We start from the raw sequence: 144,179 nt of genomic DNA, 5'->3' as shown, positions 1-144,179 counted from the left end.
TTAGGGTTTTTTAATTGTTATCAGTTATAAGCATTGATAATGTTTCCTATTTTAAATATAAAGAAATAATTTTAAGAAAGCATATGCTGTGAATGTATTTGTTTGAAATAACAGAAAACCAATACATCTTTAAGATATTTACTATTACACATAAAAAAATTCTAAAGGTATATAGTAACAGAATTGATTAATTCAACAAAAATCTCAAGCACCTTTCTTTTCAACTTCCTTCTGTCATCCACAAAGTATTGACTTATATTCAGCTTGGTTTCTTTCACAGTTACCAGATAGCTACACAAGTTCAGAAATGTTATGTCTGATAAAGGTGCTCTGAGACCTTCCCTCCCTTCTTCTCACCCCTCTACCCCCTCCCTCCTCTCCTCCCCTCTTTCTCTCTATTAATATTTTATTGTCTGAAATGTTTCTGGACAGCTCTTGACTGCCAGTAACTGAAACCTGAAAAAGTGAAACTGGGGTTAAGGAGATACTACCTACATTAAGTAAAGATCTAAGAAACAAATCCAGGAAATTTGACTTTGCAGCCTAAAGTTTTCTTGCCTACTGTGTAATAGAGACAAATAGTCTGATGGACTAAGAGATACATGATTGATAGGTAGAGCATACAAACATACATATATAGAGATAGATAGACATACATACACACATGCATAGATAGGAAAAGGTAATAATTCAAAAAGCTACAACAAATGCTACAGACTATAATCAAGAATGCTATAGTTTCTATTACAAAATTTTAATAAGATAGCCAACGATGATTAAGAATGAATTGTTAAAATTTAAAAGCAAGTTTTAAAATCATTCTTGCATTTTTAAAGTAAATACTAGTTTATCTGATAAATATTTTTATTATGAACTTTGTATGACTGAATAGCATTTCATATAGAATTTTCTATTATATGAGATTAGTTAATAATACATGTATATGGACATATTCTTTGCAGGTTTTATTTTCAGTAACAATCAGACATAATGGTTTATATAACTTTCTATAGCTAGTTTATGTTTACTAATAGCTACCAGACTTTACATTAAACATTTTATTTTATATTCATTTTTCATTCTCTCTCTCTCTCTCACACACACACACACACACACACAAGAATTAGATATTACTTGCACTATTATACAGGCCAGGACAATTTAGTTCAGTAAATTGCTGAAATTTGTGATGAAAAAAATGGCAGAATTAGGATTAAATATTAAATGGCATGAAAGTAAAAAACAAAAATGTTATAAACAAGTCATGCCCTTTCTTATACTTTAACTTTCAATCTCATCATACTCTCAGATGAGGTACACAACATTAGAGTCATCTTTTCCTTCAAAGTGCAAGGACAGAAAACCAGACATTTTAATATTTTCCATGGATCTTTTTTCTATTCTAGTTTTCTTCTTTTTTGGAAATGTCTTTCCTAATTTACATTGCTTATAACACTGTAAATCACGTCTTGTCAATTTCACCAAAAATCATGTCATGTCAATTTCTGAAATTTTTTGTTTGTTTTAACACTGGAGCTTTGAAAATTAGTTTCCCATTTTATACACAACTGTGAAAAGTACATGGTTCTTGGCATCCATGCTGGACAAAGATGTCTTGCTATTTACCATGTTTTATTCTATATACTGGAGTGATAAGCATTTTCTCACTTCTAGGAGACTAAGTACTTTCCAAGAATTTATAATTCCTCACCTTTTCTCTTTATTTGGCCCATGATTATGTATGGAGTTCATTGTAGATGCAGGTGAAAGGGCCTATGAAAATGTGGTGATTTCCATAGACCCTTGCTTTTTACTACTTTAGAGGTTATATAGAGTACATATTTCTTCAAATTTAGTTCAACCTGATACCTAAGGCCACGTCTAAGCTACCCTTTTCCTTCATGTTAGAGGACACAGTGGATTTCTTGATGCAGTTTTCTGTGTTTGAAGTTAGTCAGGGATTTTACGATTGGCCTCTTCTTGTGATGCTATGTTGTGATTCATCCTCTTTGACCTGCATCCATTCCTGATAAGGACCTTATCTCCCTTCCAATGATCCAAATGACCTGTTAACTCTCATTTATGAAATTTTTCTCTTTGTATCTAGACAAGGTTGCTCTCCTAGGATACCAAAGATTAAGGATCTATGACACAGTTTCTTCTGCTTACTCAATACATGGACAAGTAGAGAGATCTAAAAAAAAAAAAAAAAAAAAAGTAAGCTATTTTCCTTTTAGCTGAGTTTAAATTTACAGTAGTGAGAGTCAGAATAGAAAGGTATTAGAGTGATCTGAAAATATACAGAGCAATTTCAAAGCTGAAGAGATAAATAGCTTATAATTTGGATGTGAATTATGTTTACAAATAGTTTAACTTATTTAGATATTATGTCTCTGTCTACTCCCTTTGCTCTCAAAGTCCATCCTTGCTTCAAAATGTGGTTTTCTTTTCTAGAACCAGGTAAACCTACCCTGCAAAAAGGAATGGATATCTTATATTAGCAAGATTTCTAAACTATTTCTTCATCCTGAGAAACACAATTGATTTGACAACACACATGAAAACATAAGTATGGGTTACTGATTTTTATTTTTCACACATATTTTCCTAAACCTTTCTGATTCAGTTTTTATGTGAATCACTCTATACTTGTAAACCACACATTGTTGGTTTCAGTCACTCTATCAAATGGTTCCAGGTCTTTTCCTGAAGTCATCCGTGAATATAAGAAATGACATTTTGCTAGCAATGCACTTTATATCACAGTAACAAGCATGAGCTTCACTTTTGTGGAATGACCCTGAAATGGGTACAAGTCGGTAGAGGCGAGGATCTATCAGGTGAATGAACACTTTTTTATTAGGGGAAGCAAACCATTTGCTCTGTCTACCTACTTTTTTGCTTCAGTGATAATGGAGCATTTTAGAAATTCAGTCTCTCACATTCCATACCTGGTAAATTTCCATTTGTTATATCTACACTTAAACATACTGGATTTTCTCCAGTTGGCTTTTCTTCCTACTAAAGTTTCTGAAAATTCCAATTCTTCACATTATACTTGGACTCTATCCCTGCTGAGATTGCCAATGCATTTCGGGATTTTAGTTTAACATAAAAAATTGTTATTTGCAATTACAGTTCAAACAGCATAATACTCTTCTATTTTCCTTTAAGATTATCTCTGGGTATTTCTGCAGTCACTATTCCTTAAAGCTAATCTCAATTTTAAATATGAGTAATGAAAGTAATTCCCAGCCACAAACCACCCTCTTTTCCTATCAATGGTACCTTTTGTAACTGCTGAATATAATTTTTTGACATAGTCTTTAATCTTTAATTACACAGCATGCACTTGCTTTTTATGGTTTTATAATCAACTGTAATACTTATTCTATATAAATTGTGTACTACCTTCTGTTCAACATGCACAAATACCTCACCTTTTATAAAATTCCCTTTATCGCAAAGGATGAATGAATCTATCATTATAGTCTTGAAATGTGGACTTCTAGTACCAAAAGTTTAGTGATCCTCTATTGCAAAGATAAGCCACTACCAAATGTAGTCAGGAGGTGTACCTGAAGTTTAAGTAATATTAAAATTCAAATGATTTCAAGTAGAATAAATTAAACTAGTTCTTGGTATTTTTAATTTTCTTTAAAGATTTATTTATTTATGCATACAAGAACTGGGGTGTACGCCAGAGGTGTGGGGAGGTGAGAGGATTCACCAGAGAGAATGGGAAGCAGAACAGGCAAATCTACTGAAATATACTGCTAAGGGGAGCAGCAGGCAATACAGGAGAGGTCTGCTGCACCATGTGGGTTAGCTCCCTGGCAGCTGGGTATTGAACTTGTGCTGCAGAGGCTGGTGATGGCTTGTAGCACTGTGTCTTTAACACCTGCGCCATAAGGGAGGCCCTTGGTATATTTTAATTTAGATCTCTATATAATAATACTTACTGGTTGTTCTCAGATTTAGAGTTTGGCGACCACAATACAAATCTCTTGCTCTCTCAACCAGTATAACTTGAAGTACTATAATATATAATAATAATTATAAATCATATTATATATTACATAAGTGATATAATGATTGCTTCAATTCCTACTTAGTAAATGAGATACTCATAATCCATTTATAAATGTGTATACATGACATAAATTGTATGGTACATGCACATCAGAGTTACTATAGTGATTTATGTGAGAAAAGTAGTCTGTGCAATATGTAGCAGATATTGACTATGAAAATATCCATCAGAAAGTAGAAATCCAATAAAATATGGGAGAGTATACAATTCAGAGATGCGCGGTCCAATACATGTGTGGTCCAATACAGTAGCCACTAATCATATGGCTATTTAATTTGAAATGTAAATATACTCAGTGTATTGGCCTCATGATGTGCTCAGTAATTACATGTAGCTCATGGCTATCAGATTGGATAATGTAGTAAGTTCTATTAGACCATTCTGGTAGATAGGAAAGAATATAGACTTTGTTTTCAAACAGACTTCAAATCTCACCTCCACTACTATTAACTGGGTGATATTGACAATGTTATTTGATTCCATCTATTAAGTGTTACATTGGCGTTAAGTTTTGAATGTGAATTGATAAGATTTCTGTTTAATAAAGACTTCAGTGATCCTGGGGTAGCCACATAATCATAAAATTGTAAAACAGCCACTGACCCACTTGGAGACAAAATCCAAGATCCTAGGTATCGGCACAAAGTATTTAAGTGAATTTAATTGTCTTTCTTCGGAATATCATTGCTCCATTTGCTTGCTGTCTTAACAGACTTCTGCTCATAGCCTGTGTATTCCTTGCCATAGAGGAAAGGACTCTGCTCCAATAAGAAACTGTCAAAGAATCCCTCTGCTTTGGATTATCCCCTGACTACTGCAGCAAGTGTGGTTTGACAGGGTGAGTACAGTGATGCTGTGACGAGCCCATTTTTAGGGGTCAGAGATGCTTCATTGTATAATAAATTTGTATTTGCCATTCATTATTTGATAAATCAGTTTTCTAATACAAGGCTGAGAAGACAAAGAGATCCTCCAATTGATTGAAGAGCCAAGCAGGGAACAATGAAGTATTTATTTCAAGTTGCATGATGTCTGATTCACAGGGTGGTACCAGGAACAATTAAAAGGATATTAGTGAAGCACCATTTCCATTTCAAATGCCTAGTTTATATTAAGTCCTCAGTAAATGCCAGTTTTTGGTTGTGTTATTGCTTCTCTATATTAATTAGCAAGGTGCACAGAGAAGCATAACCTCTTTTTTTCCCCAAGTATGTCTTGCATAAGGTCAGAGTTTGCTATGTTGGCATAAGATATTTATGGTCAATCTCTTCCTCTCAAAGTCTTTCATTTCAGTTTCAACTTCCCTTCAAAACTCTTCTATTAATAGTTTTTTCCAGTCATGCCAGAGGTTACTGAAATATCTTCCTGCACTATTTCTTTGTATTTAATTTACTTTAATTGGTCTCTAATGTTTTCCTTCACTTACTCTCCCTATAGTCTCACCTGATGGCCACAGGCCACCATGGATGCATTTCCTTCTGAGTTCTTGCATTAACTATTGCCTTATATCTTATCGTTATGATATATGGCATCAATTACAATATACATATTTTATCATATTGAAAAGCTTTAAATTTGAAGTACAGTATTTTTGTAAAAGATGCTATTTCACAATTTCTTTTGGCCTGAAAGAATACCTAGGATACAAAAGTGAACAACTTTATTGCATAGGAATCAAATGTTTTTTGGTGGAAGAGTAAATGAAATGGTCAATCCAATATTTATTGGATAAACAAAAGTAAATCAATGGATAGTCTAGAGTTAGTTTTAATATTTAGTTATATATCTAATGCCATATAATATATAATAATTTAATATCTAATATTTAATTATTAAAAACAGAGTAGTTATCAAATATCTTCTATTATCAGTGATCATTAATTAAAATTTTATATACATGGAAGTCCCAAATATGTGAAAATATTATTTCATAAGGACAAAGTCCTTTGAATGCATATGTGGAATGCATATGTGGCTCCATTAAATATTGCCAAATTATTTTACAAAATGTTCACATCAACTTACAATTTCACAGAAATGCCTTTGTACTTCCTAGATGGTATGAAATGACTTCAGTCATCTCGTCAGAGACTGTTCATCAGTGGGTAAAGGTTTTCAGATTAAAAATTCCATAATATTTCTTATCATATTACTGCTTGCAAGAAACAAACAGATTCAGAGCCCACACAGAAAGCTCCTAATCCAATTAGTCATGTTAGTACACTGTTGATTACCTAAGTACCTTTAGTATCAGTGGGAGAAGTCCTTGATTTAAGTCTTTCTTTTCATCACCTAACCTCAAAATTTTAATATCGGGTTATATTTTAGTAGTTAATGTACACCTATACAGAGGTCTGTAGCAGAGCTATTGAAACAGAATCTCTATTAAAGCCACTAATATATTCATTAGGCTGGGTCCATGCTATACAAGGTGTAGTTCACCTGGGAGCTTGTTAAAAATGTAGACTTTCAGGCTCTACTTCTACTTGTAAGACCCTGTATTAGAAATTCCATTTTAAGATTCCCTTCTGGTTCATATACACATTAACATTTGAGAATTACTGTTATAAGTGCTTATGAAGTCATGTTGAGAAACACTATTCTTAGCTCCTTACAGTTTTACAATTGCTATCATACCTGCAGGTGACATTCACCATGAAGAGCAGAGGAATTCCTTTTCCCTCTATGGAGCTTTGCTTTATATATGTAATCCTTTTTAAACTTATGGCAATGTGTGGCAATCTCTGACATTGTGAAAGTTTTTCCTTCACCCAATACTTTTTAAAGTCTGAGTAGGCATCCTCTATTATTTCAAATAGATTTCTTCCTAATATCAATAGCATAGCAAAATTCTAATAATCATTCTCTGTTTAGACCACTTAGATGTTTCTTAGACATTTTTTCTGATTTATAAAATTATTTTTTGAGGCTTCATGGCAAATTTAATGAAACAAATAGCTTTACTCTTTTAAAATGTGCATACAGCAAAAAGACTATATTCTGAGAAAATTCACTCAAGTATAATCTCTGAAGAATAATGTACTAGAATATGTTCATTCATTCAACAAATATTTAATAGGTACCTACAACTTGCCAATTGCTAGTGATTTCACAGTGAACAAGGAAAAATAAAACCCTTACCTCAGAAGGCAGGCACTGTGTAAACAAGACATATGATAGACAAGGAAAGAAGTAGCCACAACAATTTCAGATACACAGATTACTGTGAAGACAATAAAAGGTCAACGAACTAGAGAGCCGTAGACACAGAGGTAAGAGAGCTGAAGGCCATCCTTTCTCTTTGGAACAATGCAAGTTTGCATGCAGCAAATCTTAGCTCTTTGGCTAGTATTCTGGTGTCAATTTGGAAATTTTTTTGCAGCTGTATTGTGCTATTGTTCCCACTATCAGTTTGATTACTCTTGGATCAAAGCCCAGTATTAAAATAATAGGGTTTTATAAAGAAATTCTTTGTACATCCAGGATGTAAAATCCAATGATAGTAAGATAAAGAGAAAGGAAAGGAAAATCTGGCTTTTCTGTAAAAAAAAATGAGTAAGGTTATATGCTAAATCTTTGGTTTTCTACGTTAATATCTGAATTGTTTGTTTTTACATTCTTGTTTAGTACCAAACTGATCATGTTAAATTGAGATCCAGAGAAGTTAATTAACTTGCTCTGGCTCACATATCTTCTAAGTAAACAAACAAGCCAACAAACAAAAAAACAGATTATAATTAAGGGATTTGTAATTTTACAGTGCAAACAGTTTGTTCTCTAACTTCTATGTTCCAAACTACAAAGAAAATGAGTAGAGGATTGTGTTACAAGGCCTCAAAATATAGCATATAGGAGAAGCAAGAGTTGGAAATAAGAAAGAAAAAATGGTCCAAATCCAAATGGAAACTTCTAAAGCACTAAAGATCCAAGACTGTCCAAAGCATCTATAGAGAGTTCAAGGAATACAAGGTTGATTAACTGGGCTTTCTTTCTAACTCAGAAAGTTTTTACTCTGATAAAATAGGAAATAATTTCAGAAAGAATACACACACACACACAAACTAACATTGTTCCAAAGAGAGTGGCCCTCAGCAATCCAACTGGTTTCTAGTTCATTGCCTTTTATTGTCTTCATAGAAATCATGAGTATCTGAAATTCTTGTGGTTACTTCTTTCCTCGTCTATCATGTGTCTTTGTTTACACAGTGTGTGCCTTCTGAGATAAAGGTTTTTGTTCCTTGTTCAGTCAGAAATCCATTTATATCTATATCTATAAAGACATATCTATCTATCTATCTATCTATCTATCTATCTATCTATCTATCTATCTATCTGACATTTGTTGAAAGAAAGGCACAAGGTGTCCAAAGATAAATTTCATATAAAGTCTTTTTTTCATGTAATTTACAAAGTTCCAATTACTGACAATGAAAAAATTATGTTTACATTCGTGTTTTTTTCCTTAGCTTAGGTATCATATATTTTGCTTTAATAAACAGATAGCATACTACTTTCAGGACTATCTGAAGTGAACATCTTAACATTTTAATATTTCTGATTTCTCAAATTCTTGATATTTTCTTTCTGAAACAGTAATTTCAATAAGTTATATAGTACAATGATGCAACATGTTATGCCGTACTTTAAAGTCTGTGTCAGCATTTTCATATCAATAACTGGGCTGCTTAGTATGCAGAAAAAAATAAGCAATATCAACCGGAGGGGGAAAAAAAAAAAAATGCCTGGAGAAAGCCCAAGAAAGGACTTCAGTTTCACTGATTCCAGGTCTGCAGTCTTTAATAAACACACTCTTCTACAATATACTACCATAGAGATATCTCAGAATTTTAGAATTGCTTTTTGAAAGCAATTAATTGTTGTTCTAGTCTGTAATTCAAAGGATAGCAGAGATAATGTCTTAGTCAACTTCAATATTTCTGGAAGTCAGACTCCTCATTAAAAGTTTTAAACTCAAAGGCCTCATGCTAACTTAATTTAATGTTGGTTATGAAACATCATTTCCTCTTTCACTAAGAAATAAGGAAATTGGCAGTAATTTAGTTTCTACTCTGCCTCATCTGTATTGTTTTTAAAGTATATTAAGTAGCTTTTCTGAGAACTTGAGAGTCAAGGAAACATACTCTACACACACGCAAACACACACACACTAAATATGTGAATGATGCAGTGAAGGAACAAGTTCAACATGTTTAAAAATCTTTAGATTTTTGTCAGTACAAATGAGAAATTTAGCACTATATAAATACACAGCTTTTGGGCCTCCCCGGTGGTGCAGTGGTTGAGCGCTGGGTTGTGAAGCTGCCCACAGCCTCTGCAGTGCCAGTTCGATCCCTGGCTGCTGGGTGAGGGTCCCACATGGCACGCAGACCTCTCCTGTCACCCGCTGATCCCCTCAGCAGTGTACTCCATCTGTCTGCCTGTTCTGTTTCCCACTCTGGCTCTGGTGAATTCTCTCACCCTCCCATGCTTCTGACTGTACCCAGTGCTTGTATAAATAAATAAATAAATCTTAAAAAAAACTTTAAATACACAGCTTTTAACTGTTTATATCAAACTTAATTTTATATATACACACATATATTAAAAACTCGCCCATATGTATGTATGCATGTGTATCTCACATAGGGAGATATAAATTGTGTATATTGTGTTTATCACAAGTTACTAATGGATTCAAATCTTTATTGGCTATATATGACACATATATATATATTGGCTATATATGGCTATATATTGGCTATATATGACACATATATGACACATATATTGGCTATATATGACACACTATAATATGACACATGTTAATACAGAAGATATAAAAAATATGATACATCTGTATCATATATCTGATGCACAATTTTCAAATAGAATCTACCTCACTGCTCTTTCATCTTTTGTATATCTTAACAGTAATACTTGTTTAGTCCATTTCCTTTAAATATAACAAACACCCTTAAAATTCTACCAGAGTACCGATTTTATAACTAGACCCTTTGAAAGCATTCATGATTATTCCCAATAGAAACAAACACTTTGTAGTAAGACCTCACAAGCATTCATTTTAAGTTTGTTGCTGTGTAGATTTTTTTCTCCTGGTAACTCAATCTATTTTAATGCATTCACTAAGTTAGTTTTTTAGTCATCCTTACTCAAAAATAGTTGTAAAGGCATTTATGTAAGAGGTTAGACTACTGAAATGAATAAAACACAATTTTCACTTATAAGAAACATGCCAGTTTGATGTTAAAGGCAGACAAACAAATAAATTTAAGGTGTGCTATGTTATCTGACGTTGGAAGTTGAAAGAAAACTTAAGTGAAGGAAGTAACTTTTGAACTGATTTGCAAGAACAGGTATGACTTCTCCAAGAGCCCTAGGGTGACTTCCAGGAATGAAGAGTGTGATATATTTCAGAACAATATATTGCTCGTTTGGGTTGGAGTTTGATGGACAAGAAGGAGGTGATGCTGCAATGGTTTGCAGAGGACAGATTAGAGAATGCATCGTAGACTTTACTAAGAATTTTTGCCCATACAAAACTGAATCTTTAGCCCTTCTCTTGTTTTCCTTATTTTTCTTATTTCTGTCAATCTGAACAGAAATCTGTCAACAACCCAAGATCCAAACCTTTCTCATATCCCGATGCTCATGCAGGTGTTACTTCATATATATATATATATATATATATATATATTTATTAAATCCATACTCTGTATCTCCAACTTCACTTTCCTCAGCTAGATTCTTCATCACCTTTTTCCTGGATTGCAATAACCCTGAATGTGTTTTATCTGGTTAGAATTCTATTTCTCCATCCATTCACCATAATATTTCAAAAATAATTTTTAAAAATATTAAGTTTTAATAATTTCACTAGCCTGCTGAATGGAACTTAATATTTCATGTACATGTGAATTTTTTTCTTTTCTAATGCTTTGTCACATCCTTGTATCCCCAAGAGCACTATAATATGACACATTAATACTAAGATTTAATATATATCTGTTATATGAATAAAAAGTACACATTTTTTAAATTTTAGTAAAGCTTCCAGATAGCCTTTCTCAAAGAAAAGTAAACTAAAAAAAGGCTTATTTCAATCTTTCCTTTTTTACTCGATTTCATATTATGTTCAATACCTGTTTTTTTATCTTCATTTTATCCACATATTTTCCAATACAGAATCAAAAATAAAAAAAGACATGAAAAAGCATTAACCAAATTATTTGTGCCTTATTAGCCTACTACTCAGTGTGTGTAAATGTCTAGATGTTAACTTTCTTCTTCTTTTTTTTTTTCAAGGTCCTATATGATATACACTCTACCCACCTAACTGACTTCATTTTACCTTAGTATATTCTAGCCATGCTGGGCTGGTCATTTTATGTTACTTGCATAAGCCACATGTGGTTACCTCAGGGGCTTTAATCTGGTGTTCTGTATGCTAGATATGCTTTACCCAAATTTTCCACAGATGGCTCCTTCTAAACTCTGAGATTTCAGATCAAATTCTAAGGAGTCTATCTCCTTATTTCCATGACTTAATAGCTTTCTGAATAATTAAGCATACTCTTACTCTCCTGGGATTGGATGTGAAATTCTTTTCAATACCACGTATGAAGTATAGTCATTCTGACAAGTGAAATATCAGTAATAATTAATTAGTTACAGATGCTGAGTGAAAATATAAAGCCAAAGTATTTGATAACTTTTTCTTGCACTTGATGTTTTAGGACCCTAGATTTAAATTTTCATCAAAATTCTATATATTTCAACTGATATACACATGCTTTGTGGTGGATATCAAAGCATTTCATGAAATACTATTGATGATTGTCATTATATTTTTTTTCTTGGCACATGTTATTCTAGGAGTTAACCCTCACTCAGGAAAAGAACTTATATACAATTGAAAACTACATATTATATATAAAACAATATGCATATTGTATATAAGAACTACTGACCAATATTAGAACAATGAATACGAACAATGAGCTGGCCATTAGGTTAATGAAGAGGAACTCATAGTAGATCATTAAATCATTTATTCAGTATTTAAAAGAATATTCACATGTGTGTATCTCTGTACCAGGCAAAGACCTTGGGCTTTAAGAGGGATGAATGTGTCCTGATGAATGCTGAGTTATTTATTGATAATTCATCTTTCTTTCTGCTATAGGACATATAAGCATTGCGGATATGAATGAGGTAGGAATAATGCTGTGTTCATCATATCCTATTTCATATTCCTCTTTCCTGGGCTCATGGAAAACTATGCCTCACATATCCTTTGACTATAAATGGAGCTATTTGAATACTTACAGCTAAAAAATATATATGTATATACAGAGCCACTTCCAGCTTCTTGAACACTTTTCCAATCAATCTTTTTCTCCCTTCAGGCAACTTAAGATGTCTTATATTGAAGCTGGTAATACTCAAAGTCTTAATTCCAAGACATCCTTAGTAATTGCTTAGAAGAAAACTGCCTATAGAGTTGCTAAGTACAACACATTTTATGAGATCAAGAAATAAAGTCACCATGTGAAGCCATTACATTTAAAAGTTCATTTTCTTTATCTTTTTTTAAATTATTTTTTAAAAGATTTATTTATTCATACATACAAGAATGAGGGTACAGGCCAGATGCGCGGGAGGGTGAGAGGATTCACCAGAGACAGAGTGCGGAATAGAACAGGCAGACTGACTGAAATACACTACTGAGGGGAGCAGTGGGCGAGACAGGAGAGGTCTGCCGCGCCATGTAGGACCCTCGTTTGTCGGCCGGGATCGAGCCAGCGCTGCAGAGGCTGCAGACAGCTTCACAGCCTGCGCCTCCAGGGGAGGCCCAATTCTCTTTATCTCTTTACTTGTTTCTCTCTGTCTCTCTCTGTCTCTGTCTCTGTCTCTGTCTCTGTCTCTCTCTCTCTCACACACACACACACACACACACCTCTTTCTCTTTGCTGCATGATAGCATTTTCTCACTTGATGCCCATAGTACATTATCCTATCATTTCCCTTTTCTTGGTTCTAAATCTATTTATTCTTATAATGTGCACCTTTATAGTGCTAGAAGAGTCCTCACCAAAATTGAGCCCTTGACAACATAAAGCATTTTGAAATTGTAAAATTTTGTCTGAACTGAAATAATAGTTTTGACTTTGGTGTTAATATTCTCATGTTGTCTGCACAGGCCATGCATATTCTTTGCAAAGTCAGTTTTTTCCACTCTTATTATAATTTAAGTGAGACATTACCATATTTATTTGTCCTTTTCCAGCTTTCAGCTATTTATAACATTGTAAATAACTAGGATTATCTGACAAGGTATTATGTAGATAAATTAAAGAAGTTTAGAAGCCAGTACTTCTTTAATTTTCATTTTGGCATAGATTCATAGGCAAATCATGTAACTACCACGCCATCATGTTGATGACTGATATTCTTACCATGTTGTTAAATTAAGTGTCTTATAATTAATGCTATGGATGACAATGTTAGCCTGAAATGATCAAGTCCTTAAATAAAGACAGCACCATAAATCTAACACCCTCAGGAACTGAGGCACCCAACTTATTATTAGCAAGTTCACAAAATCAACTTCCTAGTAGGAAACAAAATGATAGTTCATGTTTATCTATATCCTGAATTGGGACAATCCATGTTGATATGATGTATGACCTCACCACCATCCTCCCTACAACCTCATCCTCCCTACAACCTCAAGCAAAGGGAATGTTAGAATGTTTTTCCAAACTTGCAGTAACATCAACATGTGAAGGACTAGACAATTCTGAATTAAGATAAGTTAGAATTTGTGCCAGAAGTCTGACATAATTTTTAAGTTTTCATCAGTATTTATATATGTTCAGTCCTACAGGGAATATTATGTAAGAGTTCACATACATATCTTAATGAGTAACGCTTTAAAATCAATAATTGATTTGTGAAAATTTAAGGGCCATTATTTAAGCAAGTGTTATACCTTTACAGTTTCTCTGAGTCAGGAGGAAAGAAGGAAATAAATAAACTAATACACTTCCAAACACATATACCACTTATTACGGTCTTTATCTGAATACCCGATGAGATAAAGACTTCACATACCGTATAAAAACTTCACAAAATTGTGAAGTTTGATAGATAAAAATATGATTTAGATGTGTGCATCTTAACTATTTTGATTCCTGAATCCCTACAATGTGAAAAATCTTGCGTCAAAAGATGTAAAACATGTTTCCTGTCTTGGAGGAGTTGGTAGTATATGTAAGTTAGTAGGGGATATATGTTTATGCAAGTTCCTCTCTACACACTTGATATAGGGTTTTTCATCTAAAGGTTAAGCGAATTATACTCAAATTCAGACATGAAAAGTACAAAATTGATATGCCAAACAAGAAAGCTATTTTAGTGACAGTGAGACTGGGGAGTTTCACTGTCTTTGATAAATGACAAACTAGAGGGGTAAAATCACATTAGAAGGGAAGAAAACATTAGTGGGATAAAGGGCTGAGGTCTCATCTTTAGTGGTAACCACTTTATATCATTGGAGTTAAGAGCAATAGAACCTCATAGCAGGAATAAAAAATTTTCCTGGAAGACAAGAAAAAACAAGTGAGAGGCTAGATAATAGGAGTTCCTTAATTCCTGGGCAGATTTTTTTTCTTTAATTCTGTCTGCACCTGAAAAGGGAAAGAGAGACCTGAAGGAACAAGGCAAAGTAGTAAGTTAATATGTTCCATTAGATTAATAATATGTTATACCACATAATGGAATACTATTCAGCAATCAAAAAAGATAAACTAATGTCATTCATAGCAACATGGGTGGAGCTAGAAGGAATTATGTTCAGTGAAATAAATTAGAAGGAAAAAGAAAAATATCGGATGGTTTCACTTATAGGAGGAATACATAGGAACTGAGTAAAGCATCAAGGGAAAAATAATAACAATACAAAACACAACAAAGCAAAACAAAAACTGACTATTATAAATCAGAGACATCCTACAGTGGGGGAGGAGGGAGGAGCACAGGGACTGCGGTGATGGTGCACAGGTGAATTGGTGGAGGAAATTCTATGGGGATTACACCTGAAGGGAAAAAAAAAAGCAAACATTGTTTAAAATTGAACAATGATGTAAAATTTATATAAATAAATAAAATTTTAAAATAAAACAAAAAATAATATGTTAGCTATGTTTTTGACTAGCATGCTGTTTGAATTGTGTTTATTGCTGGAAGTGGTTGTATTTTATTGTAACTTATATCTAAAGTTCCATGCATAATAATCAGTCTTTTAAGTTAAATGACATCATTGCTTTAGAAAATATATGTTGTATTAAAATAGAAATTCAATGTAAAAACTCAAGTAATTCAGAAAAGAACACATGTGTAAGTAAAAAAATACTTGAAATTTCATCTAATGTCATTGTTAATTTTAGATGGACCTCATTATACACCTACCTCTCTCTAGCTAACTAAATACATTTAATGAGAGATGGAAAATATTTTCATAGAAATCACATCATGCTAAAAATGTGGCTCCTAATGAAACAAAAATTTAACTGAATTACTGCAGGTTAGCTTTCCCACCTAGAAAAAAAACTATAAGGTTAATAAAGAGTAAGGGATCACTTTTTAATCTTTAAGATTTGGAGTCAATTTTCAACAACATGTATCATTTTTAGAGAATGATATTGAATCCAAGCTCACCAGGATTAAATAGTGCTTTCTGCTTCCCTCTGTCCTCCCCCACCTGCCAATTTTTATAAGTTACATTATTATTTATACACTGTCAAAGTTTGTAGCATTCATATTCTGTTTTACAGCCTTCATTTCCAGAGATGTTTGCTATTAATTCTATTTTTAAATGGATTCTATGTTCTCAGCCAGATTTTTTATGACAGGTTTTCCATTTCAGATTTTATTTTGTTTTGCTTCATCACTTAGTTGACTGGAGTTATTTATCAAATTTGTTTTATTTTTTTCCTTCAAAAATGGTCTATAAATGTTGTATTCCCTGAGATTCTGTATGCCTGGAAATATCTGTCACTCTGTATTGTTTTGTCCTGTTTTATTGTACTTGAAGGACAATTTGGTTATGTGCAAAATCTTGGCTCAGATTTTTATTATCCCTTAGAACTTTGTAGCTATTGCTCCATTATATTGTGGCATTTAATGTAGCCGTGGAGAAATCAAAAATCAGACTGAATTTTTATTTTTCCATTATAGATAACTTGTTTTTGTGTCCAATTACCTGAGGAATGCTTGCTTTATTTGAAAGCATATATATATTTTGTATATGCATATATAATTTATGTACTTTAAGTTCAATAATTTTCTCATGTGTCGTTGCTAATTGTTCTATACTCACCTGTATATATTTTAAACTTTACCTTGATTTCTTCCCCTAGATGATGATGATGATAATGATGATGATTATATACTTGAATGCCAGGTTCTGTTCTGATTTTGGGATTCTACTATAAGGACATGTTATCGTGGATTATTGTTGTCTGATGTCTCAAATTGTCACCTTCATTTCTGTTGCTTTGATCTTACCATTTCATCTTGCTTTCAGTATGATTTCATCAAACCTTTCTAATGAACACTTCTCTTTTTACAAACAAACATTGATTTTAATCCACTCCATTTGTTGTTTCTGGATGTTTTCAAACTATTCACTAGTTTAGTTCTATGATGGATTTTATTTTATAATTAATTTTCCTTACTTTATAATATCCCTCTTACACTTTTATTTGGGGCACATCCTTAATTTTTCATTTTTAATGCTGTATAAAGTTTATTAAAGTTTCATGAATGACAGAGTGTATCCTGTTTCCAGGGCTTTATCTTGAACTGAGATATGTTTATTATTTTTCTTTTTAAAAATAGATCTTTATTTTCTTGCGGATTTGTAACGCCTTTTTTTTTCACTCTTAAATATGCTCAATCTAGATGTATAGGGTAAGTTAAATTACCTTTCCAACATGATCTATGAGGTTTATTTCTTTATTTTTCTCTAGGCTGTATTTTGGGAACTTTGATTTTTTTTTCTTATTGATCTATCTTCCCAGTGTCCTGATTACAAGTTGGTGAGTCAGGCAGAGGTAGACTGTTCTTACACCAAATGCAGTTTCTGTTTCAGTAAGTATGGTTGATCCTTTTGTTCTAGTGATGTCTAGACATCCTGCTTCCATGAACGAAAATCTCATGAATTCAGGTCTTTCCTCCACTTTTCTAAAATTCTGGACCATATGTTTGTATTGAGAAAAATAAGTCCCTGCTGTTGGTATTAATCATCCCACCTATCTCTACCCCAAAGAACTTTTGTTTCTTACTTTCTATTCTACATACTATCCTTCGGCCAGTAAGAAGAGAGGACTATGGACTATGATGGAGGACTATGGGTTTCTTGGTGGTGGATGTGAGGGCATGCATTTGTGCTTCTGAATCACATACAACTTGAAAATAGATGGAATAAATTTGGAAAGAAAATACTACCATGTGGAAATATGTAGGCATACATTAGGTAGGCTAGACTTTATTTTTCTCCAATGCATTTAAACACTTCTTAAATTCACACACACACACACAAATTATTGAGGTAATGCTGATTTATAACACCATATATAACTGAGAGGTTAGCTTAACACCTCTTAGTTGTCTGTTACCACCCCCACAACCAGGGTACCCTTAGTTCTCCACCATAGTCCATTGTCACCTCCTACCAGAGGGGAGAGGGAAGGTGGAAAGCAAAGTTAAGCAGTTATTTTTGGAGTTGTTCTCTGCCCTTAGCAGATACTACAGCTTTATACTCACTTTTCATTATAAGCAGAGTTACTCAAGATTCAATTTTAGTATTTTAAGGTTAAACCTAGTTTAAAACTTCAATTGCACATCCAGTTCAAAGATTCTCCTTTCCTCTTAGGCCAGTCCTGACATATGGTCTGGGGGTGTCTTTCAGTAGGGAAGATGGCTATCTCTCTCTTTATCTTTCTCCCCTCCGCTCCCCTTCCCTCCCCTCCCCTCCCCTTCTCTCTCTCTCTTTCTCTCTCTCTCTCTCTCTCTCTCTCTCTCTCTCTCTCTCTCATCTTTTCTCCCCGTTTCCACCTATTGCTCTTCTAAGAATAGTACAGGTGAAGGTGGAATTCAGAGCATTACATGGCATTTCATTTCACTCTTCTTACTGCCAAGATCTTCCAAATTCTATAGTCACTGTCTTGAGTGTGGTCTCATTAATATTGTCCTTCCTCAACCTATTTTTTTTTTGTCTGGCATTGACTTGTCTCAGAGCAAACTCACATACCTTTTCTATGTGAACCATCATACAGGCTGTTGCTGCTGCTGTTACTCTCTTCTGTGGTTTCGAGTTGGTTCCCCAACTTCTCAAGTTTCTGATAGAAATAGGCACCAATATCTCCGTTTAATACTCCTTTAACTCCATGTGACATGTGTTGACTTAAATAAATTGAGTCAACAGAAAGTAAGTGAGTTCATTAAAGAATCAAGACTGACGGGCCTCCCTGGTGGCCCACGGGTTAAGACACAACCTATGAAAAATAAATCTTAAAAAAAAAAAAAGAATCAAGACTGAGGATTCCAGTCCAGGAACAGCCTCCAGAGGGCTCTGGGATAGCTGTCTGAATTCTGGGACTCACAAAGAGAATTTACACAGTCTGCAAAGAAATCATTTTACATTTTTAAGGATTTTTATAGTGAAAGTCTGGAAGGTGTCTGATCAATGTATCTATTTGATATTTTCTATGCATTGAAGAAAACAATAACGTTGTTTAAATTTACCCTATTTAGAGCTGTTTCTTCTGGGAACTGGGAGTTTTAGCAAAGCCATAAACCTTGAAGTCTTTCTCTGAAGTTACTGATTTTCTGGGACAAATTATTTTGTTGATGATTCAGCTTCTTCACAAAGCCATTCCAGTTGTGCCTTGGCTCTTTGGCTGTACCCCTTAGTTGAGACCAGGGGGGAGAGGTGCCCTTTTTCTTATATATTTTTTTCTGACCCCAAATATTTTTTTTTCCTTTTCAAATTTAGTTTTTTACATCATTGTTCATTTTTAAACAATATTTTCATCCCTCCCCCCCAGGTGTAGTCCCCATAGAATTTCCTTCACCAATGCACCCATGCACTATCACCTCAGTCCCCTGTACTGTAGGGGAGGAAGAGGAGGGAGAGGGATCAGAGGGAGGGAGGGAAGAGGGATACATTTTTAATTGGTGATTTTTACTTACACATGTCTTATGCTCCCAAGTGAACACATAAACTCTTCTATTGTGTGTCTCTAGACTGTACATGGGAGACTATGGCTTATAAACCTCAGATACTGGAAGTACAATGACTGAACTTTACGGGCTTCATCACTTGCCTTTGTGATAGGAACAATGTACACCTTCCCTCTTAGAAATAACAAACACCATTGCATGCTCCACTAGATTGGTTTTGTTAACAACTCACCCACTAAACAAACTCATCTTAAAATACTTTAGCACTTAAAATACTTTCATTTAATATGGGGAAATTTTTATTTACCACAGAGTTTGGTAAATACATACTCAAAGATTTAAGTTTTAAAATTCTGTATTTCTGAGCTAATAAGTAAATTCATATCCAACATTTCTAATACTTTAGCTCTTTAAAATGTTTTCACAAAATGAAGAAATACCATGTCCAGTGTTTTGTGTTTTTTTAATTAATATATTTTAATACTGAATGGAAACCATGCAGTGTTGATGCAAACATTTTTAGTTAATGTGTTATCTTTATTATTTTATACATTAATTTAAGGAACATTTCATCAATTATTCTACATAAAGGCCTTTTGAGGTAGTATATTATTTTCTGCCATTTAAAGGCAAAGTGATGTTGCAGAAACTTGCTCACAGTTGCAAGTAGTAAGTGTTATGAACATAATTAGAAATTCAATCTTTTGTTTTCTAATCTTTTTAATTTCCATAAAAACACCTTTCTCTAGATATGTAATAATTGATATTGTACATAATGTTTTGTGATTGTATAATAATAGGCTGTTCTATTTTAATAACTTAAGCCTATACTTATATCCTTCAGGTTCACATTTGTCTATTGGAGAAAGTAAGGAGTGTGCAAGACAATTAAATGGATTGTAAGTACTAAAACAAACAAGCAAAAATAACTTTACTTTTTAGGAGAATCATAAGGTTTTGTAAGCAGATGATTGTTTCATTAGGAGAAAAGCTTTATATAAGTCAAAGTCCCCAACAGGGCATAGGAAATTTTCTTTTCTCTACATTATATTCTCACATGGAAAGCCACCAGTGTGCCATTCTGGGTTTTTCCCCCCTGGGAGATAGAATGATATTGGATTGGTGAATTTGGTGCAGAACATGCCCAGCTCCAACTGAAAATGCAGATATAATAACGAAAGGCTGAGAGGATCAACTATCAACCTGAAAGAATTATTCATGGCATAATATATCCATAAATTCTATACTATTCATCAAACTGCCCCCTCTATTCCCCATTCACTCCCACACCACCATATATAGCTTTATCTAAGCATATCTCTGGTACATTTTTATAAAATCAGAAAGACTACAAAGTGGAAAAATCAAATCTTATGAATGGATTTTAAAACTGTGAATTTAACTTTTAGTACAAGAATTAAAAAGAAAATGGGTAATAAAAATGATGAATGCAAAAGAATAAAATAACTTGTGCATAAAATTTAAATAAAGAAACAATAAAAACATTTTAAAAAAGCATGCAGATAGCTACTCCAAGATATTCATATATATAACACATATATGAGAAATACTTGATCTATGACTATATAGCTATGATCATATAATTATATACCTATATATCACTATATATAGCTTTTTATAATGAAAAAAATGGATTTTTACACTGTTATGCTATTCATTTGCAGCATGACCTTGAGCAATTAACTAAACCTCATCGAGTACTGATTTCTTCACTTGTAAAATAAGGATAATTACAGTCCTATGTTAGTTGTTCATTGCTGTGTAGCAAATGAACCAGAATTTAACATGTTAATTCAAAACAAACATACATTTACACAATTTCTGAGGTTGAGAAATCCAGAATCCATCTAACTGGATACCTCTGGCTGAGTCTCTTGTGAGACTATAGTTAATCTATTAGTCAAAACTTCAAACATCTGAAGAATTACCTAGGGGCAGACTCACTCTTGTCATTCTTGGAAGGTTTATTTCCTTCTCAGCTATTGGCCATATCCTCACCAAATGGGTCTCTCCTTGGGCTACCTGAATATTCTCATGAGCCAAGTGAGAAGAGAAGACATGTCATAGTCTAATCTTTTAAGGGACATATTACTCATCATATTCTGTTGGTCAGTGTGTGTGTGTCTCTCCCCCAATCCTCCAAGCTTGTTTTCTTCCTCCTCCTTTTCTCTCTCTCTCTTTCTTGTTCTTTCACTATATGCATTGATAAAGAAAATGTTAACATGTGACATCAACTTATAATTACTGTATAGATTGATAGCATTATCTATTGGTTAGAACCAAATCTCTTCACTAGATGGATGTTACACTATATCTTACTGTTGATACTACCAGCGGCAAGTGGAGAGCAAAAGATCGTCATGACTTGAATATACCCTAGAAGACACAAGTTGTGTGACTGAGAAATTTATTTAAAATTTATGAACCTCTTCCAAACTTAAGAGAGATAATAATAGTACTTTATCCAATGTGGTTTTTCAAACCTATGTACATTTCTTGGCACAGTTTATGGAAGATATTAAATGTCCTATAAATATTTGTTGGCAACTAAGGTAACTGAAATAGTAGCAGTAGTCTTGTCACTGTAGCTGAAACTGCTATAGTAATACCAGCAGTAACAGCAATAAACTTGTACTACACTTAATTATTGTGTCAAACTATCTTGGTTAAGGGTTAAATAAAGCCTTTAGACAATAACAATGTTGGCATTTTTTTTACAAGTTATTTATCTTTTATTTATATTTTTTACAGCATTTTGTATTCCCCATAAAATTCCCACCACCAGTTCACCCACCCCCTGTCCTAGAATGCCTCTTATTTATGATTGCCAGATAGTTTTGCTGTTTTATTATTATTATTGTTATTTTTTTGCTGATCCCTTATTTCTGGGGAAAAAAATAAAAGATTCCTGAGGTCTTTTTGTGAACCGGAGACATCTGAAATCTGAATCCCTTTAAGCCTGTCATTCACATTTTTACTTTCTGTTATTTTTACTGTTACTAGGAATGGTATCATATAAACATTATGGTACTTTGTACACAGAAATCCAAGAGTGGACCAGCTGAGAGAAGAGATGGAGAGTAAAAGGCTGACTGTGAGAGAAGGGGTGGCTTAGGGGTCACATACATGAGCCTTTACTTTCCTAACACCACACTGCACTGTAATTGTTAAAGAACATGAAGACTTGTGTTCTAGGAGCTCCTTGATGTGAGTACCATAGATTTCCTGTTAGAAGCCACTTTCATTTGTTGAGCAGCTGAGTAAGTGTAGAGAAAGGCTCATGGATGATAAACACACATTTCAAGGATGTGTAGAAATGTATCTGGTAGTTACATTAGGTTATGGGGGGGTTACATGGCTTCAGTGAATTGGAAATACAATGATTTGGAAATACACACACACGCACACACACACACACACACAAAAAAAAACAACTGTCAAATTTTAGTCATTCTACAGCTCCATTTTTTTTTTATTTTACACTTTTTGTAAAAGAAATACTCTGCCTATAAAAACTGATTAGAGCAATTATCTCATCTACCCAAGTATTTAAAATGTATATTTAAAGTTCTCTCCATACTTGGTAAGTAATATAAATTTCTTGAACCTTCATGTTCTGTTCCAGAAAACAGGGATGGTAATGACTATGCATAGGCATATTTTTGGGACTCAACTGAATAGCATATGTAAAACTTTTTGGCATCTACAGTCTCCCCATGAACCTGAGCATGTACTAACTTCTTGTTCTACATGGTGACAGAACAAGGACTTTTGCTGGTAAATTAGAAGAAGCAATTATATAATTTTTCCTTCAAGGTATAGTCACTTATCTTTTCTGTCCTGAAACCTCTCTGATCAAAGTTGAAATAGCCTTTGCATAGTTTGTAAATATGACACTACCAGCTCAGCTCCTCTTTGTTCAGTTACTGAAGGTGGTTAAAGGATAGCATTAATAATTACAGGGACACAGTTTTAATTTAAGTAAGGATCAGTTTGATTAAAATGGAAAAAGAAAAATACAGTTCTGTCTTATTGACAAAACTACACATATTATCATTTTAAATTATCTCATTATAATGTGTTATTTGTCAAAAAAATACACTCTGCCAATGGGAAAACACTTGATACAGGTGGAAGTAATCTGAGTTAAGTAAATAACATCATCACATTGTGTACTAGGTGACACTGTCTCTTCCTAGTGTGGACAAATCTAAACAAGAATTTTGAGTTCTATTTGGAATAAGAACAATAAACACAAGTTAGTGAAAGCTACAAGCTAAGAGAAAGAAGTACTTTCTCATTCCTATTTGGATTTCTCTAACTTGTAAAATGGATTTGACACTGCAAAGGGTATAACAAATAATGATAAAGAGGACTTTAAATATTACTTCTTACATATTTCCACATGAACTAACTGGATTTAGCTTCCCTGACCCAGACAACTAATATCATGGAATAATGAGAATATCTGCAGATGAGAATGCTCAAATTCATTAAACTTTGATGAGTTAAAGAGAGGCTACTACAATTTGGAGACAAGCAAATTCAAAGTGATTTTGAAAATGAATTTTTAAAAATTACAATAATACTTATAATATTTAAGCAATAAAATTGATTAATGCCATTATTTAAGAAAAACTGTATCAGGGTTTTAGAAAAAAAAGCATTAAGAGTTTATAATGGGCAAGGTATCCATTAAAAGTAAATGAAATCAGGCAAACTATTTATATAGGTATATAAATATCTATATTCATATTTTGTATGTAATATAATATCCTGGTTTTTCAAGATTGCCATGGATATAGCATAATATGGATTTGAATGAAGTTTTCACAAAACCTATTATGGTATTTAGTCAGAACAGAGAATAGTAGATAAGGTAAATAAATTCATAACTACTTTGAAATGATGTAATAGAAAATGTTAATTAATGGATAAGTATCTCCCAGTTATGTCCCAGGTCTGTGTTCTTAGCTTTTTTTTTTTTTTTTATATCAGTGCCATGCATGAAAATATACTAACTAAATGGGGGATCAGGCATGATTTCAAATCCTAGATGAATATACATTAGTGGGGTTTTTTAACCTTTCTAACACCTCTATTTCAACCTTTCTTAATTATATAAATTATTACTTTCTTCTTAAGTGCTGGAAGTTAAATAAGAATATGCACATACAGCTTATAGCGGATTGTTTGCCATTTGATAAGAACTCAATAAATTACTGTAGCTATTATTTTAGGATTGTATTTATAGTCACTTCCACATCTTTGGGAATTTCTTTGCCTTTAACTTATCAGATATCTTATTTCTTATCTCTTTCCCTTTTACTCATTCAAATAGCTTATGGACTCTTCTGGGAATGTAGAAGACTCTGTCCCTACCTAATGTCTTACATTTGGCATCATTTTATTCACAACAGTATTTCCTTTCACTAGATCTTTCATGATTGACTTTGAGTCCTCCTTAGCCTGAATTAGAGAAAGCACATTCTAGCTTCTAGAATTTCATTATGTCCATTTATTCAGGAATTCTGCCAAATTCATCTGCCTAAAAACATTTCTAAAATACAATTTACAAAATATATAATGGCACTATGCCAAGCTTAGGACATCAGTTTCCTTATTTTCATGCTATTCCTTCAAGATCACTCCCATTTTATCACAACAACTTTGGGCGATTCCACTCTTCTACAGTACTCTCTACTTTGCTTCACTGCCCAAGTATAGCACTATTCCTTGTGTTGCAAATGAGCATCTTTTCCTTCTATCATCCTCCTTTTTTTGTGGATGCTATTCCCAAGCTTACATTATCTACTCTCAAAGTAGATGACTATGCTATTCAATAGTGATCCCTTATCATATACCTAACACCCACCATTTACTTAAGCAATTCTTGGTTATACTAGCTTAATAATAAGTATTTTTTTGAAGTTTGTCTTGTATATTTTTTTTCTAATTTTCATATCCAGTTATGAAGAAACATTTGTTACCTCTCTCCCCCTCAATTCCTGTATACAACAATGCACTTTACACAAATTTGCAAAGCAGATACATGGTAAGTTCAATATTAAATCAATTAACAAGACTGCTAGTGGATATCTATCCCTCGATGTTGAACTCATGCTATTACCAGAATCATGTAAATCCATAAGTATGTAAATTAGTGCTGGCTTATTAAATAGATTGTAAGGATATGAATCAAATTATCTGAAGAGATTTCCCTTTACCCACAAAGTTTTCTCATTCCAATGGCATTATGGTTATGTTTTATGCCCACGTATAGTCTTTATACAATGTGTGTATTTCTTTCTATTTTCTGTCTCTAAAGTCTTCATTGTAGATGCCTTCAAGGTCTGGAGTTCCCCACCAAGCTCCCTCATTACTTAATATACCATGCAATAGAGTCACAGCTAGCAATTATCAGAATTTCCTATTCCAGCATGAAAACCTTTGTTAAGTTTGGTCTAAATAATGAAGGTAAAAGATCCACTGGACTTTCCTTATTCTTCCCTAAGGCTCACATTGAGCAAAGAGCCCAACACAGAGGTGAACATCCTACTGCTGAGCTGCCAATAGAATTCAAATCCTACTAAGCCCAAGAGCCCAGGGAGCTATTAGCAGGCTTCTAAGCCCAGTGCTCAGCAGTCTGTGTCACAGGTTCCTTTGGAATGTGATTTTTCTTGATTCTTTTCCATTTGGATGTGTGAAAGTATGAGGGAGGCTGAAGCAGTTGGAAAGGGAGGGAGAACATGTCTAGAGTGATGACACATTTAAAAATACCATCCCAAGAAGCCCTGAGCTCTCTAGCTACAGATTCTATATATAGTTATGCCAACAGGAGAGAAATGCGCCAGTTGGGCTTTCAGCAAAGCCTCTCAGGCACCAGGTAAAAATGACTCATCTGGGGGGCATCAGGCTGTGATGTGCCAATTCAGCATTTTCTAACCCAAAGCCTTCAAAGACAGTTCTTCCCAAAAGCCACACTCTCTTCAGAAAATACAAGAATGATAACACATCAATACTGAATTCCTAGTGCTAAAGCCTTGCTAATCCCTCAAAATACACAAATTTTGATTACATGCAAGTTTTCTAGCTATGACTCTCATTGGCAAAGTAAATATATTTTAATATATTTATTTATTTAATTATTTATTTATTTATACAAGCACTGGGTACAGTCAGAAGTGAGGGAGGGTGAAGAGAATTCACCAGAGCCAGAGTGGGGAACAGAACAGGCAGACTGACAAAACACACTGCTGAGGGGAGCAGCGGGTGCGGCAGGCGAGGTCTGCACTCCATGGGACCCTCGCCGGCCGCCAGGGATTGAACCAGTGCTGCAGAGGCTGCAGGCAGCTTTGTAGCCCAGCGTTCAACCACTGCGCCACCAGGGGAGGCCCAAGTAAATATATTTTTAAAATGTAGTGGGTACTATTTCATCTTGTACATATGTTGGTTTGAATGCTTTTTCCATCAGGTTGGTTTTCTATAAGAGAATTTGAAATAGTGTCTCATTAAACATGCTTTTAACATTTCAAGCAATACACTGAGTAGATTGCGAGAAGGAAAATTCTTGTTCATTACATGATTAATGCTTTTTTCCATTAGTGTCACATGCAAACACATAATTTCCTAAAACCTCTTAAACATCAAACCTATTTGAACATATTGTTGGAAGTGAGTGTGAAGCTAGCTATTATCATTCCTGTCCATTGCATATTTATTGTGTTGACTGGATTTATTGCATTTTAATGGCTATATGTTCATAAGTTGATTCTTAACCAAGGCTATTTAAAAACCTCCTGTGATGAGCTAACTATAACAAACTTGCCATCTGTGTCTCCTAGGAAGCAAAAGTTTTAAATTTAGTTAACTCGTTGGAATCTTATTTATCCATCCAATCTCTTCTGTAAATTCCCTTTTCTACATCCTTCATTCTGGAGGTACGAAGATGGAGGCCAGACTAGAGTGAGGTGTTTGCCAGTGTTGGGAATCTCAACGCTGATTTCATTAGTGGTGACGATTTAATATTTGAATCCCAGCTCCACCTTGGCCCTCCTGACTTCCCTTCTCCTTCAAAACAAGAATTCTCCCTAATATCAATGCCTTCCCCATAACCATTGACTCTCTCTCAATCAGGCAGAGAGGTGCTGAAAGGAGAGTCACCCACTCTGGGAATCAGCAGCAGGTGAAAATGCCATTAATATCCTATAGACAGATTTATTCAGTGATGTCTAATGCCTGAATTTTGCCACTAATTTTGAAAGACCTAGCAGGTAGGCCTTTATTTATTTATTTATTTTTAAAGATTTATTTGTTTATTTATTTATACAAGAACTGGGTACAGTCAGAAGCGTGGGAGGGTGAGAGAATTAACCAGAGCAGAGCAGGGAGAAGAACCGAAGTACACTGCTGAGGGGAGCAGCGGGCGGCAGGAGAGGTCTGTGCGCCATGTGGGACCCTCCTCCGGTGGGTGGCCGGGGAGCAGCCGGGGATCGAACTGGTACAGCAGAGGCTGCAGGCAGCTTCACAACCCAGAGCTCAACCGCTGGGCCACTGGGGAGGCCCTAGCAGATAGGCCTTTAAAGTCCATTTTTTCCCCCTTTGTTTAAGTTTTTCCTTTTAAAATTGTAGACAATAATGCCCTGATTTTTGTTTTCAATGCTTTTGAAATTTGTATTTATCTTTATGTTTTCTTACCTCTTTTTATTTTTTTTTATTTTGCCTATTTTCATTCTTCTCTATGCCCCTAACATTAGAAAAGAAGTAGGAATTGTTAAAAATCAAAGCCTTTCTGGGCCCTCCCTGGTGGCATAGGGGTTAAAGACACAGAGCTATCAAGCTATCTCCAGCACACACCTGGCTCAGCAGACCTCTCCTGTCTGCTTCCCTCAGCAATGTATTTCAGTAGATCTGCCTGTTCTGCTCCCCGTTCTCTCTGGTGAATCCTCTTACTTCCTGCACTTCTGGCCTATACTCCAGCTTTTGTATGAATAAATAAATCTTTACAGAAATCAAAACATTTCTACTTTAATTTTGGTGTTTTTGATGTTAACATTAGAATGTAACCTTAGAGTATTACTTTTTTAAAAATTTTCTCTCCATCTTCATATATATAGACATAGTTAATACAATTTGACAAAAGCAAATGGAAAATAAACCAGTGAGTTTCGGGATTCCTCAATTACCATCAATTAAACTAAAATTCATTAATGTTAAATGACTACAATGAGTAGTATTCTTAATTTATTTTAGAAGTACTTGTTCTGCTTTTTTTTCAAAATTGTCATAATGTACATTAAAAATTGCAGATTCAAAACTGTTACCAAATGCCAGAAAGCATTGATTCCAAATGAGGATTTACTAATTAAAGCTGGAAGAATCTGGATTCTGAGTTAAAAGAAAATTAGTTCAAAGCTTAAAATTGTGTTCTGCCCAGAGTAGCCTGTGGAAAAATATTATAATGTTTGTTTCTAGTTCTATAATCTATCTTAAACATAACCACCATGACAATGATTATAATACCATAGGCAAAGTGTCAATCATTGTCATGGTTATATTTTTAAAAGTCTGTATGTGTTGTAAAACCATAATAAAGTGTCTTCAGGTCAAATGCTAGAGTGATTGAGATTTGTTTCAGATAGGTGTGATTAAGAGGATAGATGAAATAAAAATTGGCACAATGTTGACATTGGAGTATATTTGAACATTTCCATAATAAAACTGTGGAAAATGTAAAAAAAAAAAAAAGCACAAGTTTAATAGTTATGAACAAAAGCTAACCTGTGCCTATTAACCAAGCATGAGATAGGCTAAAAGAACAAAACCAAATATGAATAGACTGTGATCATTTTATTAAATGCATTTTTAAGTCACAGTTAATGAATTATGCCGTAATTATGTTGACATTATCAAAGACACATACTTGCACACAAATCTCAGAATTGAATTGTTTTGTATCACATGTAAAACACCCTTCGCATATCTAATACCTTGACTTTCCAAAAATATTTTGTTTCCTTTCACCTATTCTTACAGTTCATTGAAATATAGATGCTTGTCATTGGGACTGAGTAAACTGCTCAGGTGTCAGCTAAGCTGCTAACAAGCAGTTTGCTAGGAAGTGAGGTTGTATTGCCAAATGGAAGAGAACAGGAAAAGTGAAGGAATTGGTAGTATCTGAGACTATTTGCCCACTTGAAGATCTACCACACTACAGGGGAATCTATACTTGGCTTGTCTCCATCCTACTGAGTCCAATTGCATTTTTTTACCTTTTAGTACCTTTTTTAAAAGATTTTTGAAAACATTTAAAATTTTTTTAGATTATAATTTTTATTTGTTTTCATTTTTATATTTTTTACATCATTTTTCATTTTTGCACAATGTATGCATTTTCATATTGGTTATAGCGCCCATACAATTCCCACCCCCCTCCTTGTTTTGATCCTATTCCCCCTGCCATAGACTAATTATAATAAAGTAAAAATCAAAATCAACAAGCAACTATACACCTTTTAGTACCTTTAAAACATACCAAGCTCTCATTTCATCTCAATGTACCCAGCATTCCTGAACCTCATCTTACATATTTGGGTCTCAGCACTGACCTCTAGCCCATCCCTGAACATCCATTACTGACTGCAAATTCCTGCCTCAGCTCTAGAAGGAAAATGCACATGCTAGGAAGCGCAAGGATGTAATGGGATAACTGTTTCAAACTACTTTTTTTTTTAAGATTTCTTTATGCATACAAGAGCTGGCGTATAGGCCAGAGGTAGGGAGTATGAGAGGATTCACCAGAGACAGAGTGGGGAGCAGAATAGGCAGATCCACTGAAATACACTGCTGAGGGGAGCAGTATGTGAGACAGGAGAGGTTTGCTGCTTCATGTGGGTCAGCTCCTTGGTCAGGGATGGAACTCATGCTACAATGGTTGTGGATCACTTCACAGTGCTGAGACTCAACCCCTTGCACCAAAAGGGAGGCCCTCAAAACTTCTTGATAATGTTTAAAATAATACATGAAATACTGGAAAATATTTCTGTGTTTTGAGGGGTAAGGGAAGTATCTTTCTAAATATTCTTTGTATAAAACTGCAGTGACATAACCCCACATTCTTGTCAAAATAGTTTGTATTTTTTGTCTTCTTTATGTAGACTAGATTAGACATGTGTACATATGAACTCTTAATGCATACAAGCTGTTATTATATTAAGATCTCTAACATTAAAAATATATATATTTACCGAGTGCCTCTTGTGTGCCAGGCCCTGTGACATTCTTTCATTTTAAAAAGTAAAATTATATCGTAAGATTTAATATGAACATGAAAACAGGATATTCATGACAGTAGTGCATTCTGTAAATGGGAATTAATGTAAGCAACCCCTGATATTATGGAGGCTTTAATTAAATTATAAAATGTCAAGACAAGAGAATATAATTAAGACTAGATATATTTAAGCCTTGCTATCATAATCACACAAAATGGGACATCTAATTCCACTGTTGTCTATTGAACAGATGACCATGTTGTCTTTGCCCACCCTTAGCATGCACAAGAAAACACGGATATCTTTCCTTGATGATAAATCTCATTCAGAAAAGTTAAAATGTCTCCCAAATTTAGTTTTCACCCAACACAGAATGCTTCTTAATTGTTTAATAAATGAAATCTTACTTGTATCAGTCATCAATGAAGAGATATGGTCTTATATCATTAATCTGTTAACATAATGTCTTAATAAGAACTGTATTACAGGGAATCTGAATGGCTTTACAAATGTTGAATTATGACAAATGCATTGACTTCTTGGCAGAATTTTTTTTTAAATATGTCTCTATGAATGACCTATGTAAAAGATTTTCAGTTTGATCTCTTTTTTGATTAATTCTGAATATAAAAATTTAGCACACATTTTGATTCAAGGCCTTTCTGTTGTGATCATAGCTTGGAAATTATGAGTTATTTTGGTGTACTGAAAAAGGGAGGATCTTGGAAGTACATAATATATGATCTTTCTGATGCAGAGGTGCTTCTCTAGGCTGAAGTCAATTATAGAAAATCTGTGTCACTTACCTGATGGATAAATTTAAAAGAAACTTGGAACATTTTTGATCATTATTTTTTTATGGAGGTTAAAAATTCCAATGTTTCTTTGAATATATTTTTGGCTGAAAAAGACAGCATTCATAATTATGCCATTTATAAAGATAACCTTGATATAAAAGAAAATAATAGAGCATGAAATGAACCATAAGAATATAGTAACAGGGGCCTCTTTGGTGGCACAGCTATTGAGTGCTGGGCTGCGAAGCTGCCCATAGCCTTGGCAGCACCGGTTCGATCCCAGCCGCTGGCAAGGGTCCCACATAGCGTGCAGACCTCTCATGCCATGCCTGCTGCTCCCCTCACCAGTGTACTTCATCAGTCTGTCTGTTCTGCTCCCCACTCGGGCTCTGGTGAATCCTCTCACCCTCCCACACTTCTCACTGTACCCAGTGCTTGTATAAATAATAAATAAATCTTAAAAAAAAAGAATATAGTAACAGAGTTTAGCATTATCAATTAAAAATTCCTTAGGGAATACCTTATTTTATTCACAATAGCTACAGTCAGTTATCAGAATCATAAAGCTGTATCGAAAACTTATAAACCATAATCTGGAACAGGAGAGACTGGAATTAAGTGGGATATTTTAGTTGAAGAGAATAAATGAAATAAGCTATTTGGGACATATCGGTACTGATGTAAGACCTGGAAAAAAGGAATGGTATTTGAAGAGAGACAGAGAATGGAAGACACAGGAACATGCAATGGGACTGCTGAATACTTAAATGGACCCTTTTGAAGGCAAGAAATACTTTTTATCATTAGTCTCAATTCTCCATAGTCTGATGTAGGACTAACTCAAAATATTCATGAAGGTATTACTTAATAAAAGGTATTTCCTGGGCCTCCTTGGTGGCACAGCAGGTTGTGTGCAGAGCTTTGAAGCTGTCCACAGCTTCTGCAGTGCAGGTTCAATTCCCAGCCAGCCAGGGAGATACCCACATGGCACGGCAGACCTCTCCTGTCTTGCAGGCTGCTCCCCTCTCACCCTCTTGCACCTCTGGTCTGTACCATGCCTGATTTTCCATATTTATAAATTGGGAATATTTTAGCAATTGTCTAATAGTATTGACATGAAGATTAAATAACTTAATATATATAATATGTTTAGGTCAGTGCCAGGTAAATGAGTAATGAAGTAGTTTATTATTTTATTATTACCATCATTTTATTTAGTCATAGCTTGACTATTTCACAGAATATTTGTTTATAGCTAAAATATCCACTTTTTATCATAATGTCTTCACCAGAATGACAGGTAATTCATAATCATCATTTTAATGAATGGAAACTCACATATTAGAAAGTAGCAATTGAATTTTTAAGTTTCTGCCAGGCAAAATTAATCAGTCCTCTGCCCCTAATCATTGCTTGGAACTTTTACATTTTATACAAAAGTCCTCCTCATAGGGTAGATTGTTTCTCAAATACCAACATACTGATTTTTTAATCTTTACATTCTTTAAAACATTAACTCCACTGTCTTTGCCTTTTAGGGCTAACTTTTAGGTTTGCTTTATATTTCTAAATACACTGATAGCATTAAATAACTAGCTCCATCCAGGAACCAGAGAATGAATGTGATCCCTGTAATGCAATAAAACAAACAAAAAAGCCTAGCTAAATCATTGAATTATCAATATGCCAATTGCCTCTTAGTCTATTTCTAGGGAACAATTCCTATTCACTAAACTCTTGTGAATTATTTAGCAACTGTCTGTGGGGGCATATAACTTGATGCACACCAGTTGTTACTAATTGATTGCAGTGCTTTTATATAATGAATATTAGGCTGCTCTGTCTTGGTAGATGAACAAAATATTAAATACTTTTCTAATTCACAAAAATTCTTGCTAATATAAATCCAAATAAAATAAAATAACTTTCTCAAGTAGAAAATGAATTATTTTTATAAAAATTACTTTTCTGTGATGTTTCTGGCAGTATGCAATTGGATCAAGATTAATATAAATGTGGTATGAAAGTTTCCCAAAAAAGCAGTATAAGCTGGTACTTACACAAAGGATTCATTTAGTAACTTACAGCCCTAATTCCACTTTACGTCCTAAAAATTTGAAATTTTGCTTCTTTTTTTTTAAAGATTTATTTATTTATGCATACAAGAGCTGGTGTGCAGGCCAGATATGAGGGGTTAAGAAGATTCAACAGAGACAGAGTGGGGAGCAGAACAGGCAGATCTACTGAAATACACTCCCGAGGGGAGCAGTGGGTGAAATAGGAGAGGTCTGCTGCACCATGTGGGTCACCTCCCTGGCCAGGGATTGAACTCATGTGCAGTGGCTGCAGAGAGCTTCACAGTGCTGCATCTTAACCCCTTGCACCATCAGGGAGGCCCTTAAAATTTTGCTTCTTAAGAAAGGATCATGATAAAATTTTTTAAACTTATGAATATATTAATTCTATATACTTATTCATCAGTATCTAATAAAACTAAGGAGATTATGGCAAATGGCAGGTTAACAAGTTGAACTCAATGCTTACAATGTAATTTTAATAAACAAAACACAGTAGGTTACAAAACATACTAATGTTAGTACACTTATATCACCATGAAATATCTCTGCTTAATAGCAAAATGTAGTTTAATATAAAGTTCTGTTAAAATACAAATATTTTTGTTGATGTTGAGCTATAAAATGAAGTTGCATTTAACTTTTATATGTTTGTACTGAGGTCACCTTTTTTGGAAGGGGAATATGAATCACTGTGAGGTTAAAAAAAACTTTAAAACAATGATCATATGAATTAGTTATATGAGACAGATGACAAACAAATATGGGGTAAATATTGATGGACATTTGTCATTCTACTTTTCACTGCTGCCACTGAAGAACCAATAATACTTGTATCTTTGCTAAGTGATAAAAACCAACAACTCCTGTCTTTGCAAAATAACAAAAAACTGGCTTGCTTATCCACACATTAATAATGCTTTAGAATTCTTGAAAGATATTTTGTTGCACCAAAATTTACTAGTGAATTTGAAATGTTATAATAATTAGATTTTCATATGCTAAACATGGAAAAAACTCAGATAATTTTTGTTTACAGGATGTTTAATTTTTAGATTGACTCATTGAAAGTCCTTGCTTTTGCTTGAGGGTACTGATTCTTCATTTTAAATGAGAGGAATAGGTAAACAGGGAGAAAATGAGAAGGTGAGAAAGGATACTGAATTTCATTATTCTTAATTTGTTATTCAAATTTGTCCCTCAACAGTTAAGCACAACTTATGCTTCATTTTTAAGCCGACTGCTCTTATTTTTTTTTTTTAACTTTGCTCTTTTCTTTCTTTTTCTATTTCCATCTAGTTACCTCAGAACTGCAGCTGACCTTAGGAGTTGAACAGATTTTGCAACGGCATAGATCTCCCTCTTACTGCACAGTTGATTTTCAAGATAAATGAAAAATACATAGGATGAAAAGCAAAACAAAACAATAATGCCAAATGTATGTATATTCTTATTCATGAGCCTGTTTTTATTTATTTATTTTTTAACATGTTTATTTTCATTAGAAAAAGCTGCCAGTGTGATACTCAAATATGTGCCATTCCAAGGAAGATTGTATCTATGTATGAATACATAGCCTGGGCTCAAATGATTTTGCAGTGTATGTGAACTATTAATAATCATTACATTGACATGTTTTATGGCAATTAGCTTGTCTTGCTTATGTTAACAATTATTGAAGTAATCCTCCTTCCTATAAATTATTAGTAATGTGTAGAATAGTAATGTGTTGAGAATTTTTTCATTCTGTAAATAGATTTCCATAAAATTAATCCTGGAAACAAATGCATGCAGGAACACATTTCTAAATTTATTACTTCATTAAATTAAACATCAGTAGGGTGACTGGGGTAAAGCTAATATCAGGTTATACCTTATTAGATTGGCATTTCTAGATATCTAAGCATAATAATTAATCTTAGAAATATCCTGTGCTGTCTAGTGTGGGTAATTACCTATACAGTCATTTCCTACAGTATCTTTGATGTTATTTTTTTAAAATTTCATTTCCAATTACTCATGGATAGTTGTAATAAAAATATTGAAACTCAAAGAATACATAGCAGGCAATATGAAACTGTACGTATGTCAGTTGTTTAAGGAGATTATTCATATTTATTTATATAAATCTTCATCTTACATTGTTACACTTAGAATCAAGAGTTGGACACTAAAACCATTATAGTAAATCACATTCAAGCACTAGAATACCATTATTAGATTTTCAAGTTTTAATTCAGGTATAAATATTATATTCCAATAAACATTTAGAAATTTAAAGGTTAGGGAATTTATAAATATATAAGCAAACTCATGAAGAATTATACTTGATATTTATTATAGATTTGTTTGTTTCTTTGGCTTTTGAGTTCATGGGATATACTGGCAGACTTCTATCTTCCCAATAATTCAGTTATGCATATATAGATTTTATATATTGTGTGAAATATTTGTGTATATATAACTGTTCTATGTAAGAATAATAGCTTATGCATGCTTTTGTTGCTATATAATATATAGTAATTCAAAATGAAATATAAAATACTTGATAGTCCATTTAAAGATATACTTTTTAATACCTATTCTGTGCAAGTATGTGCAAAGGGTATTACCTATAATTTACGTTTCAGTCTCAGTGCAAATAATGGCTTAAATTTAACTTCAAATACTAAAACTTTCTTTGTAACTTTTAATGTAAGTTAATATAATGAAACTGAGAAAAATATCATTAAAAATGATATGCATACATAATGTGATATATTTTTTTCTCCGATTTGAAATCAAGGTTGGCTGAAATATTCTAAAGTTTAGTAGCTTTAAAAATAAATAATCAACTGCTCTTTTCCCAAGCCTCCCTGCCTGGTTCTATTCAGGACAGCATCTGAAATTTGCTATGCCATGGTGTTATCAAATTTTTGGATTACAAAGATCAAATCATTTTAAGTAGACCTAATGTTGCTGAGGCACAAAGATACCAAAATTTATGCATATTTGGGAATTATCTAACCATGGGCTTAACAATAATATATATAATAAAGAACACTGGAAAATGCCATGTAATGAGTTAATAAAATATTTTTAAAATGAAATTAATAACAACTAACTTCTATTAACTTAAATATAGAAAACATGTAATTGGCTTCTCATAGATTTGTGATTGTAGAAGAGTAGGAAAAACTTCAAGGACAATTTTGTGCAAATACAAATATTATTTTGCAACCATAATTAACTTCATAAAATACCATTCTTCTGGGAGGAGGATAAAAGAAAGAGCATTAGATTTGAAAGGAAGGGTATCTGATGTGATTACTGAGTTTACCAAACAGCCTATTTCAGATTTCACTCTCCAAACTACTGTGCTGTTTCAACCTCTATATTTAAAGGTGGTCTTCAACATGATATTCTATTTTTGTGCTTAAAAATGAGTTTTATATTTATTTTCAAAATAAATCTGAAAATATGTGACCTTTATTCAAATATTGCCTGTGCCATTGAACCATAATGTTCATTTTGAAGTTTAACAGTGTCTTAGATAACAAGTTACATTTCTATCATGCTTAGTTTTGTAAAATCAATTTTACTGAACACTTTGTTTTAATACTTTGTTATCAAAGATCTGGTATTTCATTTTTGTGACATCCCATCATCATTTCTTCTTGTTCATAAAAGTTCTAGAAACAGAATAGATCATTTTGTAGCGCTTTTTATGTTTTAGAACCTCAGAATATTGTTTTCCTTCATATTAAAAGATAAGACTTTTTTTTAAAGTATTATTTGTTTATTTATACAAGCACTGGGTACAGTAAGAAGCGCGGGAGGGTGAGAGAATTCACCAGAGCGGGGAGCGGAGCAGGTAGAAGGACCGAAGTACACTGCTGAGGGGTGCAGTGGGCGGCAGGAGAGGTCTGCGCACCATGTGGGACCCTCCTCCTGTGGCCGGGTTGCAGCCGGGATCGAACCGGTGCTGCAGAGGCTGCGGCAGCTTCGCTACCCAGCGCTCAACCGCTGCGCCACCGGGGAGGCCCTAATAGACAAGACTATTCTAATCTTTGCTCATTATCATTTTCAGGCAAAACATTCAGATCATTTAATGAACAACCTGCTTTTGATAAACTGAATACTGCCTTTTACAGTTATTTGCTGTTAAGAATATAGACTAATTCTATGGCCTAGAGGAAATCATTTACTTCTCCATAACTCATTTCTTTTTTTTTTTCAACTGTAAAATTAAAAATGTTGAATAATTTATAACTCATTGCATCAAACACTACAATTTTAGGCACACGGTTCCTATATGTCTATGGTATTCAATGATTCTTTTCTACTAGTGTTCAATCTATAAGATTAGATTAATATGTATGTGCTACCTACCAAAACATAGAAATATATTGACTTCTTTAATTTTCATATGTTGTTTGAAGATTTGCCTCAAATCAAACAAGTACATTAGTATAGATATCAGTACAGTAATGGGTTTTATTTCTAGGAATTTCTTTTAATTATTCTCTGTGTGAGGGGCACAGTTATACCCACCCCAGATAATACATGTGGAAAAGCAGGAAATGCACTTCTAGAAGAATCACTTATTAAAAATCCAATCTCAAACTTGCTTTGTAACTTTACTTAAGCTATTTTTTTTTAATCACCAACTCCTCATCCATAAAACAGGCCTATGTCTGTCACAGAATTTCTGAAGGGATAAATCCAGGTTATGTTTACAAATATTCTTTGAGAAATAAAAAACATTATATATTTGATTTTTTATTATGTTAATTTTTTTATTGAAGTAAGGTTGGTTTATAATATTTTGTACAATTAAGAGTTATAATTTCACATCTCCTCAGATGTATGTTACCACACCAAACCCATCACCTAAAAATAAGTACAAAGATAGAAAATGTTATTTTTGATAGCCAGTATTAGTATTAATAATTGAATATAAAACCTTATGTTAGTGTGTAAAAAGCAGGAAAATTAGCTTAGTAAATGTTAACCATTGATCTTGTAAAATTTCTGAACAGTTATCTGTGAAATAAATGCCATACTAGATTCAACCTTCTGATGGTGATACTATATCCATGTTTTTTAACTCAGATCTATTTTTTCTTAAAAATACAAAACAAGCTTTCAATCATGAGATTGTCATCCTGTATTGGTAAAGTATATTAGCTTCTTCCAGAAAAGTTTGAATCTTAAAACTTACTGTAATTTCATAGGCTATGCAAGGATGTGTTGACTCATGGTGCTTCTCGTGGAAGAAAAGGGTTTAAGATATATCTGTATAACATTTTTCACTGTGTCAGAAGTCAAGAACTAAGATGAATTATATGTATCACTCTACCAATACCAAACAACTAACAGAAATCTACTTTCAGAGAGATATTATTGCTTTAGATTCCATTTTCTTTACCTCCATAGTATACATTCACAATTTTGTTTGCTTACTACTTTAGTCTATTATACTAAAGGACAGCAGAGCCAATACATTTTTACAGAATTTTTTCTGTTCTCCATTGTTGGCAAAATCCTTTTAGATGTTTGACAATAACATGCCTTTAACTATTGATTTATTTTCTTCCATTTGGCAAATATTGATTTTGTGTGTGTGCATTTACAACAAAACTCCATTTTGTTTAATTCTTTCTCTATGAATCAGCATTGCAGACAATAGAAGCTGAAACATCTAAAACCTGAAGAAATGCCTTTGATTGAATAGCTGTCCTAGAGCCAGAGATAGGAATACAGAACAATAAAATGGGATTTCTCAGTGAGAGTCATGAGATTTATAAAGGTCATCTTTATTTCAAAGACAATTGAAAATAATCTATTGAGAGTAATATGTGATCTTGGGAATATGTTTATATTAGCAGTCTCCATTAAGTCATTTTACTGGAGTTTTCAATCTTTGCCTGAAAATCTTTACCTGTTTAAGGGCAGTGGCAAAAAAAAGTCAGCGCTGATCTAGGAAGCAATGTTTTGTAGTATATAATACAACTTCCTCCCTAAGTATTGTAATTAGATCAAGGGTGATCATCTGATGCAAGGAGAATCATCTATGTGCAATCCACTGACTTCTGACTAATTGGATAAAACAACAACTATCATGAAAGGAAAGCTAATCAATTTTTCCCCTCTAAGCATTTAAAATAGCAATTTAATTGTGGGAGATAGAATTGATAAAGAAGAATGAGAGAAATCATGATAACCACACAGAAAAAGAAGTATTGTGATGCAGAGGGAAGGAGACAGAGAAAGTGAGTTGGTCACAAATGATAAAAGTATAAATTGGAGTTGCCTCATTTAATGATGTATAGTAGAATCAAGATTTATTCTTCCACCTGCTATAGTTCATAGACTGCCTTAAATCCAGAACCTTCCTAAAACTACCAACTTTGATTTTAGGTATTTCCAGGTTCTTCCTCTCAAGGAGTTCACTGACTACTGAAAACGATATCATCATAAACATTTTACAGAAATATGTCTAACTCCAGTGGTTACAGAGGAAGAGAAAAAGTTAAGCAAATCTAAACCAGCAAGTCTGCAAAATCTGTCAAACCCTTCTCCAGATGGGCGCACACACACATGCGCGTGTGCATGAGTGCGTGTGTGTGGTGATATGTGCACATTTATTAACTTTTAAGATCTACAATGTTTTTAAACCCCCTCCATACCATACTGTTTACACTCTTCCTCCCTCTCCGGTAGCTTAAATTCTACTGTCAGACTTCAGGATTTGTTATTGGTTTTTGTGTTGTGTGTGACCCTTTGTTTTCTAATCAAGGTTTCTGGTCTTGGTTAGTCTTCATGAAAAAGATTATAGTTTACTTATTATCAAAGAACAGTTTATAAAATAATTTTTAATGTGTCCTTACTTTGTTCCATAAAGAATTTAAAATAACTAACATTTGAAGTTATTTGATATGACTAACAATTTAAAATCACAAAATATATTGGTGGGGGAAATCAGTCAATAGAACAGAAAATAGTATGAATAGTACAAAAATAGCAAAATGTAAGTCAGTAGGTGAAACCTATAAAACACATGCTGTGAAGTTTTATATATTCATCAAAGCAAAGTTACAAATTTGGTTATACTATTTTTAGAATATATAACATAATTGCATGTGTGCACACACATGTGTGTATACATAGGCATGTAGTTGTGTTTTCTGGTTCTGATTTAGAAAAAGAGAATAATAACCAGGGTCATATGTCCCAGTTTTTTTCTGACTTTGTTAAGAGTTATACAGGAATGTTTAAATACTTTCATGTCATGGCTGTTTGTGAAAAATCCCTTTTCTGCGATTTCTGTTCACAGAAAGTTGCTGAAAGGCAGCCCAAGTGAATGATACATTAAAGTTGTCAATGATCACAGCAATCACTCCAAAATCTGTTTTGAGCACCTAAACCTGTTTATGGAGATTCAAGGGACCCCTAGTTCTTTAATGTTCTTCTCTAAATCTAACCATACTAAGTTATATTTTAAAAATCACACTACTGCCCTGTCACCTTGGCCAAGTCAATTATTCTAGTTTAAAACAGTTCTGACACTGCATAGAGAATAGCTTATCTCAAAGGTGTTCTGACTCAAAATCAGCATTTTTGGCTGACTTCAATCATGACTTCTAGATCTGCTTAAAATAAGAAACCGTCCTGGGCATCTCAGATCCTTGGAGGGGTTTGAATTAGAACCATAATGAGCTAAAGTAAATAAAATAAGCTAATTTAAAAGAAAGAATAACTGAAGTAGGCAGAAAATAATAATGTCATGATTTATCCTTATAACTTATTTCTTGAAAGTAATTAAAACATACAATTTCAAATGTCACATAAAAAGAAAGTAGATTTGTTCGAGTCTATATCTAAATGTTTTATACCATAAAATTCCTCAATGGCTATATGATCTATCTTATTACTAAAAGGATAAATTAGCTATCATAAATGACTCACCAGAACACATAAAGATATTTAACATGTAATTCTAGACTCAAATGACATGGACTTTTCTAAGGAATACATACCCTATAGGAATGTATATCCTAAAAGAACCTCCAATTTATAGGATAAGATCAATGATCATGATAATTATAACATATGTGAAAAGGTACTTTAAGAAAGAAGCATTATTAAGTTAGATTTTGGAAGCTGCATCACAATCAACCACTGGAAAAAATAATATCTATTTGTGTTTTATATTTACAACCTCTGTTTTTCTTTGACATACAACTTGCCTGTCCTAATCCTCCAATTTTCCCATATGCTATTTATCCCCATCAGTAAATTATTTATTGTTTTTCTTTACTGATAAAAGGGAAGTAAGTGAAGTCATGAAAACTTACATGTAGATTAGTTATTATGGGATTCCAAATTCTTCTTAGGATAATGTTAATTTCAATGATGATAATGTAAAACACATGACAGATAGAGATATCTCAGAATTGGAAGACATTAAATAAGTAGAGAATACTGCTAATAGGTTTATTGAAAGTTACTATGCTAGGTTTTAAGATTTATTGAAAGTTACTATGCTACATTTTAAATATTTTCTGTTTTAATTCATATACATGATAAAAATTTAAATATAAATATATATTTATATATACATATATCATGTATATATTCATATGTATGTATCCATATATATACATGATACATTATATGCATGACTATATATTCATATATATACATGATATGCATATACATACATGATATAAGCATTTAAATTTGATTCATATTATGTCAATTCTCATATTATTGACACTATACATTAACCCAAACTTTCCAAAAGCCTTTTTCTCTAAGATCTGTTCAAATAAGTAAGATGCTTTTGTTACACAGTGATAATTGGCAATGATAAATAGCTCCTTCTATTTCCATAGTTTTGCCTTAAGGGAAACATTAACTGAACCCTTTCCCCCACAAATAGTCAAGTTTTAGAAGCTGATATTATGTTTTAGTCATCTGTGAATCATACTTATCTTCAAAAAACATTCCCTATGCTGTTAGCCCTCAGTCAGTATAGGTTAAATTTAACTCAAAGATTACAATGTAGACTGAATATGAGTAAACCTCAAGTCTTTTCAACTTTAAGATTTGACAAAAACATAATTGTAAGAATTTGAAATAGATGTGCTGGTTAAATGCATTTCAAATTAACAGAGTACAGTTTTTATATAGTGCTAGGTTGTCAGTAGAACCTGTTTGGGAATGTTAACATCATCTGCCAGTTTAATGCATTTGTTATCATGTGTGTCCACTGATATTTACAAAGGAGTTCTTGGGTGACCTCCTTAAGCTTATGAGAATAAAATCCATTTTTATTGCTTTTTATGCCTCACTGAAAGAAATATGTTTGAATTATTTCTAAGTATTTAATAACTTAAGGGGTTTATGGGATTTTGGATCAGGTCGTTATCTATTTTGTATCACCCTAGGTTGTAAAATGTCCTCTTTCAGTCTCTGAAATCTGAAGAATAGATAGTTGATTTAATTTGTGGACATTTTAAAATCAAAATGCCGTTCATTCTTCCTTATGTTACCTGAGGGAACATTTCAATCTAATATTTTTCCATAGAGCCATTAAAACAAATTCCTCAAGTGGTATGTATTAAGCATTATTAGTGGAGAATGGGTAGACCTGGGATTGATGTACATAAACACAAACCAATAACCTAATCCAATATCCATCATTGCTATGTGACTAACTCTCTCTCTACTAAAATTAGTGAAGCTTATTTATTATTCTGTTTCCAGGTAGTTTATCTCACAGATTACTTTTAAGATGGTAGGAACAACAAATGTAACAAAACCTGAAAACAGACCCTCTCCCCCAAATTAAAGACTTTATAAAATATTTTTAAGGCAACTCTTAGAAAACTACTCTATGTAAATATTTATGTTAAACATTAAAATTTTAACTTATAATTTTTAATCATTTATTGTTTCATTGCTAGACAGGGGTTTTATGTTCATTTTTGAGAGAAAATGTTTGATATTAATATAAATTTTTTTTTTTTTTTAAAGATTGATTTATTTATTTATACATGCACTGGTACAGTCAGAAGCACGGGAGGGTGAGAGAATTCACCAGAGCCAGAGCGGGGAGCAGAGCAGGCAGAAGGACCGAAGCACACTATGAGGGGAGCAGCGGGCGGCAGGAGAGGTCTGCGCGCCATGTGGGACCCTCCTCTGGTGGCCGGGGAGCAACCGGGGATTGAACCGGCGCCGCAGAGGCCGCGGGCAGCTTCGCAACCCAGCGCTCAACCGCTGCGCCACCGGGGAGGCCCTTAATATAAAATTTAATAATTTATTATAGAAGGTGTTTTCTAGTTCAGTTAATCTATGAATATTAAAGAATATTTTGATATAAAATCCCCCATAATTTTTCAAATACCTTTAGTTTTTTAAACTATCCAAAAATTTGCCTTTATCTAATAAAAAATAGACAATTACTTGGACACTATAGTTTAAATTTTAAAATGAAGCTTTCTAGATGATACATACTTAACTGGGGGAAATATAATTAGAGAATTTTATGTTTAAACTATGGGGGAAAATTAGCTTCTCTATATCAAGAGAATAATAGCAAATGAATAAGACAGTGGGCTATATTTTATAATCTCTTGAATTCCTTTCTAGATCTAAAAGTTGCAATTATAAGTTGATGGGCCTCCCCGGTGGCACAGGGATGAAAGTCAGCACTATCAAGCTATCTGCAACCACTGTGGCATGAGTTTGATGCCTGGCCAGGGAGTTAACCCACATGGTACAGCAGACTTAGTTCCTGTCTCGCCTTTCTGCTTCCCTCAGCAGTGTATTTAAATAGATCTACCTGTTCTGCTTCCTACTCTGTCTCTGGTAAGTCCTCTCACACCATGCACAGTTGGCCTACACCCCAGTTCTTGCATGCATAAATAAAAATAAATCTTTAAAAAAAGCAATTATAAGTTGATGAATCAGAGAAACACTGTTGAAATTTCATTATATACTTATTTTGAGTATTCTGTCAATTTCTAAAGACCAAATTTTAAATGATGATTTGTTAGCCACTTTAAAAGATATCATCAAAGAGTTTTTCTCTAATTAGTGTTTTTACATGCAAAGTAGTAAAATACTCTCTAATATACAACCTGCATTGATAAATCACACATGTGTCCATCTATCTAAAAGGCTCCCATGGCCCCCTTCTACTATAAGGTTCACAAGTAGGTGGTTATAATTTATGAAGAAAAAGACAAACAGCATTTTAAATTTTACTTCATGATCTGGAGCTGTTGATGAGAAAGAAATATAGAGGTTCTACAATTCCTAAGAAGCTATAAACCATTGTGCCTGCTTTAGCATTTATCAATTTTTAACCACTGCTACAAGGCTTCCAGCAATCAATTATTCCCAGGCTCAATGAGGGACTCAAAGCTTTACCAGATAAACCAGAAATCAATTTTACTGCCTTGTGGCTTATTTCTAAATATGTTTCTTTTCACCACATTTAAAATAAACAGGGCTAGAATTTTACTGGCTCCGTGGTAATTATTTTTATAACAAACACACAAAAAGCAAATATTTTTAAAGGAGGAAAGGATAGTTTTAGATTCAAACAGCCTCCATTTTCCTTTTCTCAAATTAATAGAAAAAGTTAAGAAGGGAAATGTTTTTGCCTTTTTTTTTTTCCCCACCATCACTGCTTTGCATGGAACTGCTCTGTAACTGATGGGAACTTTATTTTAGTTAAGTCACCATTTTTCTCCATCTTACTTCAGCTGGACTGCTGTCAGATAATGCACAGAGGAATACTTAATCAGGAACACTGCTTAGCATCTTGCTCTGTACCACAGGCAGTGGGATCAAGTGAGGGTCTCCTCAAAAGTGTTAGTTTGAGTCAAATAGCTGCATCACAGATCTCTATTTGTTTTTACTCACTTATAGTCTCACTCCACTTAAAATTTTCTCATGCTCCACTCATAGCGCTTTTTTTTGTCTCCCGTTTTCAATATCTCCACACAACTCAATCATCAGAATACTGCACTAGCATACATTCAACTTATGCTTGGTAACTATTCATTTTAAATCTTGAAAGGAAACATAAGAAAATGTTCTATGACAGATTAAAAAAAAAAAACTATACAAAGCAGAAATGTGAATCCAAAGTCAAATTAAAAGAAAAAAAACCGTAATACAATTATTTATGTGGAACACAGAAACAAAACAAAGGAACAGATAAAAATAAACCAAAGCAAGCCCTAGAAATCTGACTGCAGAACTGACGTTTTCAAAAGGGAAATATGGGGAGGGGGCAATGGGTGGAGAGAGCCCAACGGGCTGTGGTGGAGGATTATGGGTACTTTGATGAAGGGTGTGGGGTGGTAACATCCATCTTTAGACCTATGAATCTATGCCTCTAAATTATATACAGTATTGTAAACCAAAATTACCTCAATTTTAAAAGAAATCCATTTAATATAGCAAAGTTATTCAAATCATGAAGAAAACCCAATCTAAACCTAAATTGAAAACCTAAATATAAATGTGAAATAAAGGCAAAAAAACTCCACCTATCAGGACAAGTGGAAGGGGAAAAAAAGAAAAAAAAAATTTGTTGACCATGTGCATCAGTCCAAAGTTTCCAGTTCATTTGGAAACACTTTGAAAAAATGTTTGGTAGTATCTACTTAAGGAAAAAACTTGTATAATGTATCACCCATCATTTTCATTAATAGGTATTTACCCATAAGATGTTCATATATCTTTTAAAAGAGAACATTTGATAAAATGGAAATAATTCACCTATAAATAATATAGTGCTGTTTTTTTTTTGATTATAGAAAAGAATCTAGCAATAAAAGGGAATGAACCACTCCTTGAAATACTGTGAATCTCGCAAATACAACTTTGAGAAATCAAAGCCAAGACAAAGCCAAGACAAAGAATACATTTCATACGATTCTATTTATGTAAAATTTAAAAGGAGATGAAAGCAAATCTATGTAGTAAAAAGTGAGGAAAATGGTTAGCCTTGTGGGGGAATATTGATTAGTAGGGGACATGAGGTGGCTTCTGTGGTTTTGACAATGTTCGTTCTTTTTTAATTTGGGTGCAGTTAACTAAGTATGTTATCTTTGTCAAATTTACCAGACTACATTTTTCTGTGCACCTTTGCATGTTTGCTATAATTTAAAAGTATTTTAATGAATACATAATATAGTTGATGGAATTATTGCTGCCATTTAAAAAAAATTCTCTTTTTTTAAGATTTTTTTTTTAATTTATACAATAGCTGGGGTACAGGCCACAGTTGCGGGAGGGTGAGAGGATTCACCAGAGACAGAGTGGGGACCAGAACAGGAAGACGGACTGAAAGTGAGGGGAGCAGCAGGCACGACAGGAGAGGTCTGCCTCACCATGTGGGAATCTCCCCAGCCGGGAATCGAACTCGCAGTGCAAAGGCTGCGGACAGCTTCACAGCACTGCACTCAACCAGCTATGCCACCGGAGAGGCCCCTATTGCTGCCATTTTTGATGATCTGAGTATTAAAATACTAATAATGGGAATGGATTAAAACAGTTTGATTAATGACAACAACAATAATAAATCAAAAAGTTTGACGTTCAAAGGAGCTGGGCTGTTCATTACCAGTCAATGCCAACAAGAAAATACAGGTATCAGAAAAGAATTAGAAAATCACTTTTCTGTAAAGCCAATGCAATTACATATTTAGACAAGCATCACCATGGGATGTTTAAATAAAGCAAAAACATGTTTAAATACAGCAAATTTTGCTGTGAACAGTATATTCAAATGGATTTAAATTATTTTTCACAGATTGCTTATTAATCATAAAACAGAAAATGTAATGTTATACTGAAATATTTTGGCAAACACTAACTCAACCAAGGTAACAATAATGGGAAAAATACTGATAGTATGTGCTTCCTGATGTGATGCATTTAAAATGATAACCCACTTTGGTCCAAATTGTTTAATATGTATCTAGCATTGAACAAACAGTTATATTAATCTATGTTCTGTGACACTGTACAAGATAGCTTGATTTGACTCTTCAAATCTATCAATATCACAAAGTAGAAAGTAAAAGAAAAAAAGCAGGGAAACTTTCAGATTTAAGAAACCAAGGAGAAATGACAACTAAATACAACACATAAGCCTCGTAAATATTGGATGCCTCTGTGCGCCTTTCAAAAAAGATAGAGATACTTTTGCTGTAATTGGGGAAATTTAATTTGGATAGTATATTAGATAGTATGAGTGTATCAATTTTAAACTTCCTGGGTTTGATAATTATGTCAAATTATGCCAAAGAATGTCTTGTCTTTAGGAGACACCAATGGAAGTTTAAGAGTGAAGAGTCACACTTAATTGCAATTTATTTTCAATTTATTTTCCAAGGGTTTGAAAGTGAAGATGTTTTTGTACACATGCATATATGTGTATGTGCATTGGGTAGGGAAGTGGGGATCAATACAATAATAATTGTAGGGTTACCCCACAAACTAAATGGCACCAAACAAAACAAATATTGAATAGATTATTTTCTCATATCTACACCCTGTTTCTTTTCTGCTCAGAATCTATGATGCCCAGTCCATATTACTAAAAAATAACATATGAAACAGGAGTCTCAATCAAAGATATCATCCATAGATTTAAGTTGACAAGAACTTATAAAGAAATGGGAATTTTTAACATGAATTTATAAAATCAACATAAGCTTATTCATATTAAGTATGGAAATTGGGGCTAAAGAGCAGAAAATCGGGCTAAAAATTTTACTTGAGGTTCCTAATTTATTTGAGATTTTTACAGCTCATAATGACCTTTCCAGCTGAACATGAGTAGCAAAAATGTAAAGACATTCATTCCTTAACAGTGATTTTTTTTTCCCCTTCCATTTGAATGAACAGATTGGAAAAGACTATCTCAAAAAGGTAAATAAGCCTACTTTTCTATTCTTAGAAAATTAAAAGACAGCAACACATATTTCACCTTTGCTTCAGGACTCTATATGTCTTTTAAGTTGAGTAACATTGGTTTACATGTTTGTGAATTTGAAATATAGGCCTTCCATCTTAAAGTCTTGTTACCACACCGCATCCAACAAGATACCCAGGATCAACCATCGTAGTCCATTGTGCTCCCTTCCCATCTTTCTCTGGCCACCCTCTACCTTCCCTGGATGCCTCAGTTCTGTAGTCTAATTTTCAGGGTTAGTTCTTAGCTTGGCTTTATCTGATCCTTTTCTTGGCTTCTCTATATTCCACATATATATGGTGCTACCTGGTATTTGTCTCTCCAGGACCATAATTTTCAAATAAGCATTTTGTTCTTGCTGTAACAAGACTGTGAACAAATATTTTGTTATAGTTGTGAATGCTGAATTTTTTAAAATATATTTTTCACATGAGAGGGGTAATCGATTATGATGTTTCTTTGTGCATTGGAATTAGAGTGTGAGGTGAATTGCATCCTCTTCTAGTTAGCATTTATATTGGGCCAGTCTTAGCCTGATCATTTGTATGCAATCATTTGCATGTTTCTTTTGCTTTTCTTCCATCCCTGAAAGGTCAGCAAGTATTACTGTCCTGTCTTGACAGCGGAGGTCAGTAAAGTAAACTGAGAATAGGGATGGTTGTAAATGACCAGGAAAAGGCATTAAGTTCAGACACTCCAATGGAGGGAACATAATTTGCATACTCCCTGACCACATTTTATGATATAATTCCTTAACCCTTTAGTCATTTCCCTTGAATTCAATTTAGCTGTGCAAGACTCTGTTGAGCATTCATTTAGTGCTACTAATGTCCAACTTCCCTGAGAGAAACAATTGCTCAGAATATGGTATATAGGATTTGAGTTAGTGTATGAGAAAATGAATGAAAAAGTAAGTGAATTAATGAAAGAATCCACATGAGCATAATCGGATGCTTAATTCATCTTTTCAAAGTGATATGAAATTTAAGTGAGTAGGAAAAAAACAAATATGAAAAACAATGAACACAAATCCTAAAGCAATTTACCTAGTAGACTATAACCTCAAAGGAAGTAGAGAGTGTATGTGTTTTACTTGACATTTTATCTCTAGTCCCCAGCACACCGTCTGCCACATTTTAATCTCCAATAAATATTTGTCAAGAGAAAAGCTGCTATAAGGAAATATGGCAAGGTGGTTCTTTCTAGCTAAATTGAATGCTGAAATTCAAATCAGAACTTATCATTAGACTTTCAGTTAAATATTATTTAAAGAACTGTATCTTAAAGTAGATGGAAAACATTACTAATTTGTATTAATACTGTTTTTCCAATATATTATTTATATAGTCACATAGCTATTCTCTCTTTTTATGCCCTAGTACCAAGACAATTCTCAAAACAGAAGCCAGAGGAATTCTTTAGAAATGTAGGTCAGTTTATGCCTCTGCTCAGAATCTTTCTTGGCCTCCCATCTCACAAAGATCATTAACTTGAAGTTCAGACAATGGCTTTCAAATCCTTCATCATCTGCCTACTATAATCCTCCACTGCTTTCCCATTTACCTAACTTAACTCCAGTTGTTTTTGCCTCCCTTCATTTTTCCTTACAGCTCTCTAAAGGTTCCACGCAAATTCCTATGTCAGTCATTGAACTTGCTGTTCCCTAGTGAAATTTACGTAAATGCCCACCCTCTCATTTCCTGCTAATTAAGTTCAGTCATTCTATCAGCAGGGCCACCCTTAACCACTTTTATAAAATTTGAAGATTGCTCTTAGTGAACCACTCCCAATTTCTCTTACTTACTTTAACTTTCTCTAATGCAATGATTACCACTTGTAAATATTTTTTTTTTTAATACACTTAGTGTTCATTCTCTCGCTTTCCTGCCAGAATGCAAGTCCCATAAATGGAGACTTTGACATTTCATCTGTGTGCTTTGGTGTTAGATTCTTTGTATTTTCGGTACTCTTGGTACATATTATTTGTTCAATAAATTGAAAAATGAGAGAGAAAAGTTATAGTAGAAAATAAAATAAAAAACAAATCAGCAATGACAGATACAGAGCAAAATAGGACTATCATGCCAAAAAATATATTACAGAGTGAATAAAACAAATAAGTAAGCTCTACTAACACATGAGATAGTGCTAACTTATAAAAAAGAAAGGCATAAAAATAATTCCTTATGTTTATTGTGAGTTAGTGATAAAGGATCTCAAAGTACATAACATGTCTATATTACCCAACTCTTGTCAAGTCACAGAGTATACAATACTTAAAAAGACCTTGAGGGCTTTATCTTTCTTGAAGCAATAAAGATTAGATGATAGACTCCAGAGAAAAACAGTAATATAAGAAGATGTGAAAAAGTATACAAGATATCTTTGAGGACAATAACAGGGCTAGAAAGCAAATGAAGCTCTACCAAATCAAAATTTTCCATATTACATTTCTACAAATTAAATCACTTAATAACTTTTACAAGTTAGAATACTTCAAAAAATATAAATAGGAATACAACAATATGTATTATTTTAAGACAATCTTTATAAAGAAAATTCACAGAATGCCTTATTTTTCAGGTACTTCTACTGACTTATAACACTTTTTAAAAATCTGTCAAGAAGGAGTTTCAACATTTCTACTGTTAGATATTTGCAATTGGTTTCATTATGTCTATTACTACTTGCACTTCTGTGATGAAATTTTTTCCATTAAAGGTGTGGTGGGAGATTGGATGCTGTACCAGAGAGAATATATATATATATATATATATATATATATATATATATATACACACTTCAACACATTTTTACACAATGCCTCTTATTCTATCTGCATCCCTCTCTAAAATAACATTTTCTAAACTGCCAAGCTTTTTGTGTGACTTGTGGTAATAGCTTTTCCAGATTATTACATTCTATAATCACATGGTATATTTTTTTAATGAGTTTAGATTGCCTTGAAAACTGAAAAAACAAAGCATAGAGGACAAGCTGGGGAAGATTGCTCCCTCATTGCAGGCATCTATTACCCTTGATCCTATTCACTACCTTTGTAAGTAAAAACACACACATAGTTATACAAAATGCTCCATAACTCTGAATCAGAGTTAAAGAATGGACTGAAAGGTGTGAGACTAGAGGTAGTGACAGTTTACTGCAACTAAATGCAGGCAACAGTTATGGAGTCATTATATATGGAACGGTATGGGAAGAGGAAGAGGGCTTGTAAGTACTATAAACGTCCTGATATTGATTATGTAATGTTTTACCATGTAGAGAACTTGTGTTACCATCCTGTTAGTGTTAGATTTTTGAGGATACGGATTTGGTCTTACATGTCCTTATTCTTCTATACCTCTCAGCACACTGTCCTTCGAGTGTCATATACTATTATTTTCCCTCTTCCTCTTATTATCCTATTTTCCATCCTAAATTCAACTTACTTCTTCTGAACAATCACAAGCTGATTATATCATCATGCCCAACAGTTTGTCTTTTTCCCTTATTCTTCATCTAATCAACACTAATCAAAATGACCTAATTCTCTGGTCCTGGGATCTTGTCTTGCCCTTATCTTTCCAAATAGTTGTGCAAACTTTGAAAATGCTACAATTTTAATTATTTTTTAATGAAGGATTTATCCTCTCATTTAGTTTGATACTTTACACTATTCAGACTATCAAGAGGATCTAAGAGATTCTGGTATTTTCATTTCTTGACTTGCTTTTTTAATTCAAATTTGTATGTGCCATAGATTTTGATCATCTCCTATTTGTCATCATTCTACTCAGTTCTTCTCATATCTCCTCCTATTCCCATTTTTTTTTCTGTTCTGCTTTTTTTTTTCTTTTCCTTCCCTTCTTTTCAGCTCTTTCCCATTGTTTACTTCCCTGCTATTTTGTTGTTCCTCTATATCAAAATTTTTCCTAACCCCTCTAAAAAAATCATTCCTTTATGGTTAAATTTCCTGATACTTATCGTTGTTCCTTAACTCCAGTTGTATTGGCCATTTATACTTATTTAATGTTTCACACTTCCACAACCTACCACGGACTCAACAAATTGTTTCTCATAAAACTTCTCCATTGGCCTCCTATAGTTCTGTTAACAATAATAGCATAGCCCCTTCATTGTCAAAATGCTCCAAAATAAAGACAGAGTCCCTTTTTCCAACGATACCTACATGCAAGTGATATTTAAGACTTCTATATTCCTCTTTAACTTAGCCCTCACACATGTTTTTTCTAACTTGAGTTTGTCACCTCATGCTTGGTATATTATAATAAATTCTGAACTAATTTGCCTGTTTTCAGAGATGTTTAATCCAAAATCATTTTACTTCCAAGCACTGAAATAGATTAGGAAACCTCCCAACACAGAATTATTCAAACCCTCTCTATTGACAAATGAAAGCCAAATTCTGACGGTGATATTTAGGGCAATTTCATATGCAATTACTGTATCACTTTCGCTCAATTTATGTGAAATGTCATTACATTTCCTACATGACCCATCAGGCAGTATTTTAAGGGCAGAAAACATCTTGTTCACTCCCTAGTCCACTAATAAACACAGTCCAATCAGACACTTAGAATCTAGTTTGTCTAGTAGTAAGCATTTGCTTCCAACAACACTTTTCCCAAATGAGAACAGTCACATTAAGTAAATTAAGTTTATCTCTTTAGTTTAAAATTCATCAAAAGAAGTAAAAACACAGGGAATTTGGTAAGGGAGAGGATAAAACAAAACAAAAATCATCTCTCTGTTTTTCCTTTCCTTTTTTTACTTTAAATTAATTATTTTGGGGCCTCCCTGGTGGCGCAAGGTGTTAAGGCGCAACCTATGAAGCAATCTACAGCCACTGCAGCACGAGTTCAAGCCCCGGCTAGGGAGCAACCCACATGGTGCAGCAGACCTCTCTTGACTCGTCCGCTGCTCCCCTCAGCAGTGTATTTCAGTCAATCTGCCTGTTCTGTTCTCCACTCTGTCTCTGGTGGCTCCTCCCACCCCCCCCATGCCTCTGGCTGTACCCCAGTTCTTGTATGCATAAATAAATAAATCTTTTTAAAAAATAATTAATTTGTTTTGAGGAAATATTGGTTTACAATACTGTATATTGTAAACAGGTTTTAGGGATACAGGTTCATACCTCTTCAGATATATATTACCACTCTCTGCCTTTTCTTAATTTTGCAGCAAGATGCAGTATTACTATTACCATGCAAACAACAATAACAAAATAGTAAATAGCAAATAGCTATCTCACACAGTTACAACACTTTGGGCAAATATAAACATTCAAATTTTCAACAGTAAATTTGAATTGGGCCTGGATTGGAAATCTGTAAAATGTTTCCAGGTGATAGAACACACTTTCTATAGCAAAGATGTATTGGAAGGCAATGAAATGGGAGTGGAGACAAGGTATTCTTATCAAATGAAAGCAAAAAAGAACAAAAATAAAAAAAAAAATGGCTTCAACTTTGCCAGGATGTCAGTTAATCTGTTCCAGCTGCTTCACAATATGTGAATGCAAAATCAATTAAGAAAAATATTTCATCAAAAAATGAATCACATCACTATTTCTACACACTTTGCAGACATTCACATATATTTATTGCCTCTTTTACTGGAGAGAAGTCATTTGCAATCTCATAATCATTTTATAATTTCTAATAATTTGCATTGATAGTATTACCAGTATCTATATGTATCTCAAGACTCTCCTTTTCTCCATCATAAATATGTTGCATATATTTAATTTTTTTATAATTTTTTCCTACTTAGACCTATGCATTTATCACATCTAAAAGTAAATGGGGGTCCTCCCTGGTGGTGCAGCGGTTGAGCGCTGGGTTGCGAAGCTGCCCGTGGCCTCTGTGGCGCCGGTTCAATCCCCGGCTGCTCCCCGGCCACCAGAGGAGGGTCCCACATGGCGCGCAGAACTCTCCTGCCGCCCACTGCTCCCCTCAGCAGTGTACTTCGGTCCTCCTGCCTGCTCTGCTCCTCGCTCTGGCTCTGGTGAATTCTCTCACCCTCCCGCGCTTCTGACTGTACCCAGTGCATGTATAAACAAAAACAAACAAACAAATAAATAAATAAAACATGCCTAAAAAAATAAATAAATAAAAAATAAAAGTAAATGGAGTATTGTCTACTAAGAAAAGGATTACCACACAGTGACAACTACTAATATCAAGGTACTATTTACCATTATCTGAACTAGTGTTTCAAATTTAAATTCAGAGTTCTCTGCTTAAACCTCAGTTGTCACCAAATAAACAAGATGTGTCTACAACTACCATAAACTTTGATCTGAATACACAACTATTATGATATGCTGGCCTCAGATCATAGGGAAATCTTGGTTTTAAATTTATTCTGTAAGGAAAAAGGAAAAAACATGGCCATAACCCAGGATAGGTGACTGCTCCTCTCATTTTAGAAGCAGATTCTAGAGAAAGCTTCATAGCCACACTCAGAATCTATTAACTCATTGTACAATGGCACAGCAGCAAAGGTTGCCTAATCAGTCTCCTGAAAGCAAAAACACATCCAGCAAGTAAGGATTATATGGAAAAGGAGTAGAGAAAGAACAGACTTCTATATTTAGCCATCTTTCTCCCAAACTTTTAAATAACTTCACCAATGAAAATATAAAAGAATCTAATAAAGAAAAACACTAAAGATCTTATGCACATTAAGTTCAAAAAAATTAAAAAAAAACTTTTTTGTCATTATCTTGAAATATTGGTTTTCAACATTCCCTTGCATTGCATTTTAGAATTTATGCATATATTCTGTGGTGTGTCAAATATAACCTAAAGAAATGAAATTTCTTCTATGCTTATATGTAAAGTTATATATATATTTTCGATTTAATGAGGAAGCATCACAGCACAGAAAAGTTATAAGCATAGTGAACAGATATACAGCAACCCTGTTTCCATAACCATGGTCTATGGGCATGCTATTTAGGGGTTTAGTCAGTGCTGTTGTGTAAAGTAGACAGTGGCATGGTAGCCACATACAACATCTGTACTGTGTATGTAGGGAAGCCAATTTCATTATAAGAAAAGCAGTCAATGAATCTATGATGAGGAATAAGAAACAAGATAGAATTTAGTATGTAAAACAGACTAAACACATAAATTACAGCTAAATACACGAAAAGATAGTAGCATATGGAGGTCATGTTGCAAGTGTATTCTAGAACATGGCCAAATAAATCATGTGGTAGATATCTGAAAGTGAACAAACAGACTTGACTACAAAAACTGTATCCGGGCCTCCCCGGTGGTACAGTGATTGAGTGCTGGGCTGCGAAGCTGCCTGCAGTCTCTGCAACACCCATTCGTTCCCTGGCCACCACCAAGGGTTCCACATGGCATGCAGAGCTCTCCTGACGTGCCCCCTGCTCCCCTCAGCAGTGTACTTCGCCGGTCTGCCTGTTCTGTTCCCCGCTCTGGCTCTGGTTAGTTCTCTCACCCTCCAGCGCTTCTGACGGTACCCAGTGCTTGTATAAATAAAGAAAAAAATCTTAAAAAAAAAAATAAATAAAAATAAAAACTGTATCCTTACAAACTGATGGAAATATATATTATTTAACAAGTCTGTTTCAGTAACACTAAAAATAGGAGGCCTGTTTAATGGTTGTTTCTAAACAACTCACCTGTCTAGTGTGCTTTAAGTTTTTCTGTTCTATAATTTGGAAAAGTATAGAATTGATTTTAATAATGATTTATTTTTATTTATTTATGCATACAAGAAATGATGTGTAGGCCAGAAATGAGAGACATGAGAGGATTCACCAGAGACAGAATGGGGAGCAGAATAGGCAGACTGACTGAAATACACTGCTGAGAGGAACAGTGGGTGAGACAGGAGAGGTCTGCTACACCATGTCGGTTCGCTCTCTGGCTGGTGATCAAACTCAGGCTAGGGTGGCTGGTGATAGCTTGATAGCACTGAGAGTTAACCCCTGCACCACTAGGGAGGCCCCTATAGAATTATTTCATGTTTATCTTATTTATTTATCTGTTTAATTAAGGTTCATAGATAAACATCTATGAATTCTAATAGAATCACTACTCAGCAATCATATAATAAAATGATTTTCAAGTTGGAACTGACTTGAGGCATAAATTAATCCTGTAATGTCATTTTAGAGATGAAAAAATTAAAGCCAAAAGAGAGAAAATAATTTGACTGGCAGTCATGCATTTTTAAGTTTCTATGGTCTCAATTTCTGAGGCATTCCTTTGTTTAAATTTTACTCCTTTCTAATTCTCATTCAGCAAATCAAAAGCATATCATCAATTTAAGTATATTAGTCTTTTATGAGTCATTATTTGATAATTTTCTATTCATACAGCCTGACAATTAAGATGGTAGTTTGGAAATTAATTACTACTGACATTCAGGTTCTTCAGAGTCTGTGAGATGAGATTTGTACAGGTATAGTGTCATGAACACAGAATCATTTTATGGACTAGATATAGGAAGAGTCCTGATGGAAAACTGTGTTCTCAAATATGTGGCTCTCTGAAATACTCTTCTTATCACTCACCAAAAACCATTAAACCAAACTGATACTAGCATGAACTTTGATCCCAAATTTCTTTAGTCTGGGCTACGTGAGGATCTAATACTTTCCACTCTTTCTCCTCTTATGAATCTCTACTATTTCTACAGATAATGTTCCATCTGGTCATGTCAATTAGATAGTTGTGAAAAGAGAAACTACTAGATTACCCCAAGGAACAAAGTAATCGTTTTAAAATGGTTGCTCAGTATTTAGGAAATGTATTTGTGGGTGGCAGGAGAGCTTTTCTGGACAAGCTGTGTAGTAGAAATGAATCCTGGGATATCACTTTTGTTTCATTTATCTCTTATCTTTAAGCAAAGCTGATATTTTTAAATATGGATTTTAAAAATTATACAGAATTTTTTTAAAAGATTTATTTATTTATTTATACAAGCACTGGGTACAGTCAGAAGCACAGGAGGGTGAGAGAATTCACCAGAGCCAGAGTGGAGAGCAGAACAGGCAGAAGGACCAAAGTACACTGCTGAGGGGAGCAGCAGGCGGCAGGAGAGGTCTGCATGCCATGTAGGAACATTGCCAGTGACCAGGTGGCCGGGGATCGAACCGGCGCTGCAGAGGTTGCAGGCAGCTTCCCAGCCCAGAGCTCAACCACTGTGCCACCAGGGGAGGCCCTATACAGAATTTTTGACTGAAAGAAGCGTAGATGTTTTTGGACAAGGGAATGTGCATGTTGTTTTGGACCCAAAACAGGGAGCTTCCCCTAAGTCTTCTGTTTTATATCCTACACTATTCCATACATGTACACACACTGCACAAGATCATAAAATAGGTGTTCAAGGTTTACCCAAAGAATCAGACTGGCTTCTGTTTTGAATTATGTGTTGCAAAATAAATTCCTACCTATCTACCTGTTTGGGTGGTAACAACAAGCTGGAAGCATTGTTCACAAATATATATATAAATGTATATAAATTTATATACAAATATATATAAATGAGGATCCGATACAGTGATTATATTATACATTATGGGTTCACTGACTCATTTTTTCCTCTAAATTCTGTTATTTTTTTCACATTTTCTTTGTTTCTCAGCATTCCTGGTTGTTTTACAATTGAAGAGTCTTGCAAGAGTTTTCCCACTATCCAAAAAAAAAAAAAATCAATATTTGATTTTTTTATCTATTTAATTAAAATCAACAACAATAATACTAGGTGTTGAACACATTCTTGGGCCTTGTCTTTAGCCTTTCAAAGATATAAATTTCATTTTTCTCCAAGAAACAAAGTATAAACAGCTATCTTACACCATACCCAAAAATCAAGTCAAAACGAATTAAACACTGGAACACAAGAATTAAACCATAAACCCCCTAGAATGAAGCAAAAGGGAAAATCCTTCATGACATTCATCTGGGCAGTCACTTTCTGGCAATAATACTAAAAGCAAAGGAAAGCAAAAATGAACAAATTGGGCAGCATCAAATAAAAAAGTTCTGCACAGCAAAAAACTAAGAAAATCAATAAAAATAAAAGGCAAATACATGAGAGAAACTATTTGAAAATCATCATCTGATAAGGGGTTAATATCTAAAATATATAAAAAAATAGCAAAAAAAGCAATCAACTTAAAAGATAAATAGAAGAACTGGATAGACATTTTGCCAACAAGGACTACAAAAGGCCAAAAGGTACATGAAAAGGTACTCTAAACCACAGTGAAAGCTAACCTTATGTCTGTTAGAATGACTATCATCAAGAAGATGAGACAGCAAGTGATATGGATATGGCGAGGATATGGAGAAAAGAGAAGCCTTGAGGGAACATAAATTGGTGAAGCCATTATGGAAAATAATATGGAAATTACTCAAAATATTAAAAATAAGACCACCCTATGATCGAGCAATCCCATTTCTGGGCATATATGCAAAGGAATGAATATAAGATCTTGATGAGGTATTTCCACCCCCACGTTCATAGCAGCATTATTCACTACAGGCAAGATTTGGAAAGAAACTTTGTCTCTTTCCATCAATAGATGCCCAAAGAAGATGGGATATATATGCACATATTTTTTTAAAACATCAAACTAATAGAAACAAGGTAAAAAATGGTAGGCAGGGGGCCTCCCTGGTGGCGCAGTGGCTGAGCACTGGGTTGTGAAGCTTCCCGCAGCCTCTGCAGCGCCAGTTCGATTCCCGGCTGCCGGGCGAGGGTCCCACATGGCGCGCAGACCTCTCCTGCCGCCCGCTGCTCCCCTCAGCAGTGTACTTCGGTCCTTCTGCCTGTTCTGCTCTCCGCTCTGGCTCTGGTGAATTCTCTTACCCTCCCGTGCTTCTGACTGTACCCAGTGCTTGTATAAATAAATAAATAAATCTTAAAAAAAAAAAAAAAGGTAGGCAGGGCCTAGTAAAATATGGAGAGTTGATAAAAGGGTATAAGCTTTCAGAAATAAAAGAAAAAGGTCTAAGTATTTAATATAAAACACAAGTGACCATAATTGATAACTTTGCATTGTATGTTGATATTTTTCTAAAAGTACAAATTAAAGTACTAAAAGAATAGTACTTAAGTGCTTTCATTTCCCCAAAAGATAAATATGGGAGGTAGTGAATGTGTTAATTAGGTGAGTGGGAAATACTTTCATATGTGTATACATGTATCAGATTACCAACATGGATTTTTTTTTTTCTAATCTGCCCTTCCATTCTTCTTAGTGAGTCATCCTCCCCTTGTTTGCTAATCTGCCCTTTAGACTCTTGTTAGTGAGCCCCTCTTTTCTTCCACCATGGCAGTTGTAAATAGCTTACAATTTTGTCAACTGAACCTCAAAAAACTTGCAATTAAATCCATAAAAGGCTTAAATGTGCAATGGATTTCATATAATCATTAGAAAAAGTCAACATCTCTGTGGATGCTATATCATACATTGCAAAGACTAACACATGTGGTGTGCTGGCAAGTGCAGGATAGCACATTCTCTGGGGCCCAGAAAGGAAATTCTGCCCTTTTGTCTTAATAACACTTGTTGCTCAAAAACTGTGGTTTTTAATAAGTGAACTATATTCAATTTCTTCTTTAGTCAAGCCCTAGTAAGTAGCTGAGTCTTTCTCATACCTTTTTTTGCCTCTCTTCCAATACCCTGATCAAAATTATACCCTCAGGAAGATAGCTACTACAAATGATTGTTTTATGATAGCTGCAAAGCATAGTCCTGATCTTCCCACTGACAGAGTGGGCATTAACCTGGGTCGCACTGGATTTGAAACACAGTACACAGGTGTGTCGAGAAACACATATCCACTGCACAAAATAGGGAAATTTCTTCTCTTCATGCTTTCAGGAACAAAAAGGTCAAAGTGGTAACTTGAGACCACAGCTTTTGTGATTTTTCTGTCTGATTAAACTTAAAGTGGGGTGTCACTGGGCCAAGGAGCTTAAGGGCAAATGAGAAATTCAGTGTGCATTGTTACAGAACAAAGCTAAATCCCATCTATAGGAAAGTGACTTGGGGACTTGCGAATAGAAGAAGCTTGGTCAGCTGCAAATATCTCATGAAATAGAGAATAAGCTCTTTTTGAATTGACAAAAAGTGGACAGTTTACAATTCCTTTTCTGTGTATAAATTCCATTTAAGTGAAGAGCAAAAGAGTAGGGTGAAAAAAAGACAATGAGAAGCAACTGCATTAATAAGGAATTGAGGGGATTCCATAAGCCTATAAAGAAAAAGATCGGAACAGATTCTTGACTTCAAACTAGCTTTCAGTAGGGATGCTTGTTATTCTGTAGAATAATTTTAAAAAGAGGAGAGACGAAGTAATGGAGGGGGGGGAGAAGAAAGAAAAAGAGGGGAGAGAAGAAGGAAAGAAAGAACAAAAGGAAGAGAAAGGGAAAGATAGAGGACTTTCCTATCTCCTTCAGCAACATCTCATTCCATTTCCCTGTTTGCAATGAATTCTATGTAAACGGAAACGTTTGCAATATAATAAACTTGTGATGATCTTTATTTTTCTCTTGGGTCTTTGCCCAAGACACTCCCTTTGCTAATGACATTTTTTACCTTACTAAATAAATACCTTCCGTTCTTCCTTCAGAACCTGGTTCGTATGTCTCTCCTGGAGAAATTCATCCCAGTGCAGCACAAGATTTACCTATACATCATGAAATGTAGTTACCAAAGAAGTTCTTAGCAAGCTACTTGTTTCAATATGTTCTATATATTTGCTTTCATTAAATCCTATTCATTTTTCTGGGTAGATATATTATGTTTTTAGAACTTAACACAATGCTTGATTTGTGGCTGTTTTTACTATAAGAGGATGTAAAATAAAAAGAGTTCCCCCCTCAAATTTTATCAGTTGGTCACTCATTTACATAACTATATAAATTTGGGAGTACAACTTTTTAAGTGCACATGTTCCATTTACCCTACACCAAATCCCCACTGCCACAGCCCTATTACTCACTCTTCTAGCCCATTTGGCAACTGCTTATAGTGGCAGAAATGGGCACTGAGCAGGTTTTTGGATCCAGCAGACCAGGTAAGGAGAAGAGTCCTGGAGCCCTCAATGGCTTTTGCAGGCTTTTATTGGGATTTACCAGGCACATGGCAGGCAAGGGTGCTGGGGGGCTGGGAGGATGGCAGGCCTCCCAGGCCCCAGCAAGTCTTCACTCTTATCTGGGCTCGCTGGCGTTCTCTCTCTCTCTCTCTCTCTTTCTCTCTCTTGGCTTCTGCTCTGCTTCTCTGCTACTGCTGCTGCTCCTCAGCTTCTCCTGGCGTCTCCATTAAAAGCCTAGTCTTAGCCCAGGTGAATCCTATCTACATTTGCCCACACCCTACTCCAGGTGCCCGCCATCAGGCATGCATTCATGACCACAGGGTTCCGTCATCTATCTTAAAGGCGGAGGGCAGAAAAGCCTGATACTTTTTACCTTACCCTACACTGCTATAATTTATAAGGTCTAGAATCATTCTTTTTGCTTTTTCAGTTGGGGTGATGATTCTTCAGTTTTATTTATTTTCTTTGCTTAATTTGGCAGTAGGTGGCAGGAGGCACTAGATCCCAAATACTAGGTTTCAGTCTTGTTGGGAAGGGAGGGTTACTCCAGGCAGTGATTTACACTGTCTCTTGCTCCCTTGTTCTGATGTGCAAATACTTCACAGAATCAAAGTTCCAGGGTTCTATCTCCTTTCTGCTCCTCTCTGTGAAACAGGGTATGCAGCCTGTAATAGGTCCCTTTCTCAGGTCTCCCATTAGGGAATGAGGAGACGGTTGCTTCAACTGTGATCAACCATGTTGCTGGCAGCCAGATTCCTCACAGTTGCACCAATATTCCAAGTAGCCACATACATTTCCCCTTTACTGAAAAAAAAAAAAAAAAAAAAAAAAAAGCCCTGCAGATGATCCTTGCCCCCACACAGCCTATGCCCAGAGTCCTGCATATTTGGTTGGCTGCTCTGCTCTGGCTTAAACTCTTACTCTCTCCCTGTTCAGCCTGAACAGTGAATCACCAGCCTCGGAGCAGATATCGGTAATTCAGCTTCCCACCACTGGCACTGAATGGGTGAAATTTCCTGAGAGCAAAATTCAGTTTTTCTGTGGTTGAATTTGGGGAGAGGTTTATCCGAACCTTCCTATTCCACCATACTCTGGAGTCATTGAGTTGTTGGAATCTTTTTAATTTAAATTTGAAAATCTAAAATAATCCCAAAATAAATTCAGTGGTATTTTTCATCATGTGAAACTAATCTAATCAGTATAATCTAATACTTAAAAGTATAATTCCTTACATTAAGTATTATATTCCAGTTTTAATAGTGTTTCAGTATGATAAGTACATGAAAGTGTAATTAAAGCTTTATAGCACATTATGTTTTACAAGTCCTTGCTTAATGTTACCAAATGATGATCATATCATCTACAAATTAATCCCCAATTTATAACCACTAATTTTATGCTTAATCAAGAGTTAGAAGAATAAGATATCAAAAGCCTTGAAGTAGTATTTGTCATTTGATTTGTGAGACTCATTGCTGAATAAAGGCTCTAGAAACATCTGGTCTTTACAGCAACTGTATGCAACATCTTAGAAGTCAAAAGGAGATTTTGTTCACATCAAATTTGAGATTCCCTTACCACAAAAAAATGTAATCACCAATCAATAAATTTAATTTTTATTCTACTATAAATGTCTATATCTATATATTTCACCCAAGACAGTATTCTTAAATCTCTTCCATTTTACTTAATATAGTTCTATATTTCTCACCCTATCAAAAATTAGTACACAGAATTTAAGAACTTCCATATTTGGTGATTTTTCAGTTGTCATGGTTAAATTTTTCAGTTAAATTTATGCTCATCTGTTTTTTTCTACTTCTGAATGGGCCATTTAGGATTAAATGCTGCATAAATCCCTGAACTCGAGAGTATACTTTTAGAGGGTGTAAATCATAGAAATATGACACTCTGCTTAGTTAATCAGTGCAACATGTCTATGTCTCTATGGAGATGGATTGAGTATGGTGTCTCTGCCACAGATGGCTGAGTATCATCTGACTTTCAATATTACCAACGTGTCTTTATCTAAGGTATGTACTGTGCATGGGTAGTATTTTTCCCTCATTCAAGCCAGCCTTCTCAAATTCCTTCTGTGCTTGATTTACGCTTTTCTCAAAAAGGTAGTTGTAATGTAGTGGTTTCAAACCTGTGCATATTAAAGTGACCTTTACCCACAGATTATTCAACCTTTTCAATTATAGTTCATTTTTACCTAAATAGTTACATTAATTGACACTCTCCCAGTTTAATAATCAAACTCTTCTCCATTATTCAAGACCATACCCCAATCATGTCTCATTCTTCTATAATATAATCCACAGATAATTAACTCTTTTCTGAAATTCCAAATAGTCTGCATATTTCTTGCACTGAAAAGTTTCTTCCTGTTAATAATGTATTTTCTAGTTTCAATGCAGTCTATGATCTTTATGGTTATTTATATAACTTTAACATAATCATTAAAATATTTAACACTTTCATCTGCATCAAATCTTTCTTTCCCACCACATTCTGACCATTTAATTATAAATTCTTGGAAGAACCTGCATTTTCCCATAAGATATAGAACAGTGATTTGTTTATGCTAAAATCAGTAATTTTTTTTTTCTTTCTTTAACCATTAACCATTCTTTGATAAGCAGTGAGATGTTTGGGACATTGATTATTCCTTATTCTATGTTCTATAGGGAGAAGCTGTATTGACATAGAAAAGGAAATTTGGCTGTGGGTCAGGGTGGGAGATAACCCAGGGAGCAAAATCTTCTGCCAGGAAATTTGAACTTCAGTAAAGGAAGGTTATGAACCTAGTTATGGGAGCAGACACAATTACTGAATTAACTCCCTTCCCTTAATCATTTCAATCCAATTCAACATATATTCAATAGGTGTAGACAGTATCAACTGAACTATTGTAGGCATTTTGAGGATATATAATCACACGGTATGTATTTCCAGCTTTCAGTAGTCCTCTACTGACAAGTTGGGAAGATAAGAATTTAGCTAAGCATTAATAAAAAATATATTACAGGGGGCCTCCCCTAGTGGCACAGCAGTTGAGCGCTGGGCTGCGAGGCTGCCCGCAGCCTCTGCAGCGCTGGTTCGTTCCCCGGCCGCCGGCAAGGGTCCCCCCCCCCAAAAAAAAAAAAAAAATATATATATATTACAGGATGTACTCTGATAGGCCTACAATTAGGTAACTGTAATGTTTCAGTCATATATATATATATATATATACATATATATATATTTAAATATACTCCAAGAAAGATTTAAATTACAATTAGATACATTCTTGGGAGAAAGATTATTATTTATACTGAGCTTCTGAGAATGAGTAAAATACTGATATATTACACAGGGCAAGGTCTTCTAAGTCAGATGAAAACTCTTGATTCAAGATGTTGCTACTCTATTTACATATAAAGAGTAGCAAAACACTTCTGTCTTCAGTGATTGTTGCTATCAAATGGTTCCAAAAGTTTGCTAACCTTTTTCAAATATATCACTCATTACTAACACCAATGGCACAGAAACTGACTCCTAGTCTATAGGATTAACAAGACCATGGCCTGCAGAGTATTTGGATGGCTAAAAGAAAAAAAAAAAAAAACTTTAAGTAATACAACTCAACCATCCCTCTAATCCCACCTTTTCCTTGTATCGGATGAATTACTTTAAATTAGGGAGTATCTGATCTGAATTTCTATATTAAGAAGTAGAAAATAAAATTGAAAATATAAGACATTCTGAAGAGTATAGCCAGATGTTTCTTATTCAAAATACAGAAGAAAAAATTTAATAGATATATTTGTAAAGCATGCATAGAGAAATCATTACTAAAAATCTACATTTATTTTGATAAAGGGCACATAGTTTTTTTTTAATATTTTATTTTATATAATTCTTATCTAATTTTTCATTTTTGCACAATGTATGCATTTTCATTTTGGTTATATTCCCCATATAATTGCACCCCCCCTTATTTTGATCCTAATCCTTCCTCTCCCCACCCCTCCCCCCTATAGTGTGTCTCTGGTTTATAGTTGCTTGTTGATTTTGATTTTTACTCTGTATTAATTAGTCTTTTTCCTGGTCCCTTATTTAGGTTTTCTAAATTCCTACTATGAGTGAGACCATCCGGTATTTTTCTTTTTCTTTCTGACTTATTTTGCTGAACATGATCCCTTCTAGCGCCATCCATGTTGCTGCAAACTGCATGTGTTTATCTTTTTGATTGCTGAGTAATATCCCATTGTGTATATGTACCACATCTTCTTGATCCAGTCATCTATTTTTGGGCATTTGGGTTGTTTCCATAGCTTAGCTATTGTAAATAGTGCTGCTATAAACATAGGGGTGCAGGTGCCCTTTGGAATTACTGTTTCTGTGTCATTTGGGTAAATACCTAGGAGTGGAATTTTTGGATCATATGGAAGCTCTATCTTTAGTAGGTTGAGGAATTTCCACACAGCTCTCCATAGTGTTTGGACCAGTTTGCATTCCCACCAGCAATGCAGGAGAGTTCCTTTTTCTCCACCACCTCACCAACATTGTTTTGCTAGTTTTTTTTAATATGTTAGGGCACATAGTTTTTACTAAATGTTACCATAGGAATTGTTACTTGTGTTACATGAATTTACAATGTTGTAATGAAAAGGACATCTGAATTGATTTAGTCCCACCATCTCATATTTTACACTCATTAAGCAACTTTCACAATATTAGCACCTTTATTTCAATGGGACAATAGATACCAGAAATCAGATTTTATCCTTTACACTGGTTCCTTTCCTAATAGCCCCAAGTAATTTATATTTTATCAGCTCCCATCTCCAATAACATCTGAAAGAGAAGTTTCTGAAGAATCAACTTGGTGTTTCTAATTGAACTCACTTATTTATTTGATGTTTGGGTTTTTTTTCTTGGCATGCTTTCCCTTGAAAAATATAATACAGATGTTAGCTGGATGTTGACCACCTGTAGAGCCTGAGATAATGTCCTTTCCAAAATCAAGAATTTCTAGAGCAATGTCTTGGCCAGATACTGCTTCCAGAGATCTTTCAGGAGATAGTACAGATGGTCCATCTTTATAATGGTTTGACTTACAATTTTCAACTTTACAATGGTCCGAAAGTGATTTATATTCACTAGGAACTGTATTTCAAATTTTGGATTTTGATCTCCTTGGGTTCCAAAATGAGGTACAATACTATTTGTGAGGCTGGGCAGCGAGTTACAGCTTCTAATCAGCCTCATGACGGTAAACAACTGATACTCTACAACATGCTGTGCTTCCAGTATTTCTTACTATTGTATTTTGTTCTTTCACATCCCATCATGTCTATAAATGTGGGTTAAATCTGTTAATATTAATAAAACACAATAATGTCTAGTACAACAGGTTCTCAAATAACACTGTTTTGTTGAACACTGTTTCCTATAATGTTGATGGGAAGAAATTCTAGAAATGTTGAATGAAAGTATTTTATTAAAAGACCAGCTATAGTTCTATATATTCTATGTTGTTGCACTTACAGTCACAGTATCCAAGAACTTTCTGACAATGTTAGATGAGGATTTTCTGAATATGAGTATTCAGTAGTTAAAAGCTCTAATTGGATACATACATTTACAAGTGGAAGAAAATTGCTGGACATGAATATGATGATTAAGCCCTGGAAATAGGTCAAAGAGAAGAGATTACAAATCTCAGAGAGGAAGAATTTAATAATTTGGGAAGTGAAAATAAATAACATGTGGACAGTCAGGAAAGGAGAGGTGGGTTTTGCAGAGGTCTGGTAGCAAAATCAGGGAATCTGAGTTCATTTCCAGGATGCCAGTCATTTTAGGAGCTGGAGACAGAGAAATATAGAAGTTTTGTCTTAGAGGGAAGGTGCTGAGGTTTTGAGTTATTATCAGTGTTCGATCAAGTTTAAGACAGAGTTATTGAAAGCGGAGGAAAAAAATAATACTGAGATTTAATCAGAGGAAACAAAAGAGGCCATGTCTTCTCTGGGTCCTGAAGTGAAAACAGGAATAGCAGAAAGAATAATAGGTGCTAAATTAGCCATATTACCAGATAGATTTAAAAAACAACCTAAAGGCAAATTTGATCTCTAAACCTGACCTCGGGGATATCAAAGTTGTATATCTACAGTTTGAACCGACATGAAGCAAGTAAGTGATTCCCACTCTGTAGGTCTCAGAACCACAGCACAGGTCACAAGAACATATGTATTCATGTGCTTGCTAAATATGGGTGCTTTGATGGTGTGATAACATAACTCTGAGGAGGTGTGAACCTATTCCCCAAGTAATATATTGTGTTATAAGCCAGAGTTACATAAATAAATACATAAATAAATATTTTAAAATAAATAAAAATACCATAAGGAAGAGTGATTCTTGGTCTGAATATTTCAAATATGTATTTTTTTTAAAGATTTATCCATTTATGTATACAAGAACTGGGGCACAGGCCAGAGGTGTGGAGGGGTGAGAGGATTCACCAGAGAGAGAGCGGGGAACAGAACAGGCAGATTGACTGAAGTACACTGCTAAGGGGAGCAGCATGCAAGGCAGGAGAGGTCTGCTGTGCCATGTGGGTTGCTTGCTCCCTGGCTGGCTGGGGATCGAACCCGTGCTGCAGTGGCTAGGATATCTTCATAGGCCACATCTCAACCCCTTGTCCTACCAGGGAGGCCCCTCAAATATTTTTTTCTAGAATCTACTCATCTGTGTTTTTTCTATGAAAGTTAAACATTAAAATGTATCAACATCATGGCATTAGAATCAAAAGATGAGTCACCATTGATAAGGCTTTTTTGATCTTTTACAAGAAAGTACTGAAAATAATTTTTGATACAATACTGTATCTACTGATATATCTAATTAGAATTCAACAGAAAGTACACAGATTCATATTCTTTGAATAGTATAGTACTTTAACAGCATTAATGCTACTAATTTTATCATTAGTCATAGAAATATTTAAAAAATAAGAAGACTGTTAAAGGGACATTATATGATCCTCCTTTCTATAGCTTTTAATCTGTTAGTTGACTTCTTTCTACTCTTTGAAAGTATTAATAATAAAATAAAAATACATTATAAATGAAAATAAATAAAATAAAAAAGAAGTCAATGTGAAGCTTTATCATGTGTCATTGAAAGTAAATTATCTCTTACAAAAATAAAAAAAAATAATTAAACCAATTTATTTTTATATCTCATCAGGATTTCATATTAGAATGAAAGGCACATTTTCAAATATAATCAATTTGAAAACATATTAAGAAAATTTAGAGTCAACTGGATGAATGAAATTTCAGTAATTCTAAGTGACTTTAACAGGATTATAAGAACTAATGACCTATATTTTATTTTGATAGAATAATGAGGTAAATGGAAGATTTTGCCTTACCTGACAAAGCAAGAAAAAGAAAAAAAATAAGACAGCATCACCTATTAAACATTCTCTCAGAAACTGTTAACACACATTTCTGGAATAGATTTTATATTTATTCCCATTTTAGAAGGCAGAAACTAAGGCACATTTCTCTTGAGTAAATTCTCCAGTGTCACACAATTGGTAATAGAAGAGTCAAGATTTCTTCTTGGATGGTTGGAAACTAGAGCCCCAACTTGACATTTCTAAAGTCTGGTCTTACAAAATGCTGTTTCATGGGCACAATAAAAGTATGCCTTTAGCTCTTACTATATCAAGAACTTGATACAAGGAGAATCATAATAGGACTCTCCAAAAGCCTGGACATCATTTTTAGATATACTAAGTAATGGGGTTATCTGTAATTGCTCAAGCACAGTTATTCTCATATTTCTATTCCCCATCTCACTACTTTTCTGTAGCATGGTTTCAATTATTTCTTAGCCTGAATTAAGAAATAATCCATTATTTCTTAGAATACAATAAGCCAAAACTCAATGGAAAATTAAGCATAGTGTGTTCGATGGGTATTTGTGTTAACTGCATATCAAAATGAAGACAGACTAATAGGTGAGGTTCCTATAGTTAGTTAACACACAAAAATTAATTCAAATAAAACATTAATATGTTGTTATGACTTTTGTCAAAAGTAAAAAATGGTGACTATTTGAATTTAAAGGTAGTATTGAATTGGCTTTTGAAAGAAAACTCTCTGTGCAATTTACCATCTTTGATTAAAATTTAGAATACTATAAAAAGAGTTGCCTTATAAATTACCTAAAATCAAACCTCCATGTATTGTATTTAAAACTATATCTGTTGTGAAGGCCTCCCTGGCGGCACAGGGCTAAGTCTCAAAGCTACCACTGTGAAGGCCCATCGAGATAGCCTGAGTTCGATCCCTGGCCAGAGAGCTGACCCATACATGGCACATATGCTCCCCCCAGCAGTGGATCAGTAGATCGACCTGTTCTGCCCCCCATTCTGTCTCTGGTGAATCTTTCACCCTGAACAAAAATATTGGAAACACTTTTAAAAGGTCACTTTGAGAGTAGGTCTAATGACCCAAATTTCTAGTAAACAGAAAAAACACCCCAGAAACCAGTTCAATTAAGTCCACAGAAAATAAGTAGGACAATTTTTATCATCCATGTTTAACCTATTCTACCTTTTAGCACCAGATTCCATTGTCAAATAAAACCATATCTACCCAAAAATCTATATAAATAGGAAAATATAAAATGTTCATGTTTCATACTTAACTTTTTTCTAAGTTAGATATATTTCTCCAACAACCTAAGAAAGGAAAAAACCTAAAATTCAAAGACAGTAATAGTAAAAATATCAAACCACTCTGGGAAAATTTGCCTATTTCCTTATACGACCTCTTTAATGACTTTTTTTTTCAGTCCAGAACCTTGAGATCTTATTACCATATGTACTTATGGGTTCACTGTAATAAATTAAAAAAAAAAGTATAAAGAAAAACACACCAAGATTTCATTTTTAATTTCTTTATATTTTGCATTGTGAATTTTTTTTTTAAAACTTTCTGAACTCCTGAGAGTTTTTAAAGGTGATTTACCTTGTCTGAATATAACCCCAAAGAGTATTAATTTTAATTGGTACTGCTGATAAAATAGCAATTGTAAAAGAATCATAATGATCTGTTTCCCCTGCTCCCTGGTTTATGTGAAATTACTTATCCATCCAAGTTATTCACTTGATATTCATAGGCAGTAATAGTATAAAACTGATGACTGAGATAAGAAGCCTGAGTTACCACAAATGCCAGAGGATAAGACAATATTCTAGGCAGGGATCAAGGGTGTGTTCCAAACATTGCAGAATATTAAACTTTTACAATTTGGGGGGTGCTCAATAAATAAAAATATAAATTTTAAACACAAATTTAGGAATGAATAGACATGCTTATTTTGAGTAATGAAAAATATCAAAACAGTTAAACATTTTAAAAGCCAGTACCTCCATCATCATAACATGAAGTAACAGTAGAATCCACTGTCAAGTGAAAAGTCTTATATAAATCAGTGGGCTCCAAAATTGTGGTTGACTATTTCCCAGAAACTGTGCCTCTAGAGGGACTGCCCATTTCTGGAGGAGAGTTATTTTTTTCTACACTGTAGAGAGATGTCAAAACTATACCCTTTAGAACAATTTGGATTAACATCTTGTCAAATTGAAAATCGCCCTCCCACCCCCACCCCCCGTTTGAAAATAACATTTACTGTAAAGAAAGCAAGGAGAATTGAAGGTTCAGGAACTAGGTCAGGGCAACTTCTTAGTAATTCAAGCACATATAAATGCCAAATTTCAAGAATTGTACTATTCAGTTTTTCATGAAAGACTAAAGTGCTTTACATGAACTTTTTTCCAAAACAATGATGTGGTTTTTTTTGTAGGTAAATTTTCTATTGCAAGGTTATGCAATATTTTCTTAATGTTTCTGCATAATGTATAATCAAACAGCTGTTCCTCATGTGATATATATATATATATATATATTTGCATTCTGTGATCTCAGGAGATACGTAGGTCTTTTTTCAATTGCACTGGCTTCATGATGTGTACTAGTAGGACAAGACTGAGTAGAGTCTGTGATTTCTTCATAGTTTCACCAGCCAATAACTTTCATAATACTTAGTCAACTTTTATCTGAAGTTTCCAAATAAAAACATGATTAAACAAAGCTGCAAGCAGGTAGTACACCATTTTTAAAAGTTTTCCACATTATCTCACTTATTCAGAAATGAGTTGCTAAGTCCTTATCTACTAACCATCAGAAAAAAAAGAGAATTACTTATGAAATACATTCAAGAAATACTATGTGTGTGAAGACAGTTGAAATGATAGAAAACCTAACTGATAATAGTTTAAAAACAATTACTAACAAATGTGTTAATCAGTAAAGTTTAGATATAGAAACAAGTGTTCCAAAAAAGATAAATTGGGTCCCAATACAAGCTTGAGCCCTCAGTCACCAAAATAATGGTCTTTATCACAGTTTTTCCTGCCCCAGTGGCATTGCAAGCAACATTAAGTTACAATTTTTCTTGCCTTCTCTTATGTTTGCTGTCACTTTTCCTGGTGAAAATGCTGATATTCCAGCTGTCCAGACTTTTTCAAGGACAGTTGTTTTTATATATATGCCAACTTTTTAATTTACAGAGACTAGGTGAGCCTGGTGTCTTTACTATACCCCCACCTTGCAGGAACATCTAAATTCTATTTCTTGGTCAATTCTCTAATTATCTAGCAAAATGATGCATAAAGAGTTTAAAATGACAGTGTAATATCCCTCACTCCTGTAGAGATCCTTGCTTATAGTCCCTGTGGTTTTGTAATTCCCTGCATGTTGGAGGAAGGGCAAGAAAGAACTATGATTTCAAAGATTTGGAGGGAGAGATTTTTAAATTTACTTTTTGGAAATCCTGTGCAAAAAACAAAACAAAACAAAACAAACAACAACAACAACAACAAAAACCACACTTCTTAGAATTCTGGACAGATTTTCATTCTAGAGTTCTATGATTAACTATTTAATTTACAATAGATGTTAGAAATAAATCTTTCACTTGTCAATTTCTTCCTTATATATTCCTACTTAGGCTATTATTTATTAACAAAGTTTCTACATTATTTACAGTAACTGAAAATTAGAGCTAAAGATTTTATGAGATCTCACATATAAGAACTTTTCTGCTGACTAAATGGAATAGTTTGTCAGTAGTTTCTGCCACCCAGGAAGTCCAAATTATTCATTAAAAGCAAAACCTGAGTAAATTGTAATTGAAGTTTTTCTATTTTGTTTTCAGTTTGAACCACGATAGCTTTTACCATCACTACTGGAAAGTAACACTATAACTATTTTAAACATTAAATTATAAGTTAATTTTTTTCAAGATTTTTAATTCTTCACAAATTGGGTCTAGATTTAGTTAAAAGGAAAAAAGAAATAATCAGGAGTAACTCAGAGTCATACAAAATAAGTTGGGTAAGAGATTTATATTTGTACATTTGTGGTGCTTATGGTCGCCACAGATAATATGGTCAGGAAAGAAAAAGAAAACTGTGATTCCAATTAGTTTCAAAACTACACATTAAAATTCACTGTCTTTAGGGCCTCCCCGGTGGCGCAGCAGTTGAGCGCTGGGCTGCGAAGCTGCCCGCGGCCTCTGCAGTACCAGTTCGATCCCCAGCCACCGGCAAGGGTCCCAAATGGCACACAGACCTCTCCTGCTGCCCGCTGCTCCCCTCAGCAGGGTACTTCGGTCCTTCTACCTGTTCTGCTCCCTGCTCTGGCTCTGGTGAATTCTCTCACCCTCCCGCGCTCCTGACTGTACCCAGTGTTTGTATAAATAAATTTTTAAAAAAATTCAAATTCACTGTCTTTATTCTGAAGCAAAATTGAGTGTTTGGAGACAATGTAGAGAGGTGAAATCCATTAAAAAGCTTCTTTAAAATTTCCTCTTCACTTGCAGTAGTAAGCATATCTTTGTATGCAGAATCACATACTGTACTGTAAACCATGACACCTTAATAAAAATAAAACTATATTTTCCCTGTGAATCTTATATTCTTTTTTGAACTAAATAAGCCAACAATGTAAAAGTTTACACAAATTCTAGAATTAAATCTTATTTTTTAATCTTTTCTTTGTGTGTCCTTATGTTCTGGTTTGTAGAGGTCTGTATAGGACAGGTTTTTGGTTTCTTTGGCTTTTGACCATTTTTTGATTGATTTGCAGTTCAACCTGCTGTATTACTACAGAATTGTGTCTATTTAGTCTAGTGCTTATTAACAGCATGGTCATGCTTTGTGATTTCCAGAACCTGAATATTTCCCTTGAAGAATGTGTGCTCCAATATTGTATGTTAATTGTTTAGTTGTCCTATTAAAAGCAATTTTTTAAGCCTAGTATTTTCATGTGTTTGGAATAGGAAGTGAGGTTTGTAAAAAGAAGTTCAATATCACTGTGGTTAATATCTCTAGTATCAATTCTCAATTTAAAAAAAAAAACAATTGTTGAACTTGTTTCTTAAAAATTTATTTCCATCATGGGTACCCTAGAATTCTATTGTTTCTATATTCTCATACTTTTCTGATGCTCTGGAAAATGAGAATATTGTTTAAATACTTTCAATGAACATTTACTTCAGCATCCTTCAAATATTCTGCATAGAAATCATGATATCAACACTAAAAGAGTTCCAAATAAAGTTTCATTCAAAAACAAGTGTCCAACTTTAGATAAGAATTTAGGAATTTCTATTCTTAGGAATAGATACACAAGTCTGAGGACCTACAGCATATATATTGTCTCACTTATTCCCAGGCTCATTTATTCAGCTACATTTTTATTTGTTCCCAAGTTCCCAGAGAGATGAGATGACAGCAAACTTATCATGAGTCAAACAAGAAACTTCAAGATGTGCCAGTTCTTTTTGGCCGAGGGTGAATCTGGCAGAGGTTTGTTTGGTTCTTTGTCAGTTTTATTTTCATTGCCTACTTTATATCTCTGAGGAACTAGAAGAGTGAAGATTGGCCATTAAAGCTAGCTGTGAGCCAGCATGATGACCCTGCTTTCTTTCTTCCATTTAGTTTGAGCTAAAGAAAACTGGATTCCATTTTCTCTGAGTGATCTGACTTTAACAAGAGATTCTTTGGCTTACGGGTATGGTTCCCATTTCTGTGCCTGTCCTAAATCTTTGGCTTTGCGACTCTTAGCCACAAAATGAATACAACAAATCCTCTTTACAGAATTCCATCTACCATTTCCTCCCAACTTAGGCAAAAACAGTTATATTGAAAAATTGATGGGTGGTATGTATCTACTTTATTAGAAGTTGCTTCTCCCAATTTAAACATGCTACGATTATAGATAAAATGCGAAGAAACTTAGTGTAATCATGATTCATGTTCTTCAAGTTCTAAAGATTTAATAAAGAATTTAAATGTTCTTATTACTCAATTTCATATTTACTATTAAGTTTTTCATTACTATTAAGTCTCTAATTCCTTTATCAGTTCTAGTAATAATGTGATCAACCTATTTAGAATTAGAACTCATAACTTGTTAGAAGTAAAAACTTCTTATTAGCAATTTTCTTTCTCATTTGCAGCCACTCCATAAACCTCAAACCTCAATTTTGCCTGTTATTCTATTTCATCATGTGTCTTTTCATTCTTTCCCACATTATCTTTGCTTGCACTCTTATTTTCCTTTGTTTTCCAGACAGAAATACAAACATATACTCCAAAAAGATAATCTCATGAAAGAGGCTGCCAAAATCACTGTCAGAAATCCATATTACTTTGAAAAGTTCAACAGCTTTGTTAGTTCCTCTGCTGGAGGCAGTCTGAAATAAGTAGTCAGAAATTTTAGTTTGCAATGAATGTGTCATAGTGAAGTGAAAAGCCATTTTGTTTTAGGCAAAAGGAAGCTGATCTGAAATGTTGAAAGACTCACTTACCAGACTCTCAATTTCTAGCAAACAGCATGCTGCAGGTCTACATAAAACACTTAGAATTCAATGTTTCGTCTTTAAACATATGTGCAGCAGTTAAAGCCTATTGTTACTTTCTAGTGTGGAATATTGGTGGGGCAAAGTACATTCCTCAGGCATGAAGAAAGGAAACTTTTATAGACAGGAAGTTCTGAGAACCACATTTCAGAAGATACAATTGTGATTTTTATTTATAGTAATTAATTTCTCGTGTCACGCATCTAAAAATGCATATGTAGAGTCAGTTAATTATCATATTCCAGGATGTATGGATTTCAGTGAGATCACATGGCAACCATATATCACAAGCCAGTTATAGTACAGAACATGGCCCAAATTTAAAGTTGTATGCTTTTTGATATTCTACCCAACACCAGTATACACGCTGCTTTTTTTCCAGAAAAGTGCTCAGCACCTTCTGACAGAGTAAATCACCTTCTTCACTATATTACCATAACAATTTTCACTTATGTCTATTAGTTTTCATCATTTCATATATTTTTAAATTTTATCATGGTGTAGTCAACAGTCCTGCCACATTTTACAAATGATAAACATTCCCTCCTCTACTTCTTCCTTTCCTGTATTTCTATTTCCTGAAAGCAACCAATTACATTTTCAGTTGCATGTTCCAGAATACATATTAATATTTTTAAATAACATGATCATGTACATATGTACTAACTTATGTTTCTTTTTTACCTTTTTCTTGCTAAAATGAAAAATTGGAAGTTTCCACATTCTCCACATTTGACACGATACTCCGTTTTCTAGTTTTGAAATCTACTATATAATTCTGATTATAACATTAGTCTGATTATAACATTTTTGTAGTAATTAGACAAGTAATTTCTACCTAAAATTGAATGATGTATTTTGATTACATTTCACTTCTTGTGTACCATTTTGTCTCTTCCAGTGTTAATAATTACCTTCCTTTTTCATTTTATTAACTCTATGTGCCTTCTGCAGAATTATAAATCTCCTCTCCATATATTTAAACCTATCAAATAGTTCATAACTTTGTTTATTAACAAGTCCTCTCATGCTTTACTCCTGACTTATCTAGATCATTTGTTCTCTAGGTTTGAAGTATAGCTCTATTCCTGAACTCTCCCAACACTCTTCTAAGGGGTATTACTTTATCACTTATCATCTGTTTTCTTCTTCCCCTCCTTTTTCCTTCTTCTTATATAGCATATTCCCCAAGAACTCTTGGGAAAAAAAAAAAAAAAACATGGGGAGTTTTTTAGAACATATGTCTTAGGTTTTTTTTTTCTCCTAACTTTATATTTGAAAGATACATATGTAATGGGAATAGATTTCCTGGAAAACATAAAGTTGTTATTGCATTTTGTCTAGTTCTTAGTATTATGCATTGCTAAGAAATTTGATGCTGTTCACATTTTTAAAACTGCATGTGATTTGATTTTTTTCTGTTTATCTTTTAGAATCTTCTGTTTATATCCAATATTTTGCTATTTCATGGTGATATACGTATTGGGTATTCTCTAGTGTGATGAATACTTGTGGGTTATTTCTATCTAGACAACAAAATCTTTTCATCTTTGAACATTCGAAAAATATTTCTCTACTGAGTAGTCCTCCCTTTCTCTGTTTCTTATTTCTACTACCCAGATGATACACCTACAGGATATAAATATATTCTAGGATTCCTACAATTGCTTTATTTTCAAGGTGTATGTCTTTGCGTATGTGTTCTAATTAGATCTATTTGCAACTTATTATTCATAATTTTCTTTATGCTATCTTACACTTAATTTCAAAGAAAACGTTTTTCTTAAAAAATGTGTATAGGGCCTCCCTGGTAGCACAGGCAGTTGAGTGCAGTGCTAGGAAGCTGTCTGCAGCCTCTGCAGTGTGGGTTCAATCCCGGCCAGCTGGGGCGATACCCACATGGCACAGCAGAGCTCTCCTGTCTTGCCTGCTGCTCCCCTCAGCAGTGTATTTCAGTAGATCTGCCTGTTCTCTCACCCACTCCGTCTTTGGTGAATCCTCTCACCCTCCCACACGTCTGGCCTGTACCCTGGTTCTTGTATACATGAATAAATAAATCTTAAAAAAAAGAATATTATTTATTTCAAAAATGTGCATACATATACACATACTCTTTAACTGTGCTCATTATAATACGTTTATTTTAATTTACTTAGCTTGCCTTCTCTTTTTGGAATTATCTGTTCCTTCTGAGTATTACTTTATTTCTCTCTTTGTTGTGTTTTCTATCATTTAAGCTAGGAAACATGCCCAAATATATAGGCTCCAGAAAGTGGAATAAAACTTTTGCAAGTATACTTAGTTTGGTCAGTTTGTTAACTAGTAGACTCCTGTAGTGTGAGGTGCCTGGATAATTATGATTTTTCCTTTGAGCTGGTTCATTTCTGTTGCACTTTTAAAGCTAAGTAGTGAAAAGAAATCTTTGATTGCCACACTGTTCTCATTATGAAATTCCTCTTAAAGAATGTCTGTGGTACATAAGTACCATTTTATTAAGACATTTTAGGGCAAAAATTTCCAGTCTTCCCAATGGGGTTTTGATATCTAACTTCTACAGACTTGCATACAATCCTCTTGTTTTCTTGTTCTTAATTCCTTCATATGCATCTCATGGTTCTACTGTGTGAGTCTCTTTGGGGTTCCAAGATGCATATAGTCTTGCTTATGAGCTTCCTCTGCTGCTGGCATCATTTTCCATTTCCTCCGACAGCTCAGTGTGTTACTATATGATTTCACATTCCAAAATCCTATTGCTGCATCTCTCCTCTCATTATGTTTACCTTTAAATATTTTCTCTGTTTATAGTGAAAAAATTATATTTGAAGAAATATGTTTTTGCCATTTGAAAATCAGTTTTAAAATCTATTCCAATGTTCGACCACTCTATTCAATGAGAATGAGTTTGTGTTAATTGACTGCTAGGTATTTATCATTCTAAACTCTGGCTAGAGAACTTATGTTCCATTTTGCATCACAACAAATATTTCAAAATTACAGAAAAGTGAACGATATATTAATGAGGGCAAAGAATATAATTGCAATTCAGCAAAGAGGGAAATAAAAATGAGCTAAATATTTAGAGAAGAAAAAAAAATGTAAGTCTTGCACTGACTCTTAAGAAATGGAACACATTTTGTCCTTGCTAACTTAAAAGATAAATCAGTAATAATGACAAAAAATATTCAGAGAATGCTTACTTATGGCCAGGAAACATACTAAACTTTGCATAGACTATCTCATCTAATCCACAGAACTCAAACTCAAAAGTATATTCCAAAACCTGTGTTCTTAAACAGTAGATTGCACTGATCTTTTAATCAATGCCACATAAATTGAACAATGTATTTGAATTTAATATGAGCATATTAAAGAATTATTTTAATTATGATAATGATAAGGAAATGTAAACTGTTGTATACCATATCTTAAATAAAGACACAAACTTCTCTTGTGAAACTTAGTCCATTGAGATTGGAAAGAAATCTACATTAAGTGGAAGATAATTTAATCAACAAAGCAATGAGCTGACATTGGATGAAGCAATTTAGATCTTGTAATGTAACCAACAAATCTTGAAATGGAATGGAACAGAACACTATTATATTATCCCAATAAAAATAAAATTTCAGAAAGAACCCAATAAATATAAGCAAACAAAACTAAACACACACAATTGACTTAGGACATTATGCTTTTTTAAAAAAAGATTATTTATACAAGAACTGGTGTACAGGCCAGAGGCATGGGAGGGTGAGAGAATTCACCAGAGACAGAGCAGGGAGCAGAACAGACCAGAAACACTGCTGAGGGGAGCAGCGGAAGAGACAGGAGAGGTCTGCCGCACCATGTGGATATCTCCCTGGCCTGCCGGGAACTCGCCTGCAGAGGCAGCTTCACCCTCTGCACTCCACCTGCTGCGCCACCAGGGAGGTCCTTAACATATAATTTTAAAAGTAGTTAACAAACATTTTGTGCTTAAAGAGGTGAGCTTGGTGTGAAGAGTTAAGGATTAGAGTCAGGCATCCAAGGTTTAGCTTCTAGTGTCAACAACTCTAGACAGGGCTTGTGGAGTTGACATCACTGTGGACCTTGGTGCCCTTGATTATTAACAAGGAGAGCCAGGCTAGATCTGAAAGGTATTTTTTGATTTAATGTTCCATGAGTCCTATTTCAGCAGCACTTTGTAATTCCATGTGTACTCTAGTGTAGATGCTTCAACTATAAATCCTGTGTTTTCTATTCTGTCCTTGAGTAATGATGTGCTCATCTAAATATATTGATTTTTAGAATTGTTAGAAAGTAAGAACCAAAAAAAAAAAAAAGAAGAAGAAAAGAAAGTAAGACCCAAATGGCAGAGTAGTGTTTTTCACTTTCATTTCTGCTGAAGGACCCCTCAAAATTATTTCTTTTTCTAAGATTTTATTTATTTATGCATACTAGAACTGGGGTACAGGTTAGAGGTGCAGGGGGTGAGAGGATTCACCAGAGACAGAGTGGGGAATGGAACAGGCAGACTAACTGAAATACACTGCTGAGGGAAGCTGTGGGTGACACAGGAGAGGTCTGCTGCACCATGTAGGTAGTTCCCTGGCCAGAGATTGACCTCGTGCTCCAGAGGCTGCAGATAGCTTCACAGTGCTGTGCTTAACCCCTTGCACCATCAGGGGGGCCCCCCTCAAAATTATTTCAAAAATGAAATCTATCTTCTATATACCTAAGGCAATTTCTAACATCTTTGTATTACGTTTAATTGTAAAAGCAGTAATTTCTGATATTCTGCCTGCACATTTGCTTTAAATATCATTGTTATTAATACTATTAAAATGGCTGTATAGCTATGAACTTAGTTTATTCAATGGTGAAAATTAATCACCATCATATCCATGTGACATAGCAGTTCACCTTGTCAAATGACCAATCAAATACATTTATTTTTTGTCAAAAAGAAGTCTAACCTCATTGCACTTTACTTTTCAGAGTGGCTTTCATTTTAAAATAACTGTGCTAATATAAACTATATGATATCTAACTCCTCTGAATTCAAATTCTAACTTAGACAATGATGATTATGATGATGATAACCTATAGCAGAATTCACAATCATATCAGTTTTAGACAGAAGCACATCAGGAGATGAAGATCTGGCACACAATTCTCTTAAAATGATCTGTGCCATGTAGTCTCTAAAAAGTCTTTGTACCCCTCTGGAATAAGCACACTTGGGGTTGAAGGCATCTGCTATAAAGCATGATTCATTCTTCATCCTAACAAAATTACTTTCTGTTGACAAGGTCAGGAAGAACAAAGTGAAGATAAATAAAAGAGTTTGTTCAAGAAGATTTTAATGCATTAACACAGTCCCTTTAGTCTATCAAGCCAGGAGAAGGAGACATGGCATTTGTCTATGGTGATGTAATTCAACTGAATTTGATTAACTACTTGAAGGAAACTGTCAGTATCTTTCCAAAATTAATCTGAAAAACCCCATTACCGTAAGTGTGTTTAATTGGGTTGGGGCCTCAGGGCATATTTGTATCAGACTTCTAGTGCTTCATAGCTAATGCCCTGTCCTGATGATGTTTCAAAACCTGTCTTTTTCATACTTTTTCATATTCGATCTGTCTTTTATGTCTCAAAGCAGCAGCTTAGAAATCATGTCCACACAAAAAACTAGCAGCCACAAATCACACAAACATTTCATTAATTTAAGTCTATATTGATTTAAATTATTATGGAAAGATTTATATTCAGAGCTCTGTGTGTGTGTGTGTGTGTGTGTGCTCGCACATACCCAAGGTGGGGAGAGAGAGAGGGAGACAGAGAGAGAGAGACAGAGAGAGACAGGAGAGAATGAAAGGAAATGGGAGAAACAGAGACTAGATTTTTTCCCTAAATAAAAGTAAAAACCTTATTATTGGTTCATGGTTCTGATCCCTAATCTATGTTTGCCCTGGTTTTTATTTTCCTTACTTCATTTCTCTCTTTTTTGTAGATTGACAAATAAATACAGAAATATTATTATATGGCCATGAATTGTATGCAAAGAGAATTTCAGAAATATTAAAAACATTTTAAATAATAATAAAATGTTAACAATATTTGCTTATTTAAATGTTTGCTCATTTAAATTACTTTTTTAAAGTATCTTAATGTAGGGTAGTACTACTTTGGTCTTGGAATGTATTATATAATCATACTGTATTAAGAAATAAAAGTAGATATTCATCACAAGACTATATCTAATTATCAATACAAGTGGGGATATATATTCCATGAAAACCTGAAAAGAAGCAAAGAATTACATCACCATAGACAAATGCCATATATACAATTTTCGAAGTTCTATGATGAGATAGAGGCAGACACTATGTATACAAGTATGTGAGGAAGTAACATACTGGAAAGGAATTGTACAAATCACATGCAAATATAGAGTGTACTATAGGACCTCAGTGATAAAAGCACATTGATAATGATGGTGATATCTTATAGCGTGTATTATAATATCATTAGAATTTTTATTACTGATACATGCTTTTGATTGCTAGAATTTGCAGTGTTTTTTTTTTCTGAAACTCAATATATAATTAACTAATTAATTCAAAGTATGAATACCTTAGCTCTTCTACCTCATTCACTGACACAGTTAATTCTGCCATTGAATTATTTTCTAAATGACAGTTTAATACAAACATGAATTATTGTTGCTTTGTTTTGAAAGAAACTCTTAACATTCTGCACATTTACTTTTTTATCAAGAGAAAAATTCCCATAAATGTGAATTATTCAGAAGATTCAGTGTTGCTATATGATAAAGAATGTCAAAGTTTTATAGGCAAGCCTGTCCCCCCTCCCGCACTACCACAGCACTCATTGTTTTTGTAGATTTTCATTCTCTTTTTGTTTGTCCATTGTTTTTATCTGCTAGAGCAAAATTTTCTTTCAATGGATTTCTATATTTTTGTGGATGAAAAATATACATAAACACTTTGTTAGAATTATAACTGTAGTTTAAAATAAGCTCTGAATGAGATTATAGTGAGCTTGTCTTTGATTTTTTTTTTTTTAAATCAAGCTTTGAGGCATGTCTGCACAAAATCACTTTTCCTCATATCCTCACTATCTGACTAATTTATAGTGGCATAGAAATCACACTCATATTTTACTTAGGTAAAGGAATCTATTCTAATCCATTCAGGAGGAGTGAGGGAAATGCTGGGAGCTCCACACAGACATCCTCTTTCAATTTGTCACTTCAGAACTGTCCCTACATTACATTGCAATTTTCATGCACCCTTAGTTAGATCAAGGCTACTTAGTATATGGCCCAGAATGTGACATCTGGCTTGCTTTTGCATTGATTTTTCTACAGTATTCCTTTTTTCTACTTACTTCCTTTCGAAGAACTGGGTATTTATAAGAAACACAATATGCTTGAAATAGATACACAACTCTCTTTCATGACACAGAATTTGATGGCAGGCAACATCAGGTAAACTTCCAAGGTGATACACAAACCACCTTACATACCTGGTCTGTTACTGACTGAAGCCATGGGGACGGAGGTGTCCCTGCTGGTGTGGACACTCAGGAGAACTCAACAACCACCCATTTCTTCTTTTAATAGTTAGTTTCAGTCCTGATTCTCTGGGAACACAGGCCACATTTTCAGCCTACATGATATCGGGCCACAGAATGTGCCTCCTAGGGTGAGTTTCTGAATAAGCAATTTCACTTTACCACAATTTTAATGAAGACACTTGTACTACCTTTACCCACTCTCATAAGGGAGCCTCAGTCTCTACTCCCTTCACTGTTCTATTTGAGAAATGTTACCAATCTCTATTCTGGAGAGTGAAGGAGTATTGGAAGGTGGATCTTTTCCAAATTATGCCTACCTAGCATAAGGGGAAATAAATCATTTATCTCAAGGCTAACAGTACAATTAATCATAAGGTTAATTTCTCATTGTACATGACAGTATGTAATACAAACTCAATATTTCTTGCCTTCTTGGAGTTAATAGCTTGAACAGGAGAAACTGTATATATAGATGATAGAGACAGAGGGAGACAGACAGATAGCTATTCATATATACAAACACAGCTAAATAAAAATGCATTGAGTGAATAATGGCAAATCTTTTGGAGAATCCTTATTTTTAAGTTCTAAAATGTAATCTAATTACCACATCATTAGGACTTCAGAAAACACTAGGAAGCTTTATTCCTGAGTTTCGTCATGATTATACCAAATAGTAGTTCGGTGAACTTACTTATTGCAGTAAAAAAAAAAAAAAATTAACCAAAATAATGTACAAATACCAATTGCTCTGTAAATGCTAATAATGTTATATGAGAAATGTACAGATGGTTTACAAGAATGATGAATCTACAATTACGAACTGCATTTCCTTACAAGATTTTTTTAAAAGATAAAATAGAATGTCTCTGCCTAGAATACTGCAGAGTGTACACTAATAGTATGGGTAGAAGCAAGTGGAGGACACCGTGAAAGGCAGAAAAATGATCTCAGATCTCAAAGCAATTGACAATAAGCTAGCTTGGTTTTGACTTGGGTATGACCATTAGCAATTCTTTATTATTATGTAACTAATTGTATATAGACAGTGATAAATTTATTGAAAAAAATAACTAGTGCATGCCCAGTATAAGCACAAATTTTAGTGCAGTTCTTTTGATTGATAAATAATTTGAAATTTAAAGAAAAATCATTGCCTGCCATGTGCCTTATTGTTGCCAAGAATGAACTTACTTTTGACCAAAAAACCCTAATATCAACCATGTATTTGATGATCTTTGATTAGAAAGTTTTGATAAAGAAAAAAATGAATTCAACTGCATTTTGTTTTATCTAATGGTCAGACAGACAAACTAATACCAATATCTACTGTTACAAGTCATCGTTAAATTCAATTCATTAAGATACATTGACTACTGTTCTTGGTTGTAAAAGTTCTTTATATGTGAACAAAAATTATAGCTTCAGGGGCCTCCCTGATGGTGCAGGGGTTAAAGTCTCAGCGCTATCAAGCAATAACCAGTCACAGCTCACTGCCATATGAGTTGTATCCTTGGCCAGGGAGCTAACCCACATAGTGAAGCAGACCTCTCCTGTCTCGCCCTTTGCTCCCCTCAGCAGTGTATTTCAGTAGATCCACCTGTTTTGCTCACCATTCCATCACTGGTGAATTCTCTCATCCCCAAGCCTCTGGGCTACACCCCAGTTCTTGTATGCATAAGTAAAAAAACAAAACAAAACAAAACAAAACAAAACAAAACAAAAAACATGGCTTCTAGTTTATGTGGGAAAAATAAAATTAGTTTGCATCTGATATCTAGTTATCTCTATATTCACTTTTTACTTCCATAGTTAAAACTAGTTACACATATAGAAAATCTTACAGAATTGATTCAAACTTTACTAATGCAGTCCAATATGATTATTTTTTTAAAAAATCACTTATTTTCAATAATATATAGTTAAACTAGGCATTTAAATTAAAATGATTTCACTAAAACTTTGGCTTTTCACATTTGACTGATAGCTAACATCTTCTAACTGGCTCTTTACTAATGTCTTCTGTTTGTGAAGATGACTTGGTTTGGGGGTGGAGGTAGGGTGTACAAAAGACACTAAAAAGAGATAACTAAAAAAGACACTAAAAAGACACTAAAAAGAGATAACTAATGTTACCAATATTGTGATGGTTGACCTTTTCAGTGTTATTCTGCTTAAAAATTTCCCCAATACTAAGCTAAATCTTTTCATTTTTCTCCATAGTAAAGATATATTTCTGCTGTCACCAAAGAGACAAAGATCCAATGAGAATTATTGCTAACTTTCCTTTCTCAATTATTCCTGGAAAATATTTTCTCATCACAGTAGTAATAATAATGTTAATGATAGTAATTCACATTCTTGTTACCACTTAATTTGCAACAAAATCAGTACATACCATGTAGAGAAATATGGATTCATTATAGTGGAGTTTTGAGCAATTTTTCTCTCCCTATTTAGCATAAGCAAATAAAACAATGAATGAATAAAATAATTACGTTTGAAATGTTAAAAGCTTGAGAGTAACTGGAGGTTGAATGAGGGTGTGCAGCTGGAGATGTAGCTGAAAATATGAATTAGGCTAGATTAATAAAGGCTTTATAAGCCAGCCTAAATAATTTGACTCTGTAATGGGCAAAAAGGAGTTAGCAAGTACTTTGAACTGTCATAATATAATTAAACTTTTAGAAAGGTAACACTATAAGTGATATAAAAATCTGAGCTAAGGGGCAGATAAAGAACTGGACTAACAACTAGCAGGCTGTGGCAATGGTATTAACAAGAGAGGATAAGAACTTAAATTGTGATCATCTGTGTGTATGTAGGAGAAACAGAACCAGAGGATAATTTTCATATATGACTAATATGATGGAGTTCCTGATTAAATGTAGAAGAGCACACTTTAAAGATTAGGTGGATGATGAAGCATAACATTAACTATTATCAAAAAAGAAGGATGAAGGCTGAAGAAAATATTTTTCTGAGCTTTAAATTTATTTTTCTCTAGTTAAAACTTGGTAGCTCTTACAAATGAGCATCTAATTCAGTTTGAAGGATATTCCTTTGGCTTTATCTTATAAATCTCATTTTGTTGTTGAAGCTACTGTTTGTTAAGCTATCCTATTTATTTTGAAGAGCTATTTGGTACTCAGTTATTGGTCCTTTCCCATAACATTCTGTACTTGTTTATGTCTACACAAACTATTTCCTTATTTTCCTGAGGATATTAAATATGCTAATCTGTGAAATTTCTTCTGCACCTAAAAATATATCTTTTTTTAAAGGTTTCCCCCCCCCCAGTTTTTGACTATTTTATTCCTTTTTCTTCAAATTGGATAATCTTCTCAAATATATATTGATTTTCCATTCATTACATCTTTATATTTGAAAACTGAAACATTCTGGCCTCCCTGGTGGCACAAGGGGTTAAGTCTTGGCATTATAAAGCAACCCCAGCCACTGCAGCACAAGTTCAATCCCTGGCCAAGGAGCTAACCCATAAGGCACAGTCTACCTCTCCTGTCTTGCCTGCTGCTCCCCTCAGCAGTGTATTTTAGTCAATCTACCTGTTCTGCTCCCCACTCTGTCTCTGGTGAATCCTCTCACTACCAGCCCACACCTTTAGCCTACACCCCACCTCTTCTAGCATGAATAAATAAAAAAAAAAATCTTTAAAAATAAATAAATAAAAATCAAACATTCAAGGAAAACTAGATTTCCTCATACAGGGCAGTTATAATGACTCACTGGCTTCATTATACTTGAATAAAACTGAGAGTGAACACTTTTTGGTTACATGGAAATAATTTGACAGGTTTAGTTTTCTTTATTCAGTTTTCTGAACACGAATTCTCCACCATGCAGATGAAGGCATACTTTCTGGATGTAGAGGTTCTCAGACAAGTAAGAAAGGATTGTGGCTCACACTGTTTGAATATTAACCTGATTCCTTTTTAAACTCCTGAAGTTCAACCCCTTTTTTAATATACTTGGTAATCCAAAATTCTGAGACGCAGACTATTTTTTTTTAAGATTTTATTTATTTTTTGTGTAGAAGAACTGGGGTATAGGCCAGAGGTGGTAGGGTGAGAAGATTCACCAGAGACAGAGTGGGGAACAAAACAGGCAGGCTAACTGAAATACATTGCTAATGGGAGCAGCGGGCGAGACAGGAGAGGTCTGCGGCCCCATGTGGGTCAGTTCCCTGGCTGGGGATTGAACATCAGGTCTTCGCTCTGGGCCACTGCCATCGTGGTGATAGTGCTGAGACTGAATCCCTAGGCCATCAGGGAGGCCTTAGCCTCATAATGTTAAGGTTAAATCTGCTTACTACTTATTAATAGTCCCTTTAGTAAGAGTTTTAAATTGAAGGTTTCTGTTCCTAATATACCATCTATTCCTATTCTTCCATTTCATTTCATTTTTCCAAATATTTTCTTTTTAATTTATTAATATCTGTGTGCTCCTTTGTTGTCAATGACCTATTTATTTTTGATCACCTGAATGAACTCTAAAGAGGGAAGGAATCTAAATTTGCATGGTTAAATTGTGTTCTCTTTTTCCAAATACGCTATTTAACATAGTAAACTCATTTATTTTCCAATTCAAATCTCAATTCTGTTTTAAAAATTATAGAAGAGGGCATCTGTCTACCTTTCTCAAGGGCTTCAAATACCTACTTTTATAAACATAAAAATATGGAGGTATTATTAGACATTGGAGTTAGTATTATGAAATTAATTAAACAAACCCTTCATTTTTCAGCTGTAATTTAAGTCACAAACTCAATTTGTGGGAAGAGAAATACATATTCTATCAGTGTGAGAAGATTGTGGGTTTTGATAGAAGATATGTAGCCTAGATAGTACCCACAGAAAGTTTTCCACTGGAATTTTCCACTGACTATGTAAGTTTATGCAGTAAATTCCCCAGAATCTTGCATATAGCAAGGATAAAAGCAAAGGATATCTGATTTTTTTACTTATCTTCCTTTCATAATTCATGTTCTTATTTAAAAAGTGGATTCCAACTTGATAGAGTCTTAGTCTAATATTATAAAATATACATTTATATATTTTTCTCATATTAATATATTTACATATTTTCTCATATTTATGGCTATGCCCATCATTTGAAATAGCTACTAATTAATAAATTTATTTGCCCATCTATCAGTAAGGTTTAGGGGAAATAAAGGAAGGAAACACCAATATTTAACAGGGCTGTCTTTAGGTATTGGATGGATAGTATAGGTATTTATATTGGTGTAGTTTGTATTTTCCAACTTTTAAAGTTTTTAGTATGAGTTTCCTTGGATGAAAGTAATCTGTAGGGGCTTCCCTGGTGGCCTATGGATTCAGTCTCAGTGCTGTCTCCATGGATGGCAGTGGCCCAGAGCAAAGGCCTGAGTTCCATCCCCAGCCAGGGAGTTGACCCACATATGGCGCAGCAGACCTCTCCTGTCTCGCCCGCTGCTACCCTTAGCAGTATCTTTCAGTAGATCTGCCTGTTCTGTTCCCCACTCTGTCTCTGGTGAATCCTCTCACTCTCCCATACCTCTGGCCTACACACCCCAGTTCTTATATGAAAAAATCAATAAAATTAAAAAAAAATAAAAAGGATGCCAGTAAAATTTCAGTTTTGGTTAGATAATATTTTTTTTAAAAGAAAATAATCTGTATATTGTTATGTATCTATGTGCTTGGATGGTAATATGCCCCTTGGAACAATGGAAACTCTATTTTGGGTACATTTCCAGCCCTCTTCATTTATTTTGATATTTAAATCCAATTGTGAGTAAGCTCAACCTTAGTGCTCTATTATCATACACCAGCTCATCCTTTAAAAATTATTGGTAGATAAAAGATGCAGAACTAGGTGATAGTTTTGCTACAATTAAACTAATTGTTTTGCTACAATTAAACTAATTGTTTAACTACTTTCCTGAAGTTTGTGAGTCATTCTAGTGAATTATCAAACCTGATAAAGAAACCCCTAAATTTGGAACCAGCTGATAAGAAGTGAAGAGGGACCTCCAACTTGTGACTGAAGTATGAAGTAAAAGCAGTCTTCTTGAGTACTATGTCCTTAACCTGAGAAGGCTAGCCTAACTCATTATAATTGATATAAGTCATTGCAGGTGGAGACTCCATCTCTGTTTCAGACACCAAAAACTATGACTCTTCCAAATTCTCCTTTTTGTAAATTATGCTTTGGTGTTCACACTTTGCATTAAAGAAAAGTTGACTTTCTTTAGCAAATAGTTATTATTGATTGCCTACTCTGATTTAGTAATAGTCACAACCTTTATTTTAGAGAAGAGCTAAGATAGAAAACCGTCAGTCCGCTTCTTAAAGTGTTCCATATCAGGATTTATTTCCTCAAATGTCCAATTTCAAGATTTCAAAATTAGTCAGTCTCTAATCTAATATACCCCATCTTTTCTCAAGGACAAGTCAGTATTAAGAGAAAACAAAAATTAAGGGACTTAAGGGACGGTAGCATAGGGATATTTAAACTGAAACATAGTAGGAGAAAGAAACACAGGAGAAAGAAAAATAAATGAGATAAAATATTTGTGCATGATAAAATATTGTGAAGACAACTTTAGAAGCAAATTGAGACAATGTAGAAGATTTGAAAAAAAGTTTCATTGTTTTCTAATGATTCTACTTTGCATAGCATTTAAATTGATATTAAATCCAATTGTGAGTAAGCTCAATCTTAGTACTCTATTATCATACATCACTTCACACTTTCAACAGTATTGGTAGATAAAAAATGCAGAACTAAGTGATGGTTAAAAATCACTGTAAGAAGATGAAAAAGAAGGACTTAACTATATTTCATATAACATAATTGGGAGCAAACCCAAGCTATATTATTATGTTTGACAATTATTAAAGCCATACTCTGAGATACTGTTAACTTTTACAGCAATAACATGGAATTTAAAGAGAACAAATATATGGCATAGAAAGTATTCGTTTGCATATTAATATAATGATACCATTTTTCCTGATGATGTATAGCTTAAACAACAAAAAGATGTTCTAAATGATTTTATCTCTGATTTCAAATTAGTCAATACTGACTTCTGCTTTAGGACAAATAAAATATATTTACCCATGCATTACTTAAAGTTAATTAATGCTGGCTTCTACTCCATCCCTACTTTTTATTCTCATTTTTCCCCCCGATAGGAATATGAGAGAAATGACAATTTTATCTCTGATTTCAAATCCACAGACATAAATTTCCCTTGATTTTCTGAATTTGTTTCTCAATAGATCATCCTTAGATTTCTCTACATTATCTGCCCATAAAAACCTGTGAATTTACAAAAAGTCATACAAACCATCTTATATTAAAATATTAATAAATTTAGTGGTTTATAATATCCTGTCATTCAAAAAAGCTACAAACATATTTTAATTGATTTTGTTGATTTTGTTCTGTTTGTCAATTTCTACAAACATTTGGCTATTTAATATTTACATTAGTCTTTTCAGGCTGCCGTGGACTGAAAAACTGAAAGAACAGAACTTCATTTCTGCTAATTTGGAGGATAATTCTGAAGGACATAAGTTGCAGATCTGAGTCCCATCAAGGTTGGTTTCTGGAAAAAGCTTCCTTCCTCTCTTGTTGTCCTTTTGATGTAACCTCACATGACCTTTCCTCTGTGTGCAAGTGAAGAGAGAGCTTTAAGGTGCCTGTTTCTTTTTTTTTTAAAGGATGCCAATCCCAGCAGATTTGGCCCCATGCTATGACATCATTTAACCTTAATTAACTTCCAAAGGCAGTATCTCCAAATAGCATTTCATTGTGAATTGGGGCTTCAATATATGGATTCTGGGGGGACATATTTCAGTTCATGGAACTATCACACAAATAAATGACTCACTATATACTAATCACAGGGCATGGTTAAGAAACATAAATTAGAAGAAGAACTGAGTTTCTGAGTTTCTGGTTTGTAAACAGATTAAGTTTTTAAGTCATCTTGAAATTTGAAATACTGCCAGTACGTTAGTTTCTATGCATAATCTGAACACTTGAGTTTGTATAACTATGTATTAATATGAAAGAGGGTATGTGACTACTACTTCCATTTCTAACAATGAATGAATAAAATATCAATAATATTTATGTAATTTGAACAATATCACAAAAAAGTTAAAAGTAAAACTAGAATCCCAGCTACCTGACTTCACATGGTTAATAAGAATGATCTGCATTTCTACCACTAATTATCAACAAGGTAGTACTGTAGAATTTTATTTAATTCAGCTTACTTGGAACAGTTGGAAGAAAGAAAGATGGTATAGAACCAATCTTAATAACAGTGCTAATGATGCTGGGAGTGCACTATTACCCCCACAATAACAGTTCACCCCTCCAATTAAAAAATTGTAAGAGATTATTCAATTTCTTATTTGAGGGACTTCTATGAGTCATATCTCTCATATTCATATTGGCGGGGGGGAGGAAAGTGAGGATAAAATGTAGGAATGGAGTAGAGCCAGCATTAATTACTTTTAAGTAATGCATAGATAAATAAATTTTATTTGTCCTAAAGCTGAAATCAATATTGACTAAGAAAAAAAAAAACTATGTAAGCAAAACAAGATGTCAGTTGAAAAGTTGTCCTTGACTTTATATTGCTAAGCAAGTAACTGTTTAAGCCCACATATGTTTATGGTTGACTTTAAAAATCATTTACATTTTGCATAATAAAATATCAAAGCCAGAGATAGAGTACTTTGGATTTTACTCTGCCTCACAAAAGCATTATATTAACTCAGAAATCAAGAATTTCCACAAAAATACTTTGCAGAAAATATAACTTGATGACTGACTTACCACTCATTTTCAGCATAGCCTAGAAATCGAACAGATGGTAGACTTGCCACCACTGTGAGTCTGATAACTGCACTGACTTTCATTAATTTAAGACAAAGGACAGCATAGTTTACAGGAGGTTCTATTGCACAAAATAGTTTCTGTTCAACACATATATGGTACATGCATTTTGCAGGAAATCAAGTGCTATAACCACAAAAATCAATGTTCCTTCATTTGCAAATTCTTAAAATATGTATAAAATGTATGGAGCACCAAGGACATGTCTAACTCAGCAAGTGGCAAATTAGGTTTTGGACTTTTCTGTTTCTTGACACCAAAGCCTATATTTGGACAACACAGATTCTGCTTTGGGTTATCTGGGTAAAATCCTTTAAATCAGCAACCTAAAGTATTAAGCATCATAAAACTAGATGGAGAGCACTTTAAAAATTACCCACCCTCCAGAGGCCTCCCTGGTGGCGCAAGGGGTTAAGATGCAATCTATGAAGCTGTCCACAGCCACTGCAGCACGGGTTCCATCCCCAGCCAGGGAGGTGACCCACATGGTGCAGCAGACTTCTCCTGACTCACCCGCTGCTTCCCTCAGCAGTGTATTTCAGTCATTTCTCCTGCTCTGTTTCCCACTCTGTCTCTGGTGAATCCTCTCACCACTCCACACCTCTGGCCCACACCCCAATTCTTATATGCATAATAAAATAAATCTTCAAAAAAATTACCTGCCCTCCAAAACTAGTAATATTGCTTTATATTAGTGATGAAATCTGACAAATAAAATTGGAGCTAATTAATCAGTGTCTGTTCTTTACTCCAAATGCAGAAGAAAATGAACAATAATAGCTCTATGTGGAGTAATTACTAAGAATATTAAAAAGATAAGAATGATTTGGCTCACAGCCTAACAAAAATTCAGTCAAGGAATCAGAAGGAAAATATTCCCTAAAAGCACATTTACAGCCATTTGACTAAAAGCAGGTAGATAAATATCTGCTTGTTATGATTTGGGAGGCAAAGAAAAGTCACAAAATAACCTTGATCCTACAGTAAATAAAATTTCAATTACAATATAATTTCTTACTTAATGATAAAGAGCCACATTTTAGCCACAAGGTATGCAAACATTTATGCATATTTCCACAAAATTATAGTCAACTTTTATATAAATATAGATTCTCCTTTAAATAAGTAAAAAGAAAAAATTGCTTTATTTTCTAGCTTACATTTAGAGATGTTTATTGGGGACTTTCTTTGGCATTTCTACATGGAAAAATATTTACCATTTTCCTAAAATAGCTATTAATTTCTTCATTTTTGCAAAAAAAGTCAATAGTTGGTGATATGCATAACTATTAGAACACATGGTTTTTACAGACATGAAACATGATATATGTAAGGAATTAGATGTTGCCAACTTTTTCTAAGTAATTAACATTAGAATTTGTATTCAACAATTATTTGCTGAGTGACAAAATTATACAAACTACTTAGAAGGTAATGAGTAGATACAAAAATTGAAAGACCAATGGCTGCCTTCAGAAAACTTTTAGGAAATTAACAGATATATACATACTTAAAGACTACAAGGGAAAAATGTCTAGATAAAATATTGGGAGTAAAAATCTTTGATGTGTACATAAAAAGGTCCTATGAAAAATAAATTATTCCCTATAAGTTGTATTTGTAAATGGAAGAACAATAGAAATAATTTAGATTTTATTGATAAATAAGGAATTTGAAGTAGACATAAGGGCATATACAGTATTTGATAAATAGCCAAACAATTTTATTTTGTTCAATATCAAATTTGGATAATATGAAAATAAAAGAGAGATATTTACTTTTGGAGTATTCAGTGGATAAGAGTTTGGAAGTAGAACATTTAGCTAGGAAGTATTGCAACAGATTTGTTCCAAGAAGATGAGAATCTAAAATAGGGTGGTTGTGTTTAAAAATAAGGTCCTGACAATTTATGAACTATAGGATATAAAGAAAGATAATGTAAAACTAATGTCAGTGTTCTTAGCCTAGTGTATTAATAGATGTGGCGTACATAGAAACAAGCCTCCTCACTGGGAAAATAGTAAGCATATGTTCTAGTTTATTTTGTAGCAAGATAGCCAGGTATTAATAATTTCAAATATATATATATATTAGCATTTATGTTATGTTCAGATACATCTTTTCTAAAACATTTTGCATATTGATGCCAAAACATAATTATTTAATTTCTGAATGTCTAGTGTCAGTTTGTTTATATAAAAAATAGATTCAGTGGTTATTCTTAACTACTGCCTTCATATTACTGCTATGGACTTCAGTGAAAATGGCAGAGTAAGGAATTTCAAAGGTCAATCTCTTCATAAAAGCAACAAGTAAATTGAATCTTTTGGAATCAACTTTTTTAAAAACTGCATGAATTAAGAATATTTTATAATAATGCATAATGAAGACAGACTGGTTGAATCCCAACAAGAATAAAGAGTTTTAAGGTATTCAACTTATGCTTATCCCATCCAGCCCATTCTTCCCAGCTAAGGGCAATGTATTCCTGCTTAGGCAAACAACAGAATAGCCAAAATGCTTGTGAGGAAATCTATGGAATGCCATGATTTCAGGAATAAGAGTTTTGAGAAATATAAATATTCTCCTTGCAAAGTAGAAAGTCCTAAGCATTTGTATACATACACATGTTCAAGAAGTTCTTAAAAATACCTAAACTCTTACCTCTGGCTGGAACTTAGGCTTTTTACAAAAAGGAAGTGAAGACTAAGACAAGCTTACACACTGAGTATCTGTGTATTGAAGGCATGAACACAGAGTCCATCTTCAAAGACATATATATCTCCATCCCAAGCATTTAAACAAATACCTTACAAACTCCAGCTTAGAGTTGTGCAGATGGACCCAAATCATGCACACTTCACCTGCCTTATGTGACTATCTATATGACAATCTATGCAACCACATTACAATGTGCCACCTAAGAAATTAAATCAGCATTCCGGATTAACTGATCTGTTTTGATTCTCTATTCATTCTTCACGGTCTGTACAATCTCTTGTTTAGAATATATTCTCTAGTCAGTGTCACATTAGTGTACCTTAAAAGCTGTTTCTGCTTGAAGCCTTACTGTCTTTTCCCTATAAAATGCATTAAACAGATAACTTCAAAAGTGAAGGGTTTTCCTAAATGAGAGCTGTTAGATGTGGTATCTCTGGTGGCTCTGTAGGAGAAGTAATAGTATCAAGTGCCATTAGTTAGGGTGAGAAATCAAATTAACATCTGGCCTGATGAAACACTTATTTTAAAAGCTAATATATCCAAAATCCAAATCTGACCAGAACCCCATGGTGCTGTAAGATTCAAGACTTCTGAATATTTACCGTAGAATTAGAGGATCCCTGATGACTGGAGAAAAGTCAGTGGACTTTGTATATTTCAACCAAATGCAGGAAGTTAAAATGAATTTTTTGTTAGCCCAAGAAATCCAAAGGAATGTAAACCTATTCAAAAAAGACTTCTTTTCTACTTGAAAAGTTCTGTATTTGATGATGAATATAAGGGCAACTACTTTTACTTTCTCCCAGTTTAGATCCTTCTAAATTGATTGGAAACAATCATGTTCCATTGGAAATAAAACAGTTCATGTGGAGAATAATTTTACTGAATTTATGATTTATCCTATTGCAGGTATTTTGCTAATCAACTAAATGCTATTTTGGGTAATCTTCAAAGAAGTCTATGAAATAGGTATTACTTATTCCAATATTACAGAATGGGAAGCTGTACCACAGTAAGAAAAAATTTAATTTGTCAAAAGATGGCATAGCTAGAGAGTTTATTGTGTGATAAAAGAACACATGGTAGAATATTAATGTCAGTAACTAGTGGTGAATATTTGTGGATGCTACTTGGAACATTTCTGCTTCAATGCTTAAATTTAAAATGTTGGGGGAAATATTATACAGCTAGTAATTAGAGTAATGGGGATTTCTGTCAGGAATCATTGTTTCTAAAAAGTACACTTTACCCTTCCAGTGTTTACCAGTTTTGCAGGAATATCATGAGAGCATAACTTCTGTCATATCATAGAAAGAGAAGGCAATTTGGGAACTAAAGAACAAAATTCAAATCCAAGCTTTCTTACCTTTCACCTGATCTTGATTGCTAATAATTAAAACCAAGCTTATAATGCTTTTTTTTTTAAGATTTATATATTTATTTGTACAAGGACTGGGTATGGTCAGAAGCATGGGAGGGTGAGAGAATTCACCAGAACCAGAGCAGGGACAGAATAGGCAGACTGAAGAAACACTGCTGAGGGGAGCAGCAGGCGTCAGGAGAGGTCTGTGCGATATGTGGGACCCTGGCTGTGGGCTGGGGATTGAACTGGTGCTGCAGAGGCTGTGGGCAGCTTCGCAGCCCAGCGCTCAACCACTGCGCCACCAGGGGAGGCCCAAGCTTATAATGCCCTTAAGTGTTACCTATAATAACTTTTGTGAACTAGTGTAAGAATTATGTTCAAGTACCATAAAAAAACAGGTATAGGCAAAAAATGATGGTAAGAAAGAATTCCTTAGTTCCACTACTATTTTAAAAGCAACAGATTATCTCTGCAAAGAGCTGATGAGACTAAGCAACAACAAAGAAAATAATCCAGTCAAAAAATGGGCAAAAGAGCTAAAAAGAAACTTCTCTGAAGAGGAAATGCAAATGGCCAACAGGCATATGAAAAAATGTTCAACATCACTTGTCATCAGGGAAATGCAAATCAAAACTACCATGAGATACCATCTTACACCAGTGAGAATGGCACATATTAAAAAAACTAGCAACAACAAGTGTTGGGGAGGGTGTGGAGAAAAAGGAACTCTTCTGCACTGCTGGTGGGAGTGCAAACTGGTCCAACCACTATGGAGAGCTGTGTGGAGATTTCCGGACCTACTAAACATAGAGCTTCCATATGATCCAGCAATTCCACTCCTAGGTCTTTACCCAAAGGACACAGAAACATCCATTCCAAAGAACACCTGCACCCCTATGTTTATAGCAGCACCGTTTACAATAGCTAAGCTTTGGAAACAGCCCAAATGCCCAAAAATAGATGACTGGATCAAGAAGATGTGGTACATATATACCATGGAATATTACTCAGCATTCAAAAAAGATAAACACATGCAATTTGCAGCAACATGGATGGCGCTGGAAGGGATCATGCTCAGCGAAATAAGCCAAAAAGAAAAAGAAAAATACCGGATGGTCTCACTCATAGCAGGAATCTAGAAAACTTAAATAAGGGACCAGGAAAATGAATAACTATAAGAAAGTGAAAATCAAAATCAACAGAAAACTATGAACCAGAGACACTTTTTGGGGGGTGAGGGGCGGGAGGGGAGGGATTGGGGTCAGAATGGGGGGGCTGCAATTGTATGGGGAATATAAAAATAAAATTTATTATTTAAAAAAATAAATAAAAGCAACAGATTATCAAGGTAGAAAAACAATGTTGTTTTTTTTTTTTTTTTTTTTTTTCTGGTAGGATTCTGGAAGTTTTCTTTTAAAATGGTGAAAAATATTTTGAAACTTAAAAACTCTTAGGGAATGAGGCACAGTCACAATAAAGGGAATCTAGATACTTCAGGGAGAGAAGTGGTATGGATCATCAGATATTTTGTAGAAATTACATATTTTCTAGTTACATAAATGAGAGGTTACTATCTATCTATCTATTATCTATCTATCTATCTATCTATCTATCTATCTATCTATCTGTCTATCTATTATCTCTGTTCAGTTTCACCACATCTCTCCACCCAGGTGTGGCCACCATAGTTCTCCCACCACCAAAGCACCCATAGTCCATCACCATAGTGCCTTGTATTGTTTCCTACTCTTGTATCCCACCCCTTCTAGATGCCTCAGATCTACGGTGTACTTTCAAAGGTTTGTCTTTGACTCTTTGGTTTCTCTATATTCCACACATAAGTGAAACCATCAATATTTATCCCTTTCCTTCTGACGTATTTCCCTTAGCATAATGCCTTCCAGCTCCAGCCATATTGCCAATATTGATTCAAACTTTCAGCAAGAAGTCAAGAACATACTGAGATGGACCCAGTCCTTCATACTGGTTGTCAGGTGGGCATAATGGTTAGCTTCCACAGAAAAGTCAGGAGAGAATGTAATTACAGAAAATCTGCTATGAGAATGGCAAAGATTTCTACTTGAGAGATTTGAAGATTCTTGCCCAAATCATGGTTGTTTATTGGACAAAAATATTAAATGAGACTTGAAGATGAGAGAAGTGCCCCATTGTGGGAAGTATGGTTCTGTGGCCTATACATGTAGCTCTATATGAAAAGTTAAAATTTTTACCCACATGATATTCAGATACATTTTACCCTTTAATAGCACCTTTAATAGTATTATAGTATAATAGTACTCTTTAATAGTATTAAAGTGAATCACATTCTCTCATTTTTGACGATCATAGAGAACTCTTCCATAAAATTGGTTTTGCCATGCTCACAGATCACCTTTCAGAAAACTTGTTCTTGACTTTCAGGCCCAAATTTCTGCTCTTGGTCAGAACTAGGTGGGCCAGAAATCAGGGCCAAACCAAAACAAAAGAGAATATGGTAGTTATAATCATTTTACATTTCTTAGCTGGTTTAAACATGAAATGAACTGAATAGTTATTGACACTGAAAGAAAATTTTTCTTACAGTAGAAAGATGTACAGAGGCAGAGAAGATGGTAATTGTTTTAGACAGCCAGGATTCTGTGCTTAACTCTTGCCAATATTATGCATCTCTTAGATGCTAGTTATTTAATAGAGGAGGAGATTCCCATGGAGAAAACTTATATTAATGTTCTTTGATTATAGGTAAAAAAAAAAAAAAGTTGGGCCTCCCCCGGTGGCGCAGCGGTTGAGCGCTGGGCTGTGAAGCTGCCCACAGCCTCTGCAGCGCTGGTTCTATCCCCGGCCACCAGCGAGGGTCCCACATGGTGCGCAGACCTCTCCTGCCATGCCTGCTGCTCGCCTTAGCAGTGTATTTCATCATTTTGCCAGTTCTGTTCCCTGCTCTGGCTCTGGTGTATTCTCTCACCCTCCCATGCTTCTGACTGTACCCAGTGCTTGTATAAATAAAAATAAATCTTTAAAAAAAAAACAAAAGTCTATGTTTGTGCCTCTGAACATGAAGTAGCTATGAAACACATTCTGTTATGTTGTTCCTAAAGAATCATCCTAATTTCCAAAAAGAATTTTCCACACTGATTGGAAGAAATTGTCAGTGAGAAGTTAACAGAGTAAACTCTATGGAGAAGGAAATAGTGAGATTAGATGAAGCAAAACCAGCAGCAAGACCCAAGAGAAAACAGCTAAGGTAAACTAGTAGAGCAGAAATGTTAGAGGCATCAGCCTAAAGACCAGCTGTGGCTAGAGGAGGGAAGACAGGAGCAGCAAAAACTCATGAAGATTCTAGACGACAGGCAGTTTATGAGACAACGAGGGATCTCAATGTTGCCTGCATTAACCAATAAGGAAAGCACAAAAGCCATTGGGTAGCCAAGAGGAAAGGAAAATGAAAATGAATGAGAACCTCATATTTTCAAAAGAGCCTGAAAGGTTTTTAGGCCTTTTTCATTAGTCTTGATTATCCTCTATGGCTTGGGGAGAGAAGAAAATACTATAAATATCACAGAGACAGGTACATTAGACTTAGAATGAAGTAAAAAAATTCACACATTAGAATGAAGCTTCATATAGTAAATACCAAAGTTGTTTCAATAGATACTTTGAAATAAAGAAGTGCCCAAATATTTTCATCATAACCTATATCACTGAATCACATAATTTTCAAATGGAATCTAGACTATATGTTCATTAACATTAATGACATGTTACAACTTGCTTTTATTTGAGTGGAGTCTGTGATCATTACCTGTAATAAGTTTCATAATTTTTTTTAATTTAATATCAACGACAACTGTTCTGTGTGGGAATAATATTATCCCTCTTCTTAAAGCTAAGTAAATTGACTGTTACTATGTAAAAAGGGTGTTGTTTTAAACGACAGAGCCAATTCACCATATTCTGTTAGAGAAATTAAAAGATAATTTTCTTATAAAAATGAAATGGACATAGAGTAAGATTCCCTTCAACTATTACTAAATACTAAAGAGAATACACTTTAGTTTTTATAGTTAACTTGTAACTGAGATAGTCTTAATGTTCCCCTCTGCTTTAGACAGGTTTCTTATTAACTGTTGAACTCTGACCTCACTTTTCTTAGAGCATTTACTTTAGAAAACTTCCTATTACAAATTCTTTCTGTCTGTTGATATTTAAATATATTCTCAGTCTATAGCCAGGTTTGCAAGGCAGGAATTTCATCCTCAAGAATTTAGGATCCATCCCTCTGAAATGTGAACATTAAGGAAAAAAGTACCACTGTCTTCTAGACAAACCAATTTCTATGTGTATGTATATGGAGGATGGGGCAGTTGAATTTAATAGTTTTCCCCTACTGCAATAGCATTTTTTAAAAGATTTATCTATGCATACAAGAACTGAGGTACAGATCAGAGGTGTGGGGGGTAGAGCATTCACCAGAGATAGACTGAGAAACAGAACAGGTAGATCAACTGAAATACACTGCTGAGGGGGTCAGTGGGCAAGTCAGGAGAGGTCTGCTGCATCATGTGGGTAGCTCCCTGGCCGGGGATCGAACTTGTGCTGCAGTGGCTGTGGCTAGCTTCATAGGCTGCATCTTAACCCCTTGGGCCACCAGGAAGGCCCTGCAATAGTCTTGAATGGAAACTTTCTTGCCTGTTTAATTTGTTGATACAATTTTTGATATTTTCTAAGAACTTAAAGTTGTTAACAACTTAATAAACTCAAGGGTAAAGTGCATTACCATTTTCTAATTATTCATTTGCTTTTTCAGTAGAATTTGAATTTTTAATAAATGAGAGTCAGTGGTTCCTATATTTATTTTGTGTCTTTTTAATGAAGGATATTAACATGAACTCACTGTATAATTGGTATAAAACCATGATAACACAACTAGATATGACTTGGGGCATTCTTAGTTCATATTTTCACAGATACCCCTACTGTTCATGAAAGCAAGTTTAGATTTAGTAAACTGACAAAATGATTACGGTTTCAAAATGGCAGTGCAAAGCACAAAAATGGGAAATTAATATTATTATATTTACAAACTTTGTTTATCACTGAATCACATTATTTTCCAGGTGAATGTTGTCACATTGGATTTCCAGGGACTCTGTCTCTAATGATTATTATTGTTTCTTACAAACAACAATTCATTAAGACAACTCTCTATGGAATACCTTACCATATGAGGTATTTCTTCACATCATGAGCAGATTTAAAAAGAAAATATTTTTTCAATTTGATTTATTCATGTAAAATATTAATAAGGCAAAAGAGTCACACTGAAATATTTAGTTTATAAAAAGACATTGGAGATGGAATACAACAAATACATATTAAAAGCATGAAAAAGAACAGAATTTATAAAAATGTAGCAGCAGTCAAACATAAAAGCAAGCAATAATAAACATGCAAATCAATATAAAGCAGCAAAGCAAAAGTAAGAATTAAGATTTAGGTATATTCAGATTTGTGGTAGAAACTGATATTAAAGACATATTCTTCTGTTTGAATTTCTGTTATGACATGATTGAAAACTAGACAGAATCCATTTTAACATTAGTTATAACTTTGTGATCTATAGTGGTATTTCTAGTTATACTTACAATGATAAAAGAAAGTAATAGAAATAAATATGTTTCAAAAGTAAAGATTATCAATATTTTTCATGCTGGCAATAAGGTAATCTACAATATAGAGGACACATTTTTAGTCCTTCAACAAAGTATTTTATAGCTTTGTATTTTCAGGAAAGAATAGAAATTTAGGGTAGTTTATTGGAAAACATGCTCATGCCATTTGTATTAAAAAAAAATAGCATATTTAAGGGCCTCCCTTATGGCCTAGGAGTTAAGTCTCAGTGCTATCACCTATAGGGCCTGGATTTGAACCCCCACCAGGGAGCTACCCACATGGCACAGTAGACATCTCCTCTCTTGGTTGCTGTTCCCCTCAGCAGCGTATTTCAGTAATCAGCCTGTTCTGCTCCCCACTCTGTCTGTGGTGAATCCTCTCACTCCCCACACGTCTGGCCTACACCCCAGTTCTTCTATGCAAAAATAAAGATAAAAAATTTTTAATTAAGAAATAGTATATTTAAGTGTGCATGTGTATGCATGTGTGCAGATATCCCCTTCTGAAAACAGCACTTTATAGTTTCTGTCCACAATTGGAGAGAAGTCATAACTAATTCATAACATTGTAATTTTATCATTTTTATTTGTATTGTTTTTTATTGAGGTAACTTTGATTTACAACACTGTATATGATTCAGAGGTCTCTAAATCTTTTCAGATATCTGATACTACACCATGCCTACTACCAAAATAACGATATCATAACTGCTGGTGCAAAATTCTTACAGTACTGTGCTATTAAAAAATATTATCTTATCCCTTATGATTGAAAATTTCTCTGAATGCCACAACCTATTAACCATGTATATAATTTAATTTTAGTATTGTCCATTTAAGACTCAAGTAATAATATAAAATATGCTAGTTAAAATTTAAAAAGTTAAAGATTACTAAAGAACCCAAAATCATGAAGATCTTGTCAAATTTCAGACTCATCATTTCCATTAATGTCCAAATATCCTATATATTGACTTCCATGTATTGCCTTACTCTTAGTTTTCTCTGTAGCAGAATTTCTCAGGGAGTTACCTATTGTCATTATCTCTATGTTCTCATGTTCTATTCTTTCCTCAACTCATCCTAGCTCCATTTCTTCCACTCAACCACTAACAAAACCTATTGTTGTAAGGTTACTGTGATCCCCATCGGTTTATTATCTCAACCACCCACCACCCAGCCTGCTTTAATATAAAACACATGGGAGAAGAAGCTTTTTCTGTCTACTTTGCAACTATTTACTGAATGTCCAAATACCTGTAGTGCAGTGAGAAATCAATAAGTATTTGTTCAGTGATTGAAGATTAAACAATAATGAAGAGACCTTTAATAAATATGTATTTTACTCAAGGATTAAAGAGACATTTTGTAGAAATTATATATTTTCTAGTTACATAAATGAGAGGTTCTTATCTATCTATCTATCTATCTATCTATCTATCATCTATCTACCTATTTATCTATCTATTATCTTTCTTCAGTCTCACCACATCTCTCAAGGCTTCCCAACATAATTCTCATCCTGTCTCTAACTATTGCAATGATTTTGTACCCTTAAAACTTGAGATAACCTAGACATCCCCTAGTTGATGAATATAGCTTTCTTAAGTCCCTGAAACCTTCCATGTGTATACTATAAGTTGCTTGTTTTTTGTTTGTTTTTGCCAATGTGTTTGTATGTAAACTTGACCATGTGCAAAAAATTCACTTAACTAAATATGTACATACTCATTACCAACTTTAAAAAACATCAACCTCCTTTGCATTATGCTAAGTGGAATAAATCAAACATGGAAAAAATCATTTCTGTGTGGAATCTAGATTAGTCAGACTTACAGAAAAAGAGAATAGAATGGTGGCTGCCAAGGGGTGATAGATTAAGGTAATAGGGAACAAATACTCAATTATGACATAAAAAAACTCCGGAGATCTAATGCATAGCATGGTGACTATAGTTAACAATAACATATTATATACTTGGAAGTTACAAAGCTTCCACATATATACACATATACAAGCACTAATTATATGAACAATCTTATTGTGACAATAATTTTTAGAACATACACATGTATCAAATCATAATATTATATCCTTTAAACTTATGCAATGCGAAATGTCAATTATATCACAATAAAATGAAAAAAGCTCCTGTTTTATAATTTACCTTCCTTCAAAAGTCTCCAATGAAATCCAAGATCCTTTGATTAAAAATTAAAATCTTCAATACAGTTTCTTAAGCTTACCTCTCACTACTTTCACAGATATTAGGATAATATCTGTGAAAAGAAAAGCCCTTCCTATGAATCCACAACAAAGAAAACATACTTTAAAAATTCCAAAAATTGGGAGTAGAAATGATATTGACTTAATACAGTCTGGGTAAATAATTTGATTAAGAACAAATGATCAAGGAATTCAATCATTATAAACAAACTGTGTTTTTTTTATTAAGACTAATATTTGAGTTAGGTCAATGTCATAGCAATTCAATGTCTTGCCATCCTTGTGCTATGCTGCCCTATCCATCAGACCAAATAAAACACCAAATAAAATGCATCATGGGTAGTTCAAACTGCACAAAAGTGATTGTTTACTTGATACTTGATCACAAGTCTTAAATATTGCATTCCAAACGATTGCTTTATTCTTAATCTGAGCAGATAATATAAATATAATATCATCTCAGCAACCAAATTCAACTATAACTAAATTAAGGGCCAGATTGTGAGTGGATATATTTCAAGATTGTTTATTAATAACATTGTCAAGTATGTAACCATTATTCTACTAAACACATGATATATATGATTTCCTTACAGCTAAGTGGAATATTATGAAAATTAAGTAATGCAGGAACCAAAACTATCTTCACTGTCATGTTTCATCCCTGCACCCAACCTTTGAAAAAAATTAAATTTCTAAATCATCAAAGCTAAAACTTTGAAATATGCCCAGGTACTTGACTTCTGCTCCATATGTGCAGAAATGTAGAAAGAATTGGATCTAAGTCAACAGCTCACACTAACCAAGTGAGAAGAAGAAAATACATTGACAGAACTGCCCATCTATGAATCATGGTGCTAGAGCAGGTGTTTATAGAAAAAAAGGAAATATCAGGTTTTCTTAAGAAACTAATAACTGGAGGGTAATTGAGGATGATAGTATTTATCAAGCTTCAGAGAAACTCCTTACACATCTCATTGTGTAGTATGAACTAGCTGGGTTCTAGATAGGATCTTTTTCAACTGAAGCAACAATGCCATGCTTTCAGAAGAAAATGTTTGGTTTGACATGCTGTAAAATATTCTACAATCCAAAAAGTTTTATATAGCTATGTAACATAAAATATTTTAACTTGGTTTTCACCTAAAATATAAGAAAATATTATTTTAGATCTGTGCTCACGTACCTCCAATCATGGCAGTTCCAAGTATCTTTGGGTTGTTAAAGATGCCAGCACAAATATGGAGAAATGGAATTGAAATTCATGTGATAATTCAATGTCATCTGACTTCCTGGAAAATCAAAGAATATAGATTCAGATGCATTATAGAAACTATTTGTTTCCATTCTTATGTTGATAGAATGTGACGTCTAAAGCAATGATAATAAAAATATAAATTTTATTTATAAACAACCAAAAAAAGCACAACATATTTTCCTAAACCTGGAAAAAAAGCAATCTTATAAAAATGCCTGAAACATTTTAAAGTGTTTTCTCACATTTCCAGTGTTTCAAAAATATTGTCTCATTACACTTCACAACAATCCTGGGAGGTAGGGTATGTAAACACTGTTATTCTCATTTTATAAATGAGGCAACCAGAAGTGAGATGAATTATTCAAGATTTACAGCTATTTGATTATAGCTGGGGTTGTGAATGTTGCTATAGTCTGAGGATATAGGGAGGAGTTTCTTCACTAGGCAATTGAAAATTGTGAGTTAAACTTTAAAATCAAGACGTGATTTCAGTGGACATATAGTCATTATGGAAAAAATACATGATTCCAGGGTTAGCATGCCTTCACAATAACTTAATTAGATATGACTTTATACTCTTTTTAGAAAAAAATGTATATAACAAGGGATTGAGAAATCCATGGTTATTTTCTCAAAACCTTCAAGCTTTTTTTTTTTTTAAGATTTATTTATTTATTATTTATATAAGCACTGGGTACAGTCAGAAGCGCGGGAGGGTGAAAGAATTCACCAGCGCCAGAGCAGGGAGCAGAACAGGCAGAAGGACAGAAGCACACTGCTGAGGGGAGCAGCGGGTGGCAGGAGAGATCTGCGCGCCATGTGGGACCCTCCTCCAGTGGCCGGGGAGCAGCCAGGGATAGAACTGGCACTGCAGAGGCTGAGGGCAGATTCACAACCCAGCGCTCAACCACTGCGCCACCGGGGAGACCCAAAACCTTCAAGCTTTAAATGTTTCTAATCATAGCTAATATAAAAGTATTGCTACATTGGTCTCTAGTAACTAACAACTGTCACCTAAAAATTATGAATTACATTTTACTTTGGGTACTATAAAAAATGTCTGATAATTACCAAGAAATAATGACAAAGGAAATAGACCAGTGTTTATTTTCTCTCCATGCCCTCTGAAAGACTTCACATTTTATGTGGCCTATCTTGAATCACCTAATTTGTAAGCACTCTTCATGTTCTTAAAGAGAGCGACCAACCTGCTATCATTAACTCATGCAATGAGGAATTATTGGCTCTGAAAGACAGTAAAAGATGATCATGTTTTGGGATCAAAATGAACATAACACAATCCTTACATTTAAGAAATCTCCATCTTCTCATTAGTTAAATATCTGTAAACAAATAAAATAATATGTGTCCTAGCAGACACTGGCCAGTGTCGACAAAGAGTAGAGACAATGAATAAACACAACGGTTCATCAACTACTTTCCAGAAGAGAGAATTCCTGCCATTGATCTTAAAAACAAAAGTGTTTCCCCTATGCAGCTTAACATTGTGAGCAGAGAAAATACAAGAAAATATAAATATATATATATATATATATATTTGGAGAATAAAGGCACACCCTGAGGTACTATGGCTAAAACTTTAACATGCAAATTTGGGAGAGAAACAATTCATTCCATAACCCTCCACATTTTGACTACCAAAATTCCTGTTCTTCTCACATGAAAAATATATTCATCTCTTCCCAACATCCTCCAAAATCTTAACCTATTCCAGCAACAACTCTAAATCCAAAATACTATCTGTCTTCTATATCAGGTATGGGTGAGAGCTGAGATATGACTCATCCCAATACAAAATTTATTTCCAGTTGTGAATTTGTGAAAACAGAGAATAAGCTGTTTTCAAAATATAATGTATAGAATAGATATTCTGATTTCAAAAGGAAAAATCAAAGAAACGATTCCTATGAACAAAGCAAGTTTCAAATCTAGCAGAGTAAATTCCATCAGATTTTAAGACTTATAGCCTCTGGCAGCAGACTCTCTGGAAAGAGGAGATTGCCCTTCCTGCAGCCTCCTGGTCTATGGAATGGAGGCAGCCCTAAAGAATGTTGAATTTCCTGTGATGTTATTCTTCCTTTTTCTAGAAAGACAGCACGTGTTTGCAGCCAGATAGCTCTACCAATCCATTCCCTGCCTGTAGAGTCTCAGAATTCCAATAGTTTTTCTTAATTTTGTCCTTTATCTCTATTCTGAAGTCCAAGCTGGCAGTGTTTCTGTTAGTATAAAATTATCAGAAACCTTATTAGCGTCCTATACAGCTCTCAGGGGCCTAAACCACTAGGTAACACCATCCTCTACTAATTGCTCCATCTTCCATTGAGATGGTTGATTGTATCCATGAGGCACACACATAACCTCTTTATCATTGGGTCCTATGTACTTGGTCTTATTTCCAGGGTATGTAATCTGAAAAGGTGGAGAATTTTCCAAATCATCAAGTGCTAGTTTTTTATTGCTTATCAGTTTGTTCTTCAATTTATCTCTCTCCCCTTGAGTTTTGCCATATATGGAGAGGTTGAATCATGAATATTTTGCTTTGAAATCACCTTAATTAAATTTCCAATATTATTGTTTACAACTACAACTTCGCACAAAACACTAGAACACAATTTAGATAGTTTTTTGATACTTTGTAAGAAAGATTGTCCTTTCTCCAGTTTTCAAAAACATATTCTTCATTTCCATTGGAGAACTTCCCAGAAGCACATTTTACATTTATATTTCCAGGACCATCCTACTCATGAAGATATGTGTCCTCTAAAACAACAGATGCTTACTTTTATGACAGTCCTCTTTTCTTCTTGAACCTCTCACCTGAATCTCCTCTAACGTCCATATTTCTTTTTTTTTTTTAGATTTATTTTTATTTAGGTATGCATACAAGAACTGGGATGTAGGCCCAAGGTGCAGGGTGGTGGTGCAGGGTGGAAATTGAGTGGGGAGCAGAACAGGCAGAGCTATTGAAATACACTGCTGAGGGGAGCAGCAGGTGAGACAGGAGAGGTCTGATGTGCCATGAAGGCTGATTTTCTGGCCGGGGATCGAACTCATGCTTCAGTGGCTGGCCATAGCTTGATAGCGCTGAGACTAACCCCTGCACCACCAGGGTGGCCATAACTTCCATATTTTTTTTTTTTAAGATTTATTTATTTATTTATTTATTTATACAAGCACTGGGTACAGTCAGAAGGGCGGGAGGGTGAGAGAATTCACCAGAGCCAGACCGGGGAGCAGAACAGGCAGAAGGACCGAAGTACACTGCTGAGGGGAGCAGCGGGCGGCAGGAGAGGTCTGCGCGCCATGTGGGACCCTCCTCTGGTGGCCGGGGAGCAGCCGGGGATCGAACCAGCGCTGCAGAGGCCACGGGCAGCTTTGCAACCCAGCGCTCAACTGCTGCGCCACCGGGGAGGCCCTAACTTCCATATTTTTAACAAAAATCTTTCTATCAACAATCAAGATTTTTTTTTCCTAATCATCCAATTCCAAAACCACTCCCATATTTTTAAGTATTTGTTATAGTGGTACCTTACTTCCCAGTACAAAATCTATAATAGTTGGGTTCTCCAGAAAAAAAAAAAAAATTGACAGAGAGGGTGGATGGACAGATGAGTTTTAAAACCTGACTAATGCAATTCTAAGGACTAGATAGTTTGAAATTTGTAGGCTAAACCTTCAGGCTAGAAATTATTTATTTATTTATTTATTTATGCATACAAGAACTGGGGTACAGGTCAAATTCTTGCATGATTTTATGTTGCAGTTCTACATCTCAAGAAAGTATAGAGGCAGAATTTCTATCTCTTTGGGAAATATGAGTCTTTCTTCTAGGCTCATTAACTGATTGGATGAAGCCAACCCATATAATGGGGAGATACTTAATTTATTCAGATTTACTGATTCCTAATTTAAGTGTTAGTCATATTTGAAAAATCCCTTTAACAGTAACATCTACAGTGTTATTTAACCTAGCAACTGGGTATAATCGCATATCCAAGTAGACTTGTAAAATTGCCATCATACATGGCAACAACAACAACAAAAGAGTAAGTGGGCACCAGTATGATTCAGTAAAAAAGCCAAGACATGTAAATCAGAATTACAGAATGTAATGAGAGGATGAGAGGATTTTGCAGTGGAAGTCAAATTTAAGGATTTTTTTTTTTGTCAACTGTATCAGAGTAGACAAAGAAAACAAATTAGTTTTAGATCAGTAAGTGTCCACTTTATAAAGCATTCATTGTTGCCCCTGGGAGTTGTGTAAGATAGGCAAAAGATTTAGACAGGAATGCATCAAGGAGAAAAATCTGTTCCCTGAAGCATGACTAGAGAAATAAACAAACCTCCTGCTAAAAACAACTAATAATGCTGGCTAAAATATATTAAAACAAACCATTCTAAAAGTTCTGCAAAGCTAAGGAGAAAGTCTAAAATATTCAGGTCTCAAAACAAAGTAAAAGTGGAAAGTCAGAGAGAGAAGTTCACACTAAGGTCAGTTTTTGCCCTGGGGTTTCCGTCAAACTCAAATGACAATGAACTTCTCATGATGACTGTGCAAGAGATAATGGCAGAGCTGAGTGTATAATATAAAAGGAGATTCTATGTAAAGCTTGAGTCCCCAAAGGGAAGCCAGAAATAAACTAAGTATATAGAAAAGAAAAATGCTCATTTTGATCTTCATTCGGGGCACAAGGGGAATTTTGAAGCAAAAATACTTCCGATGAAATTTTGAATGAATAAACCATGAATAATCATTATCTTAATTTTGTGTACTATATGATCTTATGTATGGTAAAGAGATGTGTGACATGTTTATCGCCCTCAAGTATGTGGCAGGTTCAAGTACAAACATTTTCTTGCCACAAGAGAAATTCTGTGGAATTTTATATCAAAATTTAAAAATCCTGAAATGAACAAGTGCCAAAAGTAATAGCAGGAAACAGAAAGAACCGAAGTCTTTAGATGTTTGAATTACCACAAAATTGGAAAAAATAAAAAGTTTGATACATATTTAAAAAAATTAAAAAATGCATTTTATCAGAAAAATAAAATAACCTAAAAACAGCGAGGAAAGGAAATTCCCTTTCAAATGAATGCCTACAAATGAAAAAATGTTTGATTTTATAACAGTAACAGTGACAATGAAATCCAGAAGATAGTTGATGAACATGCTCTACGAGCACAGGATGTCTGTCATTACCTGTCAATCTCATACCCATGTCCCCACATCCCCATTACAACTATCTTTCAAAAACAGAGTCACAGTAAGACATTTTCAGAGTCATAATAACTGACAAATTTTGACACTGGAACTTTATGAGAAAGATTACTAGTGATGTACTTTAAGAAAAAAAAATATATTCCAAAATTAACATGCAAAATGAGATGGTAAATAAATTTAAAAAAATAATGAGAGTTTAAAGCCATAAGAATAATGTCAAATTCATGGTATTATAAAAAGGACAACAAGATAACCCTAAAAGAATGGACTATAAAAATACATAAATTGGGTGAAGAGAGGCAAATACTAAGTTCTTTTAGCATATTTATATTGTTTGTAAGTAAGATAAGGATGCTGATTAACAGTGGACTTTACTAAGTATGAATGTTAAAATTTTTACAATAATAAGTAGTAAATAATAAATATGTAGTAAAATACAGAAATTTAATAAATCCACAGAAATAGCATATAATAAAAGCAAAAAAAAAAAATACCCTTCAAGAAATGTCATTTTGACCAGTGAGAATGGCACATATTAAAAAAACTAGCAACAACAAATGTTGGCGAGGATGTGGAGAAAAAGGAACTCTCCTGCAGTGTTGGTGGGAGTGCAAACTGGTCCAACCACCATGGAGAGCTGTGTGGAGATTTATGGACCTACTAAACATAGAGCTTCCATATGATCCAGCAATTCCACTCCTAGGTATTTACCCAAAGGGCACAGAAACATCAATTCCAAAGAGCACCTGTACCCCTATGTTTATAGCAGCACTGTTTACAATAGCTAAGCTTTGGAAACAACCCAAATGCCCAAAAATAGATGACTGGATCAAGAAGATGTGGTACATATATACCATGGAATATTACTCAGCATTCAAAAAAGATAAACACATGCAATTTGCAGCAACATGGATGTCTCTGGAAGGGATCATGCTCAGCGAAATAAGCCAGAAAGAAAAAGAAAAATACCGGATGGTCTCACTCATAGCAGGAATCTAGAAAACTTAAATAAGGGACCAGGAAAATGAATAACTATAAGAAAGTGAAAATCAAAATCAACAAAAAACTATGAACCAGAGACACTCTAAGGGGGGTGGGGGGTGGGGGGCGGGGAGGGGAGGGATTGGGGTCAAAATAAGGGGGTTGCAATTGTATGGGGAATATAAAAATAAAATTTATTTTAAAAAATGTCATTTTGAAAAGTAGTACATAGTTGTCAGAAGAATTTTTTTAATGATGGAGTAAGGAAATATACAAAAAAGGTAGCAGATGAAATGATTCTATTCGCATAATTATCCAATAGTCATACCACAAATGTTAAATACATCTGAATTATGTGTTTAGAAGTTCTAGACACCTAACTAGGTAACAGAGATTCAGCAAATATTTGGATGATAGTCCTTGTACTCCAGGCATTTGCAAAGGGACCAACTCATTAAGGACTTTGTAAAGAGAGCAATATTATCCCAGCAACACACAGATATATCAAGAGTTTTTTTTTTTTAAACTATTTTTTTAAGATTTATTTATTTATACAAGAACCGGGGTATAGGCCAGATGCGCGGGAGGGTGAGAGGATTCACCAGAGACAGAGCGGGGAACAGAACAAGCAGACTGATGAAATACACTGCGGAGGGGAGCAGCGGGCAAGACATGAGAGCTCTGCTGCACTATGTGGGACCCTCACTGGCTGGCCAGGATTGAACCAGCACTGCAGAGGCTGCAGACAGCTTCACAGCCCAGCACTCAATCACCTGCACCACCAGGGGAGGCCCTATATCAAGTTTTAAGCACGAGAATGACATAATGAAAATTGTATTTTTGAAATTCACTCTGGATTCAGGACAAAGAATGTCTGATAGGTTTTCAAGAACTAGGAAGTTTTGTATCTATCCAAGAAACAGAGACCATTTGAATAAGGAAGTGAGAGTGGGTATTTTTAAAAGTGTGACATTTGTCATAAATATGTTAATATTTAACATTTTTATTCTCAATAATTAAATTGCAGATCTCCATTGACATTTCACTGATATCATATAAAGTGTCTATATTTATGATGGGGCTCATGACCATATATACAATTATGAGTTTAAGTTGAGGAAACTTAAACTCAGAATAAAATGTGCTTAAAGCTTTATAATTTAATAAACTCAAATATGACAGGGTTAGAAAATTTCCCTAGGACTTCTTTAAGGGTATATTGCCTGATGAATTATGTAATTTATAAAATAATAATTAAGGAGAGGCTTATGGGAAATCATGCTAAATAAAAAAATAGCCTTTTTTTACAATCTGATTACATTATTGATTTCAAATTTGGGAATAATGTTGGGAAAAGTTGAAAGTTACAAGTTTTCAGATTGCTGTAAAATCTGCTTTTTTTGAAATGTTTTACCTGAAGCTGTAGTTAATGATGTCTGCAGCTCTGCAAATTATGCAAATGCTTTCAATTCAATGAAAAGACACAATGAAAAGAAAGCAAAGCTGGATATGGATGTTAAAATTTAAGGACTATATACCTTTTATTTTTGCTTAAATCTTTCATGTCCAGAATTCAGGTTTTTGAAGGGTATGCCCAAAACTTAAGAGTATAGATCAAGGAGAAATTGCCTGTGCTACTCAAGCTTACTTGCCTGTCATCACAGAAACTCCTGGAAGCTGACAATTCAATCTATTTTTTGAGAGGAAGTTAGGTTAGCTAAATAAATAATTAAGGAAAAAATATATCCAAGGAAACTAATATTCATAATTAAATTACCAATGATATGGGCATGAGTAGAGAAAAATAATCAAGTAAAATAATCAAGGAAGAAAACAAAATAGTGGATATTGGTCTAAACTGATGCTACTTTGGAATGTTAAGGATAATCTGTATTTATTTATTTTTTATTTTATATTTTTAAAACGTTTTTGTTTTTTAAAGATTTTATTTATTTATTTATTTATTTATTTATTTATTTATTTATTTATTTATTTATTTATACAAGCACTGGGTAAATTCAGAAGCGCGGGAGGGTGAGAGAATTCACCAGAGCCAGAGCGGGGAGCAGAGCAGGCAGAAGGACCGAAGTACACTGCTGAGGGGAGCAGCGGGCGGCAGGAGAGGTCTGCGCGCCATGTGGGACCCTCCTTTGGTGTCCTGGGAGCAGCCGGGGATCGACCTGGCACTGCAGAGGCTGCGGGCAACTTTGCAACCCAGCGCTCAAGCGCTGCGCCACCGGGGAGGCCTGATAATCTGTATTTATTTCTACCATTCCTGAAACTACTGCTGTGAGTTTAAGAAAATTAAAGCCCAGGGCCTCCCTGGTGGTGCAAGGGGTTAAGCACAATACTATGAAGCTATCCACTGCCTCTGAAGCAGGAGTTTCATGCCTGGTCAGCCAAGGAGATAACCACATGGCACAGCAGACCTCTCCTGTCCCACCCGCTGCTCCCCTCAGCAGTTTTTTTAATCAATCTGCCTGTTCTGATCCCCACTTTGTCTCTGGTGAATCCTTTCACCCTCCCATACCTCTGGCCTATTTCTTGAATGCATAAATAAATAAATCTTTAAAAAAAAAAAAAGCCCATTATCTATTTTTATTTAAATTATCCAAAAATTCTTCTCCATTTTTTCTTTTAAAAATTTCCTCACCAGGCCTCTCTGGTGGCACAAGGGGTTGAGACACAACCTAGGAGGCTATCTGCAGCCACTGTAGCACGAGTTCGATCCCCAGCAGGGAGCTACCCACATGGCGCAGCAGACCTCTCCTGTCTCACCTGCTGCTCCCCTCAGCAGTGTATTTTGGTCCATCTGCCTGTTCTGTTTCCCACTCTGGCTGTGGTAAATCCTCTCACCCCCGTCCCACACCTCTGGCCTGTGCCCCAGTTCTTGTATGCATAGATAAATAAATCTTTCAAAATAAATAAATAAATAGATAGATAAATAAATTAATAAATAAAATAAAATTTCCATCACCAATCCGTCTGCCAGTTCACTACTGGTGCTCTTAAACCTCATTCCCCCCCCCCCCCCCCCGTTTGGACAAGTAATAGCAAACACTGTCAGTTCTTTAGAGTTTCATTGATAGGCTTTTACAAATCATCACTGAACAAAATGGAAAAAGTGATGTCACCCTGATTAACTGTAAACTCTTCTCAAAATAGAATTTGACAAATAATGACAAATTACTTTAGAAGAGACACTATCAGATACAGTTCAAAAAATAAGACTTTCAAGTGTGGTTTTTAATAAGACTAATAAGTCTAATTTCTACCTGCAATATCTTCATGAATTATAGTATTCAATAAGGTTTTAAATTTATAGTGCTCTCTTTTATAAAATAAAAGAATTTGATAGATCACACAATATTCATACTTTGCTATCTACTGATAATTAAAGGAAATACTTCTTTACTTTGCTTATAAAACCTCACAATCTCCAAATCAATTGAATATAGTTTTTAAAATCTGATATTATTTTATCTCATTATTTTCAACCTGCAGCAGATTTTTATAAGTTTCAATTATGCCTTATGCCCCCTTTTCATTACATATTACTAAGCACTTAGAACAGCAAAAACACCTTACCAGGCTCTTTAAGAACTCTAAAAGGGAAGAAATAAGTTGGCTTTGTAACTATGAAGCTTAGAGAAATTCAAATGAAGGTTTAAGATTCAGCAGGTGCTATGTTACTTCCAGCAGGAGATGGGTGGAAAAAACAAAAAAACAAAAAAACACTTTTGATGAGGCAGTGCTTGAGTTCTTGATTTAAACAGAAGGTAGAAAAATAAAATGGAAAATCAAGTAGGATGAAGGGAAACTAAGAACAGGAGAGGGCCTGCAAAGAAACGGGAACAACATTAGTAAAAGAATCAGCAAGGGAAGGAGGCAGGAGGAAATATCACTGAGGCTAGAAAAAATATGAAGAAATGTGATTGGAAAAGCAGGTTTGTCATAGTTTTGGAGAGATGTGCTGGACTGAAAACTTTGGACTTAACCTAAAGTCACAGGATAACTCTGGAAGTGACAGGGAAGTGACAGGATCAAATAGGAGGTAGAGAAAGATCAAACTAGCAACAGTCTTGTGAGAATAAGGAGTGGGAAGTATTGCCTTCAGTGAAAGTAATTCTGAAATTTCAAGCTTTATGTGACAAGTAAAGAAAGGCTTAATTTCAACAAACGCTGTCCTCCTTCACAGACTCTGGAGACACACAGCTATCTGATGTCAGGAATACCTTGAAATATTTAACAATGTTTAACTGCAGACATGAATTATTTTATAGTGCTTCTAGCATGTCAATCTAGCTTTTCATTTGAGTTGGCAGTGACAAGGAAGTTGACACAGGGAAGAGCAATAGACTATGAACATTTATTTTCCATATTTACTACAGTTATTAACCACTTTGATTGCCTGCTACAAAGGATCATACCGTGGAAGGGAAATATGCATCCTAAACTAATTTTAAAGCTATGTTTATCTTTTCATTGTCTCTGATTTAAAATCAGTATAAATAAAATGGAATTTAGTGACATAATTTTAGGGAAAAGATTATTTTTATCACCAAATTCAGCAACCTAGAACAGTGCAGCAGAAGAAAGATATTTTAGGTGAAAAGGCAACAAATTAAATAATCCATCCATTTATGGAGTGCTGACTACATAATTACAAAAACATATATTTCATCATGTGAAAAAGACAAAAAAAGAAAAGTGCTGTGCCACAAAATAGTCAGGAAACTTATCCTAGATATTAGCTTAAGAAACAACTTCATGAATGTGAAGCTTTTGCTTGAGGTCATAAAAGTAGTGTGATGAAAGTTTGTGTGATGAAAGTTTGTATGATGAAAAGATAGTAGATCCGTCCCCTGGTATTGCCACATTTCAGCATCACCCTATCTACAGAAGAGAGGGAGTAATAAATTTTAGTTCACAAATTCACATAGTAGTTGTTAGGTTGAGTGGGAAAAATATTAAGAATATTTAATATCAATTTTAGTTACATCATACATTTATCAAGTAACCAAGGGATAGTCACCTTAGATGATCAAACTTTAGATTTAAGACGATGCTTATAAATTTTGCTTCATTTTGAAAAAGATTTATGATTATATGGTGGCTTAAAAGGGTTCATCACATTTTTATCCTTTTATTTGGGGTTGACTGATTTTTTAAAGTCAACTATCTTAAGCTCAATTTGGAGGGAATTTGTAGTAATCATATATTTTTTCCAAATAAAAAAGGAAAAAAATAAGTTTTAGAAAACTGCTAATGTAGCCACCTCAGGAAATTAGGCAAAAACATTTTAAAATTTCAAAGTGCTTTAGAATCCTACAATATGAGAATATAAACATCTGCCTTATTAGTTTGTAGAAGATCATAGATATTATAAATTTCTATGATTAATAAAATCAGACAATACTAGTCATATGTAGATGATTATTAACCTGTACTAAGTTCTTCTTTGTCTATGCCATTATCTATTTTCTTTTGAGTATCAATTTCCATCTCTATAAAATGAGATATTTCCAATCATCTATAAAATACATTTTAAATAACATTTAAAATCACATGTGCAGTGAGCACAAAAACACTAATTGAAAGGAAACCTGCACTTCTATGTTCATAGTAGCTATCTACAATAGCCAAGATATGGAAATAATCTAGACAATCCCAGAACAGATGAGTGGATCAAGATGATGTGGTACAGGAACATACCTGTACCTGTATGGAATACTACTCAATGATCAAAAAGATAAACTCATGACATTTGAAGCACTATGGTTGGAACTGGAAGGGATTATTCCAAGTGAAGTGACTGGAAGATAAATACTGGATGGTGTCACTTATATTTGTAATTTAGAGACACCAGACAAAATATCAGACAAAGGCAATCTGTAAGACCCACTCCTTAAATCAGACCATAGATTCAGAAGGGGAGGCAGAGACAACAGATGAAGGAGAGCACAATGGAATATGGTGGCGGACTAAAGGTGCAATAACTATAGAGACCACACCTGAGAAGAGAAATAATATAATGTAAAAAAAAAACATGGCTATTTAAAAATATTTTAAAAATACCTATTACTATTAAAACCAAAATAAAATATTCTGTGACCTCTTTTATAAGTTGCTTTTGCAAACTAGTGCAAATGACTAGTTTGGTCATGAAAAACCAACCACCTTGCATAGCACAGAAATGAAAGGATGACACAACATGTCAGTTTAAATAAAATTTTAAAAAGCATTTAATACTTGGATAGACTGGAGCATGCTGTAATGACACTGACTTCTGTATGATTTGTGACAGCAATGATTTATTTCTCAATCACATGGCCAAATTCAATATTACTTTGTTCTATTTTGTCACTCAAAGTCATAGGTCAACTGAGGATTCATTATCTGAGACTGCATCAGGTAGCAAATATGTCCCCCATGTACACTGTGACAAGGTAAGAGGCCTTAGTGTTTATACTCTGCTTCCATGTAAAGCACATTACCTCATTATGCAGCCCACTGACCAAAATAAGTCTAATGATCCTGCCTAGCAAGGGGCTGCAGAGATAAAAACAGCCACAGGAGGTAAGAATTAACCAAACCTCCCACACAGAACTGTGCAATCTTAAAAGGGGGAAGCTATGTTATATTAAGTCTAATACTGTCCTTTAAGGGAATAAGAGATATGAATTAACTCCACAGCCAATTAGAAGTAAGATTGGAAGATAGAGCTCTTAATGGCCTAGCTTTCATTTTATTTCAAAATATTAAAACTTTTATTTCAATGACTGAGAAAATATTTTATAAAACTAATAATGAATATTAACAATTGTAGATGCTCTGTGTCTATCCAATTCCATGCTTTTGAGTATAAAACTTTCAGCCTAGAAACTTACCAGGTGCATTTTAATTCTAATCCTCTGTGGGTGCAGCATTTAATTTCTGGGTCATTGCCCAAAGCCAGGCAAATAGCTGAGGCCAGCACAATCTGGATAAGATGGGCAAGGATTTAATTTCATTACCTCCTTTTATATGTTACACAGATAGCAGAGTTATCTTTTTAACACAGGTCCATTACTCATTTTCAGTGGTAAATGCCTAAGTTCACTACAGATATTTAAGTGTTAGCCAGGTGGCAGAGCCTGCAGCTTCTCCTGAATGTCAACGTAGTAAAAGGACTATTGCACTTTCTAACCCTGCTACTCCACTACTGTGCTCTCCAGAGGGTTATCTATAAATACTTCTAGCTACAAACGATAGTCTCCTATTTCATGTACCTGCATTATCTTCTTGGATTTTTCCCCTTTTCTGAACAGATGTAAGAGAGAGAAAAAAAAAAAATATAAACACTTGAGATTCTTTTCTTCTTCTTCTTCTTCTTCTTTTTTTTTTTTTTTTTTTGGTATATGAATCTGTCCTAACATATCTTTCCTACTGTAACTTTTTTTTTTTTAATTCACACATGCATGGTCACTCTTTGATCTATCCAAGAATTTTAGGCAGGAGTTTTCAAAAGGTTTGTTTGGGTTCTTAAATTCTAACTAGCTTTATCAGATTTTGCCTTCTGAATGATTATGAAGTAGAGTTTTGCATTGCCTTGTCTCCAATATTAGCAACCCTGTTCAAACCTTTCCCCTCAGAACCTTTGCCTATGGCTCCAATGTTTCACTCACACTGTCTTCTCTAAGTAGCTAAAATATATTACCATAGGTTTCCTGAAATTAAGGGGTTTGTGGACCAGTCCATATTCCAATAGGAAGGCTTTACCTACCTATCTTGCCTTCCATGTAAGCTGTTATTGAATGCCTATCTGACGAGCTCTTTTTTTTAAGATTTATTTATCTATTTATTTATTTGATTGTTTATTTATTATACAAGCACTGTGTACAGTCAGAAGCGCGGGGGGGTGGGGTGAGAGAATTCACAGAGCCAGAGCAGGGAACAGAACAGAGAGACTGATGAAATACACTGCTGAGGGGAGCAGCGGGTGCGGCAGAAGAGGTCTGTTGCACCGTGTGGGACCCTCGCCAGTGCCCGGGGATCGAACTAGTGCTACAGAGGCTGCGGGCAACTTTGCAGCCCAGCGCTCAACCGCTATGCCACCAGGGGAGGCCCCTATCTGATAAGCTCTTAAATAAAACTTGAAATACTCATGGCTCTAGTTGGAACAAAGCACTGTTTGCCAAACAGATTCTACATTTTGGAATAGACTTCATTTTTTATCCAGACAAGTAAATGTTATAGATTTCTCACACTGCAACCTGTCAGTGAAGGAAAAAAAAAGAATGTTTTGCCTTAATTGTTTTTAGTTTGGTCTTCAAAGTTTCCCCATTGTGGTTACCAACTTTGTACAAATCTTGAACCTCTTGACTGCCTATTAAAGGAGGTTGATAATGGTACCTCAAATTGCACAAGTATCAGATGTGTCATGTTGTATTCTGACAACAGTGACTGGAGTTACAGGGTAAGGGATTGACTCATAAGTTAATAAGACTCTCCCTGGATGACAGAGGACATTTTCTCTTTCATCTCTGGGAGATATAAAACCTGAAAGAGGACATGGAAACTTATAATGGGAACTTTAGTAGAGCAAATGGACCAAACAGGAAATTCTCAGCTTTCTTTGTAGATCATGTCCTTGTATCTAGACTCTGAGGAGTTAAAACCTTTCCAATGATTATTTAGAAATGAATCTATGAAGACTTTCATAATTGCCATGATGAGGCTCTAGGTACAGACAGATCTTTAAGACTAATCTATACTCATGATGAGAGGCATTTTATAAGCATGATGATTAAATTGTTTATAGTTCAATGTTTTTCTCTTAGCTCTGAATCTTTAGCAAAGTCTTATTGAAGTTATACATTCTAATATCTCTCAGTTATAGATTGGTGAAAATTTTCAAGTGACCACTTAGGGAAGAGTAGTGATGGGGCAAGAATACCACCTAACATCTATGTTTAGCAACAATGTTAATAAAAAGTTAAAATATTCCAGTGATTCCTCTAAATTCTATCCACTTTAGTTTTATTAACAATACTAATTTATAGTACTATTATTAAACACATTAAGAAACCTGAGGCACAGAACATTTAACTAACTTATTGAAAGTCACACAAACTACAAGCAGTAATGCACGGGGGCTCAGAGGGAAGTGACCCTTGTTTAGGGAAGCTAGTCTCAACTATCTTTCCTGTAGAAAGCTTCTCTATCTTTTATCTGCATTGGGCAATCTCAGTCTGATTTTATTACAGAAGACAAATCACTGTAGCGTGATTGGTTTTGTGGTTTTGCCATTATCCCCAATACAGTACTTTCCTGATCTCCTCTCAGTGATCACATAATTAAGATAAATTATAGACCTATCATGAAGTTAGAATTTGCTTACTTATATAAGTGTTATTTCTATGAGTGTCTTATTTCTTCCATGTTGTATCCTTACAAATATTTCATGTTAATAGGATTTTTTTTGTTTAATTTTCATCCAGCTAACTGCTTGCACTCTTTTCATTTAAAGGATGCCCTCTCTACAATAATAAAATATATTTTTGTTTAAAAAATATAAGGTGAATTAGTAAATCCCAATATTCACTAGAATAGCCTACTTATTCTATGACAAAGAACAAAGTTAATGGGTATTGTTTGTCTTCTAAAGAATGAATAGAACATGAATGATGAAAAGCAATTTATCAGACATTTTGAAAAGTTAATGCATACTAAATAACTTCCATCATCTTTTTTCCCCATACCTCTACTTCAAGTTAACTCAATAACCTCTCAGTTAAAACACTATTAGTCTAAATCCTAGAAACACAGAGCTTTCCCACCACCAGTATCCAGTCCTACTTTTGAGAAGTAACAAACAATAGAGTAAGAGAAAGAAACCATTCAAGCTTGAAAAGTAACCTTTAAGCACTATGAGATCAGTGGGGATACAGCACGAAATAAGAACAGGGGCAGGTTATCTTGCATTCAGATGATTTGAACAGGGGAGCTAAAGAGGGCAAAAGCGAAAGAAAGGAGAAATGAAAACACTGACTAATTTCTAGTATCCCCATGTGTCATTTAAAAAGAAATCTCCATCTTCAAATTGCATTTAGCATGGAATCAAGTGAACAATAATGCTACGGCCCAATCAATGTTAACCTCATAGAACTGGAGTTCATGAAAAGCTTCTCTGAGAAAATTTAGTTGATAATTAGCATCTTTTTAAGACTACCATTTTGGTGTGTATTATCTATTACTTTTTGAAGCTCCTGTGATTTGTAGAAAGGATATACAAATTAGTTGGAGGAGAAATGGGTCTAGTTCAATATTTTGGTCCATGAGAAGAAAAGTCATTAATTTAGTGAGTCAAGAATGTGTCCTAGTATGGCTTAATTCATTGCAGTATCTTCCTATTTTTATTGCAGATGATCTTGTTCAGGAGCCAAGGAAAGGGCAATTGACAGAAATCAACAGGCAGAGAGGAAAATATGGGAGTTTTCAAGAAGAATTCTGAAATCCTCACTTAGTATAATGTTATCAAACTTTATCCAGGTTGTAGAATGTCAGAAGTCCCTTCCTTTTTAAGACTTTTTATGTATATTCCACATTATCTATTCATCTGTTCATGGACATTTAGGTTGTTCCACATACAAGCTACTGTGAACAGAGCTGCAGTGACCATAAGACCAAAATCTTCAAGATTTTAACTCTATGTTGGATAAATACCCAGAAGTGGGACTGATTGATAATATGATAATTCTGTTTTATTGTTGTGAGTAATCTCTATATTGTTTTCCATAGTGGCTGCACCAATTTGCATTCCCACCAACAGTGTGCAGGGTTTCAATTACTCTGCATTCTTGCCAACACTTGTTTTTTTGTTTGTGTTGATACAGTCTCACTTAGAGGAGTGAGTTGATAATTCATCATGATTTTGAGGTATATTTTCCTTATTAATAGTGACATTACATTTTTTCATACACCTGTTAACCATTTGCATGTCTTTGTTCAAATTCCTAGCACTTGATGTTTACTTCAGCAGACGATACCCATGAGGGATTATAGAATTCAGTCTGGGAATTCTATTGGATCCTGTTTATAAAACAAAGAGACCCAAGAACCTACACAGCTTCTTTTTAAAGAGGTATATTATTTCTAATATTGTGGTTTATCTATTTTTCTTTCTTAACATTGCAACTTAATACATAGACTTTTTTGTTTTTGTCTTTTGTTCTGTTTCTTTTTATATTCCTTTACACAAATTAAGAGAAAAATCAGCAATGAGAAAGTACTAAAAGCTCTTAAGATTTCATCTGTGATGCAAGCCAAGCATGGGACCATCACATCATAAATGGACTGCAGGTTCCTTGAGGGACAAGATTACCTCTGAATGACTTGCATCCTGATTTCCAGGTCATCATTCTGCACCAGGAAAGCAAGGATTATGCTAGCAGAATACATGTATTGAATTTTAGCACCAATTTTTTTTCTTTTGTCTTTCCTTTTGGATGACTTCAGTTTCCTGATATCTCATATAAGGTATTATTCAGTATTTTCTAGTTATAATAAAGTATACAGTTCCTGAAATCTGATAATATGATACCTATTACTGTTTTCAAACTTTGGAAGTGTTTTTGGATATCCTTATTCTTATTGAGAAAATAAAAATTCTGATCTTAACTTTCATCATGCTGACTTACAGCAGAAGTGCTCCTTCTTGAGCATCTCAGGATTGGAAGATTTATGAGTGTATCAAACAATATTTTATGCTGCTGTTCTTACTCTTAGCAATAAGGGCAACCTGAAATAGAATATCCAATACTAATTAAGTCTTATTATTCTAGGGTCAAGTTGCCATGGTTGTGTCATCAAAGTATATTCTGGTGCTTTATACTCCTCCCAAATTCATACTTTTTTTTCAAGGATTTTCTAATTCTAGTGGCTATTCCATTATTTTTCACCTCTTTCCAAAAAAAATATTGCCAGTGAGAAAGAAAAATAGTATCCATCACTCTTATTCTCTTGATTATTCTTACCGAACTTAATAACATCTGTCATTAAAGATGGGATTTCTTATCTCTGTGATTTTGGTAAACATCTTTGGTAGAAATAAGGTTTTATTGTGATATCCTTGCTAAAAAGTGTTCATGCATATTAATTTTTAAAATGTATTTATATATCTTTTGTCACTGCTAACATATGTCACATATAAGCTTGCCATATATTCTTACCTCTGAATTTTTATTTAAAGTACTTGATGCTAAGAGTCTTTATTTGACCTATAGCTCCTGATTTAGAAAGATTTTGGAAAATGAAACAAGCTTGCATTGCCCTTGTAATCTCTATATTTTTGTGGTCAAGAATAAATTAAATATAAAGTTAATCTTTACATATTCTGTTCAGTGAAAACATTTAAACCCATCTTTCAATTTTAACTTAATTTTCAAGGTCAAAATTTTCCTTTGTTTTTTCATGAGTCAATTCTTACTTTAATTGCTCATTAGACTCCTCGATAGATTCCAAAAATATGAGAGACTGACACACTATTTGCATATATTCAGTGATTGATAAGAATCAGACATTTTATTGATATTACTGCATTATGTTAGCATAATTGTTATAGAATGCATATCCATGAAAAGGGGGAGGAACATCACATTGCAGTGAACTGGTGGCATTTTTCTTACCTTCACTTACAGTTGGATTACAATTCCCAGTATGCCATGAACCAAAATTCCTGATGGGGGAGTTCCTAGCAACTAGGGGTATTGCTGAGCAGATCTATATAATACAAAGAAAGGCAGGACTATCTTTCTCCTGCTTCTATAGCCTGCCTTGCATCCTGGTATTACTAGGAAGGAGAGTGGAAGAGAGGGATATAGGAGACATATGGGTGAGAGATATGTGGTGAAACTGTCCTTGGTAGAGATCATGCCGTCTGTTATATTGATTTGTATTTTGGTGTCTCCCCTGTTCCAGTCTTGCCTCACCCTGAACTTGCTGTTCCCTGCCAGAAAATGCTTTAGACTTGTGGCAATCTTTCATGCCCCAGTGTGCCTGTTTCAGGTCAACCCTATTAGGCTGGGATTTTACCCCCAAGAGGATGGGTAATTTGGGGGAGTTGTATTGTGAAAAAATTATTAGGAATATCTTTTCTTCTCTTTTCTTTCTCTCTCTATTTTTTTCTAGCCACACTGTTTCTATTAAAGGTCTTTCACAGCTTCTTTTGATGCTGTACATGCAATGACTGGATACCTTTCTGAGCATGCAACCCCTAAGTTTGTGGTCCCTGGGTGTCCCTTGGTTGTGTACTAACATAAAGACTAGTAATTGTCTTGTGATTCAATACTCTGCACCTTAAATATTACAATATATTTTTTAAGCTTGAAATTACCCCACATCTTAATATGGCAATATCCAGTTCACTAATACCAGTGCTTTGTCACTTAAATTCAGTACAATTCATGACTTATTTTAGTTTGCACTTTTTGAAGATTTTTTTTTTATTTTTCTTTCTCATGACAAATTGATTTTGAAATTTCTACTACATTCTTGTAAAAATTAATCACAATGAAATTTGGCCTTATTTTCATGGATTTTCCAGTATGCCTGAAGCCAACATCTTCTATAGACATTCTAATGGCAAATTCAAAGAACACTAATATATAAACTTATTTTGATAATCTAGTCCTTCCTTTCTTGCTCCCCTCCCCCACAACACGAAATCACACAAATTCAAGACAGAACAAAGACAACTAACTGGATAACTTTTCCATTATTGTTATCTACATATTAGTTACTATAGGAGGGGTTAATAAGCTACTGAATGCTGTAACAGGGTGCAGAGGATGGGAAAGTCAATGAAAGTATGCTTACAATTAATTCCATGTATACTGACTAAGAGAATCATTAGGCTTATTTGTTTCACTACCCACAAAAAACATAACTGAACTTACAAAGCTATATGTCAGTGTTCTAACAGCTTATCATCAGAACTGTTAAACTAAATTATTATGAACCTTTAAACTACCAAGAAAGGGCCTCCCTGGTGGTGCAGGCGGTTAAGCACAGCACTGTGAAACTGTCCACAGCCTCTGCAATGCGAGTTCGAGCCCGGCCAGCTGGGGAGAAACACACATGGAGTGACAGACCTCTCCTGTCTCACCGACTGCGCCCCTCAACAGTGTACTTCGGTCAGTCTGCCTGTTCTGTTCCCTGCTCTGTCTCTGGTGAATCCTCTCACCCTCCTGCACATCTGGCCTGTAATCTGGTTCTTGTATGCATGAATAAGTAAATATTAAAAAAAATAAACTACCAAGGAAAAACAAAATAACAGGTTTTCTTTATTCTAATACCTATCCCTGTTAGAGTATTTATGTTTCCTTTTTAATGCACTGAATGCTCCTAAAGCAATGGAAATGAAGGGAGAGTGAGCACTTAGAAATTCTCAGCAGATGAATTTAATATAAGTCCTCTGTTTGATACAGAATCACAGTTCTACATTCTGACACAAAGGACTCCTGGTTATCTATACTTTTCTTCCCTTTCCTCATTTGCAGTTGATTGTCTTTAAAGATATCCCAAGGTTAATGGTGAGCTAGCACAAGGGAAATTGTTCTTTTTTTTTTTTTAAGATTTTATTTATGTTTATAAAAGAGCTGGGGTACAGGTCAGAGACGCGGGAAGGTGAGAGAATTCACCAGAGACAGAGTGGGGAGCAGAACAGGAAGACAGACTGAAGACACTGCTGAGGGGAGCAGCGGGCGAGGCAGGAGAGGTCTGCCATGCCATGTGGGTTTCGCCCTGGCCAGCCGGGTGTGGAACCCGCACTGCAGAGGCTGCGGCCAGCTTCACAGCACTGCACTCAACCCGCTGTACCACCGGGGAGGCCCATGTTCTATTTTTTTTTTTTAATTGAGGTATAACTGACATATATTATTTTAGTTTTAGGTATATTACCTAATAATTCAATATTTGTATACACTTAAATTGATCATCACAATAAGTCTAGTTACTGTCACCACACATAGGAACTAAACATTTTTTTTTTCTAAATTTTAAAGTGAAGGATTAAGTTGCATTTCTATTGCAACTTTTGGAAAGGATTCAGCTGTCTCACAAGTGAGAAGAGGTAATAACATATAGCAAAGTACTGATCTTACAGCTACTACACCATTGTCACATTTTTTGCATTTAATGTATCTCCTCAGTGTTTTTGACATATATATTTATTTCTTATTGTCAATAACAAAATTTCAGAAAATTAGAGTCTGTTTACAGGAGAAAGATGAAGCTAATGAAGAATCAGATATAAAGATAAGAAAGGAGGGGATTGCAAGTTCTGCAAAAATACAGAACAAAAAGCACTCATGAACTTCATACTGTAGTTAGCATCCTTACCAATAAATAGTATTACAGATTTTCCAGTTTAAACATCTAAGCTTATGTTAATATGATTGGGCAGATGAAAATGTGTAATATAGTTCACTGCAATTGTACACATATCACTAGAAAATAACATCAATGTTTCAAAAGTCTCTCTTCTATGGTTTCTAAATATTATTCTAAGAGAAGTTTCTATACATTTTTCTCAGATAATAACAATATTGTTAAGTTTCAGAGGCTTTCTGTAATATTTCAAGAATGGTAATTTCTGATTTCTATAAAAGAAGTTTTATTACATTATTACATTACGCAAGACCATTTCATTATTACTTTGCATTTACCACCATTAAGTTTTTCTACCTTCCTTTCAAACATGTTAAATTGCCTTCAATGTTGGTAGCACATTTTTTGAAGAAAAATTTTGCTTTTACAAGTTCAATCATCCTTAGAAAAGTTCTGTGTCTTTTTCTCAGACAGCTCCAATATTTTTCTTTTAAAATTTTGCTTCAAGTGGGACAGCAAGCAGGTCTCTGCAGAGTGCTTTTTCTCTCATTTCTTTTTTTCTGTCATCAAATTCAGTTGGGTATATCTTGACAATACAAACTGCATGTCACATACTATAATTTCAGATCACAATTGCCCCCCAAAGCTCTGTGTTCACCAGTAATATATTCCTTCATTTACTCTTCTAAAATGCAAGAATTAATCAGGAAATTCGTGCCATATATGAACCTTACTAAGATATATAGAAAGTGAAATGTTACTTACTCACTTCCTAATATACACTCTTTCCTGTAAACTAATCTTCACACATGACACATTTCACTGATTTTTTTTTTTTTGTTCATAAACATTGACTTTGGTGAAAAGCAATTTTTTGCCATTTCAGGATGAGCCACTATTCCAGATTTCAAGGACATCCAACAATGCAGATTCATTTCACTTAATCTTGTTTTTATACTTTAGCCAACCTCATTTCCAACTATTTACTTATTTCACTATTTTGCATGTACTTAAATATTCCTTCTAACTATTTACTCTGAACACATTCCTACCACTCAAAATCTCCTGGCTCTGTTGTCAGTATTTTCTAACCACCAGCATTCAGGGATCTCTCATATCATGGAATTGCTGTGGAATTTAATCGTTGTCACATTTTGCCCACATAGTTTTAATGATCTAGTTTTGGTAATCCTGCAGGTAACTGCAGGATCCTTCATTTTTGTAAACTTGTTTATTTTTATTAGAACAGTAGATGTACTTAACCTTTGTGGTAAATCTTAACATAATTTTAGTAACAGAAGGTGAACTTTGTGGGGATATTGATAGATTTGCCTATATAGAGCACAATAAAATCATTGTGCCTCATATTTATAAGTTACATAATTTATAACTTAAAATTTATGATATAAAACACAATCAAGTTGTGTTTCCAGAAACTTAAAAGTGGTAAACTGCTAGAAAATTTGGCATCATACTTTTCTTCACCAATTATCATTATTTTTCTTTACTCATCTGCTTCAATTTCCTGTTAAGATAATCTGTCTCTGCTTCCTAAACTAAAGGACAGGTACTAGAAGCTCATAATACACTTGTATGTGTTATGGAGACTGCATCCCCTGTCTATCTTTTCCTGTTGCTTTTGTGTTAACATTCTTGAGAAAGAGACTCAGGACCAACTTTGAAGAATCTTCCTGAGTTACCAAATGTGAAATCATAAAAAACAAGTAAGACTGCAGAGCCTTTCCTCAAAATAAAGGTACAGATATAAAACCCCTATGAACTTGAGGACACTTTCAGTTAATGTTGATAAGCTTACTTTTTGCAATGGTAGAAGGCAACACTTTGTTGTTTGTGTTTTTTTTTTTTTAAACAACAACAACTTTAAGTGATAAATTAGACTAGATGGGATAGAATAGACACTTACAGGCATTTCACACCACAAAAGCTGAGTGCGCTTTCCTACAGAATATCTATCCTGTTAATGAGGAAATAAGAAGAGAAATCTAAAAATACTGGAAAACAAATGAAAATAAAGACACACGCTAACAAAAGCTATGGAAAATAGCAAAAACATTACTAGAGGGAAGTTTATAGGAATACAGGCTCACATCAAGAAACAAGAAACATCTGAAATAAATAATCTAAGCCTACATACCTTAAGGTACTAGGGGGGGAAATAAAGTAAAAGCTAGTAAAAAAAAAAGAAAAAAGAAAAATAAGAGCAGAAATAAACAAAATAAAAATTTTAAAAAGCAAATAAAGATCAATGAAACCAAAAATTACTTCTATGGGAAGATGGAAAAAAAAATTAGCTAACTTCACAAAGAAAAAAAGGGAGAAAATGCTATAAACACAATCATATATGAAAGAGCAGTTACAACAGACATATCAGAAATATATACAAGGATCATTAGAGACTACTATGAGCATCTTTATACCAACAAATTGGATAACGTAGGAGAAATGGATTAAATTCTTAAAATAGCCAACATTTCAAAACTGAATCTGGAAGAGAAAACCAAAACAGACCAATGGCAAGCCATAAAATTGAAATTGTAAGCAAAATCTCCTAAAAAACAAAAGCCCAGGACTAGATGATTTCACTGATGTGTTCAAATATGAACTAACACCTATCCTTCTCAAAGTTTTCCAAACATGAAAGAGTAGAGGATGCTTCCAAACACATTTTATGAAACCAACATTACTCTGAAATTGAAAGGAGCCAAGGACATCACATAAAAGAAAACTATAGACCAATATCCCTGATGAACATAGACGTGAAAATCTTCAGCAAAATCTTAGCAAACCAAATTCAACATTAATTAAAATAACCATACATCATAATCAAGTGGGATTAATTCCAGGGATGCAAGAATGGTCCAAGAAATGCAAATCAACCTATGTAATTAAACACATCTAAAAAAAGGAAAGATAATAATCATATGATCCTATCAATATATACAGAGAAAGCACTTGATAAGACTCAATATCCATTTATGATATAATCTCACAATAAAATGAGAATAGAGAGAACATATCACAACCTAAAAAAATGTCATATATGGCAAACTCAAGGTCCCATCACACTGAAAGGTGAAAAACTGAAAGCTTTTCCTCAAAGATTAGGTGCAAGACAAGGATACTTTATCATAATTTTTAAGAAAGGATTTAAAATTTTCCTTGTTGAAGTTTCATATGCAACTGTTTCTGAATGAACTTGAAATATTAAGTCACACAAGTGGTCTCCTGATTTTATGCACACAATAATAGTTCTTATAATATCTCACATTTTAGGTTTGTTTTTTTTTTTTTTAATTTCTCTAGGTTACCAGACACCTTCAAGAGGTCAGATGAACTAGAAGGCTGATTTATATATAAAAATACCACGTCTCTATAAATTATATTTAAATAAAATCAATGAGTCAATATACAAAAATGATCATACTAAATTGATGCAATCTCAATGTGAATCATTGGAAATGCTTATATCTATTACTTACTGCTTAAGAAATCTGAGTCTTAATAGTTTTATCTACTCCTAAAAATATTATGTTCAGTAATAAAAACTGTCTTCTTGCTTAGAAGTATAGGAGATCCTATTATAAACAAGCTCTTTCGGTGTGGGCATGGTTGTGTTATGGCATCTATATATTCTGATTGCATGTTAATATAAGAAATTTTATGCATATATTTCCTTTATTTATTTATTTGTTTGTTTGTTTTTTTGTGTAGAAGAGCTATGGTATAGGCCAGAGGTGCTGGGGTTGAGAGGATTCACCAGAGACAGAGTGAAGAGTAGAACAGGTGGATTTATTGAAATACACTGTTGAGGGGAGCAGCAGGCGAGCCAGGAGTGGTCTGCTGTACCCTTGGGTTAGCTCCCTGGAAGAGGAAAAAATTCTGGCAGTATTGGTGATAGTGTTGAGACTTAACCCCGAGGTCACCAGAGAGGCTTATATTTCCAAATCAGTTCATGACTGATGCTAGAGAAAATCCATGAATTCTTGTTATTAAGTATTTAAGACTTATTTGCCTATTTTATTATAAATTTTGGGATAAGAGAGGAGCTTAGAAATCCTCATCTTTGCATAAATGTTTTTTCAAATTTGAATTTTGACTTTTTGTGTACACTAGTTGTTGTAAAAAAATAGTGAAATATATGTTATGAAAGTGGGATTTTAATTTGATCATTCATCATCCATCTCTGTTGATCCTCTGCTCATATGTTGTGTGATAGACTAAAATGTATTACTGAGGACAAAGAAACAGTTAGCATTCTTATTGCTAACATTTGTAACTCTTCTAGAAACAAATTCTGACAAGCTGAAGCTCAGTGGGACACTAACTATTCATTTATTTGAAATGTTTTGTGTATACATTACTTACATCTTAATGTATATGCTAACAAATGCACTAAGTTGCATTACTGTTGGAAAAGCTGTGCTGCCTTCTTCCCACAAGTCACTAATAATCAAGACAAGTAACTAATATTTCAGCAGCTCATACATGTCCAGAAAACTTGAAATATAAAAATATTAATATTATGGTGAAAATAATGAAGCCAATGTCATCAAATTTTATTGACTTTGTTCAGGAATTTATGTAGTATAGTTAAAAAATTTTTAATGGTTGATTTTCAGTAATTATATTTTAGAAGAAGGAAATAGAACTACTGAAGGAGAATTAGATCTTCATCTTAATACTTAATCTACTATTTAGTTCAGTGAACCAGTACTCATAAGTGGACAATTCACCAACTGCACATGCATTCCTTTCCTAAAAATCTTTACTTGAAGCATTAGAGAGAAAAGCAAATAGTCAGATGATAGTTTAGATAGATGACTAGATGACAGAGATGAATAGACAGAGGTAGATATAGACATAAGCATATGTACTTACAGATAACATCTATTATTTAACCTATATATGTTTATGTGTAATAAATCTCCATCACAGTCAAAATATTTCCATAGACTTAAGACATTTCAACTGGACAAACTACTACTTGGTGTTGTTTTTCATTACTGAGACATGTAAACAATTACATTAAAGTAGAAATGTATAATGATTATATAATTAATTATATATAATTTGTTTCCTGGATGATTCTTTAGTACATAACAAGTTACTTCTCCATGGGATCCATTTTCAACCTTTGAGAACTGTACAATCCCTAGAGCTTTATATGTGATTCATGAAATCAGAGATGTATATAACTGAAAGTCATAATTCTGTACCAATATTCCCCCACCATCTCCAGTTTCATATTTGTGCTGCTGATAGTCTCAGAGGTTCCTAGGACTCATCCTTCCAAAGGTCAAGGTCACAGCAAACTATAACAATAGTAAAACACCTGTACAACTCAATTCAGCATGCATCTCATGCTCTATAATAATGGTTTTCTCCATTTTACACATGAACTTCAACTTCCCATTCAAAGACTGATTTTCTTGAAACCAGCAGTATTGTTAAAAGCATCTGCACCAAGTCAGCTTATCTTCTTTCTCTTCTGAATCAGATTTTATTTTAGGTGCATTTTTTTGTATATACTCATTGGGAAATAATGCTTCAGAATCAATTTCACTCACAAACACTGATCCTGCCATCAATATTAGGATTTTTTTTTTTGCGTATCAATTCTTTCAAATTTATTTTTTAACATCAATTTATTAAATTAATTAAATATTCATTACATTAATTCAATTAATCAAAAATAATTGTTAATTTTCAGACAGTATTTGATTTTTCCCTCAGGTGTAGTTCTCACATAACCATAGCACATGTGTTATATCTCCAACTCCCTTGTGCTTTTAAAAATATGGGGAGCTTCACAAATTTACATGTCATCCTTGTGCAGGGGGCATGCTAGTCTTCTCTGAATCATTCCAATTTTAGTTTACATGCTGCCAAAGAGAGGACTAGGATTACTCTTTAAAAAACAAAAATTGATCTTACTACGTAGCTCAACTTTTGAAATCTTTCAGGATAGGATGAATGAAAAGTTAATTAACCTATCACTCAAAGGAATTTATAATTTACAAAATTTTGCCTTAATAATATTGAAAATGTACTACTTTATAAATATGCATTCAATAAAGGTTTCATTCCCCTGTATTCTTTTCCTCTCTACACATGCACTATAATTGAGCACAGCACCATCTAAAATATACCACATGTAACATGAATCCATAAGCTATTAGGCTCAACAATCGGTTCCACATTAAAATCTACATGATAGGTGTCAGTCAACTTGTATTAAAATATTGAAAATGTACAACAACATCAATAATTCAGGAAGACATAGCACTCATCAATATATACTGTTAAGTTTTTAACTGTTTCCTAAGGCAACCTCAAAACCTTTTTTTTGGTGCTTATGTAATAACTGCTTACACTTGCATATAATATCTTCATTTAATAAATATCTATTAATAATACTCTTTATTACTGGTTCAGTTGGGTTATGAAGCTCAGTCTGAGATTTCACTTACTGTATCTTCCAGATCTCTTTTCTGCTTTGCACTCTCAGGCACATCCTTCTATCCATTTCAAAAACCTACCATAGCCTAAAACATCAATGCCTATATTCAGTATAGTAATACACTGCTCCTCTGCTTACTATATCATATCAAGCTCCCATTGATACATTAACACATTTATTTCTGCAAAACTTATGACAAATTTGGGCCTCCCCTGGTGGCGCAGCGGTTGAGCACTGGGCTGCGAAGCTGCCTGCAGCCTCTGCAGCACCAGTTCGATCCCCGGCAACCAGCGAGAGTCCCACCTGGCATGACAGGCCTCTCCTGCCACGTCCACTGCTCCCCTCAGCATTCTGCCTGTTCTGCTCCCTGCTCTGGCTCTGGTGAATTTCTCACCCTCCTGCACTTCTGACTGTACACAGTGCTTGTATAAATAAATCTTAAAAAAAAAAAAAACATGCCAAATTTAGATTCCTATATCCAATCTTCAGTTTACACACTGCTAGTCTTGGCATTTTAATGATACATGATGTATCATTAGTTCCTCAATTCTTTCTCCCACTAGACTTTAATCTTTACAGGTAAGGGTTTAATTACTCTCACATCCATACACTTTTTACTTATACAATGTCTTGTATATTGCAAGTTTTTGAAAATATTTGTAAAAGTGAATTTTACCTTAAATGAATGACTTTGAAATTTTATTCTTTGTCACCTATGCTGGGTATGTCAGGTCCTCTTGGCCTCGCCTTTAGTTTGCCCTAGCTATTGCTTCAGCAGCCAACCTCCCAATGGTTTTAAGTATTTTCAAGCATATTTTGCAAGGAGCAAACTGAATAGTCTCTTGCCCACTGTCCATGTACTACTTCTTGAACACAAAAAGGGACACAGCTTACCCATTTGAAGTGCAGGCCCACGGAGTAAAAGGATAAATTATTTTCTTTCTCCTGCAGTTGCTCCCACCTCCATCCCTACTGATGCCATGACAATTCATAAGGCTAATTAAGGCTCAGTTCCATGAGACTGAGCAATAAATTTTCCTTGTTAGAAGACAACTTGAAAATATCTCTGTGAATTTGCTTTCTCTTCTTCCCTGACTCATCTTCACATCCTTTATTTTTGCTCCCAGAGCTTATCCTCCCTTATAAGTAGTAAGTCAGAAACTACAAGCTTCAGTCTATGCTTTATGAGAAAACCAGATAGAGACAAGGATATCACTTAATATATAATGACTCTCATAAGTTCCTTAAGGGAGAATCTAGACCAATGAAAGGATGGTATGGAAAGACAGGTGTGATAGAGCAGTCTCCTGTCACTCATAAGCAAACTGGTATCAATGAAACTCACATTAATTCATTCTCTTCCTCTCATAAATATATCCAAGTATATTACTACTGTATAACTCTGTATTTTTTTCTCTGATTAATTTTAGAAAAATTCTTTTTCATGTATAGTTACCATTATTATTAGCACTAGTATTTAAATTATCACAATCTATGAGTAGATTACTACTGTCATCATCAGTGTAGCTGATGCAAATAGCATAGTACTAATAACTGAAATTCTTATAAAACTTCCATTATTTTACTTATGGACTAATTAAGTCTCTGTAGTATCCCTCTTTCAAGTCATTGTCATTAAAAAAAAATACTTTACAATATTGTTAGAACAAAGACTCTATGAAAGGTTTATACTAAGATCTCAATAAGACATTTAAACAAAGTCATGTTACCCTTGAAGAAAAGAGATTAACAGAATGATGGAGTAGTGGGGGCAGCATTGTTTTGTGTATATGTTTTAGGTAGTTGAATGACACCAAATATCATGTTTCCAACCTGCAAAATCTCCAAGTGGTAAAGTTCAAATCTTTCTATTTTAACTTGTCATTCCACATTATTAAGCATGCTTTAATCAAGCAACTGAATTAAAATGAAGAAGTGCCTGCTAAATTTTCAAAAGGTAAAAGTACCTACATAATAGTGAGTACACTGAGTGAAAGAAGAATTGTGCTTAAAAGACCCAGACAGTTAAAATTATCAGGCAAAATAGCAAGATCAAATTTGTGATGGTTGTTAGAGGGAAGAATCAAAAAAAATGTTGAAAATTTAGTATGTGCGTAGGTAATTGACAGTAATAAAACTGTATGTATCAGGAGAGTTAACAGTTTACTGAGATTTTACATTAGTTAAATTATACCTAACATATGTTTTCCATTTTATATTAATGTTTGCTGTTGGTGTGTGAGTCTTCAAAAGTTCAGAGAAATTTAACCTATCTATCAGACAATATAGAAGAGAAGAAATCAGAACAATAAGTCATTAATGAATACATTTACTGATTTACTTTTACACATTGAATTTTCTTCTTATGTGATTATATTTTAGGTAAATTTAGTGGTGACGCCAAAAGATACAGTTCCTAATGTCATTATAGAGAGCACAACTTAGTAAGATGGGTTATACAGTAAATCAAATAACAATATAATTGGAAATTTCATGTATTCTGTAAAAATAAATTTCAGAGAAACAGATTTAGATATGAGTGTCAGGATAGAATTCTTTAAGCATTATTAAAAGTTGACAGATGAGTATGTTGGAAGAATGATACGTTATTCTAGAGAAGCTTTTGTGTACCAGGAGCCCTAGTAGTCTTGAAGAATCAATGTTTAGAAGTTTAATTTAAGGGTGAGAGAAATAGCATCCATTTCTATTGTGGCAATTTATTGTCAAAACAGGTAAAAGTTACAGTAAGATTTATTCCAAGTCCAAATTTTAAAAACCTTCTAATTTAGTGCTACCCAGCTTTGGAATGATTCATGTAATAGTGAAATATCACACAAAGTGTGTAAGCAGATGCCACCTGAAATGATAAATTCAACATTTCTAGTTCCCCTTCTAAGAATATATTTTCAGCATTGCATTTTATAGAGAAGTGGATACATTTCCTATTCTACAGCAATCATGTTCAAATGTCTATGTCATATGTTCCCATATGTCATATGCTGCCCCAACAACAGCATAGAATTATAGAGCCATTATTATATGCATCAAATTGTTTCATTTATATTCTGTATTTTGAATGCAGCTTGGAATCTTTATAAATATTAAAACTATGTTTAGGGGAAGATTATATCCCACAGAATTATCACTGTTTTCAAGAGAATAAGTATAGTTATTAGAGGCAGACTGTGAGGAGTAACATTGGTTGAGTGCAACCCCCCATCATCCTGCTTTGTGCTTTTAAGAAAAATATTTAACCTCTGTGATGCTCACTTCATCTGTAAAATAAAAAATATCATATATCTCACAATTGTTAAAATTAAATGAGATAATGTGTGCACACAATTTTTGCTATTGTTATTATCTTAAGTATTTTTATTCAATACAATGACTAAATAATCCCTGGGATGGCACAAGCCATACAAATATTTAATGACAAGAAAACAACTTCTGAGATTTCATGTTAATATTATAGAGAATGACTATATTTACAATAAAATAAAATGCAATTTTAAAACCCATTTATCTCTGCCCATACTACTTATAAATATTCAATATGAGTAAAAAATATTCAAGTCCATCTGCAAGTGAACCTGCCAAAAGTTAGGACCTAAATGTAATTAAATTTCTAATTCCAGCAATTAAATTGTAGGGAAGAATAAGGACAAGGAGTGAAGAAACATGACAAGCAACATGAAGAGTATACAGTCAGTATAATCCAGATTTTGAGGAAAACTCAACATAAAATACCAAGCTACTTCAACAAGAAGGGATAAGGGAGAAGGGGAGGAAAGAGGTGGCAGGGCAAAGCAGGGGAAGGGAAAAGGACTCTGACTACACATTAAAAATATTTACGGAATCAACTAACACCTATGTGGGAACATTGTTTAAAATCCTGATTCAAATAAAAGAAAACAAAGTGACTGTTTAAAATAAAACACAAGTGACAATTAGAAAACTGAACATAGACTAGATATTTTGGATATCATGGTATGACTATTTGATATTTAGACATGATGATTAGAGAACTTGCTGAAATACTTATAAATAAAATGGTCATAAAACACATAAGAAGGGGGAATGCATAGGAGTATAAATGATTAAGGATTATGACTTATCAATTGTTCAATGTAGGAAATGGGTACATTTTACTATTCTATTTTATAAACTGACATTTTCCATACTATAAATTTTTTTTAAAAGTCAATTAGAGAACTTAGCTAAATTTTGAATTGTTTAAATAGTCTAAAAATTAATCTCTTAAAACAGTTTTTAAACTATGGCTATATGATTTAAAATGTATATATATGGCTACAGATTGTTCTGAAATAATGTGTTCTCTTTCTATCATTTATCATTGTGAGTTAATTGGAGCCAAAGTAACCTATTACCATTGACCATTAAAAAAAAAAAAAACTATTTCACTTTTCTGAATTAGTTAGATGATTTTCCAAATGTTAAAAAATTTCTTTGTGAGCATTGTCAGGCACTTAGTGAGGAACTGCCTTAGGAATTCTGTATCAATGCTGTGAATTACAAACATTATCTTTCCCTGTGCTAAGAAGGAATTGTGACATTTTGTGAAGAGAAAAATGTGTCTGCTGAAGAAAGCTGGTTAGTAAGCTTAACAAGACAATTTATTTTTCTAGAAATAGTTTTAAATCAAATGTGCTGGATATAGTCCATGCACTACAGTATGACATATGAAGAGGATCACAAGATTAAAATCTTAAGGCTAGGCTAGGCTTGGACAATTTTCCATTACAGTCTGTGTCATGGGAACAGATACATTTCAAGCCACTTTTGTTCTGTATACATTTTTTATAATAGGCCAGGTAGGTAAAATAACATTTCAGCATTTTGGTTATTTAGGAATACTATTTTATAATGCAAAAGTCAATATATTATTTTCAACAATGATAAAGTAAAGCCCTATACCCATAATAAATTCCTCAATAAATTAATACATCTCCATTGAGAATCTGTGCTGTAAAAGGTGTTGTCAATGATTATAAAGTTGTAACACACACAAATTTGACTCTCATTGTTATCACAAATATATACAAATAACAAACACACATAGACATACACACATGCACGTGCACGCACATGCGTATGCACAAACAGAGTTGACAGGTTTTCCTCTAATCCAGTCTATTTCAATAACTAAGGGCAATGTATCCAGAAAAAAACGCCTCCCCAGGAGTTATATGAAAATTCTTTCTAATGGAATATAAAGAAAATTTTGCTTTAGTTCTTCTGGGAAAGCATTTTTTAAAAGAATAGATTCACTTGTGTCTCCATTTCATTCCTTGCAGTATCTTCTTCCTCCTGTCTAAAACAAGGGAACAATACTACCTGAGAGTCCAGTAGCCATGTTATGACCACAAAGACAGAAGCTGCACATTATAAAAAGGAGAGCACGGAATTAGAAGGAGCTTAAAATCTGCAAAGAGCTCCAAATTGCTATAACATTATGGAGTGCCTACCTCTGGATTTTGTATTTTATAAAATTTAATACAAGTATTGTATTCTTATGCTTTTTAGTCTACTATTTTGGAGAAGGTAATGTAGTGTCTCTATTAAACAACTATGATTCTAATAGTTAGAAAATTTATAGAATTTTAATAAAAATAAAATTTATTATATTAATTCATTTGATAAAATTCATAATGAGTGTCAGTATCTAATGTGTCATTCTAATAACTACTTAACCACATTTATTCTGAGCTTATTAATATGTCTTTTATAAACATTTTTATATTTATATGCACATATGTATAAATCTGCCTGGAATTATTTTATACTTTATGGATTCATAGATGTGACTTTTGTAACTAATCTCATCTCACAGACAAACTTCACCTTTATTCATTGCTCCACAGGAAGAAACCTGTGCTAATGCTATCATATAAGGAAACTGATCTAATAAATGTATTATGCACTTGTGCATTAGAGAACCAACCAAATCAATATAGACTTTAAGGAAGGATGGTTGCAGAGTATTATAGAAATACAAACATAAGTAATATTAATATATATAGCAAAGTTTTAATTTCAGCAATAAAATAGAAATGAGTGTGTCAAAATGAGTACATCAAAATGGGAGTGGTTAAATAAAATATGGTCACCTGCATTATAATATGTTGTTATTAAATCAAATGTTTGTTATATGGAAATGTGTCATTATTACCTCGTAATTCCACTTTTAAAGGTAACGTGTGTGTGTGTGTGTGTGTGTGTGTGAGTGTGAAATGGACAAAGGATTCTCAATATACTGATTAGATTGGAGAGTCAAGACATTGGAATTAGAGGTGAGGTGGTTGTGAAAATTTATTATTTGTTATGTCTTTTTTGCATGATCTACCTTATAAACACAACACATCTGCATACATAAATAATAAACACACACATATTGGAAGAAAAGAAGATTCAATACATATTTAATAAAGAAAAAAAATTCCAAAAGATAACATACTATGGAATTCCAAGCTCATCATACAAGGATAAATGAAGAGTAAACTTCATGTAGGTGACAGCCTACATTGTGTGTTTATTACAATGAAAAAACTATTTGCCTTCATAATAGATACTGACATATAAATAGCACAGAGAGGCATATTTGCTGAAGTTAAACTCGTCTAAATTCTCAGGACATGTCCTTGTTACTATAGTTGTGGTTTTTTTGTTCCTGCTACACCTCATTCTGCAAACTGAATCAGAAGCTTTGTAAAATTAGGTTGCCTTGATGTATGTACATGAGGGATAAAATTCACTCATTTGAAGAACACAGGAATGTAAATTTGGATCTCTCCTTTTCTACTTGATTGAGAGTGACCAGATTTTTTTTAGTGACTGTATATCCTGCTCATGGGTACTTCTCAAATCCCTTAGTTGTAGGAAGTATCAATTATTATTTTCCCACTGTGCCTTATGTATATTTACAAACTCTAGATAGAAGGGGTTTGGGAAATTGAGTGCCAGAATATTTCTGGGAAACTTTCACAGCCTTGGTTAATGTCAAGTTGACAATCATTCATCTCTCCTGAGATCCAAGAATATAATTAATTATACCACAAATTTGAAAAACTCAAGTACTGTGTTAAATGCTGAAGGTCTGTCCCTAGCCATATTCCAAGATCTTGGACTTACTATCTTCATGAAACTGAGAAAAAAAATACTCATTTATCCAGAAATTCAGCTTCCTTATCCAAATAAATGAGTAATAATAGTATTTGATTCACAGGAATTGAGATATAATTACATTAGACACTGCTTAAAACGTAGAATGAAATTAACAAAAGTTAATCATCAACATGCTGTTCTGTCACCTACATATGGATAAATGTCAATGTGATTTTCTAAATGTTTACTGGATTATAATGCTGTTATTTAATTTTTTTGTTACATTAAGTGTTTCACATGAATTTACAAATTTAATCTTTACAAAAATTCTAAAATGAAGTTGTGACTACTAACACTGTCTATATACAAGGAACCTATGGCACAGAGACTATAGTAATTCATGGAGTGAGGATTCACACACTAGCAGCATAGCTCCTGGCAGCAGTGACCAAACTCTGAAGCATTACAATATACAACCTCTCATGTATCCCAGAACTCTCCTTTAAAAAATATCCATCACAGTTGAAGCTTTCTTTTGGCTAAGCAGTTCTGTGGAAATTACATTTTCTATCAAGCTTCTGCTTTTTCCAGGGCAGCTTGCCCTGAGATTTCAGATTTAATTCTGCACATTTTTTTCAGTTTTTTAATTTTAGTCTCATTTTCACATTTATCCTAATAACCTAAGGCATTTTTTATAAACACCAAAGAGATCTTGCTGACAGCTTCCTATTTATAGTTACATTACTCACCAGAACCACCTTGTTTATGTTCATCATCTTTTTGAGTTGTAGTATCTCCCTCTCTGCTGCTTCATTCTCTTCAGAAAACTTGAGAGCAAATAAACCTCTCCTTCTGTATGAATGTATATCATTAATATAGGTATACACAGTGTTTTAAGGATAATTGATTTATTATAATGAATACATGCAATCTCAAAAATAATATTTCCCATGTTGAACAAGCCCACTAAATGGCATGAACAGACACACACACACATATGTGCACACAACTCAACATGTAGCAGTGAAAAGTGCTACAAAAAAGGTGCCAATAAAAAAGGTGAACTCCTAGGCCGTTTAGATAAAGAATTACCATTATTTTGCCATAATTAGTAAAGAAACAGGCTCCAAAAGACTAAGAGATTATCACAAGTTAAATAAAAGTTAGATCCATAACTATATCATAGTTCTTGATTTCCATATTAGTGTTGATGGTTTTTTCTGTTGTGCCACATTATCAGCACACCTCAAGTGGAGTAAACCCATTTGTTAATACAAATTCCAGAACTGATATACCTATTAAAGCTGTCATTAACATAATCATTCATCTCTCTAACAAATGATAACAAATTCTGGGCATAGTGAGGAAAACAAAGCCATCTGATTCCTAGACAGCAGTCTAGGGAAATATTTTATCATATTATGGAGATGATTTGTCATAAAAGAGTTCTTGTGGCTAAGCAATCACAGGCATTTATAAATGTTTTAATCTCGGGGAATAAAATTAGAATATACAAAATTTAAAACCAAATTATAACACAGATGTAGCCAATGAAGTATTTTGTACAAAAGTCAATATACAGTTTCAGTGCATAAAACCTTTCCTGATTTCATGACATAAAGGGAATTTGCATGCTGTCTTTGAAATGGTAGTAATAGCTTCACAACAGAGTACAATACTGGGAGAAATTTCAGGTGCAGACAAGTATAACCATTGAACTATACAGGACTGGAAAAAAAAATCAGTCTTCAAAATGGCAAACTAAGGTCATAACCTGTTGGAAAATTAAGAATTTAGAGATTTTGAGGGTTTTGTTTTGTTTTGTTTTGTTTTGATTTTTCTGGAGCAGCCTAAAGAGAAAATGGCCTGCATTATCTGCATTGGTCACTTACTAGCATTTTTTTTAAAAAAACTTTATAGGTTATCACCAATTTGTAATTTAAAATTCAATACTAGAGATCAGAGTTCATGCTTTTACTCTTTATAGAAGAGACAAAGGTTTTCCTTACAGACACATTCTAAAGATAAAAATTTCAAGTTTGGTCAAGTCCTAACCATCCAAAATATTTTTTTTCTACCTTAATCCTTTAAAATAAAGCATCCATGAACTCAAAATGGTAGAAATTTAAAACTTTGAATAACCTCACATTTTAATATTAAGAATCTTAACATTTTACAAATGCCTCAGGCAATCAGCCACACCTTGCCCATGCTCACATAAAATCTTGAATCTACTACTATACCCTGAATCATGGATCCTGTATTCAGTGTTATTTCTAAAACATCATGTCTCTACCAACTGGAATAAGTGTTTTAAACAGTAGTTCATTTTAGTGCCATTTCCATCAAGATTTTATATTCATTGGAGATAGTCTGCATAAAGTTTGCTTCAATCATTCAAATGTAAACTGAAAAAAGAATTTTCTTCCATATAAATCTGCATCGTTCATCTGTTGTAGCTTAAAACAGCCAGCAGGAATGCAAACAGAGCTGTTTGAAGCCTGGACAAGTTCCTGAATGGAACTCAATGCTGTCTCCTTCTGAAGCAATAATAAACATTTACATTTTGGAAATAGTTGAAGCCATAATGATCTCTTGTTGGGAATGGAGATTCTAATGATACATAATAATAACCACAACGACAATAATAATGATAAATCCTGATTTGACGATGTGCGGAAATGGAAAGCGATGGGCTTGGGATGAAAAATTGAGACAGTTTATAGCATTCTGAGGAACACAGGTGCTCTTAGCTTCAGTCTGTTTCTGGGCCTATATAGAAACATCAAGTGAAAAGTGACAGCTGCTGCCTCTTTCCTGCTGCTTTTGAAAACTTACTTTTCTTTATTTCAGAATGAAGAGCTTGAGTTCTTGCACAGTCTAAACAGAATCCTTCTGTCAAACTTGAACATAAAACTCTCTAGAAACTACTATGACTATGCGACTATCACATTGAGTCAAGGTTGTTTCCTTTGTTGCTCCTTTTATGTTTATTTCTATACTTACAGTAATACCTTTGCAAGTGCTTTGTTTCAGTTTTTGCTGTTTTTTTTTTTTTTTTGCTAATTCACATAATCTTTTCTATTACCATTAAATCTACATTTATATCATTCTCACTATCCTTTTATCTCTCTGATTTTTTAAAATATTTATTTATTTATGCATACAAGAACTGGGGTACAGGCCAGATGTGCAGGGAGGGTGAGAGAATTCACCAGAGACAGAGTGGGGAAAAGAACAGGCAGATCCACCAAAGTACACTGCTGAGGGGAGCAGTGAGCAAGACAGAAGAGGTCTGCTGTGACGTGTGGGTAGCTCCCTTGCCGGCCTGGGATCGAACTCATGCTGCAGAGGCTGTAGATAGCTTCACAGTGCTGTGCTTAACCCCTTGCACCACGAGGAGGCCGGTCTCTCTGATCTTTCACTGATGAGGATCCCTAGGATGTGAGACATTTTCTGGGCACTAGCCATCCAACACGCCTTTGCATGTTGCTTCATCCACATGCTATATTCATCAAACTTTCGCAATACACTTTGCCTAATCTAGATACAGCTGATTAGGGGCTGCACATTGATCAGTATTTTTATAGCAGGATTTATTATGTACCACCTTATAAACTTC

The sequence above is a fragment of the Talpa europaea genome (genome assembly GCF_964194135.1).
Source record: "Talpa europaea genome assembly, chromosome: 6".
Lineage (NCBI taxonomy): Eukaryota > Metazoa > Chordata > Mammalia > Eulipotyphla > Talpidae > Talpa > Talpa europaea.
This window is presented reverse-complemented; position numbering follows the sequence as displayed.